The 144,179-nt window shown below is 39.2% G+C and overlaps 1 protein-coding gene across 1 annotated transcript; it reads right to left on the reverse strand.

The window, feature by feature from the left end:
• Positions 1 to 32,846: 32,846 nt before the first annotated feature.
• jcada (junctional cadherin 5 associated a) lies at positions 32,847 to 112,656 on the reverse strand. The gene is made up of 5 exons (XM_057824287.1): positions 112,452 to 112,656; positions 64,940 to 65,479; positions 54,663 to 55,568; positions 45,500 to 49,005; positions 32,847 to 43,041 (listed from the first exon to the last, which is right to left on the reverse strand). The coding sequence occupies exons 2-5, from the start codon at positions 65,314 to 65,316 to the stop codon at positions 43,007 to 43,009; spliced, it is 4,824 nt and encodes a 1,607-aa protein (XP_057680270.1). The 5' UTR covers positions 65,317 to 65,479; positions 112,452 to 112,656; the 3' UTR covers positions 32,847 to 43,006.
• Positions 112,657 to 144,179: the final 31,523 nt, after the last annotated feature.

A 144,179-nucleotide genomic window follows, 5' to 3' on the forward strand; every position in this document is an offset into this window, starting at 1 on the left:
CTATTAGGTGGTAGGGTATAACTTTTTCCTCAGTTAGAATATATATTTTTGTTGATATATTTGGTTTAATGAGTAAAACAATGTTAATTTGTGTTGTTTACCTGCAATTAAACAACTCTCTTTTCCAGAGATAAAGAAAAACAAGATCAGAAATTGATATGTGGACATTAGTCAATAAAGAACTGAATCTGAATCTGAACTGATTTTTTTTTTTTTGCCTCATTAGCTACTTTACAAACGACCAGGGCTATCAACAGACCCCCACCACATGTGTGTGGCTTGGTTGTTAAGCCTGCCCTCTGATATAGTGGAGCGTAGGTAGTTTTTTTCCTCCCATCACGTTTTCTCTCCTAGGCTCAACGCGAGCAGCATGTTTTGTCATACCGCAACTCAATAGGCTAAAAGCGGCCGGTGACAGACTCGAATCGGGCTTTGATCACAGTGATCGCGAATGTAAACGTTTAGTGTTAGCGGCTGTTGTTCACTTACCGACATCATCGTCCACAGCCAACTCTAGCCCTGATTTTCATTGAGTACATATATAATACACTACACCCTTATGGCACACAATAATTGAGATAACACAATAATTTTTGTCACTAGCTTTCTCAGGTGGGTTGCATTTAATGAAAAATCACTCAGAAAGAAGCTTTTTTCTTTAAAAAAGTCAGGCACAAAAATGCTTGACTGTTGTCAAGTCTGAAAGTGCCCCAGTAGGAAATTTTGGGGAAAAAAAGCTTCTTCTATAACATGTGAAAATGGTAAATTTGCTGTAATCTACTTAATTCAACATTTACTCTTTTTTTTTTTTTTTTTTTTTACCCTTGAGGCATTTTATGAGGATGCTATCTTTTTCCATTGATGGACAAGGTTGAATATGGAGCACGTGTTGTGAGTAGTGAAAAAATGAAATCCGATTTGCTGTCATGTATGTTAATCAAAGCCAGGTTGGCGAAAGGGGCTCCGACAATGGTTTCCCTTCTAAAGCTGTACTTGTTTAAGTTTATGTCAATCTAAAAACAAATACATTAGCAAGGAATAATGGACAAGCAGGCGTTTTTTTTTTTAATTTTTTTTTTTTACATGTCGTTTTCAGCTGCTGTGACGCACGGAATCTTTCGAATGACCCCGCCCCCCATATATCTACATACATACATACATACATATATTTTTCAAAATGTGTCTAGTCCTACAATTTTTATCCAATTCACATAAATCTACATTGACATTCAACTGGCACCCAAGTGAGTCGATGCCACTGACAGCGATGTACGTCCTTGTTAATGACAGCCATGTATGTCGATGCCATTGACAGCCATGTATGTTGATTTTATTTATGCCAATGTATTTGGATTCCATTGACAGCCATGTACGTCCATGCCACTGACACCAATGTACGTCCTTGCCATTGACGGCCATGAATGTCCATGCATTTGACAGCAACGTACCGTAATTTTCGCACTAAAAGGCGCATCTGACTAAAAGTCGCCACCCACAATATTTGGAACTAAAACGGCATTTGTTCATACATAAGATGCACTGGACTATAAGCCGCAGCTGTAACACCAAAAGATATTAACCGGTAACACTTTATTTGACAGGGGCATCATACGACTGTCATAAACACAAATTAACCACCACAAAGCCTTGAACCAATGGAGTGCAAAGCTTCATTGCTTCAAGAAGCTTCATTTGGCCATCACTGCTCACATAGGGGGGACAGTCAACCTCTGCTGCCACCTGCTGTCAACACTGTTGTTGTCGAACATGCCTCCTAGCGTGCATTGCAGCGCTACAGATGTAAATCAAAATTCATGTTCTGTGCTAAACATTTATTCAGTTACTGTTCCAGTTCTTTCATTAATTGCTAGTTATGGTATTTGGTGACACTTTATTTGACAGTGGCACCATAAGACTGTCATTAGACAATCATAAATATGACATGATACTGTTATGAGCATTTATGAATGCTTATAACAGATGTCATTTAGTGTTTTTACTATTATCTGACAAATTATCTCACTTTTGAATGGATGTAAAAGAGCCAAGCTTGACATAAATAGAGTTAGTGACATAATTTGCCGGATGGTACTTAATGACATCTGTCATAAACATTCATTGCCCATGATTGTGTCATGTCATAATGATGAATGATGTCTTATGACACCGCTGTCAAATAAAGTGTTACTTATTAACCCAAATAAATAAACAAATAAGCCGCACTGGAGTATAAGCCGCAGGATTCAGGATTCAAAATGAAGGAAAAAAGTAGCAGCTTATAGTCCGAAAATTACAGTATGTCGATTCTACTGATGCCAATGTATTTGGATTCCATTGACGCATATGTAAGTCGACGGCATTGACAGACACGTATGTCAAAATATCAACAGCAAATGACCTGATATCAACAGGAAGTGACCATGTCATGTCTCCAAATCAATACCAAGTGACCCTGAAATGTCCCCAAATCCTGAAGTGACCCCAAGGGTTTTACCTGCGAAAGCAAAGCGACCATCGCAATTTCTCCAGGAATTGCATTTTTTAGTTATACGAACAATTTTCAAACAGACTTTTGACATTATTAATAGTCATTGTTTATTTCTATTAATATTCAAATAAAAATTAAAAAAAAGCACAACACAACACTTGACTGCATGGCACACTGAAACTGTTACTTAATGTGGAGATATTTTTCTCACGTTTACTTTTTTCCCCACCTTGAAAATAAGGTAGAAACAAATACACAATTTTGAAGCTGAAATACCCCTAACAACTTCAGAGGTTCCGCTTTAGAACATTTAACTTTCATAGCAAAAATTGTACGGCCTTTTAAATCCTGGCGCCTCACAGCGAAACACTCACCTGGCGCATCAACCACTCTTAACCTCCATGAAAAAACCTATTGTGCAAACTTGACCTTGTAGGTTCTTAGTCCTATAATGACACTCAGTCTCTTTGTTGTGGGCCAAACCTGGCGGTGAGCGTAGCCACAACGATACTTTCTCGACTGCGGTCGAGAGACACACTTCGTATGGAATTTCCCTGCGAAGAGAGTAAGGGAACAGAGACAAGAGATCAAAAGGTCAGAGCACTCTGCAAACTCCTAAAGCAGCAATAGAGATGAAAGTTAGCCTAAATAATCCTGTAAAGTGCTCAGACGTAGCAGAAATTCCCCTGAGGGAGGTCTCGACAATGTGACCTCCGCCCCTCAACGCTTCTCCAGCCACTCCCATAGACACACAGACAATTCACTTCACATCCATTAGGCGAATTAGCAATTAAAGGACTAGTGAATGTAACCAACCGGTGTTCAGTGAAGATGATCGGGGTGAGTTTTCCACAGCCAAGAGGCTTTTTCTTGACATTTTAGTCAGGATAGCTTGTCAAGTTGTCACTAATTGACTGCTGAGTGACTAGTTCTGGCATGCTGTGTTTCATTTGCCCCCTTTTCCCAGCCCTTCCCTCTATGTGCCCTAGCTAGTCAACATAGATAAACACTCCCAGACGTATAAAGGGCCAACATAAGAGACTAATGGAGCTAAAAGCCCCAATGAAAAAGAACACCGAGCTAATAAATGTCGTGCTATAACGAGTCAAACAAACAAAGAGGCAAAGACAGTTTGGTTGTGTTTACTTACTTCAACTCAGTGACACGGGAAGCATGTCGCAATGAGGAATCCCTTTAAAACTTCTCATAAAGTCAGCCTAAAAGGTTCAATTTGAGGATGAGTACTTTGGTGCCATGACTGTTTTAGGATTAAAGTTAGAAGTCCTTGCAATCTTTAATTAAAATTCATGCAAAAAATACTGTATGTACGAGTGATGCACGATAAAACATTTTTCAACTAATACTGATAACCGATAATTTCCTCCCCCTTCCAGCGGATAACCGATAATGTCAAACAGATAATTTTATTAAAAGATATACAGTGTATTTAAAATTTTAAAGTATACTCAAGAACAAATGTTACTGTGCAAAAATATAATTTAGTGTTTTTTTTTCCACATCAAATGTGAACACGCAGTAACGTAATTTTCGGACTACATATAAGCCGCTACTTTTTTCCCTTATTTTGAAGCCTGTGGCTTACATTCCAGTGTGGCTTATTTGTTGATTTCTTTGGTTAATAGGTAACACTTTATTAGACAGAGGTGTCATAAAACTGCATAATACCGTCATAATTATGACATGACACTATCATGGGCATTAATGAACGCATATGACAGATGTCATTTAGTGTCATCCGGCAAATCCACTAACTCCATTTATGTGCAGCTCGGATCTTTTACATCCATTCAAAGGTGTGATTATTTGCCGGATGACACAAGATGATATTTGTCATAAGCATTTATTAATACTCATGGCAGTGTCATGTCATAAATATGATGGTATTTGACAGTCTTACGGCGCCACTGTCAAATAAAGTGTTACCAAATACCATTACTAGCTATAAATGAAACAACATGTATGTCGATTCTATTGATGCCAATGTACTTGCGCTCCATTAACGCATGTGTAAGTCGATACCATTGACGGCCATGGGCGACCAAATTTCCCATTCATTCCAATGGCATTTACATTGCATTGAAGCCAATTTAGACAGATGACATTGACGGCCATGAACTGTATGTCAATTCTATTTATGCCAACGTACTTGGATTCCATTGACGCTAATGTAAGGCGATGCCATCGACGGCCATGGACGTCCAGATTTCCCATTCATTTTCAATGACAAAAAAAAAAAACAATTCTCCAATACCAATTCTCTCCGAAAATGATGTGCCTGGTGCCAAATTAACTGGCAAAGATGTGGAAGAACATAAAAATGTTCAGTTAAAGAGATGGCTTTAGTGTCGAAGGCTGAAAAAGACGAAAAAAACGAGCCGACCTAAGCATAGCTTTAGCTTTTTTATCGACGCGACTGACAATGACTTTCTCCTGTTTCAACAAGCTATCCTTTACCATCAGCCCTGTCTTTCTTATATATCCTCTGGTTGTCCTATGTCTCTTACCGTTCTTGGGGTAATTTAGTTAGCTTTGTGTAGCGATCGCAAATGCTACTCAGTGACAGCCAACGAACACTTGTAATTTTTTCATTGATAACACATCTTAATCCTATAATTTATTTAGCCCTCCCCCCTTACTGAAGTTTTATATATATATATATATATATATATATATATATATATATATATATATATATATATCATATATATAACAGAAACAGTAACCGTGGCAGTCAGATACCATTGTACCGTAATTTCCTGAATATAACGCGCACTTTTTTCCCCCAAAATCAACTTGTAAACTCATGGTGCGCATTATAAACGGGTACATGGATGGAGACAGAAATATATATGTATTACATATATATATAAACCGATTTTTTTTCATTGACACGGCCACGTTGTGTTGAAGAAACGTATGCGGCGACCCGTTGCCGACCATTACGGTACGTGACGTCACCATTTTGTTTCGGTAATACTTCACACTAATCGGCCGAATGATTTCGTCTGTGTTAAATTCTGCTTTTTTCACTCTTCATAAAGCACAGAATTTAGTTTCTTGAACTCATTTGAGTCGACGTTTATTGCAGCTCCACAATTCGGAGGATAACAAATGTAAGGACACACACTTCCTGTGTCCGTCAACTATATCGGTCCCTCGGGAAACTCAAACCCAAATAACAATAGTTCAGTAGTTTTACCGTATCAATCCATGGAAGAAACATTTATTCATAATGAGGAAACGAGCAAGTTATACAGCAGCCTTTAAAAGAAAAGTCACATCCGTTTTGTTTTCTCCTAGATTCTGGTAAGTTTGAGAAGTTGTCAAATCATATTATTACCGTAAATATTGTCAGTTTACGGTAATGTTTTGAACTACCAATGTGCTATGCTTGTGCTGTGTTTCACCAGTCAGTAAAATGACATCTCTGTATCTGTACACGAGCTTTGTTTTCTTGTATTCTTCTATTTATTGGTGCTAAAATTAGGGTGCGCGTTATAAACGGGTACAGTAATTTCCCCCAAATTTTACAAGTAAATTTGGGGTGCGCATTATACACGGGTGCGCCTTATATTCGGGAAATTACGGTAATTCTTTTCAGGTCATTCATTGTCAGACAGCAGCAGTACGGCACAACGTTACGCTAAAAAAATAAGTTAAAAATATAAAAATGGCTTACCTCTTTGTCCTCTGAAAGACCATGCCAACCCAACATAATGTTTACTGCATATGAAACGTGAATGGATTCACCGAGCTGGTGTTAAAGTCCGCGCAAGTTGATTCGGTCTTCACATTTTTTCCTCCCGAGTTTTTGGTTTCCGGAAACGTATGAAGAAAACATCCTTCATGTGTCGTAATGTCTAGAGTCGTTTCTACAAGTTCCAAAAAAGCAATGCGTGATCGGCATGTTAGTTTTTGAAAGATTACCGGAGAAAAGTAGCACTAATTACGTTGGGTCTATGCGAGGGAGGGTCTATAATGTCCCACTTCGGCTTTACTTCCACTTTACGATGCGACGTCACGGTCTAAAAATAGCCTGCGTGCGGTACGCCGTTACCTGATATGACCAGGACACGCCCCTAAATGTGCCCAAATGACCTGATATGACCAGGATACTTCCCGTAGATGTCCCCAAATGACCTGATATGATAAATAATAAAATAGTTCCTGAAAAAAGGCTCAGTTCTCTCCAATCTCTCCAGTTTTCCGCGGTCAATTGGTGGCAAATAAAAACTGGGAGAGAGGTTAAAATCCCCCCTTTCTAGTCATGTTGTGGGCGGAGCTCTATATCAAATTCCTCATTTTTTACGGTGCTTTAAAGACGCCACGTGAATGAACAGGCTGGCGTGATCATAGAACGGCAAGCTTCTGTCTGATTGGTATAATGGAGTCATGTGATTATTTTTATGACGCGTCATTGGTGAAATTAGTAGGGCTACTTTTTACTTTTACCTTACTCCATTTTACAGCAGGCATCTGTACTTTTTACTCCACCACTTTTCAAATTGTTGCCTGTGTTACACGTTACTTTTATTTGTTTTCTTATTTTCTCAATGTGAATTGATAGTTACATATTCATGCCTCTGGAGCAATCGATAAGCCTCGTGCAACTATCCCGTAACTGAACACCAGAGGCAGCAACACGAGTACAAGCAAGATTAGGCAGGTGAACGAGATATTGACCAATAAAAACCACCGCACTCTTGTATAGTAGGTGGCGGGAGGCGCTTGATAGTTGCCTGTAATTCCCCATTAGGCTACGTTTTGGAGTTTTTGAGCTTGTTAATCTTCCGTTCAGTGCATTCAATTTTATTGCTTGTTTTTTCCATTCTGTATAGATTTAAATAAAACTGAGCAGTCAATGTATTCTCCGGTTGTCTCTTTAAATATTTACTCAGACCTCTGTATGTACATTATGTATGTATATATATTAAATTTTTCCATTGGGAGAAAATATTCCTTTACTGAAGTAATTTTTTCACCTGTTTCTGAACTTTTTACTTAAGTAAAAAAAAAAAAAAAGAGTACTTCATTCACCACTCGATTTTGGGTTTCAGAACTGTGGAGACATTTTGTATCTGGTAGTTGGAGCCTCGCTAGCACATCATAGGGTCTTTCCGTTCCCACAAAAATGGTACAAAAGCCAGGTCGGCCTTTGGCCCCAGCAGCACGTCTGTAGCCCAAACAACTCCGCTATGTTGCAGTCAGTGTGGTTCTAATTACAAGCTCAAAGGACGGTTCAAGTTTATGTGGATGGCTGGCTTAAGAGGTACAGAAACGGAGGGTTGGGGGTGAGGGGTGGGTGGCGGAGCGTTCTTGGATCACTGTCAAATCTGGGAGACCTGTCTATTTGATGTCTGCCAGGCAGGCCGGTTCTGTCACTCAGGTTGAGTTGGTTGTTCTTGAGAAGGGCTCAGCTTCAAAGACACTCCAAAAAAGAAAAGACCACCGTGGAGAAAAAGGAGAAGGGGGTGGGGGCAAAAGATGGCATCACAGGTGAGATTTGGATCAGTCCAAAAATGGAATTCTCCAAGGATGAATAATTCATTGACAGCATCTCTGGTGGTCTCAGATTCTTGAAACATCATGCAGACTCTGAGGATTTTAAAATCTGTAGTCATGTTAGCTACCAGCTCTATAAATGATTACAATTTTTTTTGTTATCAGTCTAAACTTTTTGCAGGCACTATCGTAGCCTTTGCTGTACTTGTCAAACAGAACAAACTTTTTTTTTTTTTTAATATACACATGACTTAATAAATCTATACAGATCAGAAACTTGGACCCAAGCTAAATAACAACAACAGTGTTTAGATGGGACATAAATTACTCAGCAGTGTCCTAAGTATTCATTGGTCAGGGGACATCGCGTGCAAGTAGATATGCATATTCAGATCATTAGCTAGTGTGTAAAATTAAAGACAAAATACTTTCTTTTCTCCTCATCTGGAAATCAGCTGGCACACTCCAATGAACACAAAGACATGTTCGTTTACCATTTGTGAAAGATTGGTAAGAATGTTTTGCCCTCTCCTTTGGAAGTTTTTGACAAAGTTATTGATAAGAAAATGTCAACCTGAATGCCTGGAATCACAACAATAATGATATGTTTCATTCAAACATGCAAACACATTACTGTACACTCACCGGTCACTTTATTAGGTACACCATGCTAGTAACGGGTTGGGACCCCCTTTTGCCTTCAGAACTGCCTCAATTCTTCGTGGCATAGATTCAACAAGGTGCTGGAAGCATTCCTCAGAGAGTTTGGTCTATATTGACATGATGGCATCACACAGTTGGTGCAGATTTGCCGGCTGCACATCCACGATGCGACTCTCCCATTCCACCACATCCCAAAGATGCTCTATTGAATTGCGATCTGGTGACTGTGGAGGCCATTTGAGTACAGTGAACTCATTGTCATGTTAAAGAAACCGGTCTGAGATGATTCCAGCTTTATGACATGGCGCATTATCCTGCTGAAAGTAGCCATCAGAAGTTGGGTACATTGTAGTCATAAAGGGATGGACATGGTCAGCAACAATACTCAGGTAGGCTGTGGCATTCCAACAATGCTCAATTGGTACCAAGGGGCCCATAGAGTGCCAAGAAAATATTCCCCACACGATTACACCACCTCCACCAGCCTGAACCGTTGATACAAGGCAGGATGGATCCATGCTCTCATGTTGTTGAAGCCAAATTCTGACCCTACCATCCGAATGTCGCAGCAGAAATCGAGACTCATCAGACCAGGCAACGTTTTTCCAATCTTCTATTGTCCAATTTCGATGAGCTTGTGCAAATTGCAGCCTCAGTTTTCTGTTCTTAGCTGAAAGGAGTTGCACCCGGCGTGGTCTTCTGCTGCTGTAGCCCATCTGCCTCAAAGTTTGACGTACTGTGTGTTCAGAGATGCTCTTCTGCTTACCTTGGTTGTAACGGGTGGTTATTTGAGTCACTGTTGCCATTCCATCAGCTCGAACCAGTCTGGCCATTCTCCTCTGACCTCTGTCATCAACAAGGCATTTTTGCCCACAGAACTGCCGCTCACTGGATATTTTTTCTTTTTCGGACCATTCTCTGTAAACCCTAGAGATGGTTGTGCGTGAAAATCCCAGTAGATCAGCAATTTCTGAAATACTCAGACCAGCCCTTCTGGCAACAACAACCATGCCACGTTCAAAGTCACTCAAATCACCTTTCTTCCCCATACTGATGCTCGGTTTGAACTGCAGGAGATTGTCTTAAACCATGTCTACATGCCTAAATGCACTGAGTTGCCGCCATGTGATTGGCTGATTAGAAATTAAGTGTTAACGAGCAGGTGCTTCGGCGGTGTCTCATGGGCCGGGTTGGCGTTGGGGGTGTTTGCGCGTTCTCCCTTATCCAGTCCCTGAAGGCCGGTTGATGGGGGCGCGGATGGCCCGGGGGACCAACCTGGATCCCGAGGGGATGACTGCAGCCCTTTGCTGGTCTGCGGGAGGAGGGATGGGCTGCGCTCGCTTTCAAACCCCCCCCCCCCCCCCCCCCCGCTGGGAAAGGGCCATGGCCCTGGGGCAGCACACGGCATCTCCACTTGTCTGCGGGACTATCTGATGGGATTTCCGCATGACTAGGAGCAGTTACACACACTTAAGTCGAAAACCTAACCCCTGTCAGGATTAGCGATGAGACAGCATAGAATAGGATGCCAATATACTCACACTCACAAAGGATTCAAACAAATACTGGGTTCTAGACCACATGGCTGATTTGTGTATACTCCACCCCTCCCAATCACTTATCTTTCAGACCCCCTCCTCTATTCTCTCTTTGGTCTTCAGGCCCCCCACACTGTGTCAACCAGAAATACAACTAGCATACGATAGCACTGACACATTCATAGTTAACTCATTCACTCCCAGCCATTTTCTCTGTTGCAACCCCCTTCGCTGTTGGCCGTTTTACTGGATTTTGACTGACTTTTCAAGGCCCACAGAAAATTCTGTTATATTGCTATGCAAACATGGAACCCACCAAAAGAAAAATTAGACTCTATTCTTTCAGCAGGAAAAAAATGTTAGTTCATATCTTTTTCAATTCTTTAGAAATCAGCATTAGCAAGTAGCTTTGTTTGAGCAATTTTCCAATTTCTGATGAAAAAACAGAGAAATTGAGCTTTTTGTAAACGCATACATTGCAAACATAACTTTGACTTTAACACAGCTATTTTTTGCTTTATTTACATCCCAAACATCTGAATAATGCTTTCCTTTTACAAAATAACATTAATAATGAGACAAATAGAGCTTTTAATAGCAAAGTAACAAATTATTTACACATAACTGAGAGATGACGCTGTTGTCGCTGTGACAGCTGGGGTAAACTTTTCCCTCATCGCTGCCTGTCTCATAAAGATGAATTTTTTTAGTCTTTCTTTAGTGATGACCACTGCCTCGTGGCAGAGTTTGCCTGGGGAAATTGTGTTCCTGGTTTGGAACTGGTTTGGCCGTGCGCGTGTCCGTGCAGGACACTGGAGGGTGTGGGGGACGCGAGCGGCCGAGCACGGCGGCGCGGGCTCTGCTCGGCGAGCAGCACGGACTCAACGGCATCGTCCGCTGCACTGGTGATCCCGGTCGTTATGCTCGGTCGTCCAACGCCTGGCATCCCAAGCATCCTCCCAGTTGTTCTACTCGGTCGTACGCCACCTGGCATCCTGGACGTCCATTCGGTCGTCTTCAGCCGGTGCCCCGGCCGTGCGGCCCGGCCGTTCGTTCCTTTGAATCAGGTTGGGGGGGTCGTACCAAATGCGCTACTGCCCTCCAGTGGCCAGTTTTATTGTTGTAAAATGAATTTCAGCATTGTGCTTTGGAACTAGGTTGAATCAGAACCTAGAAATGTCTCTTGTGAAAAAAAAAAAAACGTAAAAGACATATAAATACATCTTTGGGACACTGAAACAATTAAAAATAGAATGTATTTATACGTTTTTGGGAGCAAGTGAGTTAATGTAGGCGTTCAATGTATTTCTTGTTGTTGTTTGCGCTTCTTAGGTCTCTCTCTCCTTCTTTTCTTCTGTTCCCCCATAACCCCTTCCTGTTCACTGCTTTCTCCGAATTAACAAGGTATGTTGAACGATCACAATGGGAGTATGTCATACTCCCATGTGATACATTAAAACTGTTCAGACCAATCGGACACTCTGATATCCATTCTCCGTGTCAACAGGACAGGTTAAAAAAAGAACCGATGCTCACCCAAGTACGAACACGGAACAAGCACCGTTTCCAACTCCGTGAAAAGGGGCCTATTGACAAACATAATTGATAAGTAAAAGTCAGCTTTAAACTTGAATGCCTGAAATCACAACCCAACAGTTGTTTTTTCTTCCCAGCAGCCAACTCCTCGGCAAACCTACAGGCCTCTTTGACAACAAACCGCAAACAATGGACACTTTCTTCACATGAAAGGATGGCAGAGGATTTAAAAGATTTGGACCCGAGGGATGACAGTGCTGCTCGCAGCATGTGTCAGGTTTTGGGTGGGGTGGGAGTCAGGCACCTTTGAGGGATAGAGTAGAGGCCTGTGCAAACTGCACTTTGAACGTAGATTGAATTACACTGTACATGACTCCCAAATAGTTCAGAGGGGCTATTTATTTTGTGGATATATGAATGTCAGGTTTGTTTGGCGTTGATTGCGATTGCTTTGTAATGGCTCCTCCAACATACTTAAGTACAATTTCGTAATGATAAAAGTTGGCTGCTCTGCAATTATCCTCCCTGTTTAACCTAGGATGAACTTGTATGTGTGCATAGTTCAAACTTGTTCTGTTAAAAGCTTTTTTTCTAAAAGCTCAAGCATCTAGGGGTCAGCCTTAATAACCATGAGCAGACTTTTCCTGATGTGGAAAGAAGATAAAGCCTCACATGGCAAAAGGGAGGTCCGGGCCAACACAACACCAACATTATTGAACAGCTTTCTTGCTGCCCCTTCGCTAACAATGACGGTATTCATTTTTCCATGTGTTCAAGGCCATATTGGTCGCATACAGTATGAGTTGGACAACTGCTGTGAGACATTCCATGTAGACTGCACATTTTTCCACACGAGGCAAGGCGGTAAATCAAAAGCTGGGATTTATCAGGGAGATATGGACGCATTCCACAACGACTCTGTGTATGTTGTTTTAAAGTGCAGGCAGCGAGGGAGGCTGATGTTGGTGTATTAGCTTTGCGCTGATGATGCATATCGAGTATTATTTGAGTGACTCCTTAGATTAAGAGGGTGAAAAATGGGTTTGATCATATTAGAGTAGGGGGCTGTTCTAATTACATGAGAAATCTTGACTCAAACAAGCTGCCCTTTGTGTAGAAATGCAGCAGTTGTGGAAAATCGATCATTCCTCCAAAAGCGAGACATGATCTTGATGTGTTCGTGCACTTGCACAACCTCTTAATGAGATTTATTTCCCGATCCTTTCACATCAGGATTGTCAAAGATACTGCACAGGGCTGGCAGCGACCCGCTAGGTGGTCCAATCCAGAACGCGTTGTTTCAGTGTATCACAAAAGTGAATACACCCCTCGCATTTCTGCAGATAATTAAGTCTATCTTTTCATTGGAGAACACTAACAACATGAAACGTTGACACAATGAAAAGTAGTCTGTGTGCAGCTTATATAATAGAGTTAATTTATTTTCCCCTCAAAATATAGCCATTAATATCTAAACGTTTGGCAAGAAAAGTGAGTACACCCCTTAGAAACTACATCCCTAAGCGTCCGAATTGAGTACTGCTTGTCATTTTCTCTCCAAAATGTCATGTGACTCGTTACAGGAGTGCTGTCAGCATTGCTGCAGAGATTGAAGATTTGGGGGGGCCTGTTAGTGCTCAGATCATACGCCACGCTCTACATCAATTTGGTGTGCATGGCTGTCACCCCATGAGGAAGCCTCTTCTGAAGACGGTACACAAGAAAGCTCGCAAACAGTTTGCTGACGACACGTCAGCAAAGCACATGGATTACTGGAACCATGTCCTATTGTCTGATGAGACAGTTGGGCTTTGTTGTGTACCGTCTTCAGAAGGGGCTTCCTCCTATATTTTGCGTTATTTTGAGGGAAAAATAAATTAACTCTATCATATGAGCTTCACACAGACTACTTTTTATTGTGTAAAAGTGTCATTTTGTCAGTGTCGTCCCATAAAAAGATATACTTAATTATCTGCAGAAATGCAAGGGGTGTACTCACTTTTGTGATACACTGTATGCCTACCTTGTCGCTCATTCATACTGTACATATAGAATCACATGCTTTTATTTTGACATTCGCGCAGTAAAAACAGAAATTTGTGATTTGTGTGATCGAGTGCATGCACTTCTGCACTAAATTCAGTTTCGTGTCCGCAGTCACATTCGCCCGATCCCAGTCAAAACGCCCTGTCAATGGCAGCGGTTTCGGTGTAATTTGTACAAGTGAGCACTGAATTTTAAATATGTACGCCGTACGTTCAAAATCTGTATGTTTTTCGTGCATTACGTTTTTTTTTTCTCCGTTCGGATTTTGTCACCGTTTCCACGTTTCGGCAACGAGACAATGTGTGTTAGTACGTTGGTTGAATGACGTGAGAAAAGTTAGAGACACTGAGAGCAAAGTCATTGTTGTGACGCTTTAGCAAACGCGATGTAGGCTAGGTGGCTCCAATATTTCTTGACTGTAGCCGACAGCCGACAGTCTACACCTAGATATCACATGCTTATAGAACTTCATGCGAAATGACAGACGGCGGCGTTAATGAACAGCCGCCATTTTGAAGCAGGAGACTTCGCAGAAAGGCTTTGTTGTAGCGAACATTCTAAGCGAACTTAAGTAATGTTTTCATCTAAAATACTCCTAAAATCTTGACTTGAATCTATTTTTAAATGATGAAACAGTTTTAAAACTTTAACATGTCGAAAGAAGACAGAAGGGAACTAATGAAACAACGATAGCAATTTTAACAACTTTAACAATTGATTTACAACATTCAATGATTCCAAACAGCGCAAAGGTTACTATGTTTTTTTTTTTTTTTAATGAAAAAACAAAACAAAACATAAAAGGTAAGACCAGTTTCCTTGCTAAGTAACTAATTACTCTTACATTCAGGTAACAGAGTTACTTTTTGGGAGAAGTAATTTGTAACTGTAATTAATTACTTTTTGAAAGTAAGATAAACAAAGCTGGTCATAAAGATGAAGTCTGCAGAATGAAAAGTAACAAAAGCGGAGATTTTATTCTGCTAATTCGTTGCCGAACATAATTTGACTGCAACTATTGCTGATCACTTCTCAGAATTAGCAAAAGAAGTGTTCCCTGACTCAAAGATTGCATCGGTAAGTTAATTTTATCATTTGACCTTTTTAATTTATAATTGGACTCACTAACGAACTCCCTTCAAGTCAAACTGAATTGCGAGCTGAAGTGCCATGAAGTGCAGCCATCAAGACAAGATAGAAATTGCCAAAAGTGCTACATACAAATTATTACAAAAGTGACTGTTAAATTTTAGTAATCATGATGTAGCTGAAGATCTTGATTGTTCTTTGATTGCACCAGGTTATATGTTACAATATTACCAATAAATTCATATTATTTTAAAAATTGAGTTTTTTTTGTTTCACATTGCACGCTATATACAACGTTGTAAGAATAGTCACCAATTTTAAGGGCATATGTCACTATTTGTAGTGGAAATTTGTTTGGGTATGCAATTAACCCAAACAAATCAACAACTAAGCCGCACTGGACTATAAGCCGCAGGATTCAAAATAAAGGAGAAAAGTAACGGCTTATAGTGCGAAAATTGCGGTCATTAAAATCCGAGACGTTAAAAAAAAATACTGCAAATAAATAAAAAGAATACAAAAGTAACAAGTAGTTTAACTAATTACGCATGGGATTACGGTTTCTGAGGGTAATATGTGATGTACAATAAATGACTTTGACTACATAACCTCAACACTTAATATTTCCTGAAAACAGTCACATCCATCATTTGAGAACGTTTTAAGACATTCAGGTCCTCAAACAATAGCGTTAGAAAATGTGCCGTACCTCTTAAATGTAAGGAAAACAGAGATGGGGTTACCAAAAACTGTTTTGCTTGGACTCTGCTTTGTGGGTCTTTTTGTAACTTAAAATAATCCACATTAACTTTCTCTAAAACACCAGAGGAAGACCTGATACGGGAGTAATCCAACCAAAAATACACACAGCCCAATGGCCCGAGCCAGAAGAGTTCCTGTCTACCTTGTATTTAGTACTCCCCCCCATTCAAACTACTCATGCTCCTCACAAGGGGTTGCTTGACATATTCCTGTGAATGCCCAAGACACTTCCCTTTCTACATCCTCTGCCGCTCTTTCTCCCAACTTCCTTTTGGAGGAAAACAGGCAAGCCTTTAATAAAACATAGTCTCTTGTGTTACTCTGATTGACTGGAAAAACAAGTCAAAGGTTTCCATCTCTGACCACACACATTAAATCTTTTATTTTCCACAAGTTGTGGACTGCTTGGCTGATAGCTTACTGAGCACTATGAGAGATGTCATGAGTAGAAGGGGGGACTTGTGCACCATACAGTAAGCTGTCTTGGCATCGATGTCCATGATCTATTCAAAAGGCGTTTAAACAAAAACAAAGCTATTGGGATGCTGCAGTGAATGGCACGCACTGTGTGTAGAGATTAGGAAAACTAGGCTTTGCCTTTGTTCAATCAATCAATTTATAGATTCTACATCATGTTAACTGCACAAATATATGCTTCCCTTCTTTAGTTTTTTTTGTTTTGAGCAGATCACTTAGAAAACCTAAAACAGAGCACTGAAGCCAGATAGCATACCTAACGTACAGTCCTTAACTACAAAATGAATTGTTTCTACAACCCCGAGCAAAAAGTATGGACTCACCAGTCTCGGACGAGCACTCACTCAGACAGTTTATCATGTAGAACAAACTCAGATAAAACACTTGGAAAAATAATGAATAAGTTCAAAAGTGCAACTCTTCAGCATTCAGAAACACTAAAAGAAATGAATAAAAAACATTGTGGTGGTCAGTAAATGTTACTTTTATAGAGCAAGTGCAGGGAAATATACAGTATATGGAATCAACAGTCCAACCAGAACCCTCAGATCAGCTGACCACCTGCTTCTAGTAGTCCCAAGATCAAGGCTGAAGCTTAGGGGTGACCGTGCATTTGCGGTGATGGCGCCCAGGCTGTGGAACCAATTACCACTTACTATTAGACAGGCCCCCTCACTTACGGATTTTAAATCACGTCTTAAAACATTTTATTTTTCTTCAGCTTTTAATGTGCAATGACAGTTTATGACCTCGTCTTTTATTTATTTTATTTTATGTGTTTGTTTTATCTTTCAAAGTTGACTTATTTTGCTGTGTTTTGCTATGTAAAGCACTTTGGTCTCCTTGGCGGATTTTTAAATTTGCTATACAAATAAAGTTGATTGATTGATTGATTGATCAATCCATTCTGAGGAATATCAATGCAATCATGAGAACAAACAACAAAATAACAATCAGAACACATCTCTAGTATTTAGTAGCACCACCTCAGGCTTTTATGACAGCTTGCAGTCTCTGAGGCATGGACTTGATGAGTACTCTTCATCAATTTGGTGCCAACTCTCTTTGATTGCAGTCGCCAGATCATCCTTGCAGGTTGGAGCCTTGCTATGGACCATTTTTTTCAATTTCCACCACAGGTTTTCAATAGGGTTGAGAGCTGGGCTACTTGCAGGCCATGACATTGACTGGATGAGTCACAACACGGCTACTGTCCACCGTAGCCGACCCCAACAACAACATGAAAAAAGAAAATAAAACCTTCCCACCCCCCCACACTCTCCTCTCACTCTCGCGTCAGTCACGTTCAGGAACAGCATGCATAACACAACCGCCACATTAGAACACGATTTATTGCATTATTATTATTATTATTGTTCCAATTTGTATTTGTAATTTGCCAATTGTGATTGTTCTTGCAGTATTTATTTAGGATTTAGTGTGCCCTGTAAAAATTGCTGTAAATTTAGGGCCAATTTTGAACACTAAAATACCGTTTTTGAGTTCAACAGTTTATTACTGTAGTTAGCAATGCATTGTGGGTAATTAGCAATGCATTGTGGTTTACCAACATTAAAGCAACAAGACAAATGCTGAAAATGGTATGTTAATATTTCAATTACATGACACTACCGTATTTTTTGGAAACTGAGTTTCATTAATTCATTCATTTTTGACTGGAAAATTGGAGCGGGGTCAGAAATCTGACATCTTTTACATTGTGGCTATTTAGACTATATTTTTTGCCGATTTAAATTAAAATAACTAGACACCGCAAATAATTTGCCATCAAATCCTGGAGGACTTAAAGTGCATGTGACACAAAAAAGCATGTTTATTTCATAATACACGCTGTATTTTATGCTCCTGAATGATATGGGCTGCTTGGATGTGTGTGGAAGCGATCACTATATTTATTTAGTTTTTTTAATCCCGCGCCATGAAAATGAGTGACTTCCGGCTTCGGTCTTGCATTGAGGAGGAGGGCGCTGTGACGTGTACGGTAGAAGCCGTCCTCTTCACTATACAGCATACTGTTGTGTATGAGGACGAAGGATTCAACTGATTTTGCGGATTAATACGTTTATTTTTCGCATCACGCCAGCCAAACGGCTGCAGAAAAATCATTCTGTATGAGGGAGAGGCGTATGCGCCTTTTTGGAGTTTCAAAAGGTTCCCATTCACCGTGGATATTGGCCAAAACAAGCCCGACTACAGTGGGACCATTGGACTTACGAGGAAGTGAGTAAACATCTTGTTTAGTATTATGTCAAATATTAATACAGCTATTACAAAGTAAACACTACAAACTTTCTTTAAATAAAGGACTACTTATGTTTGATCATTGATAGGCATGTAAAAAGCTCTCCTCATGCACATTAGCACGTTAGCTGCACAACAACTGCAGCCACCCTCCTCCGGGGAACGAACTGTAAATTGCTCTCCGCCGGGCGGTTTGCCGATCCGCAAAGACTATCGACAACTCAGTCATCATGTCAAATAATCCAGGCAAGTTATGTGTGATTTTCCGCTTCGAAGACTTTGAAACATCACTCGGTTCGGGTTAGCATGTCGGCTAGCTGTCACGCCTTTTGGTTTGTTTACATTCTCCGAAGCCGGGGAAGGGAAATGACATACAGTATGTCCGATTTAGGTGTCATAAAATATCGTTCGGGAGGTGCGACAGTAAAGGTGAAGTCGACAGTTTTGACCATTATGGAGTAATTTTGCCATGTCGTCTTGAATAAATGCATTTTTATTATTTCATATTCCATTTAGCACAAGACTGTTATTTGTCATGACCAAAAGACAAGAATATCTTGTAAAAATATTGAAGTAAAGAGACAGAAACAATGACACTTTGCAGCTCTCTTCGTCGCGTTTTCCTCGTTCTGAATAATTCCCCCTCAATGGGCTGAATAGTAAAACCGATGAGCCCAGTCTACCGCTGACGTCATCCACCTGTTGGGGACGCTAAAGCCCTATAATGGTAGGCGTGGCTAATCAGCAGATTAAAAGACTAAATTCTCGTCATCTGCGCTTTGCTAAATTGTTGTATATAGTCGAATCGTCTCAAAATATGATTCTAATTCACATAATAATGCCATTTAAGACTTTTTTCCTCATGTCGTATGCTCTTTAATTACCCATAATTTGGATGTTGGAGACTCTTCAGAGGATGACTTTAGATGACATATGCTGCTCTTCAGTGCTTGTTCTTCAATTTATATTGGGATTTATGTGTACCAATTTATAAACGGTAAGTTAATTAAGTCTTACACATATTACCTAAAATATTTTATATTAAACTAAAGTTCAGTGGATTGCTGCATAGCGATATATAATATTGATGTTTAATCGTCTGGAGTGCCACTGGAGGGCAATTTTCTATTGTTTTGCAAAAGATGCTGCTGAGTGAATGTTTTGGGGAAATAAATAAAGGTGTTTGCCGGTGAGCGGTTAAAAAGGCAAAATCCAAGATCTCATATGTATCTAACAGTGGAGTTATAATATGATAAAAAGTATTTTAAATTTTTTTCTCTATTGATATTATTATTTATATTATAAATTTATTATGTTTATGTTTTGATTATGTTAGTAGTTTTAAATTTTGAAGTTACAAATGTTAGCTAAATGCATTGGCATTAGCTGTAGCGGATGATGTATGGGAGTTGAACCTCAGACTACAACACAATCACTTCAACACAAACACCAGACTGGATGTTTTGTTGGCCTATAGGCTATATTATTATATTATTTGACGTTGCCTCCATTCTATTCTACTCATATGTTATATGTTTCTTGTTGTATCCCCACTCTGATCTAAACTGGCCCTTCTCCACTGATTTCATTTAATTTCACTTGCTTCTTCATATTGAACAACCCATGCGAAGAATAGGGGTATTATGGACAATTATTTTTCGCGCATTGTTATGAATGTATTTAAAAATGAATGAATGTGGTTGGCTGTGGAAGGTTTTCTATTTTTATTTTTTTACAAACCTGCAGGTGTGGACGTAATTATTAATTCCTGACGTATTAGGGCAGGATCCTCTGTTTTAGAAAACCCTGCTAGGTATAGACATGGCCGCAGAAGCATAAATCGACCTTTAGCCTGGTGCCACTCCACCTATCAGGGAATTCATCTTTCAATCACTCCTAATTACCGCAACCTGCAACTTGTTACCAGCTGTGGCAAGTCCTCCCGAAGTCAGTATCAGTTCGTCACTGATTCAGCACACTCCTGCTCGTCGTTTGTCCTTGACCGATCACCACTTCTGACCCAGCCTGTCCTGCTTGACCTGACTATGCCAGAGTTCCAGCCCAATCAACTTGCTCAGACTGTCCTGCTTGACCCGACTACACCAGCTCTCCAGCCCGATCAAGCTCCTCAGCCTGTCCTGCTTGACCAGACTATGCCAGCTCTCCATTGAGCTCAACCTGTCCTGCTTGACCCGATTACGCTAGATCTCCTGCCTGCTCAGCCTGAGCAACACGACCCGACTGCACCATCTCTCTAGTTCCTGTGCGTTTTCACTGCTTGCCAACACGATGAAATAAAACTTGTTCTGTTTCGCACCTGACATCAGCATTTTTCCTGTACTAGAGGGAAATATATGCATTCATAGACTGTAAAGTAATTTTCGCAAATAATACCGTTAAAACACAGTATATCGTTAAAAACGCTGCATACTGCAGCTCCTCAGTTGCCTGCTCTTTACTGTGAATTCTAGTAATACAGGAATATACAGTTTTCCTGGATTGCAGACTACTACCGTTAAACATTTTTACATTTTCAAGGCTGTAAAATAAGAGTCTGGTAATGGCAATCCTGCTGACAGACTTTTACAGTATTTTCTAGAAATACAGGAATCAACAGCTTTGCTGGATTACGGACTATTACTGTGAAACATTTTTACATTACCAAGACTGTAAAATAACAGTATATACAGTTGTGGTCAAAAGTTTACATACACTTGTGAAGAACATAATGTCATGGCTCTCTTGAGTTTCCAGTTATTTCTACAACTCTGATTTTTCTCCGATAGAGTGATTGGAACAGATACTTCTTTGTCACAAAAAACATTCATGAAGTTTAGTTCTTTTATGACTTTATTATGGGTTAACAGAAAAAGTGATCAAATCTGCTGGGTCAAAAATATACATACATGGATCTGAAAAAGCGAATCATTGACTTGAACAAGTCAGGAAAGTCACTTGGAGCCATTTCAAAGCAGCTGCAGGTCCCAAGAGCAACAGTGCAAACAATTGTTTGTAAGTATAAAGTGCATAGCACTGTTTTGTCACTGCCATGATCAGGAAGAAAATGCAAGCTATCACCTGCTGCTGAGAGAAAATTGGTCAGGAGGGTGAAGATTCAACCGAGAATCACCAAAAAGCAGATCTGCCAAGAATTAGAAGCTGCTGGAACACAGGTGTCAGTGTCCACAGTCAAGCGTGTTTTGCATCTCCATGGACTGAGAGGCTGCCGTGCAAGAAGGAAGCCCTTGCTCCAAAAGCGGCACCTTAAGGCTCGACTGAAGTTTGCTGCTGATCACATGGACAAAGATTAGACCTTCTGGAGGAAAGTTCTGTGGTCAGACGAAACAAAAATCGAGCTGTTTGGCCACAATGCCCAGCAATATGTTTGGAGGAGAAAAGGTGAGGCCTTTAACCCCAAGTACACCATGCCTACGGTCAAGCACGGTGGTGGTAGTATTATGCTGTGGGGCTGTTTTGCTTCCAATGGAACTGGTGCTTTACAGAGAGTAAATGGGATAATGAAGAAGGAGGATTACCTTCAAATTCTTCAAGATAACCTAACGTCATCAGCCCGAAGATTGGGTCTTGGGCTTAGTTGGGTGTTCCAACAGGAAAATGACCCCAAACACATATCAAAAGTGGTAATGGAATGGCTAAATTAGGCTAGAATTAAGGTTTTTGAATGACCTTCCCAAAGTCCTGACTTAAACCCCATTGAGAACTTGTGGACAATGCTGAAGAAACAAGTCCATGTCAGAAAGCCATCAAATTTAACTGAACTGCACCAATTCTGTCAAGAGGAGTGGTCAAAGATTCAACCAGAAGCTTGCCAGAAGCTTGTGGACGGCTACCAAAAGCGCCTAATTGAAGTGAATATGGCCAAGGGACATGTTACCAAATATTAGCGCTGCTGTATGTATATTTTTGACCCAGCAGATTTGATCACTTTTTTCTGTTCACCCATAATAAAGTCATTAAAGAACCAAACTTCATGAATGTTTTTTGTGACAAACAAGTAAGTATCCGTTCCAATCACTCTATCAGGGAAAAATCAGAGTTGTAGAAATAACTGGAAACTCAAGAGAGCCATGACATTATGTTCTTCACAAGTGTATGTAAACTTTTGACCACAACTGTAAATGGCAACCCTGCTGCCAGCTGTTTACCGTTATTTTACACTGAAATGTTTTACATTGTGTAACTTGCTCTGTAATTTCTGAAGAAGAGAGAGAAGTGGCAGCGCGGAACGAAGTCTGCAGCGGCCCAATGCTCACTCATCGAACGGAATTTCGTTGCATCTGTTTTCATCTTGTGAGAGCAAGTGTCAATGACCAATAAATCTCTGAATCTGACATTCGTATGTAGAGGTACCGCTGTACAAGATAAATATACTGTATGTACCTTTAAATAGGAGTAAAACAGACTGAATGCCTGACTTCATCAGCTGTCTTTTTTTTTCTGAAAGAAATTGTTAGGACCATGTTTAGCAGTGCATAGCTGCCAGTTGTCTGCAAATACAGATGAAACAAGCAGTCCTGTGTGTCGTCGCATGTGAATGGACATCAATGCCTGCAAAGACCATGGAAAGAAGACTGTCTCCACTGTTAGAGCCCTGTGACCCTCCTCATACTTTAAATAAAAGGCAGGGGACAGGATTGTTAAGGGAGGTCATAACCCTTTCACAAAAGACACGAGGAGTGAATGTGGCAGTGTTGACTGAATGTGTGCTTTGAGGTGTCTATCTGGCGTCAGGTTGTATGTTGGAGGGTCAATGAGACGAAGGGGGATTGGCTCAGTTGCATTGACTGTAAAATAGAACTGGACACACTTTCTTTGGTGTCAGTTTTCAACTGCGACACGATAACCCTGCCTTCGCCCCTAGATGTAAAAAAAGTCCTTTTTTTCTGACCATGCAAGGAGTTAGTGTCAGCTAAACTCTGGTATTCGGCCCCTTGACTGCAAATTTATAAAGTCTTAATCAGATTATTTTTCTTAAATCCAGTCTAATAATTTTCACTGTCTTGAGTGTTAAAGACTAGTTAACAGATTCATGTGTCAGATTATTCTATTTACTTTGAGTAAATATTACAATTTGTTCTTATTAAGTCCATACATCTAAAAAATGTCATTTTTCATTTGAATGTTAATGTTTTGGATGATATCTATTTTTTTTTTTTTTTTCTTTTCTATTTTTTTAACCTGCCCTGCTCAGCTGTTTGACACGGAAAATGGAAGTCTAAGTGCCCGGGTAGTCTGAACAGTTTTAATGTTTCACATTGAGAGTCTGACATACTCCCTTTGTGATCAATCAACATACCTCATTTATTATGACAAAACAGCGAACAGGAATGGGTTATGGAGGAACAGAAGAAATGAAACACAACAGAAGAAACACAAACAACAACAACAAATACATTGAACGTCTAACTACACCAACTACTAATATGTTGGTGCTATCGTCAGCTAAATGTATTTCTGGTTGACACCATGTGGGGGCCTGTTGACCAGGGAAAGAGGGAGAAGAAGGTGGGGGAGTCTATAAGCTAAGTGATCGAAAGGGGTAGTGTGTACACAAATCATCTCTGTGATTTAGAACCCAGTAATCGTGTGAATCCCTAGTGAGTGTAACCCCGTTGGCGACCGACCCTAAGATGATATCTATTCTTGAAAAAACATTTATGATAAAAAAGCTTTGTTTTAACTATAATAATGTATTGCTTGAAATAAGTCTGCTAAACGTATTTTCAGCTACTGTAGCTATTTTTCCTATTTCATGAAATCTAAGTTAAATTTACTTGAAGCACTGGCAGTTAATTTCACTTATTTCTAGTATATTTACACTGAAAAAAAGGGAATCTAACTACCATATTTTCCGCGCTATAAGATAAACCTAAAAGCCTTAAATTTTCTCAAAAGCTCACAGTGCGCCCAATAATCCCCTGTGCATTATGTACGGATCAATTATGAGCCGCAACAGGTCTCACAGCATGGAGTGCAGCTCCATCTAATGGATGCATAACGTAACCCCAGCCTCTACTGAAACATCTGTTCTATGCGCCTTATTACACGGTGTGCCTTATATACAGTGGGGCAAATAAGTATTTAGTCAACCACTAATTGTGCAAGTTCTCCCACTTGAAAATTTTAGAGAGGCCTGTAATTATCAACATGGGTAAACCTCAACCACGAGAGACAGAATGTGGGAAAAAAATAGAAAATAAAAAAATAAAGAAAATCACATTGTTTGATTAAAATTTTAAAGTATTTATTTGCAAATCATGGAGGAAAATAAGTATTTGGTCAACACCAAAAGTTCATCTCAATACTTTGTTATGTACCCTTTGTTGGCAATAACGGAGGCCAAACGTTTTCTGTAACACTTCACAAGCTTTTCACACAGTGTTGCTGGTATTTTGGCCCATTGATCACTGCAGATCTCCTCTAGAGCAGTGATGTTTTGGGGCTGTTTCATCTGATTCATTTTGGTTTCATCTGACCTTAACACATTCTCCCAGTCCTCTTCTGGATCATCCAAATGCTCTCTAGCGAACTGCAGTTGGGCCTGGACGTGTACTTTCTTCATCGGGGGGCACGTCTGGCAGTGCAGGATTTGAGTCCCTGGCGGCGCATTGTGTTACTGATAGTAGCCTTTATTACTGTGGTCCGAGCTCTCTGTAGGTCATTCACTAGGTCCTCCTGTGTGGTTCTGGGATTTTTGCTCACCGTTCTTGTTATCATTTTGACGTCACGGGGTGAGATCTTGCATGGAGCCCCAGATCGAGGGAGATTATCAGTGGTCTTGTATGTCTTTCTCTAATAATTGCTCCCACAGTTGATTTCTTTACACCAAGCATTTTACCTATTGCAGATTCAGTCCTCCCAGTCTGGTGCAAGTCTACAATTTTGTCTCTGGTGGCCTTCGACAGCTCTTTGGTCTTGGCCATAGTGGAGTTTGGAGTGTGACTGACTTAGGTTGTGGACAGGTGTCTTTTATACCGATGATGAGTTAAAACAGGTGCCATTAATACAGGTAACGAGTGGAGCCTTGTTAGACCTCGTTAGAAGAAGTTAGACCTCTTTGACAGCCAGAAATTTTGCTTGTTTGTAGGTGACCAAATACTTATTTTCCACTCTAATTTGGAAATAAATTCTTTAAAACATTGTGATTTTCTGTTTTTTTTCCACATTCTGTCTCTTATGGTTGAGGTTTACCCATGTTGACAATTACAGGCCTCTCTAATCTTTTCAAGTAGTAGAACTTGCACAATTGGTGGTTGACTAAATACTTATTTGCCCCACTGTATGAAAAGAGTTTTTAAAATAGGCCATGCATTGAAGGTGCGCCTTGTAGTGCGGAAAATACAATAGTTTTAAGGAGGTGTGTTTTTGCAGTGTGGAGCCAGTGCTTTGTTAGTGGAAACAGAAAGAACCAGTGCCAATTTAGGCACAGCCTGGAAGTATCTAGCTGCTAGCGCTAGCTCAGTGGAAAAGGCACTGGCGGTTTTAGGGGCTAATTCACCGTCAACGTCAGGGTCGGTAGCATCCAAATGGTCTTTGTTCCTTTCATCCTGAAAATTTCAGGGAATGCTACAGTATACTGTATTTTAACAGCTGACACATTTTCAGCCATTGTTGAGAACGTCCTCAAACCTCAGTAGGTAGCATTGATCTGTAGCAGTGTGTTGTTGTTTATATTTCAACTGCTAAAGCAACATCAGTCCTAAAGTTAACCTAATCTGTCGCTAATGGTAAACAGCCTGTCACACTAATGGCCACGAGGAGAAAAATGAGGACCTCATGGCGATGCCTCAAGTAACTAACACCACTCACTGAACGCCCACCATCCCTCCTTACCGCTGAGCATCTAAAAACCAATAACCCTCATGCAAAATGCTTCCTGTTTGTCCTCTGTCTGGGGAAGGAAGGAGCTTCAAGGAGCTTCCTGTCTTTGCTCAACTCTTTGGGAGGTGGCTATGAATAAAGTGTGAGGCGCCTAATTTAAAACACCCCCCACTCTATCTGTCTGTCTCCACAGAGGGGGAGCCAGCAGAGGCCTGACACCGAAGGAGGCCAGACACTGTGCACGAGATAAGGCAGGCAACAGGAAGGAGACAACCCAGAAGTCTACACTCCATGACACGACAGAGCCACCATTCATTTTTTCAGGAAGTATGAAAGAAAAACAAGATCAACAATATCAGATGCTGCATAGGAAATGGGAAGACAGGGGAAGATAGAAAAAGTTAACTTAATTAAAAACATTAGTCTCATGGAGCCTTAGGATAGCCTCAGGATGTTTTTAAAGAGAACAAAGTTACAAAACGGATTTGGAATATCTTATTTTTAAAAGACCAACATGGATCATTCCAAAGCCTTTTTCTCCCAGATAAACAATTACATATTATAATGAGTCTTTGTTACATCAAAATTGCACCCTATAAAAAAGAGTGGGCACTAACAGAGGGGATATTTTGTGCTAAAGTTAGCCCTCAGCCTACAGTGTATCGCAAAAGAGAGTACATCCCTCACATTTTTGCAGATATTTAAGTATATCTTTTCATGGGACAACACTGACAGAATGACACTTTGACACAATGAAAAGTAGTCTGTGTGCAGCTTATATAATAGAGTTAATAGAGTTAACAGGGTCATTGTCATGCTGGAACACTGCCCTGCGACCCAGTTTCTGGCGGGAGGGGATCATGCTCTGCTGCAGTATTTCACAGTACATGTTGGAATTCATGTTTCCCTCAGTGGAATGTAACTCTCCAACACCTGCAGTACTCATGCAGCCCCATGACATTTCCACCACCATGCATGACTGTAGGTATGACACACTTATCTTTGTACTCCGCACCTGGTCGCCACCACACATGCTTGAGACCATCGGAACCAAACAAATTAATCTTCGTCTTATCACACCATAGGACAGGGTTCCAGTAATCCATGTGCTTTGTTGACATGTCTTCAGCAAACTGTTTGCGAGCTTTCTTGTGTACCATCTTCAGAAGAGGCTTCCTCCTGGGGTGACAGCCATGCATATCAATTTGATGTAGAGTGCGGCGTATGGTTTGAGCACTAAGACTGACCCCCCACCTCTTCAATCTCTTCAGCAATGCTGACAGCACTCCTGCGGCGATCTTTCAAAGAAAGCATTTGGATGTAATGCTCAGCACGTGCGCTCAGCTTCTTTGGACGACCAACCCGAGGCCTGTTCTGAGGGGACCCTGCTCTTTTAAAACGCTGGATGATCTTAGCCACTGTGCTGCAGCTCAGTTTCAGAGTGTTGGCAATCTTCTTGTAGCCTTGGCCATCTTCATGTAGCGCAACAATACCTCTTTTAAGATCCTCAGAGAGTTCTTTGCCATGTGGTGCCATGTTGAAACTTTCAGTGACCAGTATGAGAGAGTGTGAGAGCTGCACTACAAATTTGAACACACCTGCTCCCTATGCACATCTGGACCTAGGAACACTAACGAGTCACATGATATTTTGGACGGAAAATGACAAGCAGTACTCAATTTGGACATTTAGGGAGGTCGTTTCTAAGGGGTGTACTCACTTTTGTTGCCAGGGGTTTAGATGTTAATGGCTATATTTTGAGTTATTTTGGGGGGAAAAAAACTCTATTATATAAGCTGCACACAGACTACTTTTAATTGTGTTAAAGTGTCATTTTGTCAGGGTTGTCCCATGAAAAGATATACTTAAATATCTGCAGAAATGCGAGGGGTGTACTCACTTTTGTGATACACTGTAGCTTTGCTAGCACAATAGCTGATGAACATGATACATGATAAAGATAAAAGTGATTTAAGCATTTGCTGACCAATATCAATTCTGCCTACCCTCTCCAAGGTTCTGGAAAGAGTAGTCTACAACAAACTCACTAACTTTCTAGACGAGCTAAACATCATTGTCCCATCACAGTACAGATTCAGAAGGGAAACTATTACTATATGACTTGACTTCACGGATAAAATCTATGATGCAATTGACAAAGGTGACAACAGAGCTGGCATTTTTGGGACTTGTACAAAGCATTTGACACCATCAAGACTGATATTCTAATTAATAAACTGCAGCATTATGGGATTGGAGACTTAGCGCTAGACTGGTTGTGTAGCTATTTGTCTGGAAGGCATCAGTATGTCATCATTAGTAGTTGTGTGTCATCATACAAACTCATCCAACCCAATAATCGATTAATACAGTGATGTGAAAAAATTAGGACACCCGATGGAAGCCTGTGTGTTTTCTAACATATTTGGTCATTGATATTTAATATAAATTTTAACAATCTTGAGAGATTCAAATAATAGTATTAACAATTAAAACTGGAAAAAAGATTTTTTTTTTTTTTTTTATAACTTTCTGTAAAATTCAATCCCACTTAAAATGGCTAAAATCCCACACAGGGGTATCACATCAGGTGCACATGATTAGAACATCATTACCCAGAGGTTTGCTTAATTTAAACCTCACATTTAGTTTGGTGTGCCCCTGACTGTTGAAGTGAGAGAAGACATCATGGTGAGATCAAAGGAGCTGTCTGAGGCCTTCAGAAAGAAGATTGTAGATGCTTATGAGTCTGGTAAGGGATTTCAAAAGATCTCAAAAGAATATAAAATCAGCCAATCCACTGTCCGGAAAATAGTCTACAAGTGGAGGACATTAAAAAAAAAAAAAAACTACCAACATGCCCAGATCTGGATGTCAAAGCAAGTTCACCCCGAGAGCAGACACAAAGACGCTAAAAGAAGTCTTCAAAAACCCTAAAATGTCATCACGGGACCTACAGCAGGCTCTTGGTACTGTTGATGTGAAAGTGCATCCCTCTAATATCAGAAAGAGACTTCACAAGTTTAACCTTCATGGGAGGTGTGCAAGGAGGAAACCTTTGCTCTCCAAGAAGAACATGAAGGCCAGAATGAAGTTTGCCGGAGTGAATGTAGACAAAGACCAGGACTTCTGGAGTAATGTTCTTGATGAATCTAAAATTGAATTATTTGGACACTAGAACAGAGGATATGTTTGGCGTAAGCCCAATACAGCATTCCAGGAAAAGAACCTCATACCAACTGTGAAGCATGGAGGTGGAAGTGTCAGGGTTTGGGGATGCTTTGCTGCAGCAGGACCTGGCCAGCTCACCATCATAGAATCCACCATAAATTCTATCGTGTATTAGAGGGTGCTTGAGGAGCATGTGAGATCCTGTGAAAAAATTTAACCTGAAGCGAAACACGAACCTGCGACATGACAATGACCCAAAACATACCAGTAAATCCATCAAGGACTGGCTGAAAAGGAAGAAATGCAGAGTCCTGGAATGGCCAAGTCAAAGTCCAGATCTTAATCCCATTGAGATGCTGTGGGGTGAATTGAAACAAGCTTTACATGCAAGAAACCTCTCAAACATCTAACAGCTGAAAGTATTCTGCATTGAGAAGTGGGGCAAACTTTCTTCAGACTGATGTTGTCTAAGACTGGTAGATGGCTACAAAAAGTGTCCCACTGAAGTTATTTCAGCAAAGGGGTAACACTAGCTAATAAGTGGTAGGGTTTCCTAACCTTTTAGGTCAAAACACTACCGCTTTTGTCCACTGGCGTCGCTAAAATTTACCAAAACTGAAAAGTTACCTGGTGTAGCTTCAAATGCCAATACAAATAAAATGTCTGAGTGTTTGTTCAAACTATGCAAAATTACACTTTCATTTAAAAATTAATTAAAATACCTCAGCTTCGCCTCAAACGGTATCAAAAAATATATAAATGAGGATCTAAGTATAACAAGAGAACAATTGGCTAACTTGCAAAGAAAAAGTCAGCTAGCTTAAATGCTATAAAATGCTAACTTTTTTTTTTACAATGCTCTTAACAAATTGTGAAACACATATTCCCACAAAACCACAGCTAAATATACCCAAGAACTAAATTACGAATGCATACAAATAGCATGAGCTCAAACAAAAACTTATGCTGGTCTTAATAGAGAGCAGCTGTCTTCATTTTCATATTCACTGTTGCCACTAGAGGGCAGTGCACCCACCCAAACCAATGCCACTAAATGCAAACACTGTCAAAACAAACCATTACAAAGCCACTCTAATTAAACAAATCCGCGAAGCAGCAAAATTTGAATCGAAGCTTTTTACTAATCGAATTACTCGAGTTAATCGATGAACCATTGCAGCACTAATTAACACACTTTTTGACTGTTTTGAGTTAAAAATCTATTTTTGATGGTCCCCTCATGTACAAGCAAAAAACTAATGCTTGTTTCTTCAGGGAGCCAACTGATCACACAAGATGAACAAACCTATATGGGCACCACCTTGGCCTAAACACTTGTTGTTGTCAACACACACATAAATCACTTGCTCCTCCTCATCACAACACAGAAGCCAAGAACAATAGTGAGTAAACATGCGCGACAGTGGAAGAAGGATCTGTTTGCTCAGGCCTGTCCTCTCCCACACGAATTCCAAACAAGCTTTTGTGTCTAATAAAGGTGAGCGCAAACGGTGGCGGCAGTACAGCTAACGTCAGCACTAAGCAAACACGCCGGACAGGCAAAAACAATGATTAGCATAACAGACATGCAAATGCAAACAGTCACTAGAGACAATCTAGAAGAGTCAAGTCAGTTTTACGATTATATCTATGTTTTTTTCTGGTTTCAAAGGAACACAAAAGTATATTAGGTATATACTTGTAGAATACTATCATATATCTGAATAATATTTTTCTAAGATGTGTTTCGAATGGTTAGCAAATGTGATTATCATTCTTGGATTCATGTTTTTAAGCATAATGTTTCCTATTCAAGATTTAAATCAACAATATTTACAAAAGAAAGGATAATATGAGAATGAAAGAAGCTGGTTTGTGTTACCCCACTGGCACAGCCAGACTTCAGCTCTGATACAAAATCATGCTCGGTTGGTTGCCTTATAGGAGTAATGGTTTGTGTGGCCCTCACGCAGGGAACACAGGATGGCAGGCGGGTGGATAGAGAGAAGAGGTGCGGATGGGAGCAGGAGGGCTATATTTTCAGCAGCGGGGTTACCTTCAACACAACGTGGGCTCAATATGTTTCTGGTCCCCGTGTCATGTGAACAGACTGTGTGACAAGATAGAATAGGCACCACATTGTTGTGAGGTCAAGGGTCAGTGTAGGTCTAAGGTAGACTGATATAAGTCCAATATCTTTTGTTCTGAAATCCGAGTTTTAAGGGCTGGCTGTTCACATTTTTTAAGCAAGTGTCAAAATCAGAATTGAGCCTGTTCAGACTGGGCCATTTTATTGACCCATCTGATGGGTTGCTGTAGCAACCAAGGCGTCATCCAGTGCATGTAGTGTTTGGCATCATAAAATTGCAACAGTGACTACAAAAATGCAACGTGCAAGGAAGTATCTACAAAGTAAGTAACCAACGTTACTATACAATTATACAGTGGTACCTCGACATATGAATTTAATCAAGGTTTATGCAGGTCTCAGCAAGCCAAATTTAAGACTTTTTAAGACCATAACAAACACAATTCAAGACACATTTCACATCAGTACTGGAAAAAAAGTACAAAAGACAAGACAAAAATTGGAATACTTGCAAAGAATATGAATTTATTTCTCTTTACTTCTCAAATTTCTCTGACGTGAATTAAGACTTGTAAACTCTACAGCCAATGGCCGTTGACAACTTGCCCATGGATGCAAGTACTGTAATTCGGTTCTGTTTAAAGTTTTCTCCGTTGCTAAGCTAACTAAGCGGTCAACACACAACTGCACACAACTATTTTTTAACGACAGTTTGGGTATGTGACGTGTTTCGGGGATTTTTTGTTCATTAATCCTTGATAATAATTCTAAAACTGATAATAATGACTATTTTTTAGTTATTCTGAGGAAACAATACATTTATACTGCTATATAAGCTGTACACTAACTACTTTTATTTGTGTAGGAGTCCTATCTTCATTGTTGTCCCATGAAAAGATGAATACCTGCAGAATTGTAAGTGGTGTACTAACGTTTACAGTGAGAAAAATAAGTATTTGAACACCCTGCGATTTTGCAAGTTCTCCCACTTAGAAATAATGGGCGGGTTTGAAATTTTTATGGTAGGTGCTTGTCCACTGTGAGAGACAATCTAATTCAATTCAATTTTATTTGTATAGCCCTAAATCACCACAAGGTTGTCTCAAAGGGCTTTGCAGAGGCAATATGATACACAATCAGAAACAGCAAATGAAGCAACAAAGATGAATAAATAAAGTTCAAGTCCTGGGCATCCCCCATCCTGAGACCCTCCATGTCGGCAAGGAAAAACTCCAAAAACTCCAGAGTCTTTGGGAGAAAATGAGAAACCTTGGGGAGTACCACAGTCAGGAGGGATCCACTCCCAGGTTGGATAGACAGGAAGCCTGCTAATGGGAATTAGCAGGCGAATATGCAGTGGAGTAAAGGAACAAGAAGCGGTCCATCTAGCCAGATGAGACGGGGGTAGCAACGAGGACGTCCATCCAGCCAGGGGTCCGGACAGTCAGCAGGCTGCAGCTGAAAAATAGCCCCTCCCCAGAGGGGATGGTGGAAAGGGGACACCGGGTGACTAGTGATGAAGAGACTAGACAACTAGATATTAACATTGGAAAATAGAAATAAAGTAAGACAAGTGGTAGGTAGAGTGAGAAAAAGGAGATAGAACTCAGTGGCTGTACTTCCCCCAGCATTATAGCTTCTAGTGCAGCTTAGACTAAACTGTGAGTCTACTCCGACATCAACTAGCCTGACCATAAGCTTTGTCGAATAGGAACGTTTTTAATCTAATCTTAAATGTGCAGACTGTCTCGGCTTCTTTAATATTAGCTGGAAGCTGATTCCATAAAACAGGAGCTTGGTGGCTAAAGGCTCTAGCTCCGACAGTACTTTTAGAAACCCTGGGAACTACCAGTAGACCTGCATTCTGAGAGCGGAGTGTTCTGTTGGGGCGGTATGGAACCAGAGCATCGATGATATAAGATGGCCCCAACTCATTAATGGTCTCAAATGTAAGAAGGAGGATTTTAAATTTAATTCTAAACTCGACTGGAAGCCAGTGAAGGGCCTGGAGCACAGGGGTGATGTGCTCTCCTCTATTGGTGCCTGTTAAGTCTTGCTGCTGCGTTTTGGACTAGCTGAAGACCTTTTAGAGAACTTTTAGGACAAGCTGCAAGTAGGGAGTTACAGTAATCCAATCTCGATGTAACGAACGTGTGAATTAATTTTTCTGCATTGCTTTTAGATGAAATATTTCTAATTTTGGCTATGTTGCGCAGGTGAAAGAAGGCCGTTCTGCCTAACGGCTAAAAGGAAAAAAATAAATTAATAACAATTAATTAAAACAATTTATTCGTATTATACTGCTGCAAAAAAACATTTGAACACCTGTCTATTATTTTCCACACTGTATATATATTCTTCAAAAACGTGTTGTTAATCTCATACATGTAGGCACAATTTAATAGCATTTCAACACAATTTCGCTTATGCTTCCGGTTCAAAACTTTGTTACTTTACACATGCACGACTCAAATTAGTTGCCTGCGTAAAAACTGCGCATGCGCGTTTGACTGGTGCATGTACTGTGCCATTCACATCCTATCGATATTCACATAGGGTTGCACCATGCATTTCGACTGGCCCTCTTGGAGTTTTCTGTCGCGAAGAATGACGTCACGGACAATCAATTCCCATGATTGTTGTCCATATCCGTTGTCGGATATGAAACTACCTCCCGTATGTGGTTTCAGTCCGTCTTGCAAAAATCTGATTTTGTGACTATGCCATTTTTTTCAATCTGGATGGGCTAAAGAGCCATCTTGTTTCAATATGTAATGCATCTCAAAGGTTATTTAAAACATATAATAAACTACAGCAATGTAATATACAAAACCATTTTAACTCATTTGCTCCCAAAAACATATAAATACGTTCTATTTTTAATTGTTTCAGTGTCTCAAAGATGTATTTATTCGTCTTTTTTATTTTTTTTCATAAGAGACATCTCTGGGTTCTGATTAAACTGAGCTCCAAAGCACAAAGCTGAAAATCCATTTCAAAGCAATAAAACTGGACACTGGAGGGCAGTAGCGCATTTGGTAAGACCCGCAACCCGATTCAACGGCAATGAACGGCCGGGCCACACGGCCGGGGAACCGGCGGAAGGATGCCTGGTAGCGGACGACTGAGCAGAACAACCGAGAGGACGCCGGGAATGTTAGGTGCTGGACGACCGAGCAGAACAACCTGGACCACCAGGGCAGCGGACGAGTTGTTGAGTCCGTGCTGCACGCCTAGCAGACCCCGCAGAGACTAAAAAAAAATCCATCTTTATGAGACAGGCGGCGATGAGTGAAAAAGTTAACCGGGCTATCGTGGTGACAACAGCGTCATCTCTCAGTTAGTTATGTGTAAATAAATTGTTACTTTGCGATCAAAAGCTCTATTTGTCTTGTTGTTTATGTTATTTTGTAAAAGGAAAACATTATTCAGATGTTTGGGATGTAACTAAAGCAAAAAATAGCTCCGTTAAAGTCAAAGTTATGTTTGAAATGTATGCTTTCACAAAAAGCTCAATTTCTCAGTTTTTTTCATCAGAAATTGAAAAATTGCTCTAATTAAGCAATTTTCTAATGCTGATTTCTAAAGAATGGAAAAAGATATGAACTTACTTTTTTTCCTGCTAAAAGAAGAGAGTCTAATCTTTCTTTTGGTGGGTTCCTATAGCAATAGAACAGAATTTTCTGTGGGCCTTGCAAAATCAGTCAAAATCCAGTAAAACGGCCGGGAGCGAAGAGCCTTGCTCCGGTGAAAATGACTGGGAGTGAATGAGTTAAGATTTGGGAGAGTACGCATAGTCTTGCGAGGTTTTGGAGATTTTATGTTACCCAGATTTTTTAACAGCCGCCTCTCCAAAAACTTGTCGGCAAATATCCCGCAAGCATAAAGAGTTCTTCTCCAGTCGTGAAAGGTTTCTTAGCTTTAGCAATATGGTTCGCCATGAGGTATAATGCTCTCAGTGCATTCGCTTTGTTGCCTCGTTTGCTGGCTTTTAGCCACATATTATGCAGGATGGATTTGGTTGTAGGTTCCTCTTCTGGCTCAGCAGGTGGCCTTTTCCCCATAGAAATGCTGTCCAAAGACATCGCTGCCCGCAGCACAGAGTCAAAAGCAGCTAAAGTTACTGTTTACATTGACTGGCGCTGGAATGCTATAGGTGTGCAAACACCCTATTAATTGCGACTAACCACTAGAAGGCCACCTATGCAAATCTCTACTCAGATTAGTCTATAGAGTAGACAGGGATATTGATGTGTCAAGAGCCACAGGCCAGATTGCGGTCGTTAATAAATTATTTATTACCCTGCAGCCCGGTGGTTGGGGAGCACTGATTTAGACAATCACTTCAAGCATTGTGAAAATATCCCAAAAAAATAAGCTGTATAAAAACATGGTCTGGTCACACTGTAATGACAGTTATTGACAATGTGTGTTGCTGTTTTTGTACAATTACCGTATTGGCCCGAATATAAGACAGTGTTTTTTGCATTGAAATAACACTGAAAAAGAGGGGGTCGTCTTATATTTGCGGTCTAGACATTATACCCATTCACGATGCTAGATGGCGCCAGATATCCTTGAAGCGATGTTCTGTCATGACAGATCTCAGCTACTCTTTTTAGTTTAACCAGTTTGCATTATTTTATTGCAATGTTTTTCCTTATTCAGATTTGTTTCAAGACTACAGATACAGTGAGACGTCACTTTGATGGTTAATGCAGTAATTGCAATTTTGTTGTTTTATCACAATAGATTGGTTTATTTACATTTCAAAAACCAGAAGCCATTCATTTACGAATGTGATTGCACTTTATTTTACATATTTAAATGTTCAGATATTAAGATCAAGACTACAGTTACAGTTAGACTTCACTTTGATGGTTAATGCAGTTATTGCAATTTTGTTGTTTTATCACAATGGATTGGTTTAATTACATTTCAAAAACCAGAAGCCATTCATTTACAAATGTGAATGCATTTTATTTTACATATTTAAATGTTCAGATATTAAGATTTGAATGAGGCAAAATAACATGCTTTTTGTCTCAAATATATTGTTATAACCATTTGTTTTGGATGTACTGTAATTATTTTCTGTATAAAAATTAATTTGGTGTTCAAAAAGTCTTTTTTCAAACTTGAGTCTTGAAAAAGAGGGGGTCGTCTTATAATCAGGGCCGTCTTATATCCGGGCCAATACGGCTAGTGTATATAATGAAAATTATTATAAATGAGCCAACTAAGAATTTGTTTGGTCTAGTTGGTTGTCTACTGGTTTAGTTGTTTTTGTTTGCTTTCTTGTTATTTTTTTGTTTTGTTTTGTTTTCTGTCTCTCTATGTTGACTTAAAGTCAAAGGACTGGAGTATCCCACAAAATAAGAATGCTGGACGATGAATTTAGGGGTGGGATTTATTTATTTTTTCTTATTCCTACTGCCTTTCCAGTGAAAATAATTCTTCTGAACTATACTGTATTTTTGTTTCATTTGTGCATGCTCGACACAAAAAGAGCTTCATTAATATGGATGGGTTAAAAATTAGATTTTGACTGCCAGTCTGAACAAGGTTGAAATGCTCATGTCTATCAAATGAAAGGATGGTTGTTAAAAATAATAATAATAATAATAATAAAAACACAAAAGCTACATCAAAAGAATATTATTGGCATATTATTTGACAGACACTAACATTGTTGTGAATCCTGATCAGTTATAATGAATGAACCAATGCAGACTTCACCGATAACACTATAAAAGGTGATTCATCTTATCAAGCACAAGGGGGCGCTAAATATCCACATTAATACACTAAAATGTGCAGCGACTTGTCTAGAACGATTTAATAGCTCGATCATAATAATTTAAAATTAGTCTTAATAATTGTAATTTTAGCAAAAACCATACTAAATTGATTAAACAAAATACTGCCATGTATCACAAATAGAGCTCATTCTCCTTGCAATAAATGTAAAACACAAATGACATTCAAACGGGTTGAGTAAAATGAAACAAATACAAGCATCTGAAAATATTGATTTTGACGCTTACTTATACTAAATGTAGTATTGAGTAATAGATAATAATATACAATGACATAGAAGGGATTCCGGATTTCAGTAAGGTTCTCTCGAAGTACTGTAGCACCATCTGCTGGATGATCATGTCAACTCAGCAAATTGCTCTGTCTTATAGTAGTGTCGTCTTAATGCATGTGCTGATTGGTTTACATCCACTCTGGAGAAACACACGTTTTTGTTTTTTCATGCAAATACTTTTATTTATGAATAGTCTGTAATACTGTACAACAGCACACACTTGTCTCTATTTATGATCATTCTAAATGATCTATATCAATGTAGACAAACATTGTGCCTTTTATAATTAGTTCCCTTTTCACAATCTAAAAATACCATATTCTGCTTTAAATATGTAGAATACCTTCTGAAAATAAAATATGCATTATTGGAAATATAACAGTTGTTTATTCGATATACTACCATAGTACCAAATGAAAGAACAGTATATGCAAATACACTTCTCTGTGACTTGTTACGCATTTCATGCACACACACTCACACGCACAAAAAAAAAAAAAAAAAAAAACTAAAGATGCCGCACATTAAAAAAAAAAAGAAGTTATACATATATTGTCTGTATGAAAATATAAAATATCAAAGCAAGATGTGCACCAGTCATTCTATATGTTACAAATAACTTGCAGTACAAAAGACTAACGAGAATGAACTGGAATTAGGACAGATACTGAGCCAAAAACAGAATAAAGAAAAATCATGGATTTACCCCAGTCAACACCACTTTCCAAACCAGACCAAAAACATCTTAGGACAAAATTAATTTCCCTGGCAAAAGCACAAAAAACAAACAAGGTGGCATAGGCCAAACATAAAATGTAGAAGTAGTAAGTTTGGATTTTGGTTTTAAACCTAGTAAATGTTAATGTCAAATGCATAGCATAAAGTTTGGTTTGGTATATTCCCAAATTTAAGGTATTGCTATCTCAAAAGATTAAAACCTGTTAAATACGTAGTAATCATTAAACGGTTGAACATGTTTACAATGTTCTGTACATCACGTTCAAAAACATACAAAGGAGTATTATGGTGAAACACACAAAAAAAAAGACAATGAAAAGTAAAGAGAATTTGAAAACGAAAAAAAGTGGCTATTTTAAATTTACTGTAATGTTAAAATTACTATTCCTTCTTGAAACATTTGCTCCTAATTTTGGAATAATCATTCAAAACACTGTGTATTGTAAATTTAAAAATGACAGGTAGTCCCCAGATTACGACGTACCCAAGTTAATGTGATTTCGACTTTACTACGCCGGAATCTTGTCCGCCATTTTGTCTCCAGTCGTTTTTTTTTTTTTTTTTTTTTTTTTTTGAATAATGTTTACTTTTAATTTGTGATGGATGCTTTTATTTTGGCGCAGGTAGTACTTCCACATGCTTGTAAGAGCGCATGTACACAAGAAGAATATATTCGCGCACACAAAGAAGAGTGCAGACACACACACACCAGGAAGAGCCCATTTGCTCCCACAAAGAAGTCACACAACAGAGTGAGAGAAAGAGAGGGGAAAGATTACAGCTGCAAGCCTGTGCACACATTTGTTGTTGTGAAGCATCCTTAGAAGCAACACTTGTATGTAACACCTTTGTGCGTTTTCAGTAGCTTATCGCACAAATGCTATTTTTAGACCACAAGGCTGCGTGATGTCACCTTTGTAAAGCGGAAGGGGGTCAACATAGGAGTGCATTCGCATACAACCAATGCTAGTAGTGTTTGTTTTCTGCAGGCAATCTTTCAAAAAAGAACATGCAGATATAACACTGCTGCTATGGAACTTGTAGAAACGATTCTAGACATTACGACCATCACTCCGCTTCATTTATTCGCAGTTGGTCACACCTAGCGATCTAACGCCGGATTTAGGCTGAAAAAGTACGAAAGCTGTACTGCATACAAAAAGGATTGTCTCAGGAGTGATTTGTTCGAGGATTCAAGGTAATTATAATATTTTTTGTACCATGCATGCATTTGGAAACGTGAAAAAAAACAATGGTAGATATTAGGCGCCACAGCATTTGCATTATACTTCGAATATTTACATAAAATAAATGCTACATGCACGTATTTCTTTTGTTTGTTTGTTTGTTTTAACTAGAGCTGTCCCGACTCGTCGACATAGTCGACGTCATCGATGACGTAAATCAGTCAACGAGCTCAACATCCCGTCGACGGTTAATGAAGGGTTAAAAAAATATATGCGTGGAAAGTTCAGAATGTCGGATGCTCTGTATGCAAGCAGGGAAAGCGGCACAAAGCCAAAAAAGCGCACCAGAGTGTCCAAAACATTGGCTTATTTCAAAGAAACAAAGGAGGGTACACTCTTGTGTCCTGTCTCTTCAATGCCAAGCTTGGCTGCACGTCGGCCGTGAATAAACACCTCAATCGCCGTCACCCAGTTTGTAATTTTTTTTTTGTTTTTTTCATTTTTTGTACACCAGAGGGTGCTGTCGCCTTACTAAATAATGATGTTTCATTGATGATGGGCCTGTAAGTGCTATTAGTATTGTTCTTAATGCTAATTGAAAGGTTTATTTCATGTTACGGTTTATTTTATGGTATAGAAAATTACAGTGGGGGGAACACGTATTTGATACACTGCCAATGGGTTTTCCCATTGGCAGTGTATCAAATACGTGTTCTCCCCACTGTATATAAGGTTAAAAGGTCATAAATATATACAGTATATACAGTGATTGCACTCAAGGGAAAGATTGTCAATGATAAGGTAATAATTTAAGGTAAAGGCAATTCATATAGGCAATTCATTGATATATAAATAAGGTTTCAAAGGAAAAAGTTTTTGTTAATTTTTAATTGTGTTGTTTTATTTGTGTGCACCGTAGCTCTTACAGTGTGTTTACATCAAGGATGGAAAAAAAGTTGTAAACCATCAGTTTAAGAGACCATTTTTCCAATCGGGATGCTACACTATTTAATTCTATCAGCATTTGAACTCATTGTTTTTTTTTTATTTTTATTTACGTGTTTATTTTTACTTTAATAAATAATTTAAGTGTTCCAATATGTTTTTTTGTGAATTAATAAGCGTCAGCAAAAATGTCATTGCTAAATTAGTTTAAAAAAAAAACATAATAATAAAAATAATTATTAGATTAGTCGACTAATCGTAAAAATAGTCGGCTGACTAATCGGGAGAAAATTAGTCGTTTGGGACAGCCCTAGTTTTAACCAAGAATTGAGACTTTTTTGTGTCCATATCTATAAAGAATTCAGGGATTTTAGCATTTATTCACAAGAATATTCAACAGAAAAAGCTCTTTGTTTACATTTGGCAGTCACTTATTTCCTTACTGACTAACCTCATAGTTTGCAATATTTACGTAAAATAAATGCTACCTGCATGGTGTTTTTGCTTTTAACCAAGAATCACGACTGTTTTACCTCCATATCTATAAAGAATTCAGGGATTTAAGCTTTTATTCACAAGAATTTTCAACGGAAAAAGCTCTTTGTTTACATTTGACGGCCACTAATTTCCTGACTGACTAGCCTCATAATTCGCAATATTTACGTAAAATAAATGCTACCTGCATGATTTTTTTTTTTTGCTTTTAACCAAGAATCGAGACTTTTTCACGTCCATATCTATAAAGAATTCAGGGGTTTAAGCATTTATTCACAAGAATTTTCAATGGAAAAAGCTCTTTGTCTGTGTTTCCACTCGGTCAGTTTTGACAGAGATAGGCCCCCTATGAATCGGCCCCGCGCCCCGTCAGTACATAATAAAGTCTAGTTTTGTGATCCCCGTCGACCTGTTGTCACGGTCCCTTTTTCATTATCCCACTTTTTCACTTTTTTTTTTTTGTTTGTATTTATTAAATGTTTTGATTGCCTCCTTTGTTGTCTGCTTAGGGGTCAAATCTTGCTTTCCGCATTCGAGGACCATAACAACGTGGAAATTCGGGTTCTCTCTCCCACGTAGGAACGGAACTCGTTCATAACCTGGGGACTACCTGTAGATGTTTTTGGATGGTTATTTTGAAATTTCGTTGGTATTTCGGGGTATTTCAAGGGTAAATTCCCAATTTACACGGAAAATCGTTACGTCGCCAGTTTAGGAAGGGCCCTCGTTCGTAACCCGGGGACTACCTGTACTGTTATTGCCAACAATTTATCTATGGTAACTGATCATGTTTGATGTTTTACACACAAGTTAACCAAGAGAAACAGTGTGGACAAGGCACACCTTTCATTCAACATAGCTACATGATATTTATAATCCCCAGCATAAAAGCACTTTTCACACATCTAGCCTACCACCGGCAGTTAAATATAGACCTCTGTTACTGCCCAAAAATACATATATATTTTTAATGAGGTTTTTTTTCCAGTACTAGTTGACAAAGTAGACACTTCCGATATACAGTTTGTGGCATTTGCTAATGTGGAAAGTGAAGTGAAATGTTGCACAAATCGCACTCCAAATGAAATATTAATTTATTTGAAGAGATTACTGGTTGTCATGTTAACGAGTTCCAATAATCTCTTACGATTGCAAAATCACACACGTGCCAAAACGTAAAGCTTTAAGGTTTAAATTTAAATGGGATCTCCTCCTTAAAATGGAGACATACAACTTCAAATACAACCTGAAAGACTGTTGATCCCCCAAAAACAACAACAACAAAAATACAGTAATTATATTGCTTTTGAGTGAAGCTTTTCAAAGACCACAGTGTTTCTCATTGCAACCCAGACACTCTGAGTACATTCGCTATCATACAGGTATAAGAATAAAGAACATAGGGTTCCATTATTAGTGTATCACTCAAATACCACATAAAAAAAAAATCTATGATTTTCTGAACATATATAAGAAAATATACATTTCTTAAATTGATTTTTATCATCTGGATAAAATTTTATACTTCTTTCTATATTTACATTTGGTGAAGGTTAATACTGATTGTAATGCAATACTGTTGCCTTTGTTTTAAATGAACTTGTTACATTTCTTTTGTTTTGAAGAGCAGAAGCACTTTTACATTCAGAATTCAACACCAAGCCAAAAGGCTGAGCGAAGAAGGAAATAATGACATGCACCGCAAGGAAAGCAAAAACAATACTATTTCAAAGAAAGGCAATTTACTTGGTGTAGCAAAGAAATCTTTGACGGGAACAGACTGAAAAGGCTTGGAGAAGTGTCCCTCCATCCTTCTACTGTATGTATATTCTCAACCACTTGTCCTCAGAGGGGCAGTGAATGAGAAAAAAATTGGCATCACCGTTTTATTTAGCTGTAAAAATGTTTCCGCAGCACCAGAAAAGTCAGATTTGTGAAGGGTGATATGTAACAATACTGGAAGTTTCACAGCCGGATAATCGAATAATCGTGAAAATGATGGGGGTCTGAGGGGGAATATTTGATGAAAGATTTCCACAGTGGTAAAAGCAGACCTACAAGTTACACCCGCTCCACTCGACTTGGGTCGTAGGAGTCTGATGAGAAAAGAAAAGAAGATGGTTACTTTAAATTGTCATATATATTGCAGTATACCATATTTTTCAGACTATAAACCGCAGGGTTTTTTTTGTTTTTTTTTTAATTTGGCCAGGGGTGTGACTTATACTCTGGAGCAATTTTTGTGTAAAATTATTAACATATTATTCTATAGTTTCACATGTTATTTTCACACTAAACCGCATAGGGCCCTCAAGGCCTGTGTTTCAACATTGGCGGTAACTTATAAAAACAACTGAGAAGGGCTGAACAATATAGCTTATTCAGCCTGTAGTTCTCTATTGTATTTTTATTTTAAATTGCCTTTCAAGATAACATTTCTATTCTTATTGTTGGATTTTATCAAATAAAATAAGAAATATATTCCGGTGCGACTTATGCATGTTTTTCCTCTTTTTTGCACATTTTTCGGCTGGTGCGACTTATACTAAAGTGCGACTCATAGTTTGAAAAATATGGCATTGTATTTGTCAAAAACTTCAGTGTTCATTCTTTTTTCAATTGCACAGATAATAAATTTTCTACATAGGAATACAGTGGTACCTCTACTTAAGACATTAACTGGTTCTGGAAGTGGTCTCGTAACCCGAAAATTTCGTAAATACAGACATTTTACATGTAAATGTCTTAATCTCGTTCAAGCACTACTGACACGCCACATTAAATTTATAATTGGGATATAAAACAACAGCCAAACACATTAGAACCATTCCGTTTACCTAACCAGCAATTAATACCTGCATTGAAGTAGATATTTGAACAAAATGGAAAAAAAAATATATATATATTTTATCTTTCGAGGGAGGCAATTTTATCTCTCACGAAATCGATGGTGCCTGTCGCCTATCTCAATCTTGGGGAGACAAAAACGCGAGGACCCTTATGCTAATTTGGCTCAGATGTAATAGCAACAATAACACTGTCGCGTCTATGCAAGTCATCATACTGCAACATCCAAATTGAAACGTCCTCAACAATAGGCCAGTAGGAGAGCAGAATCCCATTTCGGAGGAATGATGGGAAATATTATGATCAATAGGGCAGCAGGATCTTATGGTGCAACATTTAAAAACAGAAAGCAAGAAGTACATACATATCTTTTACAGAATTGTATGGTATTTTTGCCTCTCATAGCCTAAAATTTCTTTCTTAACAAGCGGCAATATTTTCCCCTTTAAACATGTCGTAACCTGAAATAACGTTTGTAGTAGAGATGTACCGTTACCGATACGAGTATTGGCAGTGGGGGCTGATCCGGCCCGAAATGGTGGTAACAAAGAGGGCGTCGATACCATTTACCAGTCCAGTATTCTCACACTTGAGCGCAGCCTTTTTTTTCTCCTGACGCTCACTACACTCTCTGTCTTAACCAATGCCGGGGCAGCTTTTTTATATGTAGGTAAAACAAACTACGAGAGGAAAATGTCGACGGTCTGGACATATTTCATCTTATAATCTCCGTCGACTACGATAACTGCATGCAAGATTTGCGGCCTGAAATTTTCGAGAATTGGAGTTAAATTGACCAGTTTCAATATTTCGAACCTGATAAAGCATTTGAAGACGAAATGTGAATGAACGGAAAGAGTTTAAGGCTACAACAGCAGCAACTGCTACCAAGAAAAAGGTCAGCTCACTTTTTCTACTTTACTTGTATTGTCTTTTACTGAAAGAAATGTCGCAGTAATTTGAGACCTGTTTCAAAAGTAGAGTTGCCACCTTTCAGAAATAGAAATAAGGGATGCCCCCCTCGCGCCCAAAGCCATACAGGCAACAAAAAAAAAGGGACATCCCCAAAACCCTTAAAATGCGTAGAAATGTATTTATTCATATATACACCGTATTGGTTCAATACGGAACACAACTTTTAATTCCCAATTTGTAACGATTCCTTATTTCAAAAGACTGGTGGCAAGTCTATTCGAAAGTGCTGTAGAAGTAAGCAAAGTAAGCTAAGCTAAGTGGCTAAGTATGTGTTGCCGCTGGTGCACAGAGAGGGAGGCTAATGGAGAGACAGGATCCTGAGGTCAATTATTATTACTTATAATTTCGTGAAAGTTGTACTGTTTGGCCTTTAAGAGCCAAAACTCAGGGTTAAAAAAAAGTTTATTCATTATTCATTAATTGTATATTTACTTTCTTACTGTTGGGCTATATACATGTTTTAATTTCACGAATTTAGCTCTACTTTGGCCTTTGAGAGCCAAAGGTTTATTTAACTATTGTCACCCCTACCAGGTATGCAATAAAAAGTATATATAAACATTTCAAACAAAGTGGTATCAGTATCGGCCGATACTGCACAGCCAGGTATCGGTAACAGGGCTAAAAAATGGTATCGATGCAACACTTGTTTGTTGAGACGTTTGTAAGTAAAGGTACCACTGTATCAGGGTCATACTGGGACCAATAAAAAAACAGTACTCTTAAACTCACCTGTGACATTTAGTATCTCCTCATCCTCCATATTTGAGGAAGAAAAGGTCCCAGGGCTGAAGCTGAGTGGTAAGGTTATTTCTCTTTTGGGAACACTTCGAGGTTTAGGAAGCAGCGGAGGTTTCTGCAGCTTCGTGCGAAGCTTTGCTTTAGGCAACTTGCCTACTTTAACGTCATTTGTCATTTCACTTCTGCTAACTTCTGCTGTGTCATGTTTGTCTGTGTTGTCTATAACGTTAAGCTCCAGTTTTCCTTCTGGCTCCTCTGTCTTTACGTCAACATCTTCTGTTTCTCTTTCTTTTATTGCTTTTAGTGCAAAATCAACAGTCTGTTCTACCTCCCTGGATTTTCCATCTTTGCATATATGTTCATTGTCTTCACCTGCTCGACAATTCTCTTTGAGTTCTGTTACCTCGTCCTGCGTTTCACATGCGTTTTCATGCTCAACAGGAGAATCCACATCCTCCTCTTTGTTCCTTCCATTCAGTTCATTCTCACATTTTTCATCCTTTTGTTTCTCCTCAAACTCTACCTTTGGCTTTTCTTTGAAAAAGTATTCCTGTCTACTTCCGTCTCTTTCTTCAGAATTAGAGCCTCGATTGGAATCAGATCCTTTCAGGCTGAGGCGCCTGATTCGAGAAACCGAGTCCAGTTCTTTGAATCGGGCTATTCTGTCTGTGGTTGACCTGCCAAAAGATGTTACAGATACGGAAGCAGAAGAATTTAGCTTATCTTGCACGGCTTCAATGAATTTATTTGAAGGTTGTGATGTGGTGCCTTTCTTTTCTCCTTTACTTGGTTGAAGCATCTCATCAGGGGTCATTGGTTGGGATACGGGAAGATTACATGGTGGGCATTTAGGCAAGACCAGCATCATTGCTGATTGATTGACAGTATCATTCTTGTGATCAACATCCATGTAGTTGTTGCTGTGCCTTTGACTGCAATTTTCATCAACATCGTCCCCTGATTTTGACACCTTGACCGTTTCCATCTCTGTTTCTGGCAAAATCAGGGATTCCTCTTTGACTTGCTTGGCCTCCTCAAACGCATTCTGATTTTCCTCACTTACAATACCTGTTTTTTCCCCTACAGGGGAGTCCGTGCTATTTTCTGACACTCCTAAAGTCTCCATTGGAACAGGTATACCTAAAATTCTGGCAGCTCTCTCCTCGATTGACTCGTTTTCAGGTATTCCCTTTGCACATTTAACTTCGTAAAGACTAGACAGGTCCTCCGCAGGTAATGCATTCACTTTCTCTTGACTCAGCAAAGTCTCAAGGTGCATGTCTGCTATCGTTGTCCCGTTTGTGTTGTGTTTTAAAGTCTCAGAGTCCCAGTATCTGTCGTTACCATCATCATTGAACACAAAGGAAACCTCCTTAATCAGATGGATGCCGGATGGGGAACTTTTACTCTTGGGCAATTTACAATTTTTGTTCCTGGTTTTATTCATGCTCAAATTCATCTCACTCTTGCTTTGTGGTATTTTGGCTAACTGAGCCTTTGCCTCAGTGTACACTTTATGTTGATGCTCGAGCTCAGAACTGCCCTCTGGAATGTCACCATTTTTTACATGCACTTTGTCACTCTCACTTGGAAAATGCACCGGCAGGGCCATGTGATCAAGTTGGGACGAGTGCTCTGTTGTGTCACCGTGACCACTAGGATTCTCTGTGTAAACCGTTAGTCCGACATCTCTTAGCAATGACTCCTGAGGGACAGGAATATCCTGCCTATAAAGCCGGTTTGAATTACTGTTTTTGGGTAGTGAGGACACAGCTTGTCTCACGCCTGTGCGATGGATCACACCTACTTTATCTGTCAATGCTATGTTGGTCTGTGGTTTGGAGAAAGCCTGTTGTGTGTCCATGGATTCCAAATCATTGGCAGAGGGAAACGATTTTGACCTTATTTTGATCACAGGTCGAAGACTCATAGCTTCTCTGCCTGATTCAAGGCCAGTTGTGAAACGGGTTTCTGATTTATAGTGGCTGTTTCTTTTATTCATACCATCTAAATCATCAACTGAGCGACCGACATGACGCCTCTTGCTGATTGTGTCTTCCATCTCTTTATTGATGGTCTCCAGCTCACCAATAGCATCAAATGGTCGTCGGTTGACTGGCTTCAAGAGAAACTGACCAAAGGCCACTTGTTCGGCGCACTCTTGAGGACTGGAGTTGCTCCTTTTTGGAGAGGATGAGTTTGTGTCTCCTGAATTGTGTTGTTTGGTAGGGGAGGATAGGTGTTGCACAGAAGGTTGCGATGATTGCTGTGGTGGGCTGTTGCTAAGTCGGGAGAAGGCGCTGTTGCTGGAGGGATTGAGGTTTTTCTGGCCAGCCATGGGATAGCCGTAAGAGGAACCGTTATCTGTTCCTACACCACTATCAGTTGTTGTGTCTGAGGCGGAGTGGACGGGCTCTTGTCCTCCAGGTGGGCTTTGGGGTTCTGGACTTTTTGTCACTGTCAAGGGTGAGCCAGTCTGGGTTTCCTGGTTCCGGTATTGATTTCCAGGCCAAGACCCGGAATAACACATCTGCTTTTCCTCGTTGGCTTGAAGTGCCCAAGCATCGATGATCTCCTTTCTTAAAGGAGCCCTCTTGTAATTCCTCAGCGAGGAAGTGCTGGTGGTATGAAAATGTGAATAGTGGACTCTGATGGGCATCTCATTCACCGACTTGCTTCGCAAGGTATGGGTTTCTTTTAGGCCTACAGCGAAGGTTTCTGTATTGGTCACAGTCAGACTTCGTGCTGTGTCATTGTTGTTTTGATCTGCTGATAAATCTTTGTTAAGGTTAGTTGGTGTGTGAAGGGGGACAGACACAAGGCAGAAGATGGTCTCACTCACTCTTCTCTTTGAATTTCTGTTACTGTCCATCCCTGATTCTGGGACAATTTTTTTCACTTGCGTGATGGTTTCTGCAAAGACCTGATCTAAACTGGACCCCTGGCGAGACGCTGCCCTTCTTACTGGGGCCTGAAAGGCTGAAGACGGGGATGGAGGAGGACGTTGGTTTTTGGAATACGTATTGCAATTTTGGTCAGTTGCTGAGAAGTTATCGACAGTCGCTTTGTGCAAATTGCTGTGCCACCTTTTATTGTCATTGTCAAAGTCACATGAAGATGTCTGATTATCATCACTAGCCAGTTTGGCAGCGATAAAAGGCCCCGCTGATGGGGGCGAAAAGGCACTGTTGCCGGATGCTGGTTCCGACACGGTGGTGCTGGGTAGCTCGTTGCGGATGTGACGTATTTTGTCAGCGTCTGTGAGGGAATTGCCACCGAGAGCTGAGGAAATGTGCCGTATGCGGGGATCGTCAAAGGAGATATACTGGACCCCTCCACCTGGATGCCCTTGTGAAGTACACACAGGATGGAGGTGCTTCTGGCCTGCAATGCACTTCTCTCTTGACGACTCAGACCAAGGACCTGCTGGATGTCGAGTAATCCAATGTGATCCATCAGGAGCCACGTGAATCTGCTGGTACATATCACCTCTGTACCTAAAAGCATAACAACACAGTTGGTGTTTACAACATTGTGTAGCAATGCTATTAGGAAAACATTCAAAAATGATCAACTACTAGAATATGCTATTATTATTTTGACGGTTAATCTCATATTTATGGCAGTGAATATACAGTATTCAGGACTGAACACATAATCTATTTACTGTCTGTGAACCTGGTATGTGATCTACAGTATGTATTAGATATCTTTAGGAATATGTAGCTGTATCATTCAGTGAATCCTGCCTCTGTCTGCCACACCTGTATCCGTCATATCTGTGTGTGTTTTCCCAGTTTTCTTTTTTTCGTTTCTGATTGAGCTGGATGGGCGGGGCCATGCAACACATCTGTGGCACATTAGGATCGCTCGATATTTAAGGACGCCTGTCACCATCTGTGGGTGTCAGACGATTGCTTGCTTAACACACTGTGCGTCATCGGTTGTATTCCTGTTGTGAGCGCTTTGATTTTGTGCTAGTATTTTCGTTGGACGTTGCTAATATATGTTTTTGCCTTTTCTGGCCATCGTTGCCTTCCCCTTGGTTCTCTCGGCGGCTCGGTTCGTGCTTCTTTTGTTTGTATTTTTCTCGCGTGTTCTGCCGTGCTCCTTTAGTTGTTTTTTGTTTGTAATTTATTGTACAACAACTTTTCTTGTCTGTGTTGGGATGCATATTTAACGACTTGCCTAAATGTTTACGAAAATAATTTACAATTATTCTGAATAATGTACAGTATTTTCATCGCTCACATCACCATAGGTCCACCTAAAGTAGGGCATTTAGACAGCAGTTTTATGAAAACATTTGGGCACCCCTGATGGTTTACATTAATTTCATTTATTCATTATAGCGTGTTTAGGATCAGAAACCTAATTTTAATATATCAAAAAACTGATAAACAGTGATATTGCAGAAATGAAACTAAGTTGATCAGACTAACGGAAGATGTGTAGTATGCATTAGGGATGTCCTGATGCGATCACGTGATCGGAATTCATTTTTCAGAGGATCGGAATCGGGTGAAAATGATCGGGTTTTAAATAAAAAAAATATATACAGTATTTGTTGTCATGCTTGTACAGCGTCACAGCCTCTCGCCCTAGCCACTGCTAAGCAGTGCAGCCAAACTGGCGTTAAATTTACACAAGTGGGCTGTAGCAACTCATTGTGTAAGTGAGAGGCCGTTCTCAGCAGCGAGGGTGGATTTGAGTGGACTCACTCAATAAAGCAATTAACAAAGACAAGCATTTTACTACGTTATTCTTGTTTAGAAATGCAGGTAGTCCCCAGGTTATGACGTACACGACTTACGTGATTTCGACTTTACGACACCAAGTCTCGTCCGCAATTTGGTCTCCAGTCGTTTTTTTGTTTTTTAATAATGTTGAATTTTGTTTTGTGATTGTTTTTGATGATGTGATGCATGATAATCATTTGTGTGGATTGTTATTGCTGTATCCACAGATAGTTATAAACACAATTTGAATTGCTGTTATTGAAGATGAAACTAATCTAATTTTTTATATTAGTTTCATTCTGCAAGTGTTAATGTCATGAGCAGCTGAATAAAGTCAGCAAACCACACGAAGGTCTGACTTCGTCATTTTGGAGCTCAGCTTGATCTCTAGCTAGGACCTAGCTCCAATATCTTGGCGAGGACAGTACAATCACATATCATACATGTTTTTGAATAGTTATTTTGAGATTTAGGGGGTGTTTTGGGGTACTTAAAGGGTTCATTCCGACTTATGGGGAAATTCGGGTTAAGTCGCCAGCGTAGGGAACGGAATTCATTCCTAACCCGGGGACTACCTGTGATTCACGTTATGAAGGCGACATGGTGGGACAGTAAAAGATTCTCAAAATAAGGTGACTCGGGCTCGGGGGCAAAAATATGCAATCGGGACATCCCTAGTATGCATCAAAAGAAATTTACACAAGTGCAAACATTTGGGAACCCTTTGAATTTTTCTTAGCACAGGTTAATTGAAAACTGGCATGTGAACTTATCAATCCTTAAATCTCCTAAGACCACCAAAATGCTAAAACTGCTTTTGGCACAGTTATAAATACTGTAAAACACGCTATAAAACACAACAGGTTTCACACACACACAGTGGTTAGTACGTTCTGAGATTAAGGGTTCAATACTGGGCTCGGGATTTCCTGTGTGGAGTTTGCATGTTCTCCCCGTAACTGTGTGGGTTTTCTCCGGGTACTCCAGTTTCCCCCCCCCACATCCCAAAAACATGCACGGTGGGCTGATCAAATCAATCACACTAAATTGTCCCTAGGTATGACTGTTTGCGCGAATGGTTGTCTCCTTGTGCCCTGTGATTGGCTGGCTACCGATTCAGGGTGTACCCCGCATACTGTCCATAGTTAGCTGTAATTGGCTCCAGCGCCCCCGTAACCCTCATGAGGATAAGCGGCTCAGAAAATGAATGAATACATGAAAGGTTTCACACAGGCATTAGGCTACTGCATTACACTAGAACAAGGCATAAATAAGAAAATGATTTCCATTCAAAATTGTATTTTTTTCACTGATTTACAAAATTCCATATAAAACTCCATCTAATTGTTATTTTCCCTAATTTCTTCAAATATAAAAGCAAAATCTCAATTTTAACTATTCAGGAACATAGGATGTAGCCTACTTAAAAATTGAAGATACTATAAATATTGACTTTTTTTAAATAATAAAGATATAAAGAACATACATTAACAAAAAATAAGTACAAATGACTTACATTATGCACAGTGGAATGGAATATATGTTGAAGACAAAGCAAACAATGACTTTTTCTTAATTATAAGGAAACAAGTAGTATGTAGCCTTACATAAATTAACAAAAATAAGTCCAAAGTGCAAATTAACACGGACGATATTCTGAATCACTCAAATATAACCAAATGAAATAAAATAAACCTTATCAACTCTTCCCTTTCTCTTAAAAATTTAATCAATTTTCCATTGCATTGCCCCTTAAATAGCACACAGCATGAATGCTATTTTTAGACCGAGACGTCGCCATCATAACGCGGAAGTGGGACATTTTCGACCCATAAAAACCTTGTTATTTCTGCTAATTTTTTCCGGTAATCTTTCAAAAAAGAACATGCCGATCAAGCACTGCTGATATGGAATTCGTAGAAATGGCTTTAGACATTACTACATATGAAGGATGTGTTCTTCATACGTTTCGTGAACCAAAAACTCGGAGGAAAACGTGAAGAATGGATCAACTTGCGTGGACGTCCAAAAGTTTAACCAGTTTAACACTAGCAAGGTGTAGCCACTCACATTTAATATGCAGTAACATTTTGTTGGGGGGCATGGTCCTTCAGAAGACTAAGAGGTAAGCCATTTTGATATTTTTTACTTATTTTTTAGCGTGGCGTTTTGCCGTGCTGCTTCTGTCTGACAATGAGTGACCTGAAAAAATTAAAATGGCCTCTGACTGTACCTGTTACCTTTTCTGTTGTAAAAAAAAAACTTTATTTACTTTATTAATGAAAAAATTAAAAGTTTTCGTTGGCTGTCACCGAGTAGCATTTGCGATCACTACACAAAAATAGCAATGTAAATTGTCCCCAAGAAAGGTCAGAGACGTAAGACAACCAGAGGATATAATATATAAGAAAGACAGGGCATATGGTGGTAATGGATAGATTGTTGAAACAGAAGAATGTCATTGTCAGCTAAGCTAAGGCCTTTTTCAGCCCTCGTGACGCAAGCCATCTCTTTAGCTGAACATTTGTATGTTCTTCCACATCTTTACCAGTGAATTTGGCACCAGCCACATAGTTTTCAGAGAGAATTGGTAAGTTTAGTTCAGTAAACAACTCGGTTCGTACACTATTTCCATTCATTTACTATTGGGGACAAACGGGAGGTTGAACCGCCTAGCCACAATTGCTAACGTCAAGAATATAAATGAGCAAAAGTGACATGTTGCTTGCGGTACGCCATTCAACAAGCTTTTTTTCTGCCCTCTATTTGTTGTTCGAAAAAAATGTGCATTAGAACCAATCAAAGCTAACTATCCATGCTGATCACATGTCAGTATGTCATCCAATTGAACTACAGCAGAGTCCAGTTTTTTTTTCAGCCTGCATGCTCCCTGCATGTGCAGGGTGACGTGACTCACACACAGAGAGAGACGCTGGGAAGAACTACGTAGAATAAATAAATGAATAATAAATATCGGTGGAAACGGATGACACTACACAAGCTCTTTATTAGGCTTGTTTTTCACACTTATGTAAATCTGACATTGGTAGATTGTTTTTATTGGAGATGCGTGTGTGGCAACGTGGCAGTTTTTTTTAATTATTTTTTTTTTAAACATGGGGTTTTTACAGATGCTGTCATATTTTCGGGATCAAAGCATCATATGCCGGAACGGCGTTCCGCCTTCGAGTTTCATGCCGGACAGGTGTTCCGGCCCACTTTCACCCCTGATTACAGCAGACATTAAGGTGCCAGATCAGCCAGAATAAGTCACGGAACACTGTGTGCCAAAACCAAGAAGTCCTGGATCCTGTTCCAGCAGAATCAGGCACAAATTACTGTAATTTTCGGACTATATGGCGCACCTGACTATAAGCTGCACGCCACAAATTTGACACAGAAACAGCATTTGTCCATATATAAGCCGCACTGGACTATACGCCGCACCTACCAAATTTGACAAGAAAACTATTTGTTCATGTATAAGCCACACTGGACGATAGGCTACAGGGATAATCACACCTAAAGACTACTGTTGTCATGATACTATAATATTTTCAACTTGTTATCTTTACTCCAAAAAAAAAAAAGTACACGATACATTTTTTTTAAAATATGTCTTTTAGGAACTCTTTCAGTGCCATTAGACGATGATAGATTTCCAGTCTTGCAGTTCATGAAAAATAAAAACTCTTTTAAAAAGAGTTTATGACAAGTATTTAAACTGGGAGGGTGGCAGCAAATGAATGTTCATTCGCATGCAACCCTCCCCCTTCAAATGGATTGGACATCAAGCGCAGTCAACGGCAGCCAATGAGTTAAAAAGAAAATGCAAAAATATCCTCCATTATTATAAAGAGTCGTGCAGAATCAAATTCATCCCATGACAACAAAATTTTCTTAACCTGTGGTAGCCCAAAAACCAATAGATAACTGAGTAATCAAATGTCGTATCCCAATAGAACATTTCGGTATCAATAGGATTCAATACTTTTACCAACCTTACGAAAGACATACACCTTAAAGGCCTGCAAAATCCACATACAAGGCGCACAAGACTATAAGCCACAGGGTTGAAAGCGGAGGGAAAAAGTAGCGGCTTATAGTCCGAAAATTACAGTAACTGACCTAAGGGGAATGAGATTGAGCCACAAATCTCCACTCAAAAAACATCAGACGTGGAAGGGTAAGAAAGGGTAAAATATGCCTAATGAGATTAAAACAAAGGTTTGCAAACATACTTTTTTGCAAGATTCTCACACGTTGAAAACTCAATTTCAGGCTACTATTCCTGCACACCAAAAGCTAATGTATATTATTCAGTATTCACATAATCGTTTAGAACACTAGCATGTAGCTCTACCATTACACTGCATTTCTTTTGATAATGTACCCATACAAATAGAACACATTACCTGTAATCAACTGCAATCTCACCATATCCCCGGCGCCCTCCTATAATCACAGGGGATCGTTTGTATGATGGGGGTGGGATGTAGCCTGGAGGGCCAGAATCCTGTGCAAAATAGTCAATTGGAGCATCACCTGTTCGTATGATGGGAAGAGGAGTCCTGTCCCTGGAATGGGAAATAACCGACTCTCTCCCAGACAATACTTCACAGCTTCCCCTAATCTGCTGGTGCATTTCATAGGAGGGAGGTCTGGGGGGCCGAGTGAAGCGGGGCTTTGGCGTTAATGATAATTGGTTGGCACTTGCTGGCCTCCCATTCTCCGGCCAGCGGGGTGCTCTGTAAAAGTCGTGGTGAGACAGTGGGTGGCCGTTAACCCTTCTGTACAAGTCCTGACCACATGAGGCCGTGTCCACATACTGCAGGCTCTCAGGTCGCAGCATCCTGGGCATGGACTGGGATTTGGCTTTGGTCCTGGGGTGGACTACCATTCCCTCTGGTGTCCTGGCGTGCAGCCGCTGCTGTTCCTGTGCCCAACGTTCACCATCACTCTGCGACATCTGGCGACTAAAACTGACAGCTGGATGCCACTCATTTGTCCCCAGGCTCTGGCACTTCCTCTCAGTGGCCATCTTCCACTGTTTGAGCGCTGCCTCCCTTTCTTTAGCACGGGCCTGTACCTGAGCTGCCCAGCGTTGCCGCTCCTGGGCTACTCTCTGACGCTCCTCTGAGGGCAACTCTTGACCTCTTGCTTGTTGAGGTCCCTCTGGTCTGATATATTCCCCATGTCCACCTGCATGGCACTCTCTTTGGTCAGCATAGTCCAGCAGAACAGTAAAATCCTGGCCTCTCCTCCTCCAAAAGGATACATCCTTGGACTGGATCTGTTGACCTCTGCTGGCATCACAGAACCTAATAGGAAACATCACATCAGAGGAATCATAGAGTGAAACCTCATATATTTAAATGTGTATTTTAAAATAAAATAAGGCGAAGGATGAGGTGGTTGTGAACAATTTAGCATTTTTAAAGCAATAAAAGTAGTATTGTTGCACTGCTCAGGAAAACATTGATACTACAGAACAAATTGGGATAAAACTTCCACTAGATGGAGACAGAGGACCATGAGAAAAGTCATTTTTGATGTCGTGCCATATACACAAAATGATAACTATACCCTTAATTAGGACATTAGGCTTTCCTTCATAACAGATTAACTATTTCAACGCTTCACTAAAACAATAATACTGATTGCTGCTGTTACATCCGTGAGAGAATGTTTCACGGCTGACAGAAGGAGCAGTAATATCGTCGTGCAGCCTGATTTGATCTGTTTTCAAAAATGACTGGCTGATCAACACCATAAACAAGACACATGGACACGTGCACAACTCCCAAGGCTAAGGTCATCGACCATCCTTGACATTTCAATCTATGATCATAACTGGTCAGAGATGTTTGCGGTGGGAAATCCATGCCAATCTTCTAAATAAGTGATTATGTGAGTTGTAGCCATTTGTCAAATTGTCGGTAATAAAAGACAGAAGACGGCCCCCGTTCATTATCTAAAGTGAAGCTACTAGGCAAAACCTCCATGAAGTTGGCCCCTCATCAAACGCTAATTTTCAAAATGATGTCAATCGTTTGTGCTACATTTGTGCTGTAAAAGTTTGGTTTGTGCTGCTACCGTTTTTGAGATATTGAGACATTAACTTTGAGTGATGACATAATGCAGTCCCCGATTTATTGCAAAATGGACCTGAAATGGTGCCATTCATTTAAGCTACGTTTGTGCTCATTTATGCTGTTAAAATTTTCGTTTGTGTTGCTATCTCGTTTTATAGATATTCAGATATTAATTTCAAGTCATGACGTCAATCGCAGCCCCTCAGTTGCGGTTGATGGATTGTACAGACTTTTTTTTTTTTTTTTTTCAAACCTGTCCTGTTCAGCTGTTTGACATGGAGAATGGAAATCTGAGTGTCTGGATGGTCTGAATAGTTATAATGTTTCACAGAGGAATACAGTGATACCTCAGCTCACGAACGCTTAAGCTCACGAACTTTTCGCCTCAAGAACATTAAATTCGCGAGCATATAGTCACTGCTGACGAACTAGTTTTCGGCGGACGAACCAAACCACGGGGTCGAACAGCACCACGGTGGCGGCCACGAGAAGCTGATGCACGCTCACGGCGTCCCAGTTCGTCCCCTCCCTTTCGTTGAGTGCGGACGTGGTTTGTGTTTGATAGACATTTTGGACCATATTGAGTGTACTTTTGCTATTATGGGACCGAAAAAGAGTTACCTACAGTCCTTGTGGAAAGTGACTCGTGTTACCAATTCGTCCTCGACTGGTAATTGGCGGTGCTTTCAGCTTCCCACCGTCGTGAGAAGTGGACCGGCGAGTCACGTTGGCTCGTTGTCGTCGGTTGTCTTCGGTTCGCCCGATTTCCTCTCCAGAAAGGTGGCGGCGTGCATACAAACACCCAGAGCCGTCGGATGGCTTTTTGTGGGCACTTTTATTAACAACTAAAAGCATGTGGGGGGCACAGCAGTGGAGTCTACGCTAACTGCGCACTTTGCCGGTAACACTCTCCTTCCAAACAGTAACTCCCTCCCTCCCTCCTCCTCCCACTCCATTCCATCAAGCCATCAACTACCATCACAAAGGTAAATAAAACGACTTTATTATACAGTACAGTTTATTTCTTCAATTATAATACAATAGCACATTTATTATACATAAAATAAGGTATATTTTTGTGTAGTTTTAAGGCTTATTTAGTAGAAAATTATGTTTTATGGGGACCTGGGAACGGATTATTCTCATTTTAATGGTTTCTTATGGGAAATAAATGTTCGGAAGACAAACTTTTCGCCTCACACACACTTTCTGGGAACCAATTATGTTCGTGAGCTGAGGTATCACTGTATGACATACTCCCATTGTGGTCATTCAACATACCTCGTTTATTAAGACAAAGCAGCGAACAGGAAGGGGTGATGGGGGAACAGAAGAAAAGAAGGAGAGAGACAGAAGAAACACAAACAACAAGAAATACATTGAACCATAACTATGCGTATGTTGACAACATGTGGGGGGCCTGATAACCAGGGAAAGAGAGGGGGGGTCTAGAAGAAAAGTGATTGGGAGGGGTGGAGTGTACACAAATCAGCCCTGTAATCTAGAACCCAGAAATCGTTTGTTGGCAACCTACTCTACGCCGCCCCATTACCAGTCCTCCGAATGAGTATGTAGGTGCCAGGGTGAACTGATTTGTGTACACTCTACCCCTTTCAATCACTTAGCTTATAGTCTTATAGACACCCCCACCCCCATTCTCCTCTTTCACTGGCCAATAGGCCCCCACATGGTGTAAACCGGAAATACATCTCGCTGACGATAGCACCAGCATATTAGTAACTAGTTTAGATGTTCAATGTATATCTAGTTGTTGTTTGTGTATGTGTTTCTTTTCCTTCTTCTCTTGTATTTCTTTTCTTCTGTCCCCCCATAATCCCTTCCTGTTCGCTGCTTTGTCATAATAAAAAGGTATTTTGAATGATCACAATGGGAGTATGTCAGACTCTCAATGTGAAACATTAAAACTGTTCAGAATCTGGGCACTTAGACTTCCATTCTCTGTGTCAAACAGCTGAACAGGACAGGTTTAAAAAAAAAAAAAAAAAAAAAAAAAAAAAAAGAAATACATTGAACCATAACTATGCGTATGTTGACAACATGTGGGGGGCCTGATAACCAGGGAAAGAGAGGGGGGGTCTAGAAGAAAAGTGATTGGGAGGGGTGGAGTGTACACAAATCAGCCCTGTAATCTAGAACCCAGAAATCGTTTGTTGGCAACCTACTCTACGCCGCCCCATTACCAGTCCTCCGAATGAGTATGTAGGTGCCAGGGTGATAGATACGTACAGACTCTCTCAATAAGATGGGTGTCCCAACAACTAGTGCAAACATAGCACAAACGAAGTGCACCCCTTCGGGTCCATTTTGCAGTAAATGGAAGTCACGTTATCACTCAATTAATATCTCAAGCCTCTCATTTTACTACAAAATGGACCAAAAGGGGTGCCATTTGTTTGTTCGACGTTTGCGCAAGTTGTTGGGACACCCCTTTGTCATTGAGAAGGTTGGTAACCTGGTACGCTCCATCAGCCGCGGGAGTTAGACACGGAAAAGCTGCAAAATTAATACAGTGGTACCTCGACATACGATCGTTTCGACACATGATGTTTTTGACATCGGACGTAAAAAAGTGAGGCTTACCATTAAAATGAAGATGGAAATGATTGAAAAATATGAGTATGGTGTGTTCGTCCGTGAACTGGCTTGACGATACCGCAGTAGAATGTCTACGATCTCAATGGTTCTCCTCCGACCTCCGTTCGCTAGTCTTTCTTTATAAGTTAAGGTGAAAATTATTATTATTGTAACATCGCCAAAGAAATCACCAGCTTCGTCAGATTTTTTTTCATTTATTTCATACCTTGTTCAACACAACATGCCTACTGTCCACCGCAGTTGAGGTCATCGACAGAACGTGAACAGTGAAAGTAAAAAATCCTTAAAAAAGTAAAAAAAAGTCTGCCACGCGGTTCATTCAGGTACACTACGCAAAACACATCCGCCTAATTAGAACCCGATTCGTTACATTACTACAGGAATTATTATTATTATTACAGTTATTATATTATTATTTCGATTTTTATTCATAATTGATTTGTTTTGCTCTCGGTAATTGCTATTTGCAATAGTACCAGCAGTATTTATTAAGGATTTAGTGTAGGTTTTTGGGCTGTGGAACAAATTAATGGAATTATATTGTATTCTTATGGGAATATCCGACCATTTCAATTTACAAACAAGGTCCTACAACGAATTAACTTCATATGTAGAGGTACCACTGTATCTCAATATCTTTAAAATAGAGATAGACCGATTAGCGGCTGTCGGCTGGGCCGATATTTGGAAATTTTACAAAAGTCGGTATTGGCGTTTGATTTATTCCGACCGACCGATATGAAAAAATGGGTTATTTCAACTCAGATGCAGCTGCGCCTCTCTCTCCTGCCTGCTGTCTTCTACACTAGTATTCACCCCGTCCTCTTATTGGTTAAATAGTAATGGTAAATGGAGTTACACTCATACTGTGCCTCAGGCACTTCTGGAGCTATTATTTTCTATTTGCATAATTAAATAAACAAGCTTTAGGCATTTCAATGAAGTTCGGTGTTTGCATTATTCCTTTTTGTTACGCCAATTTTTACACTTTTACTGCATATGAATTTTGACTCCAAAAAACGGTTATCAGCCCATCTAACTGCTAATAATCGGTAACGGTATCAGTCCTGAAAAACTCGGTCGATTTCTATACTGTAAAACGATAGCAGCACAAACAAAAATTTTTTTACAGCACAAAGGAGCACAAACGTAGCATTAACGAATGGCAACATTTCTAATCCATTTTGCAATAAACGGAGGGCTGCGATACATTATCACTCAAAATTAATACAGTGGTACCTCTACATACGGAGTTAATTAGTTCCAGGACCTTGTTTGTAAGTCGAACGGTCATATGTCGAGCAGGATTTTCCCATATGAATACATTATAATTCCATTAATTCGTTCCACAGCCCAATAATCTACACCAAATCCTTAATAAATACTGCTGGTACTATTACAAATGGCAATTACACATAACAAAACAAATAAATTATGAATAAAAATCGTAATAATAATGAAGTAATGTAACGAATCAGTTTCTAAATTGGAGGATGTGTTTTGCATGCTGTACTTGAAGGCACCGCTTGGCTGACGTGACAAGGAGATGGGTGCGGTAGAGATTTTACTTTCTTTCAATGTTTTGTTATTGGCGTCAACTGAGGCAGACAGTAGACGTGTTGTGTTGCACAAGTTCTGAAATAAATAGTAAAAAACCTGACAAAGCTGGCGATTTCTTTAGTGATGTTACCACAATAATAATTGTCACCTTCACTTATAAAGACTGGCGAATGGAGGTCGGGGGAGAACCGTCGAGATCGTACACATTCAACGGCCATATTGTTGAGGCAGTTCAGCGCGCTCATATTTTTCTATCACTTACATCTTCATTTCAATGGTAAGCATCACCTTTTTCATTTTTTCACCACCTTCCACTAAAAACAAAGAAACTACAGCGCTGTCATAAATCGTCATAATTCAAGCATATCGTCGGATGTAGAAAGAAAAGGCGAGTAAAATTTTACATCCGATATTGAAAAGCTCATGTGTCAAGGCGAGTGTATGTCGAGGTACCTCTGTATCTCAACGTTACCACAACATTAGCACTACCAACGAAAGTTTTTACAGCACAAAAATGAGCATAACATTAATTTTCTATAAATTTGTGTCTGATGGGGTACCAACTTTACAGAGGTCTAGGAAAAAGTGAATCCACCAGAAGAAAAAAAAAAAAAAAGACTAAAATTGCATTCCATACATAGGCACAATACTCTTCAAAGTATGTGGATTCATTCTCTCACATAAAAAAAACAAAAACAAACAACCTGCCAAAGTATGTCAGTTAATTCTCTCAATTAAGAAATATAAACAAAAAATTAAAATGGCCAAAAGGTGTGATTATTGTACTGACTTGTGTCTATGTCAGTACTTCTCAAACAGTGGGGCGGTCCCCCCCAAGGGGGCACAGAGTGATGCTGGGGGTGGCGCATGTGACCTGGGGGAACATACTTTTTTGCTGAACTAGAATAAAGTGTAATTGCACATCTGCTGAGTGGGTGGCAGTGGCACTCTCATTTTCAGCATGTGCGCAGTATTTTTGAACCAAACAAGAGCACACAGCAAAGAGCACTGGAGATATGAAAAGCTTAGAGAAAGAAATATGAAATATGCGTATGAAGCATTTGGCTTATGACTTTTAGTACAGTGGGAGACAAGAAAAGACCAGTCTGTTTACTTTGTCTAAAAATGTTCGCAATAGGAATTGTTTTTTTTTTCAGCGAAAAGGTGCCAAATATTGCCAACAATCGTCCCGCTTTGTCAGTGTTACATCAGCAAACCAGCGAGCACTGTCAGCATCACATAAGGTGGCATACCAAGTTGCTCAATGCAAAATAACTCAACACCACAGCAGAGGGGCTGATACTGCCTGCAGGAAAAATAAAAACTGTCTCTCTGTCCAATGGCATACCAAGTTGCTCAATGCAAAATAACCCAGCACCACAGCAAAGGGGCTGATACTGCCTGCAGGAAAAATAAAAACTGTCTCTCTGTCCAATGACACTGTTGTTTTTGTTCGATTAATTTTTGTTTTTTCAGTCTAATGGTTTGGCAAATTGTCCTCTTGAATCAATTTGACTATGATTATTTTTTTATATATATATTTTTTCAGTATCAAACGGTCAAAAATGTATTTTTACAGCATGGATGTGTTCTTTTTTTTCCATCTTTAATATTAAAAAGGACACAATGTTATCCAGAGGGTGGCAGAGAGTTGGGGGGCGCGGAAGGTTAACGTCTTCCTATGGGGGAGCGTAAGAAAAAATAATTGAGAAGCACTGTCTATGTACAGTGGTATGAAAAAGTATCTGAACCTTTTGGAATTTCTCACATTTCTGAATGAAATCACCATCAAATGTGATCTGATCTTTGTCAAAAGAAATCACCATCAAATGTGATCTGATCTTTGTCAAAATCACACAGATGTAAAAACTGCTTTAACTAAACCCACCGAAACATTTATAGGTTTTTAGCATGCAAACAATGACACAAGGAGGAAAAAAAACAAGTGAACCCTTTGCCTAAGGAGACATAAAATAGCAATCGAAACCAATTTTTACCAAACAATTTAAGTCAGATGTGTGCCCAATCACTGATTAGTGGTTTAGAGCTGCCCTGCCCACTATAAAACACACACCTGGTAAGAATTGTCTTGATAAGAAGCATTGTCTGATGTGCATGATGGCTCAGTCAAAAGGGCTGTCTGAAGACATGTGATCAAGTATTGTTGATTTGTATAAAGCTGGGAAAGGATATATAACCATCTCTAAAAATCTGGATGTTCATCAATTGACAGTCAGAGAAGTTGTCTAAAAATGGAGAGAGTTTGGCACTGTTGCTTCTCTCCCAAGGAGTGGCCGTCCACCAAAAATGACGCAAAGAGTTCAGCGCAAAATACTCAGAGGGGTAAAAAACCCTAGTGTGTCTGCTACAGACTTACAGAAATCACGGGCACAGTCCAATATCTCTGTGCACACACCAACAATATATAAAACTATGGCCAAGAATGGTGTTCACATGGGAGGACTCCACGGAGGAAGCCACTGCTGTCTAAAAAAAACATTACTGCTCGTTTATTGTTCGCAAAAAGACACTTGGACACGCCACAGAAGTTTTGGCAAAATATTTTGTGGACTGATGAAACCAAAGTTGAATTGTTTGGGAGTAACACACAACGTCATGTGTGGAGGAAAAATTGAATTGCTCACCAACATCAAGACCTCATCTCCACCGTGAAACATGGTGGAGGGAGCATCATGATTTGGGGGTGTATTGCTACCTCAGAGCCTGGACAACTTGCAATCATTAATGGAAGAATAAATTCAAAAGTTTATTAGGATGTTTTGCAGAAAAACAGTTGAAGATAAAAAGAGGATGGATGCTGCAACAAGACCATGATCCAAAACACAATAGTAAATCAACTTCAGAATGGTTACTGACTGAACTACAGCAGACAAGATTAGTCCTTATCGATGTGCCAGACTGATCTTGTCCCAAGCGTCCGGTTGAAGTTATTGTCACCAAAGGGGGGGGGGGTGTCACAAAATATTAAATGTGAAGGTTCACTTACCTTTCCCCCCCCCCTTTTGTTATTGTTTGCATACTATCCTCATTAAAATATGAAAACCTACAAATGTTTGGGTGGTTTTAGTTAAAGCAGACACTGTTTTTCATCTGTGTGATTTTGACAAAGATCAGATCACATTTGATGGTGATTTTCTGAAGAAATGCGAGAAATTCCAAAAGGTTCAGATACTTTTTCATACCACTGTATGATCCTTTGAGTTTCATAATAGGAAATATGTTTTCTCCACTAGAGGGCACTTATGCTTTTTGGACGAATAATGCTTAATTTCTGTAGATTTTTTTTTTTTTTTTTTTTGCTGGAATTCAATTTTTTTCCCCCCTTTGGCTTCATGTGGTTGTGTAATATGTTATAGTACAGTATAATAATCAAGACATAATCAACAATTCTTACCAGGTGTGTGTTTTATAGTGGCACCTGACTTAAATTGCTTGTTAAAAATTGGTTTCAATTGCTCCTCTCCTTAGGAAGAGGGTTCACTTACTCATTTTCCCCCTTCTGTCATTGCTTGCATACTATCCTCATTAAAATATGGAAACCTATAAATGTTTGGGTGGTTTTAGTCAAAGCAGAGAGTTTTTTCATCTGTGTGATTTTGACAATGATCAGATCACATTTGATGGTGATTTTATGCAGAAATGGGAGAAATTCCGAAAGGTTCCGATACTTTTTCATACCAATGTATGATATGAAAAAATTGTGAACCAAATAGGCAAATGAAACGGCCCTTTTAAAAAAAATTATGACCAAGCATGATCTGTAGACCTATCATACAATCTAACAGTGCCTACCCATGAGGGCTTCAATTGCATAACACCAGACAAAGCTAAATATAGCCCATCCTCCATATACATTATTTATTAAACCCTATATACATTCTGTTTTATTGATGTGCGAGTAGGCTATAATTAAGTATAAATCTGGCGTTTTGGTGAAAAACCGTTGGCCATATATGGAGGGCTGAGTAAAGATGACATCTGTGTGTGTAACACTTGGCATGCTTAAATGGGGCATGGAGGCTTGTCCCTGAGCTGTTTTGATTATGACTTTAAGGTCCAATGTGGCCTATTAGGATTCCAGCGCACATTGTCATAACCACTATTGCGTTGTGAAAAGTAGAAAATAAAATGGTGGAAAGATGCAAGAGGAATGCAAATAGAAGGGGAGATGCTGTTTGTGACAGATGGTACAATAAATGGGATGCAAATTTCAAGGACAAAAAAATATTGATTCACTATTTAATGTTAGACAATGTCAGCTATTTCGTCAAAGCACCAGCGCAAAGAATATAATTTCATTATTCAATAAATAGTCCACAATGATAATTAGGACACTAGGTGGTATGATGATTGGTCAGCAAATTACAGTATTGATGTCACAACACATAATTTAATCTTACCCGCTGTCTGAGGTCAATGACTCTCCGAAGGAAGGAGTTTCAATTTGACTCTGGATTTCCCCCTCCTGCCTGGATTGGCTCCTGTTGCTGGGTTCAACGTTGTTATTGAGACAGCTAGTTCCAGTCACGTACACCTGGGGGTGCCTGCTTCCACATTTATTTCCGTATGCTGCTCTCGACCCTCGTTCGTACCCGTTCAGTGTTCTGCTGTTTGGCCTGCTCCCCAAACTCTCATGGTGTTTGCTGTAAGATGGAGGTGAAGAGGAAGACGCCGGCCGGGATGTCGATGCAGGAGTTGGGGTCGGGGTTGCCGAGGCGGTGGTATGCTTGGGTAGCTTGTATCCATGAGAAATGAGGAGATCCTCCACGCTGTACATGTTCGCATTTGTTTATGCTGGTGTGTTTCCTCTTTTCCCCCCTCTCTATGTTTTTCACTTTTTTGGGGGAGAGAGAAAGGTAGGTCGTTTGTCAAGGCGTCTTTGCTTCTTCCCTATGTGCAGCGGCAGGATAACCGGCACAGCTGTACAGCCAAGGCCATCACTGGGTAGAGAAAAGGGAGAGATCCTGTATCAGTTAACTGGACAAGAGAAAGAAAGCTCTTACAAGTTACACAGATCATGTAAAATTGCATCAGAGCAGGATACAGGAGTGAAAAAAACACAGTAAAGTGGGATGTTGCCACAACAGTGGCCTTTGACACAGAAACCAATCAGATAATGTGTGTTGACGTCAGAGCCAGCGTCTCATGCACAACATTTGTCAGACAACAGCAATTGCTCATAAAAATAACATGGCAGGATAAGTGATAAAGGTACTACCGTATTTTCCGCACTATAAGGCGCATCTGCGTATCTAGCGCACTTTTAATGAACGGCCTATTTCAAAACTTTTCATATATAGGGCGCACTGCTATACAGTATAAGGTGCATGGTAGTAGTAGCAGTAGTAGTCAAGAGCGGACTGGCATACGGGGATACCGGGGATTTCCCAGTGGGGCCATGGTCAAATTAATAGACCCTAAAATTATCGCACCCACATAATCCAAGCATTATGGTAAATGCAGAGAGTGGCAAGGCAGTTGACTTACGAGTGCTCGCGTTGTTCCCAACTCTTAAAAAAACTCTCAACACTCTAAAATATACAAGGCCACCATTGTCATCATTTAAAAAATTATATAAAGAAGTTGCCTAATTTTAGAACCGCTCCATTCACTTGTGCGTTACATGCACTGTCATGTTCAGTGTTGTCACAGATTACTTGAAAAACTTATTTAATTACTGATTACGCCTCAAAAAATTAACTAGTTACATTACTGATTACTTTATTATCAAAGTAACTATATTACTTTAAAAGTAATTTATGGTTACTTTTTACGAATTTTTCTGCTTTGCTGCCTCAACACCTACTGTAAAAAAATCCGTTAAAATGCTGTCTATAAAAGTTGTAAAACAATAAAAAATAAAACTAGAAAAACAAAAAGAAATGAACAGGAATCCTTCATAGTATTTCATAGTCCAAAATATTTTTTCCAACAGAACATGTGACTAGATCTTTACAGACTTTTCTTGAATTTGCTTAGCCAAAACTACGCCTGAGCAGGCAAAATAGAAATTTTGAATTTCTTTAAACCTAAGCCTCTCAACAACAACTGAGCTTGAACCGAGGATTGAACACAAACAGTGTCAAGATGTATTTGGCGGAAAACACAAGACTGAAAAAGCAGTTTCTGCTCTTGCGCTCCTCTTTAAAAGAAACTGCTGTATTTTAAGCCAAAACAACTGTTGTGTTTGATCGAACAATATGTCTATTTTCTGCCATAGCAGAATCATAGCGCATTAAGCCTCCAAACTTTTTTTAATTTGCCCGTTTTACCCTGAAAACCCCCATTTACAGACAACCGCTTTTGTTTCAACCCAGCCATAAAACGAAGGTAATTAATTATATTGATTATTCAAAATATCATTTTTAGCTTAGAATCATTAATTTATATCTAATATTTCATTTTAAAAAAAACAACTTTAAAAAATTATTCACTCGCGTGTTTTAAACTTTCATTTTAACAATGAAAAAAATGGTGTCTGTAAAAATGTAATGGATATCTACCTCATAACTATTGCTTAATTGTATTTTTTTTTTTTGTTACTGTCGCATTTTCTCCAATGTGTTGGATGATAAATAATCGATCCAAACAAAGAAAAATTGCAAAAAAAACATTTAAAAGGGTAAATATATGAAAAAGAAAATCTCCACCGCTCCTTGATGTCTGCGATTTCTGCATCGCGAGCCTTGTTATATTACCGTGTTTCACCAATAAAATCCCCAAAAAATACAACTGTGGCTATTCACAGCTGTGTCTTGACACTCATACATGCTACATGGAGTTTTTGGATCGAAACAAGGTAAGTAAGCAATAATATCTCGTTAAAGTCATGGCGTCTGTAATTCTGCTCTCGTGTGCTCTGACCTCCAGATAGGGTTTTGCTGTTTCCTTTTTTTTAAAATGCCCTCCAGTTCGAAATGTTTCTTCCCCCAGAAAATTGAGATTTTAAGCTTTCCAATGATGTATCACACATGCATATTGGACAACTTTGAAATTTGGACAAATTGGGGGTCTCAGAGCGGAACTTCAAGAATGATGGTCCCAACCTCATTGAAAAGGCAACAAATTCCACTTATTAACCCTGATAAGGCATACTTGTGAAGTGAAAACCTTTTCAGGTCTCTGCATCTTGAAGCTCATTGAGAGAGTGCCAAAAGAGTGCAAAAAAGTGCAAAAGGTGGATACTTTGAAGAAAGTAGAAAATAAAGTACATCATAAAACCTGTTTTCAGTTATTTCACTTCATTTCAAGTACATAATTCCATATGTTCATTCATAGTTTAGAAATCTTTAGTGAGAATTTATAATGTAAATACTGGACTGTCTCAGGAAATTAGAATACACAATATTCTAATTTCCTGAGACAGTCCTGTATATATACACAGGACTGTCTCAAAAAGTAGTAGTGAAAATGCACAAATGATGAGACAAACTTTTGACTTTTGTTTCAGGGTAAACAACATATTTTTGTCATCTTTACTGGACAGAAATGTGAAGTAATGGCTGTATTTCCAGTGAGCAAATGCAGCCGTTTGTGGTATCTCTCCTGCCTCTTTCATTGTTCGCGTCCTGACGAGGTAGCTAGGCTTTGTAGTTATGGCCGCACTCTCTCAGCACTCACACGGCATGGTAATACATGTGACCCTTTTTTTTTTGTCTTCCGCTGAAAAAACGTGACATATGATGTCACTCCCAAACTCAAGAGCAACATTTTCTATTCAAAATGCTCTTCGCACATGACAACAGTCTTCTTCATCCTACATACATTATGAGGCAATCTCAAAATAGTGACTCACAGACACTAAGGAAACTAAATTTAATCAGATTACTGGTTTGGAAAAATATACGCGTTAGATTGCTCGTTACTGAAAGAAAGTAATCTGATTACAGTCATGTGTTAGTGACAACATTGGTAACGTCAATACAATATTATGCGAATCCCCTGAGCAACTTGTCGTTTTAGTAGATGGTAGGTTACAGTTCTCATTTTTGTGGCACTGTAAATCGACAAATCTGAAGTACAGGCTAAGGTTGGTAAATATTAGCAGTGGACCTCTCTGACTACTCCCATACTCAAAATGATGCATTTTTACTATACCTATATTCAGAAAAATGAAAAGTCCTACATGTATGCTTTGATCAGGTAACAGTTCTCATTTTTACGGTACTGTAAATTCACAATTCTGAATAGGTTCTGGACAAGGATGGTGAATACTAGAGGTGGACCTCTCTGACTACTCTGAGACTCAGAACTATGCATTTTTACTGAACAAATTTATAGCAAATTTGAATTAAAAGTCCTACGTGTGTACTTTGATCTGGTTACAGGTCACAGTTCTCATTTTTGTGGTACTTTAAATCCACAATTTTCAATAAGTTTTGGCTAAGATTGATGAATATTAGTAGTGGACCTTTCTGACTATCCACATTCTCAAAACTATACATTTTCCCTGAATTAAAATGTAGAAAATTTTGAATTAGAAGTCATGCATGCATACTTTGATCAGGTTACACTAGTCATTTTTGTGCAACTGCAAATCCACAATTCTGAATAAGTTCTGGCCAAAGTTAGTGAATATTAGTAGTGGACCTCTCTGTGTTGCTGGCTGGATGGCTTTCAACACCATCCATGATGTGGGCCGGTCTTTCAAAGTTTGATTCAAAGCTTTTTTCTAATCGAATTACTCCAGTTAATCGATTAATCATTCCAGTACTACTGCTTACTATTAGTCTTTCTCTCCCTTCTCTTATCCATCTTACATCAGCATCAAAACTGTCAGAACGCTACTTAAGGAAGATTCATTCAAATGGCCACCATTGTCACCAAACTGCAGGATGGTAAATGTCATGGATGAAACTAGTGCTTCAGTACTTCACAACTACAAATGATGAATCGTATTCCTTTCTGCTCACATCCTTTTTTTCACTCTCGGGATCTCTTTTGCATCTCAAAAGTATTTCCTTCATCTGAAAGGATAAGCAGCATATTTTAAAACTAAAAGCTGGAATTCCCAATGAAATTACAAGCAAGTTCCGAGAAACGCAGTCACCAAGCTGAAATGTGCAAGAAAGAAATTAACTTAGGACTGTAATGCTGGTTGCAACTTCACAGCAATCCCAAGATAACATGCAAATATGTGAGGAGCATATTCTACTTGCCAACCCACTCTGTTTTTCCAGGAGACTATTGCATTTCACTGCCCTCTCCAGGCATTTGCGCTTTCATTTCTTTGGGAGGGTGCCACTTGTTTATACAGTATGTATTCATTTTTGGTCATTTTCAACTACAATTTTCGCTCCCAAAAAATGATTTTTGTTCTTTTTTTTTTTCTTTTGACCAAAAGATTTTTTTCCTAATAAAGTTCACTTTATAATTCTCTGTATCGAGTTCTACCTGCTACAAAGGATGCTGCTGCTACCACCATGCTTGAATATACTGTATGTTGGTATGGTGTTCCTTATGGAGGACTAGAAGCGCAAAAAAAATAATAAAAATAAATAAATAAAAAACACAATCAAATAAATTATTAAATGTGTCATTAAAATGCTTCTATTTCAATATTTATTTATTTCAATCTTTCAACATTTATTTGTTTCAAAAATTATGTATTTAGTTCAATTTATGCTTATTTATTTCAATTTTTATTTTTTTCACTTTTCATTTATTTATTTCAGTTGATATTTATTTCAATCTATATTTTATATGAATATAAGTTTTTTTTACTTTTTATTTATTTCAACTTTTATTGAATTATTTCAACATGTATATATTTATTTCAATTTTTATTTATTTATTTCATTATTTATTTATTTATCTCAACTCAAAGTTTGATGAGCCAAATGAAAGATAAAATTATTTCATGCGACAGGGGGAACAAGAGTGCAAGAATGAAATAAATAAAAAGTGAAATAAATAAATGTTGAAATTTATGAAGGTTAAACCATATAACCTCAATTTTCGTGTGATGGAGTGCGTGCACTACTGCACTTGGCTCTCTTTCGTGTGGCAGTTACATTTCTTCATTCACCCCCTCTCAGTCAAAATGGATTGGGCGTCTGGTTCATAAATACAATCCAAATCCAATTTCTAACCACACTCTCTTGTATGACAATTTACAGTTTGAATGGAAGTTTGTGTTGAAAGGAGACTCTAAACTGGCATATAAATGGGTTTATATTTAAGGTTTCTTTATAAAATAAAATGAGACAACTTTATTATCAAACAATAACTCAAGTGCTAATATGCTTCTCCAAAACACAATACAAAAAGACATTTAAGACACTGATTAGCATAATCGCTAACTATCTTACAGCCCCGTGTTAAGTAGTAACATCTCATTAACAAAGAATACAAACAATAAAATTGGCTGTATTTACTCACATCTGACTGAGGCACACTGGATCTAACAACACAAAAGACAATCTTACTCTCGACACTTCGTAATATTATTGATTCAGCAACCCAACCTAAGTGTAGCAGTGAACTCTTTCTCTCTTGCTCTAATCACTGGCGTGTGCACAGCCTCACATTACACACAAACAAGGACTCAAACTGGACTGTTCGAAGCTGCCAGCAAAAATCGATTACCAAATTTGTTGGCAACTAATTTATTAATCAATTTTAATTGTTTTAATTGATTAGTTGTAGCAGCCTTACTTAAGTAATGTGTTTGTGACAAAAATGCATTTTGATATGATGCCCTGAAAAACAAATATCATACTGTACATCGTACCAGTGATGTACCAAAATATTGATTATTAAATGCATTGAGATTTGAAACATGACGATTCAATTACAATTCATAAACTTTAGAATACGATGGCTTTACCTATAACTTTATTACAACCGCTAGTAGCAGAACGAAATTCAAGACACGTCTGCCGCCCAGACACCTTTAATGGACGCACGCACAACGATGGCTGCAGCTGAAGATACTGAGCGAGAGATTCACTCCTTTTTTAAAGACTTGAAAATAAATTTGTGTATGAGACGGGCAGGGACCCGGCTGTCACACTTTGGGTCCTCTTTTGTGCGCAAGTTATTTTTTAGAGCGAGAGGGGAAGAGAGATAGTTAGTTGCGCCTTGTCTTTCAGTTGTCCAACAGTAGGTTCAAGCCGTGTTAATTGGAAAAAAGTCCCTAGTGTTTTGCTACGTCCCGTGTCCGTCTATCAGAGGTGAGTTTGGCGGTCGCACTTTGGGTCCTCTTTTGTGCGCAAGTTATTTTTTAGTGCAAAAGGGGAAGAGAGATAGTTCGTTGCGCCTTGTCTTTCAGTTGTCCAACAGTAGGTTCAAGCCGTGTTAATTGGAAAAAAAGTCCCTAGTGTTTTGCTACATCCCGTGTCCGTCTATCAGAGGTGAGTTCACAAACCCTCTTGTGCTGTTTAGCTTTTATTGTTGTTGTTTTTGAGATGCTATTAGTTAGCGCCGAGCGCTATGCTAATTAGCAACTTCGCTAACATGTATTTCCATGTCAATTTGTGCATTGTTTGGTGGTGTACAAAAGTTACTCCAGGTGCAGAACGTGTACAACCAGGATTAAGTACAGCGGTAACACTACAAACATGTGAAAGAGTACAGAAATCTGTGAAAACAAAGTACAATGGTTAAAAAGAAGTCTTATTCTTAAAGACACTTTGTTTGTTTCCAGAAAATATGGAATTCACTCCACCAGTGTAAATTGTATTGTATTGTTGAGAGAAATAAGTACTGCCTATGAAACAGTTGATGTTTTTTTACCTTCTTGTGAAAAAGAGCTTCTCAAGGTCAGCTGTGTGTTGAATAGGCATGTTGAGAAATAAGTACTGCCTTTAAACTTTATTAATCAGTAATGTATGATGCATCGATAATCGTGATCATCATCAACACCACGATCATCGTTCAATAATTGAATCGTAGCACCCTGAATTGTAATTGAATCGAATCAAGGGGTGCCAAAGATGGCACACTCTAACAGTATATCATACAATACAGTCAGTTTATATATAAAATGACCAGCAATATTCATGCAAAGATCATTTAAATAGGACAGAAAAATATGTATATAAATTAACTAACAGTTTACTTGAATGATACTTGTGGGAACAAAGATGACAATGCTAATGACCAGACATTTGGGTCTGTAATAAAATAACTTTTACACACACAAAATGCACTTGTAATTGATTTCCATAATGTCTGACTATGAAAGATGTAACTGAAAATTCGGCGCCGAAAACTATGTGTCAAAAACAGCTAAATAAAATTAAATTTTATTATGTATTATTCATGTTTCCAATATTCTGTTTATGGTTTCGGCCAAGAATTTTGCTTTCGGTACATCCCTACTGACAGTATATGACTGTCAAAATCGGATGAAGAGTCCAACTGAGGTTACATCTGCTAATGATGTAATGTACTTGATGAAGTCATACTTCCTCGTCAACAGGACAGATGCTCCAGCCCATTGACTCGGTACTCTCCAGTGAAGCAGACTGCCAACAATGTGGCTTTTCTATAATAAGAAATTGAATTCAGGCACAGCAGCAAGAGACTCGTTGTGAGAATCAAATGTTGTTCAGGCACCTTAAAAGCCAATCGCACTTTGATCGTTCGGATGGCAGAGCCAAATCAGTCGTTTTCAGCTTGACTAACAGACGGATGACACAGCCTGGCCAAAATGTAATTCATCTATAAAAGCTTCACATTTGTTTTCCATCTTAACATTTGTTTTGCCACAAATCTCCTCCCATGGAAAAAAACACATTTACAAGGAAAGAGCCTTGACTCAGGGGGCAGCATCACTCCCCTCACTGTATGTTCTTGTTCCTTCTTGGCTACCTGAACCTTAGCAGAGCCTATGAGGTTATTAACAGGATCCGAAACCGTGAAATGCCGCTCTTTATATGTATGACTCCTTAATAAGATTATCTTTTTCATTTAAAACCTTAAACCTGTTAGCTTTGGCGGCTTGACTCTTGGCTCTTACCCAGTTAATACTTTAGTTAAGTTTCACTCCTTCTATTGGCGTAATCTCCTCAAGGAGAGTCGAGCTGAAAGTTTGCTTGATATTCATTAGTGAACAATGTCAAGACAATGACAAAAATGATTTCATCCGGCTTATTTGTTTGGCTCAACCTTATTTGTATTTGACGATCATGATTCACAGAGGACTATAAAATAAAATTCCGTCCAACAAATTATCAAAAAGTACTGAAGCTATGACTGTTTTTATATCTGCATGTTTCCGCAGTATAAGGCGCACCTAAAAGCCTTCCATTTTCTCAAAAGCCGATAATGCGCCTCATAATCGAATGTGCCTTATATATGAATCTAGGGCAGCAGCTATCGATTATTTAGGTAACCGATTAATCAAATTACGAACAGTGAATGTGTTGCAGAATAGGTATTATGATATGTATAACAAACAAATGTTTATGCTTGCAATAAAATTTATTTTGGTTTGCTAAGATTACACTTTCAAAAGAGCATTACCGTAAATTTTGGACTATAAAATGCTACTTTTTTCCCCTCATTTTGAATCCTGCGGCTTACAGTCTAGTGCCGCTTTTTTGTTGATTTCTTTGGGTTAATAGGCAAAACTTTATTTAGCAGCAACATCTTAAGAGCTGTCAACACTGTTGCCTCAAAATGTTGACACAAAATGACATCTGTCATAAGCATTCATTAATGCTCATGGCAGTGTCAAGTCATAATTATGATGGTGTCATGACAGTTTTATGGCCTCACTGTCAAATAGAGCGTGATCAAATACATAATTAGTAACTAAAGAAAAGATCACAGAACATGAATTTTGATTGTTATTTACATCTGTAGCGCTACAATGCATGCTAGGAGGCATGTTGGACGACAACAGTGTTGACAGCAGGTGGCAGCAAAAGTTGACTGTCTTCCCCAAGGGAGCATTGATGGCCAAATGAAGCTTGTTGAAGCAATGAAGCTTTGCAGTCAATCGGGTCAAGGCTTCATGGTGGTTCATTTAGTCTTATGACAGTCTTATGATGCCGCTGTCGAATAAAGTGTTATCGGTTCATATCTTAGGTGTAAATATCCCATAATACAGTGAGGACAGCTGCAGCTTATAACCCAGTGTGGCTTATCTATGAATAAATGCCTTCATCGTATCAAATTTAGTGGGCGGTCAGGTGCGCTTTATAGTGTGAAAATTACGGTAAATGCCAATACAAAATAAAATTCCTGAGTGTTTCTTCAAACAAATCAGAATTGCACTTTCATGTCACAAAAGCAATAAATGTATTTAAAAATGAAATACCTGAGCTAGGCTTCAAACGATATAGAAAAAAATAAAATAAATGAGGAGCTAAGCACAATAAAAGAACAACTAGCTAACAACTGGCTAACTTGCTTAGCAAAAGTCCGCTCACTTAAATGCTATAAAAGGCTACCTTTTTTTTAAGCCATGCTCTTAAGTCATTCGAACACACATTCCCATAAAAAAACTGCTAAATATTCTTCTAAATTAAAGAACGAATGCATAAACAAACATTAGCTCAAACAAAAAACACCTTATGTTGGTCTTAACAGGGAGCAGCTGGATTCAGCCATGTAGACGTGTTATGGCATATTCACTGGTGACACTAGAGGGCAGTGTATCCACCCAAATCAACAAAACTAAATTAAACCATTACAACGTCACTCTAATTAAACAAATCCCTGAAGCACCACAGTTTGATTTGAAGCTTTTTTCCAAGCAAATTACTTGATTTAAGTGATTAATCGTTGCAGCACTATATGGATCAATATTGGTTAATAGTGACATGACATTCCCTTTAGCATAGCTCCATCTAGTGGATGCACAATGCTACTACAATGACAACAACAGTGTGACCCAAAAACAAGTTTTTAACAGTCTAATGAAACCTATAAAATAAATGGAAGAAAATATTTATTTCACAGTAATTGGAACTTTAAAACATGCCATTTAGGAAATAATTATGGAATTTTCACTTAAAAAGTATGCCCTTTAAATGGTGTCCTCATGCATTCTTGAAATCTGCTGTTGACCACTGAAAAAAAAATTTGGGGGTGCGTATTGGCAGACATGAGCAAGTGGCAGCACTACGCGACCATGAGCAAGTAAACAATGTGCCATTTTAGTAACCATGGTGAAATCAGAATGAAATTTACGGTATTCAGCTCAGATTAGCAATCAATGAAGAATCTCAACAGCAGATTTCAAGAATGCATTCGTACAGGATGTCGTCATTTAAAAAATGTCGTATTTAAAAAGTGACAATTCCAACATGGTTTCTTTATTGGCATGTTTGAAAGAGCATACGACAGGAGAAAAAACATCTTAAATAGCATTTTTATGTGAATTAGAATCATATTTTGAGACGATTCGACTATATACAACAATTTAGCAAATTGCAGATGACGAGAAATTAGTCTTTTAATCTGCCGGTTAGCCACGCCTACCATTATAGGGCTCTAGTGTCCTCAACAGGTGGATGACGTCAGCGGGAGAATGGGCTCATCGGTTTTACTATTCAGCCCATTGAGGGGGAATTATTCAGAACGAGGAAAACGCGACAAAGAGAGCCGCAAAATGTCATTGTTTCAGTCTCTCTACTCCAATATTTTTACAGGATATTCTTTTTATCCAAGTATTTTTACCCAATAGCTAAATAAATGGCTTGAGAAGGACCAGTCAGCCCGTCGAGGGGGAATTATTCACAACGAGGAAAACGTGACGAAGAGAGCTGCAAAATGTCATTGTTTCAGTCTCTCTACTCCAATATTTTTACAGGATATTCTTTTTATCCAAGTATTTTACCCCAATTGCTAATAAATGGCATGGTCATGACAAATAACAGTCTTGTGCTAAAAGGAATATGAAATAATAAAAATGCACTTATTCAGGAGGACATGGCAAAATTACTCCATAATGGTCAAAACTGTCGACTTCACCTTTACTGTCGCACCTCCCGAACGATATTTTATGACACCTAAATCGGGCTTATGTCATTTCCCTTCCCTGGCTTCGGAGAATGTAAACAAACCGAGAGGCGTGACAGCTAGCCGACATGCTAACCCGAACCGAGTGATGTTTCAAAGTCTTCGAAGCGGAAAATCACACATAACTAGCCTGGAACATTTGAAATGACGACTGGGTTGTCGATTGTCTTCGCCGATCAGCAAGCCGCCCGGCGGAGAGAAAATACAGCGTGTATTATGAAATAAACATGCTTTTTCGTGTCACAGGCACTTTAAGGTTTCAATCAGTGTTGTTTTCGTCAACGATGACGATAACGAAAATATTCGTCAACGAAAAATTAATGTGTAGTTAGAATCCATTTAGCAGTGTCACTCATGTGACGTGCTGCCCCCACACACCCAACCCCACCCCACACACACATGTTATGCCATGTTGCTTTAGCCTTTAAAGGTCTGTTTTGAGTGATCATCACACATTAAACTAACTTGTCGCGTTAGCAAAGCGTTCGCACTAGCATAGTATTCGCGTTAGCATTAGCATTTAGCGCGGTGACTCAGTGTCTTCTTAAACTCTTGGAAAACATTTTACATACAGTTCGTGGCGTCCAGGTGAGGTTAATTAATTGCAAATAATGTGCTGTTTTCCTGATGAGTGTGTATTATCATCATGAAAATGTTGATGTCCTTGTAGACTCTACAGTTATGCATAACTGTCTGTCATGTTCAGTCGAAATTGTTGGAAACCTTTTACTTATTTATTTATTCATGGACTAAAAGTTTTGAAGTGTATAGACAAAACATTTTGAGAATTGTCGACTAAAACCAGATGAAATTGTCTGAGTTTTCGTTGACTAAAACTAGACGAAGACGAACACATTTTAAAATAGATCAATATTGGCATGGCATGATATTTACTTTAGCGCAGCTTCATCTAGTGGATACATAACGCAACCCCAACCCCTACTACTACTGTGCCTTATAATGCGGTGCGGTGTTGTTTTTGGCATCTTTAATTTTCGTCTTAGTCTTTTGGACGATAATACTTATTAGTCTTGGTTATATTTTAGTTGTTTTTGGCCCTTTTAATTTTCATTTTAGCCTTTGAGTCTTTTTGACCACAATACTTTTAGTCATTTCAAAATGTGTTTGTCTCTGTCTAGTTTTAGTCTACTTTTACTCAAACTGTTTTCGTCTGTAAAATTGAAAAGTTTCAGTCCAAAAATAGATAAATAAATAAATAAAGGTTTCCAACAATTTCAAATGAATATTGACAGACAAGCAAATATTTTAGCGTCTACAAGAACAACGCCAGCTTGGTGATAATACACACAGAAGGAAAACAGCACATTATTTTCAATTAATTATGCCCACCTGGACGCCACGAAATGTATGTAACAAAACGTCCAAGAGTTTAAGGACGCTTTCCGTTAGCATTAGCCCAATGCTAAGGCAAATGTGAATGCTATGCTAATGCTACGAATTACAATTAGTGTGTGACGATCCCTCAGCACAGATCTTTCAAGGCTAAAGCAACATTGAATATTCTCGCTTGCCAAGATAAGAAAACAAATCTTACTGTGTGTGTTTCAAAACAAGCAAGCCTGCAGAGGGCTCTGGCGAGTTCTGGGGCACAGCACGTCACATAACATGAGTGATACAACCAGACACTACTATGATGCAGGCTAACAACACATAAAAATGTTACACATTGTGAACATGTAACTTAAATGTCACATTTTAATCTCGTCAGACGAAAATTGGCATTCGTCTCGTTTTGTGTTAGTCTACGAAGACACGTTCTTAGGCGTTATCATCTAGACGAAACACACACACTGATGTGGTGTGCCCTTTATATAAAGACAGTTTTAAAATAAGCCCTTCATTGAAGGTGCGTCTTATACTCTGATGTGCCTTAGAGTACGGAAAATACGGTAATTAACAAAATGTTTCTGAGCCACCTCAACATTTAGTTCAATGTAGCAGTTGCTCAAACTGTATCCTTAATTGAAAATGTTGAAGCAATAGTTATCCTTTAATAATAAATGACCTACATGGTTAAGATGGTTGTTCAAAGACCCTTAATATGCAAATCACTAATTTCTTACAACTATGATACCAGAGAAAATAATGTTTAAACACAGACAACGACAGGGCTGACATTTTGGGACGAATCTGACGTCAAATACCCCAAACTCTTTTGTGCCTCATGTAATTTGCGAACAGTGAGCCACGATGTCAGAACGCCTCCACAAATAACAGAAGAAAAATGGAAGATTATTTCTGCTAGGATGCACTTGATATAAAATATATATATATATATATTACAATAATAAAGACTGAAAGGATATCAAGAGCAGAGTATGTAAATACGCTAATTAGAAGCGTGTCAACCTCCATTTACGGCTGTTTATGAGAGTTGGGCTATTGCTTGAGGTTGTAAATACACTGAGACTGGGACTTTTACCAGAAATATGAATGCGCTGAACAGATTCATAAAACTTAAGGCTGTGCTATGAATATTCTAAATTTGCTCGTGATTAGACACAGGTCTTTTAAATCCTGTATCTAGTATCATAAAAGCGGAATTTATGAAACTCAGAAATCAGTGATTGGTATCAGTGATAAATTAAATCAAATTTAGGTCAAGGGCTAAGCTCATTAATTTCATAATATAGCCCAATTTACCTTGTGATAAAATATCATTTGCGTATAAACCTTTGTTAAGTGAACATCCATATGATATTTGATCCAATTTAATCCTTAATCTGAGGCAATTGCTCTCAGTGACACCAGCAAATGAGGATTATCTCCATCATCAGTTAAAGTGAGGATTTCCTCCTGTACAATGATCTGCCTTCATACAGTCCCCGCCCTTACTTCTCCTTTCCCATGACAAGCTGCATTTAAATACTGCTAATGCTGTTACGCAATGGAATTACTCATTTTATATCAAGTAAAACCTTGGATTGAAGGAATGCTGTGCAACAATGGCAGGCGTTCATCCCCCACTACACAAAAACATTGTGTTCCGTGACAATACCCTCTTGTGTGGAAAAAGGATGGCATTGTGGTTGCTAGAATATGAAAAGTGGAGGGAGAAAAGTGAGGATCTGCTGTATTTTTTTTATTGAAGGCACTCTCTCAGAAACAGGGAAATTAATGAAATAGCTGATATGGATAACATACACTGCTAAGCGAGCTAAAAATAAACAGAACCACATGAGGGCTGGCATTTCCCCACAGACGACCCTCGCACCGCCCCCATGTGTTCTCTTCTCATCAGTCACTTCATTTCCACTCGCTACACAGTCAAAGACACAATGTATATGCTTTTGAGGTCACATGCGCTCAAATCCAGGACAGGTTTGGCGGATTAAAAACCAATTACAAACATTTTGGCTGTGAATGAAGGTGCACGCATGGCTGGCTGCAGGAGCATGACGGCTTGCAGGTTGACAGTTTGGTGTCAACTCCTTACTGTATTCGTGGCCAAACTAAGATGAGGGAGAGCACGGATGACACACAATACTAGATGGAATGTGGTGAAATTGTTCACGTCAGCGGCTCAACCGTCTGATATAAATAGGTTACGCAAAGTGGTTAGTACGTTGTTATGATTGTTTACAAACACATAAAAAACTGTGTGCGATGTGGTCAAAACAAATTTAATAAGAGTGATTAATGTTGCCCTGAAGGAGACACAGATGTTAATAAATGGAAGCAATAAACCGGACAGAAAGTAGGAACCATCAAAAGACGCCCAATGCACTGAACTAGAGCTGAAACGATTACGCATATAACTCGAGTTTAAAAACTGATCAAGGAATTTTATACGCCTCGAGGAATCGTTTAATTTTGCCAGCTCTAAGCATCACGTTTTGCCCGGACTACTTTTAATAAGGCGCGATGCGCTGAAATACCTGAAGAAAATTATATTTATATATTTGATTTCAACCATGCCTGGCTATAGAGATAACAATGAAGAAGCTGACGAAAGCGAAGAAAAATGCACCAAGGAAAGGCAGAAAATGTCAAAGGTGTGGGAGCATTTTAAGCTGGAGACCAAGGCAAACACTGTTTCATGTATTCACTGTGTAGACTATATGCTTCTGCATTGTGGTGATGGCGTAGCGACAATGTACACCCTACGGTGTTAATGAGCATTCGATAGTTCTGTGGCAAGGGAATGCGTTGTTGTGTAATTTACCGGCAAGCCATTAGAGGGGTGTGGCATTGTGTTTGTACAGTTTTGGGGGACTCTTGTTGACTTCCTCTAGTTTTCTTCCGGTTACACAACAATGCCAACAGAGATGGAACACTTGAATGTGGATCTTAAGCTCATCAACATTGAACCACAAATGTTGATCATACAAATGTTGAGGCACAGGCAACGCAGAGGACGGTTGCAGAGGTGGTCTGTCCGACTGTTGATGCCGCACAGAGACTGTCAGTCACATTACGAATTCTAGCATCGGGTGGAAGCCAGCAAGCTGCGTTGTCCAGCGTTTTGTCTGATTTTTTTGCCGTGTCCTACAACCAGCCAGTGGAAAGCCATAGCGGACTTCTGGCGGCTATGGGACTTTCCAAACTACGTTGGAACTTGGAAACCTTAATGGTAAACACATTAACATAAAAGCACTGAGTCACTCTGAATCAGTGATGATGTATCAAGTGTGTAAACTGTTGTTGAAAATTAAACATCAAAACAACCCTTTTGACACCAAATCTGTGCTTTATTCTTCATATACACCACTTCGTGTGGCAATTCGGTTCCGAACACACACATCTCGTCTCTGAGGTTCTTCCATATTTGAATGCATTCGCTGACTTCCAGCCCCGTATTTTCAACAATCTCCTTTCACAAATTGCTTGCCATTTGGCAATCTTTATAATGGCTTGACGAAACATTGTACAGGTGGTTATACTTGCAGACTTCTTCGGTGATCAGGTGTAGCTCATAAATGTTTGTAAATGTCGGCGATTTCGCGCAGAACCAGAAACAACAGTCTGAGCAGACCAGTTAGTCCATTTGCGTTATGTCACCACGCTTTGACGTCACGCGCAGTCAGGATTATGTGGATGTGTACGTCAGGCTACGGCGCAGGGTTGTAAAATTGGGTCTGCTTTGACAGCGTAGGTCTGCCGCAGAAGCATAAATCAGCTTTAAGACAGTGCTTGCATAACACTACAACCTACAGTACTTGTGGCCTTGCCGACACTTCCGCACCCCCTTCTGGACTCTGCAACCGATGACTGCCCCCGAAACCCAGGCCGAGCGCCACCGTGGGACCTGCTCGCCTAGCGCCTGCTCCACTAAAGACACCGCGGAGGAGCGATATTCGGGACAAAGTAAAATTCAGTTAACGTAGCACTATTAAATAATTAACGTTACTGTACCTTACTAATGTAACGTTAGACCTGTGCAGTGCTATGTTTCTTTTAATTATGACTACTGCCGATGCGTGCCTAACGTGTCTTTTATATAGGCTTTATTTAAATTGTAAAAACAGCTCAGTAGTGTGATGGGGGTGTAAAATAAAAACATGCCGTAATTTTCGTACTGTCACGCGCACCTGACTATAAGCCGCCACCACCAAATTTGTCACGAAAATGGCATTTGTTCATAGATAAGCCCCACTGGACTATAAGCCTCAGCTGTCCTCACTGTTTTATGGGATATTTAAATCAAAAGATATCAACCGGTAATGCTTCATTTGACAGCGGAATCATAAGACTGTCATAAGACCAAATGAACCACCATGAAGCTTTGAAGCATTTGGCTGCAAAGCTTCATTGGTTCAATAAGCTTCATTTGGCCATCACTGTTCTCTTGGGGGAGACAGTAAACCGCTGCTACCATCTGCTGTCAACACTGTGGTCGGCCAACATGCCTCCTGGCATGCATTGCAGTTATAACAGATGTATATAACAAATCAAGATTCATGTTCTGTGCTAATTATTTCATCAGTAACTCTTCTAGTTGTTTTATTAATTGCTAGTTATGGAATTTGCTAACACTTTATTTGACAGCGACGACCATTATAATTATGACTTGACACTGCCATGAGCATTGATGAATGATTATGACAGATGTCATTTTGTGTCATCCGGCAAATTATCTCCCTTTTGAATGAATGTAAAAGATCTGAGCTGGACATGAACGGAGTTAGTGACATCATGACAATTATTCATTAATGCCCATGACAGTGTCATGTCATAATTATGACGGTCTTATGACACTGCTGTCAAATAAAGTCTTACCTAGTAACCCAAATAAATCAACAATTAGGCTGCACTGGACTATAAGCCACATGATTCAAAATGAGGGAAAAAAGTAGCGGCTTATAGTCCAAAAATTATAGTAATTAGGGGTACACGATATCTATTTTTTTAAATCAATATTGATAACTTCCTGATCCTCAAGGCCGATACCGATACGATAACCGATAATATATATATAATTTTTAAATGTTTTTGAACACATGGAGATCAAAAATACTAGTGGTGAATTCAGCATAGATTTGCCTTCAACCTAACCATTTTTCATGATGACATGAACATTATTGTAATGAACAAAACAAAGGCAACAACAGTTTTGACTTCAAATAAAGTGCCCATATTTATTTTTTCAAAAAAATATCATTTGAGCCAATCACAATCAATCAGTCAGTGTCATTGAAGATGTGTTATCCTGAACAATGAGCACTGAACTAAAACAATCATACGCCCACCAGGTATTGTGCTTTGTATGCAGATAAAACATTTGGTGCAACAAGAGAGGAGACTGTTGTGGTCTTGGTCCATGAAACAACTTTCTTAACCTGGCAATTATAAGACAGCAAGCCTATCAATAACCAACAGGCCTCTCAATAACTTGTGAACATAACACTGTAAAATGCAAACATTTGCTAATTGGCATTGCAATGTTCATCACTCAATGATGGAAAAATCGGCCTCTAGGACAGTAACAAAACTTTGCATACTGGCAAAACAGGAGGAGAAATAAACGCACACATCCCAATCCACCGACACCATGCCAGAAATATATACTATCAGGCCTATTAATAATGTTATCGGATTTATTGGGATGACGTTATAATTCCTGTTATCGGACCGATAATTATTGTGCACCTGTAAACATAATAAAGCTAACTGTCAATTTTAGCTCGATAGTCATTGATGGATAAAACACCAACTGCACTGGTGCCTAATGTTTTCCAGTACAACAGGTATCGTACATTTATTTTGAACACTGCAAAAACTCAAAATCCTACCAGGACTTACAATTTAGACTGAAACTTAAAACTTAAGGAGAACTTTAAAATAGCTTGTGGAAATGGAAATTCAATTGAAATACGTGGGAAAAACACCTAACTTTTAAGTGATGTGTGTTATCAAGCATAATGGCATTTTTAGGTAAGAAATACGAATTTCTTTTAATAAAAGAAAGCAGGGAATTTGTTGTTTTATATTTCTAGTCACGTCTAAGCTGCACATGTTGGCTGTTTTCAACCATGTACATCTAAAATAAAGTCATTGATTGTCTAAAATGGTTCAATATTAGGTGAAATGTCTTGTTTTCTCATGTATATTTATAATAGCTCTTTACCTTAAACAAATCTTTTATTTGATTAATCGATGAAATTGTCAGTAGAAATCTCGTTAACAAAAATATTCGATTGCTGCAGCCCTACACTGAATGAAAAAGACAATCACCTTGTTAACTAATAATATTTCGCAAGCGCCACACCTCTCTACAATGTTCCCACTCTCCTTGGATCTTAAAAGAGAATCCAAAGATGGGTGTGTTTTTGGCTGTTCTGCATCTGTTTGGACTGTGCACACACAGACCCTTCAAGGGAACGACAGCCCATAACATTCAGCAAACAGCAAAGATCTGCAGATTATTTATCTATGTGACAACACCGTGTTCATTGAAGGGCCTTTCTCTTCCTGAGGAAGTGCACTGCTGTGGGGATAACGGTGCACCGACTGCGTCCCAAATGCTTCCAATCAGTCGCTCCGCAGGATTCTAAAACATGTCAGAGGCATGTTTTTGACAGAGGCCTGGTGAATAAACAACCAAGCAAACTTCAAGCCTAATTATACAAATGCAGACCTCCACTTCAGGTGCACACTAATTCAGCAACTTTAAGTGTCTAGCATCTACTAGCTTCCCAGCATACACAAATTGGTCAGGAATAAAGAGTCAACAATTTTACCTGTTATTGTATTGGAACATGCTTTTTTCGATAGATATCCAGTAAAAATTCCACAAAATACGGTCAAAATTAAATGATTACTCATAGGCATGCAATAATCACAAAGTACTGTATGCGAATATGCTTGTGTGAGTGGCGTAGATCTGGCAATTACGTAAATCTCCTTGGGCAATTAGTATGCTCAGAAACGACCTTCTCTTTCGCAGGACCTAACAGGTTTGCAATGTTTCCTCAATTTTCTTTACCCACAGTGAAAAAAAATACAATCAAATCAAACTGCGCCACAACCAACATCACTGAAAAGTGTTAACAGGAAGCTTTTGTGGGCAGACGAGGGCGTAAACAACAGAAACCCCCGCTATCCATTGGGGATAGGGGCCGAGCCAAGTAATTGACAACTCCCCAAAAGAGTTTTTAATTGCCACTAATAATAATAATGGCCTTGTTTCTAATAACTCACGATATAAGAATTGCGGTACAAGGCTCATGAGAACGATGATGTCACGATTAGGCATGTGCCGATTACCCAGTTCAAGGTATACCGTGGTATGAAAACATCAAGGTTTCAAAACCGCAAAAATTTTCCACCATAACGTCCCTAAGGTATTAGCGATTTTTCTATGTCCCAAAAATCCATGGAGAAATCCCTCGCTTGCAGCTATAAGGCTCAACCCTCACCCACCGGTTGTTGCTCTATGTCAGTGAGTCAACTGTGCTACACGATGGCTGGAGGAGGTGAAACTCCAGAACTTTTTCCCGCTATATAAGAAAACAAAATCGCTTGTTTGGGAATCCTTCGGCTCCAGAAAAGTTACACACTTTTGCATTTATACAACATTAAAGGTTAGTAAACATTGTCATGAACGTTTCCCACCAGCTAAGAGTTAACTCCAGCATGTTTAGTGTGTCTACAAGTGGTAAAATGTGTTTTTTGTTCTCTGGCAACTGTGTTGAGAAAGAGTGTGTGTATAATGTAAACATGAAACACGAGTTATACACACATGGCTTTTCATGGAAAATAATTATATTAATTTTGTTCTGATGGTAATAACGTGGATGTGGGTTTAGGCTCGCCTAATGGACTGCATTTATTTTAATTTTATTTAGAATATATATTTTCTTATTTTAACTTAACATTATACTCTTGTTCCAATTTGATCATGTTTAAAAAAAAAATCCTGTTCAATGGAAAAACCTTTTTTTTTTAAAAATCCAGATATCTCAAAGTAACATATTTTAGAGCTATAATTGCAATACCGTTAAACCATGATATTTTGGCTTAAGGTTATGATACCGTCAGAATATAATACCGGCACATGCCTACTCACGATATCGCGATACAATACATACACGAGTTAGGAAATCAGTAAGATTTAAGGTATTTTCCGTTTTTTTTTTTTTTTTTTTTTCATATTTTGGCCAGGGTGCGACTTATACTCTGGAGCGACTTCTGTGTGTTTTTATAAACACATTATTCCCTGTATACTGGACTGTCTCAGAAAATTAGAATACACAATATTCTAATTTTTTGAGACAGTCCTGTGTATATATACAGGACTGTCTCAGGAAATTAGAATACACAATATTCTAATTTCCTGACTGTCTCAGGATGCTTTCATGATGACATTTGATATTATTTTCACACTACCGTAAACCTTCCACAAGAGGGCGCTCTAGGCCTGTGTTGATAACTTCAGCATTGCCGGTAACTTTTAAAAACAAGAAGAAGGGCTTAACAAAAATGGCACCGAAAAGGAAATCCTACTCTGCAGAATACATGCTACAAGTAATAAAGTATGCCGCCCAAAACGGCAATAGAGTTGCAGAAAGTTTGGAGTTAATGAGAAACTAAGTGATTGGCGAAAAACAGAGAAAACTCTGACTCTGCTTTAAGGCAGTCTTGCGTAAACTGTGAGGCAGTGGATGATGGATGGAGAGCACAGCTACACGGCAACCGGGAGAATGTCCCGCGCAACTTTCCTGGAAGTCATTGAATTGATCCACAAAGCATGGGCTTTGGTGACAACAGAAACCATTCTGTCCGGATTCAGAAAGTCTGGAATTGTAGTTGGAACTGCAACTGACGATGAGTCTGACGTAAGCGATGTGGAAGAGGAAGTGCTGCATCGTCTACCTCCGGAGTTAGCGGAGTTGATGAAAAGTGACACTGAGGATGAAGGTTTCATTGGATTTTAGCTATTTAGGTATTTTGAGTTACACGGATGGTTTTGATAAAGTTGTTAGCATGTTATTTCTGCTATAGTTAAACTCTAATTTGTTATTTTAACATACCAGGCATGTTCTCAGTTGTGTCATGTAACATAAGCAATACCGTTATGCCTGTTGTTGCCTCTATTCTATTTTTATTTGAAATTGTTTACTGGTGCACGATAATTATTGGTCCGATAATAGGAATTATGACGTAATCCCGATAAATCCAATAACATTTATAATAGGACCGATAATATGTTCTGTTGTGGCTTTACAGTTTACACAGTAGTATGGGAAATCAGTTGACCATTTGCGGGGCATTGCTCCCACCTGCAGGTCAGAATAATTCACTGCATCTATTTTTGTTACAGTAGTTTGGTTCAATCACTTACACATTGCGGTGTCTAGCGGTAGCATTGACAGTCGTGAATGCTTTCTGTTACGTTTCCGCCTCGGAAATATATGTAAGTATTTTATGTTTACCATAACATATGGATGTGCAATATATGTTCACTTCTGTGGTGAAGGGTCATATGTACAGAACTTTATAAGTTGTGTTATAGAAGCCAGTCAATGCTTTAGTAGGTCAAGCTAGTGTGCTATGCTATACATATAATAGTTGTGTATCTAAGTGTATTGTGCAGTTTGTTGTATATTGAATATTGAATATGTGTATTTTTCTGTTGTACTTTCACAATATTTAGACGAGTGTCTTCCCATAAAAGCATGAAAAGACCAAGCCTTGTGGTTTATGGAAGTGCATTCATTCTTAGCTGGCTGTCGGGCAGTGCCGAGGTGAAACGCTCTGTTTTGTTCATGTCATTATGAAAATTCTGGTGTGATCAAAGGCAAATCAATGTTGAATCCACCACTATTTTTTTTTTTTTTTTAAAACCTCCAGGTGTTCAAAAACTCATTTGAAAAATTATATATTTATTATCTGTTATCGATACCGGTATTGGCTTTGAGGAGCAGGAAGTTATCGGTATCGGTTTCAAAAAATGGATATCGTGCACCCCTAAAATTGTTTGTCATTTTCATTTCAAGTAACATGTCTATTCTTGGTGTTGGAGCAATAATATAAAAACAAAATGTGACTTATACTCCAGTGCGACTTATTTATGTTTTTAATCTCCTTTATAATGTATTTTATGGCTGGTTCGACTCCGAAGCGACTTATAGTCCAGAAAATATGGTAAAACAAAAACAAACAAAAAAACACTAATAAACTGCAACGTAAGCTATTTTAGTCCTTCTGCTGTAAATTGGAATGACTTTACCACTGGTAGATGTCCAATTCATTTGAAGTGGAAGAGTGGCAGCGAAGTTAATTCATTGCCTTCAAAAGGATTGGACATCTTTGGCCATCAGTGGCAGCCAATGCCAGGCAATAGGTTAATTTTGGGGCATTTCACATCATTTCCTGTTGACTTTCAGTCACTTCCTTTTACCTTTCGGGGCATTTACAGGTTACTTCCTATTGATTTGGGGGTATTTACAGGTCATTTCCTGTTGATTTTGAGTTACTTGAGGAAGGAAAAGGATGTCCTCAAATGAATAGTAGGTGACTCAAAATAAAAAAGACGTACTGGTAACCAGTAAATGCCCTAAAATAGCCCACAAAAGACTGGCTGTGAATGCTCTGGTTTCAGTGCCAGTGAGCTAACATTGACAGGATTCTAAGGGAAGATTTTGGTAGCAACCTTGTGGTCCTTTTTTTTTAAACAGTGACACCTTTTTAAAACAATATATTGATTCTTGGTGGAAGCATATCGATAACCTTTTGGGCTACAAAGTAACGTGATAAATCACCTTTTCGATATACTGGTATTGTCACACCCCTAATATGCGGTTTAAAAAAACACTTTTTCACATAAACATAAGATCTTAAATGGTTTATATGTATTACTTGTACACATTTGATATGAATTACTACTTTTCTTTTCGTTTATACAGGGGCTTTAGCACTATCTTGTCTAAGGGAAAAAGCACAAATTTATGCAAGGAGATTAGTATTGTTTTTCAAGAGCTGAGGATTGGTTCCACAGACAAAAGTGTGAATAAAGGAGTCGATGAATAGCAAACCAAAAATTAAGTGAGGGTCCAATGTGATTAAAATAATATGCTATATCTTTAATAATCATCTGGAAACCCATCAGACCACAGCACACCAGCCTAGCACAAATTCAAGGGGATGTTTTCCTGGGAAATTATAGTCTTTTAAACGGTGAAAAGGCCGGCTGCATTTAGAGCTATCCTGAAAGACGGTCAAAAGCAGTCAGTTGATTTGTCGTCAAATATTTTAAATACCCGTAATTTCTTCCAACTTTTTTTCAGAATCTTGCCTGAATTTTATGCTGAGTGTGCCACTTGTGTACAGATAATCATCCCAGAAATGCAAGTCTAATCTATATTAAAGGGTCTGCTGAACTGAGTTATACCACTTGGTGGAAACCTAATGTAGCTTTAGTCTTCCTATGCTTAATGTATCCTTGCTTTTTGTCTAGGGTCTACTTTTGCAAAATTCCAAAAAGTTCATTAGTAAGAGTGTAATGGTATTTGTATTCGTCCTGTACTGTCATGTGACAGGCATCTCGGTTTGGTGCCTGCAGTCTGACGGCGAATAGGTTCATGTAAAAAAAGAAGGGAAAAAAATCTTTGTTGGAAGTAGTTCTCCTTTACTCCAGGGGGCAGTAAAGGTAATGTGCCTAAACCAACAAAAAGAAGCCAAACCAAAAGAGATGAAGAAGAAGTTATCATTGATCACTACTAAGAAAGTTACGGCGAATGTACAGAGTAGGATCGCCATCAATGGCAAGAAATTAGTTAATTAAAGTTAAACAATTTTTAGGTAGTGAACCAAGTGCCCCCAGTGCTACATTGGGAAATAATGGCCGCTTACAGTCGGTAACAATCATTCAAATAGTGAAAAATCGTGACGCGTCGTTATCGTGATATAAAATATTGCATTTTTTTTAATTTATATTGCCCAGCATTAATCCCAACTTGCACCTTTTGAAAATTTCAGCTTCCCAAATGTAACAAAACAATCGGTCACTTTTTGGTCTCTGATTCCTGATAGTCACGCATATACTCCGAAAGCCAAGTCTACGACGGCCGAGAAGTATCAGGCGATTTGCCAATTCCAAACATTTTTTAAAAGAAAAAACACGACCGCCGAGAGCTGCAACGCGAACGCAAAATGCTCACAACGGAATTCGACTTAGAATGGAAGCAGACTCCCACCGGGTGATACCACTTTGCGACTATCACTGCTTTTTGGAAGTAGTTCTAACGTTAGCTGCTAACGTTACAATGCAGTAGAGATCGTTGTGTGACGTTCGCCGTTAGCTAGTCATACGTATGTGTGTAAGGCTTACAAAGCAAGTATGAAATTGGCTGCTAAAGTTGTGGGATGGAATTGTGTGGTGATACACACGTTTAGCAGTCTAGATTGTTATATCATCTTAGCTACTAACTGTATTATTTTTTAAACCAGAATAACATAGGAAAATACTTGTCTTTATTAAATGCTTCATTGAGTCAGTCCACTGAAATCAGCTCACGCTGCTCACTTACACACACACAATGAATTGCCAATCACACTACCGCATGTGTTTAAACAAGCACGACGATGCGGCACCTTTCCAGTATAGCTCTCCCAGGCTTCTCTGGCAACATCAAAGCCTTAACAGCTGTCACTCAATGTTAACTTTAACAAGCAATCTCCAGCGCACTGCGACCAAGAAAAGCAGCAGGACGGAGAGTGATCGGATCGGGATGTCTCTAGTTTGTTGGCTTCTGGCAGGCGCTGCTATGGCGCAAGGCATGTGCCGGTATGAGATCCTGACGGTATGTTAACCTTAAGCCAAAATATCATGGTATTGGGATGACAGCTCTAAAATGTGTTATTCTAAATAAAATGAAAATAAATGCAGTCCTTTAGCCACTCACAGCCACATCTCAACATTATTACCATCAGAACAAAAATAATTGAACTATTTTTCATAAAAAGCACGTGTGTATGACTTTATAATGCTTACATTATACACACACTGTCTCAACACAGACAGTTGACAGAGAGGAAAAAAACACGTTTTTCCACCACTAAACACACTGGCGTTAACTCTCGTAACTGGTGGGAAATGTACATGAAAGTTTTTACTAACCTTTAATTTTGTATGAATGCGAAATCATATTGGAGGTATTGCCTCCTCGGCAGCCACCCTCCGCAAACATATTTTACATGTCGGTTGGGCCTCCTCCTCCACAAAGCCGCGGCCTTCTGTAACTTTTCTGTAGCCGAAGTATTCCCATACCAGTGATTTTGTTTTCATCAATGGGGGAAAAAAGTTCAGGAGTTTCACCTCCTCCAGCCATCATGTAGCACAGCTGACTCACTGACACTGAGCAACAACCGGTGGGGGAGGGTTGAGCCTTGCAGCTGCAAGCGGGGGAGTTCTCCCTACATTTTTGGGACATAAAAAATAATAAATACCGTAGAGACGGTATGACGGAAAGTTTTCGCAGTTTTGAAACAGTGACGTTTACATACCACGGTATACGCTGAAACCAGTAATCGGCACATGTCTACTTGGAGAAGCACATTAGAGGTATCTAAAGTATCGGCACTCATAAAAAAGTATCGATACTCTGATCGTGACATAATGACGGTTGATATTTTTTTCCCAGCTCTATAATTCAACATTGAAAATCTTATTTTTATTAAAAAAAAAAAAAAAAAAAAAAAAAGGTTGCCAGCTGGCGAGTGCTACCTGACTTTAACTGTTATCTCAGTCGATCCCTACAAAAAAGGGCGTGTGTTCTATTTTTGTACATAAACTGTGAATTAAAGACTGAGGAACAGTTTCTTTGCTAAAGCCATCTTCACCCTGAACAGCCATATGTAACACCACATCACCCAATATTCATTTACATGCAATATACTATGTGCAGTACTTACTAAGTGCAATATTCAATGCCTCACTGTCAACTTCTGCAACTTAACTTCTATTCACACATATTCAATGTGCAATACTTATTTACGTGCAATATTAATCTGCAAGATTCAATGTCTTCACTGTCAACTGCTGCTACTTCAATTATTTGCACTGTCTGAACATAGAACTACCTCATACGTATTTTATACTAATTAGATGTTATACTTTTATTCTTGCACGAAACTTTCGAGATTTTTACTTGTGCAATATTCAATGCCTTCACTGTCAACTGCTGCTACTTCACTTCGATTATTTGCACTAACTGAACATAAGACTACCTCATACATATTTTATATTTATTTAGATTTTATACTTTATTCTTGCAAGCCACTTTCGAGATTTTTTTAACTTGTCCTGCACTGTAAAGGGAGATGCTCCACAATTTTATTGTAGAACCGTATAATGACAATAAAGAGCTATTCTATTCTATTCTATTCTATTCTATTCTATTCTATTCTATTCTATTCTATTCTATTCAAGAATGTTAGAACAATAAAAACACAAATTAACAAGTTTCATGTTTTCTTCTATTTTTCTTGCGCTCTTTATTTTCCATTTTACTGAACCATAACCCCTGTACAGAAGTACGTACCGAACAGTCATTCATTAGATGGTCAGATTTTTTTTTCCACCCTATGGAACTGTTCAGTTCAGTTCATTTTATTCGCACATCAAAAAACTACATGATAGGACACTCCAAAGAAGCTATTAACAGTACATGATAGGACACTCCAAAGAAGCTATTCAAAGCTTTTAGCAGGAGCCATGTTGGACAACACACACACACATCCGGACACCCCCCCACACACACAATTAACTGTGAAAATTTTCAAAATTCTGGTTACATTGGATTTGATATGAGACACCAGTAATGTTATTCAAAGAATCAGCATATTATATATACATTGCTAGGAGATGAGTTTTGATTTTTTTTCTTAAAGATGGACATGGAGTGTGAAATTTTTATTTCAGATTGATTAAAAGAAAAGCACACCAGTCGCAGGGCATATTTTCTTCCAGTTTTGAGTTTGAATCCATTCAGAAAAAAACAAGGTTACGTGTTGTTAAGCATTTAGTTTGGACTTATATAAGGTAGTTTGAATATTTGACTCTCAACTACTAAAAGAACAACAAAGTTTGTCACTACATTGCAACCCAATGTGCTTTCCCTTGCATGTTGGCCATCCCTGCATTGTGCATTGTAAGTAAATTAGCTCATGTAGAAAGGTTGGCCGAAAGACATAAGCTTTAATTATTTTGTTAATCATGTCCCATGGCAAAATTTCCTTGCCCTAGCTCATGCGTGGGCTGCTATAATATTCCCCCTTGTTGTTTCAGTTCAGTTTCAGTCGGACACTGCTGGCAGGAAAATTAAAGGTAGTAGTCTAGTTTATTATTTTAATTTCACCAATACATCACAGGGTACAACATTATGCTCTAGTCCTGATTCGTTTTCTTATTGGCACAGCCAAATAACTGTCCTCCAAACTTATTGCCTCGCTAACAGCCGAATGCAAAGCTGTGCAACAACTTTTAACATATCAATGAACTAATTTTCCATTGCTGACCTCATCAGCCATTGGGCGGCATGAGATTTTCAGCTGAATGCACTCACATGTAAAGGGATATACAGGGATGAGCATTTGTACTGTGGCCAGCATTTTAAAATGAGAGAGAGGAAGGGAAAGATAAAGGCAAGGTCATTAGGCACGCTAATCCACGGACACGCTGTTCTTCAACACAGTAGGCTTCACCTGCACTTAGCTATTCCCAATCCATGCCGTGTCCTAATTAGTGTCTGTCAAGGTCCGGGGCTTGCTGGAGATGACAGTGGCATGGTTTAGCAGCCAGAAGCAGGCTGATCAAAGGGTTAGCATGCTATGGCCTTTTGCTAATCAGAAGTGGACGCTGCATGGCTCCTGCCCGGTATTATAAAAGGGTTAGGTAAGGTGAACAACAAATAATCTTGATTCTCGTTTGATTAGATTTGATGCAAAATGACAGTGCAGTGAAACCTTAAAGGTCAAACACAGTCAACTCCAGACCGCTTTTTGACTGATTTCTTCAATGTTTTAAGCCATCATAGATTATTTACTGCCTGTTTGTGACAATACAGTAATCCACAGTGTGATCCTTGCCTCGAATGTTTGGCCAAGGCTTACTGTATATATTGTTTTAATGTGTTTTGTGCTTGAAAGAGAACACACACAAAATATAATAATAATAACAGAAAAATAAAATCCTTTCTTGGAGACTTCAAGTATCAGGCCAATTATAACAGACTTCCACTTCATTTGGAAAAGCAAGGAGAACCAAAGGGCACCTTCTTCTTTCTGTTAATTTGCACATGAAACATCTTGGCAGCTTGTAACGTGTTTATAACAAACTGTATTGGCATTTTTAAGTGAAAGAGGCAAAAAAACATATTACTGAGGTACAAAAAATACATTGATCTCTTCCATAATTTGGGGGAAGTCAGCATCTGCCAAAGAGCTATGTTTCATTATTCCAGTGTTTTTCGACCACTGTGCCACAACACAACAAACATACAACAAATCATCAATTTTCACCTAATTCATTTAAAAATGTTTTCAAAAAGGAAGCGATGGGTGTCTGTGCTGTACATTGCTCAGCAATCATGTAATACTCTTCCATATCAGTAGATGGCAACAGGTAGCTAACGACTGTATTTTTCGGACTATAAGTCATAGATTTTTTTCATAGTTTGGCTGGGGGTGCGACTTATACTCAGGAGTGACTTATGTGTGAATTTATTAACACATTATCATATCATTTCACAAGTTATGTTGGTGTTTTGGAGTGACACTGATCATTTGGTAAACTTGTTTGCATGTACTTTATGCTATAGTTATCTGAATAACTGTTAATAGCTATGTTACGTTAACATACTGGCCACGTTCGCATTTCATTGTTCATGCATCATATAACATTATCATACTGTCCACTTATTCAGCATGTTGTTCGCTATTGTATTTTTATTTTAAATTCCCTTTCAAGATGACATATCTATTCTATTTGTTGGATTTTATCAAGTAAATATGCCCCAAAAATGTGACTTATACTCCAGTGCAACTTATATGTTTTCTTTTTCCACTTCATTGCGCAGTTTTGGGCTGGTGCGACTTATACTCACGTGTGACTTATGGTCCGGAAAATACGGTACTTTTTCTTTCGATGTGTCAGATGGAGGTGACATTGGCTAGCCGTTGGCGAAACTACAACAGTCACAACCAGAGGTGGGTAGTAACGCATTTACTCCGTTACATTTACTAGAGTAACTTTTTGTACTTCTGAGCGTAGTTTTACAAAGCCATGCCTTTTACTTTTATTTGAGTAGATGAGATGAAATAATACTCTTAGGCTACGTCTACATTAGGGCGAATAATGGCCTTAAACGTGCAATTAGTTGGACTGTACGGCATGTCGGCTACACTACTATGCCTATTATCCGGATTAGTTGTTACACAGATAATGTAGGCGGGGAACATTACTCGCCGCCAAATATGAACTGCTGTCTCCGTACAACAATCGGATACAAAGGAAGTGACAATATGTAGTCGCCATTTTTAGTGTAGCATGACGGCATCGTAAACAATGGAGGCAGATGATCACGACGCGACATTCCCGCTCCTCTTTTCCACACATTTTTCTTGAACCTTCAAACTGTCGCAATAATATGCTTCAATTCAGTGCCCCTTTGTGGTCCACCCATTGCAGATGACGCGGAGATGAGCGTTTTTTACAGAGCTCGTCCCGCGCTGTCCGATCAGCAAGCTGTGGGGATTGCCCCTCCCAACTCAATGCCGACTGAACATGAGTATATAAAAATGCGTAGAGTAAAATAAAACGAGTTTTTTTCATGACATTTCTGCCTGTCAAAACTGTCGCCACTTCCTGAATCGCCAGTGTTATGCAAAAGCACTCCTGGTTACGGCTTCCAGGAATTATACGCAGCGCCACACCATATGTTTCTATTTGTTATTTTCCAAGTGGTGGGATCGATTGTAACATCCCACGTAACCATGTCAGGCTTTTGTTGTTTTCTAATGATTTATTGAAATAAATCTTTACAAACAACTCGGCGACTGCTCGTAAAAGCCAAGCATGCTCTCCCTTCACTCTCGCTCCCGCGTGATGCGTTCACCAAAAAAAAGAACAGTGATCAGAAAACGGATTTCTAGAAGGTCTAGTAATTACAAAACTTCACGCCGGCGAGTAATGAGTTTCCAGTTCAGAGCATCGCGCAGGTGATGACGTAACATATGAGGCAGCTCCTTTCAACGCATGCGAAGTTTGCGCAAATGCAGCACCTTGCAGAAGCGGGGGGCGGGTGGGGCTTGAACGCACCTGAAATGTATGTACGGACAGGTTTAAAAATAGTCGGCAGAAATACCCTTGATCTGTCCCAGTGTAGACATAGCCTTAGTCACCTACTTTGGGCTACACTAATCATTAAATTTTTCTTCTTTTCCTTTTGCCAGAGATGCCAACAGTGGCTCTACCAGTTTTACCAATGAGATGTCACAACAATAACTAAAATGAGGACTCCATTCTACCAATCAGGCTGAAGCTTGCCGTTCTATGACCACGCCCGCCTGTTTGATCACGTCGCGTCTTTAAAGCGCCTTAAAAGGCCTTAGAACACTGCCGTCAACATGACTCATAAGCGCGGCTTTTAACCCCAGTTTTTATTTGGCACCGATTGACCACGCAAAAACAAAGATATACCCTAACCCTTTTAGTTTCATAATAGGAAATGTTTTCTCCACTAAAATGCACTCATGCTCTTTGGATGAATGATGCTTCATTTTTTTTCTCTCGCCGGAATTCAATGATAGTTTTTTTGGGGGGGGCTTAATTTGGTTATATAATAGGTTATAGTACAGTAACATAATAACAATTTATATGTATATATATATATATATATATATATATATATATATATATATATATATATATATATATACACATACATATATATATATATATATATACACACATACATATATATATATATATACACATACATATATATATATACACATACATATATATATAGATTACTCAAGTAAAAGTAAAAACGTATTTGGTGAAAAGAATACTCAAGACATGAGTTACATTGTGAGTAACTGCTTACAATGTTTGATTTTTTATTTTATTTTTTTAAACAATGGTATTTCTTTCTCAGCACAAACTTATCTATATAAATTGTTATTATGTTACTGTACTATATATATTTTTTTTTAGTAACGCTGCTCTTACTTGAATAAAGTCATTGGCTACTCTACCCACCTGTGGTGGAAACAATTGAAAGATTTTCTAAAGGGAAAGATGAACTGAACACTGGACAAATTTCTGACCGAGAGGAATGGCCTTGTAGGAGTGGCTGTCTAAAGAATGCAATGCAAATACTGTATTCTTGCAAAAAGTCTCTGATATTACGCAGTGTAGAGAAAGCTATTTTTGATTGGGATTTACCATAGAAGAAAACGAAATAAAGAAAAACTGGACATAGCGGGATTAACTTTCACTGGGCATGCAACGATACCTACTCCAGTACAACAGGCCGAGGTGTCGCGCTGAGTCAGTAAAAATATGATTATATAATGCAGTTTTCTTTGTGTTTTTTTCCTGTTCAATACACAACTGTATATTATTAATGTAGTCTGCATATGGTGGTAGGCATTGGGATTTTTTCAATGAAAAATGTGTGACTTGGTTCAGAAAAGGTTGAAACATCTGGGGTGAATATAATATACTAGAAATATAGTGTTTAAGTGTTAAAATATCTCTAGTGTTTAAGTGTTAAAATATCTCTGCCAGCCGCTTGGCCGGTTGTCTGGAGGGACCAGGAAAAAAAATTTCTACTTGCACCCCAACACACAACGGATGATTGTCTTGATGGGCCTGCGAAAATGTGGAATGGCCTGTGAATAACTGTCTACAAGCACTCCCACCATTGGATGGTCCACTCGGAGGGGTCCATCCTAGCCCTGTTCATATTTGTCCCGCCACTGAACACACTAATTTAGTCAACTAGCCAGCAATGTAGAAAGAAAACATGGTCCATAAGCCGTGTACCGTGCAGAGCATACCGAACAAAACTCTAAAATCTAAGTAGTGCGCCCCATTTTATGATTAATAAACAATCAAGCAAATTCTCGACAAATGCACTGAAATGTCAAATCGATGATTATGTCCATTCCTTCTGGCTACACTACCATTTCCTCGTGATATAGCGGTACAATCCTCCACCCTGCTCTTGTCCCCCGCTGGCTTTCCTCTTTAAGCATTCATTCATTATACCAACGCTACATTACATTTATTTCTATTGTGCAAATTACTGTTATCATTAATAACAGGCCAGAGGAGGGATCACATTAGTTAGACATGAACTCACTTCTGCCAGTGAATGTCAGAGAGGCATGTGGACTTTTTTTTTCTTAACCCTAAAATAGTTCTCACTTTTTATTTTTACCTGATTTGACTTCTTAACCGTTTAATCACTGATTGTTCTGTTGAGCTGTGCCTTATAATTCCGGGACAGGCCATTCATTTAAGTGCCCATGTGTGATCGTGCATATTCAAGTATTCATAATTTGCAAGGTCAATGTCATCATTAAGGAAGAAGGAGAGGTGTACCAAGCTTGAGTATGCATGATATCACCAAAACGGACATCAAGTGACAAGTGAGCTAAAAGGACAGCATGTGAATACTGTCTGCCTTAAGGTCCATTTTGATTTTGTATTTACTCTATAAGTAATTATTGCCAAAAGTTTACCATTGCACAATGTCAGACAATCTGTCATTACTTAGATGTTGGAATTGACTACTTGTTCATATTTTATGTTGAAAAAAAAGAGCAATAAATTATATTTTTAGACAGTAATATTTTCTCTTGTGTATATTTTAAAATTTTACGTAAATATTTTAATATAATAATTATCGACTTGACATTATCGGTTATCGGTTGGAATGAGGAAGAAATTATCGGTTATCGGTATCGGTTGAAAAATGTATTATCGTGCATCACTAGATATAACTTCAATATTTTACTATACAAGTAATATACAAAAAACACAAGCTGTTTTCACCATTCTATTGAGCATTTAATTGACTTTATTACTAGTAGACTTCCAAATCATCAGCACTGGGAGGGAGGATGACTGAAATCTCCCCCACTTCAGACAGATTGGACGTCTACGGGAATCAATGGCCAGTGTTGTAATCAGATTACTTTCTTTCAGTAACGAGCAATCTCATTCATTCATTTTTCCAAACCAAAAACCTGATTAGTTTCCTTAGTGCCTGTGAGCTACTATTATGTGATTGCCTCATTATGTATGTAGAATGAAGAATACTGTCGTCATGTACGAAGAGCATTTCAAATAGAAATGTTGCTCTTGAGTTTGGGAGTGACAACACATGTCATGTTTTCTAATCGGAGGACCAAAAAAAACAGCCCATGTGCAGTGCTTCATTTGTAAATCATAAGGTGCCGGAACGCAAAGTACATATGACAGCGCAGGGAAGACGAGACGGGCACAAGTCCTGAATCATACGCAGAAAATGGTGCTGAAAAAAACATGCAAATGCCCACTTGCCAAGCTCTGGGACTTAAAAACCTAAGTTTAAGATAATATCCATGGTACAAATGTTACGACAACAATTTACAATTATTTAGGCTATACTCTGCACAGCACGGGCAATTGCCCACATAACCACAGGTGGGACTTACAGTACAGTCTAACTTGTAAAATATAAAAAACAAAAATAAAAAAAAATAAAAATCTCAGATTACAATAAATAACACAAACCCATTCTTTTACGAGTTTCATCCGCCCCGTCTTCTGTGGTCCCAAATTTCCCACCACGTTACAAATTGTGCAGCCCAAACCCGAATTTTCCATAAGGGTACTGCCCTGTTGGTGGTCTACCTGCCTGACTGCTGGCGTTGTAGCTGGCCCCCACTCCAGGTGGCGCTGAACCTGACCAGCTGCTGCCACGGTAGCAGCCTCCTGCCCCGGCTTGGCTGGCTGTCCGTGAACCTGGCTAGCTGCTGCGGCGCTAGCCTCCAGCTGCACCCGGTCCCGCCCGTTAGCATGATCGCTGCAGCTGCCCTCATTGCCGTTTGTTGCTTTTCTGACTCGTTTTGAACCATCTTCCTTCTTTTTAAAAAAAAAAAATAGTAAATGTAACTGTCTTTTTGGCATGTTAAAATACCGTTTGATCCTGGCTGCTTATGCCCCCAATTTCCAAAGTTTATTTATTTATTTATTTATTTATTTATTTATTTATTTATTTATTTTTATGTCACGGGTTACGGGACTTGTTGGTCCAGCTTTTCAGTGCATCAACAAATCTCTGACTCTTTCAAATGAAGTTAAATTTTTATAAACAACATGCAATTCTTGGAATTTGTTCTGTAAATTAATTTATGCATATTATTATTTTATTTTATATTTTAATGTCCGTAACTATGTACGGTGCCTTTAAGAGATGCTTGGACTGGAGAGCTGTGAGGTAGCAGGAAGCAAGGGGGAGACGGGTGAGAAGCAATAGTTTCCAGTCGAATGTGGCAGCATTCCGCTGTTATTTTGTTTATTGTTTTCTTATTGTTACCAAAATAAAGTGGAGTTCTTACATTACATTTTTAATAAACGTTTTTATATTATTATTCTATACACGAGAGGTGCCGGATCTGCCCAAATAAGTCCTGAAACACAGGGAGGCCAAAATCAAGAGGTGCCGGATCTTCCCCTGGTCACGTGTATTACCATGCTGTGTGAGCGCTGTCTGCAGCGGCCAACACAACACAGCCTAGCTACCTCATCAGGACGCGAACAGTGAAATGCAGGAAAGATACCACAAATGGCTGCACTTGCTTACTGGAAAAACAGCAATTACTTCTCATTTTTGTCCATTAAAGATGACAAAAATATTTTTTCAAACTTTACGCTGGCTCAAAAGACTGTCGACCGCTAAAATCTTCACGTCCAATTGAATTCAAGGAACCACTTGGAATTACAGCACAATAGAACTCGAACCACAGCTCCAGGTAAAGATAGCACTTTTACAGTTCGTAACCAGCCTTTACGTACATTTTATAGTTACAGTTTGTCACCATGGGCGGAGTTTGACTTTTGTGGGAGGAGGCGCAAAACATGCTGATGAACACACCTCATCATTAGTGCGTTTTGTACATATACAGACACCTGAAAATGTTTTCATTTCACAAATATGCCTTATCAGGGTTAATAAGTTGAATTTGTTGCCTTTTCAATGGGGTTGGGACCATCGTTTGTATTGCGTTAAATGAGGTGTGTATAAACTTTTGGCCTGTATTGTGTATATACACTGTAATGCATCTTGACACTATTCGTGTTCAATCCTCGGTTCAAGCTCAATTGTTGAAGCTATTGAAAGCTTTGGTTTGAAAAAATATAAATATCCGTCTTGCCTCCTCAGCTGTAGTTTTGGCCAAGCAAAGCAAAGGTCTCTCAGGTGCAAGTCACACGATCTGTTTGAAAAATAATTTGGACCCATTATGAAATACTTTGAAGGATTCTTGTTCATTTCGTTCACTTTTGTTGTTTGTTTTATTGCTTTGCAACTTTTATAGACAACATTTTTACGGCTAGCTATTTACTTTAAATGGGAAGTTCAGAATTTTGACATTAGGTTTAATCTTCGAGTCAGCGGGGGTTTAATTAGTGGTTGGAGTTGTTTTGAACTGATAGATGATAGAATATGATAAAAAAATATGCGCGCGGTGTGTGTTAGTGAACTGGCTTGACAATAAGGCCGGAATATGTCTATGATCTCGACAGCATCCAAGTTGTCGCGCTATTTCAGAGGAGATGGAACGCCTTTTGCTGATCTGGATTAAGGATAAAGAGACCTCCATTTGCTGTCTCCTCCGACCTCCGTTTGCCAGTCTCATAAGTTAAGGTTGTAGCGCGGAGCAAGGAGGGGAGAAGACATGTGCCGATTACCGGTTTCAAGGTACAATATACTTCAAGGTTTCACAACCGCAAAAAAATTCCATCATACCGTCACTAAGGTATTAGCTATTTTTAATGTCCCAAAAACGCATGGAGAAATCCCTCGCTAGCAGCTGTAGGGATCAACCCTCCTCCACCGGTTGTTGCTCAGTGTCAGTAGCTATGCTACACGATGGCTGGAGGAGGTGAAACCCCTGAAACTTTTTCCCACATCGAAGAAAATGAAATTGCTGGTATGGGAATACAGTGGTACCTCTACATACGAAGTTAATTTGTTCCAGGAACTTCTTTGTAAGTCGAAACTGTCATACATCGAGCAGGATTTTACCATAACGATACATTATAATTCCATTAATTCGTTCCACAGCTCAAAAACTTACACTAAATTCTTCAAATACTGCTGGTACGATTACAAATGGCAATCACACATAGCAAAACAAATTAATGATGAATAAAAGTTGGAATAATAATATAATAATACTAATAATACCTGTTATAATGTAACGAATCAGGTTATAATGTGGCGGACGTTTTTTGCTGTACCTGAACGCATCGCACCGCGTGGCTGACGTGACAGAAAGAGGGAGCGGTGCGGTTGAGAGTTTACTTTCACTTTTAATGTTTAGTTGAGAACACCATCATCTGCGGCGGACAGTAGGCGTTTAGTGTTGGACAAGTTCGGAAATAAATAATAAAAAGATCACAAAGCTGCTGATTTCTTTAGCGATGTTACCACAAAAATAAATGTCACCTTAACTTATAAAGACTGGCAAACGGTGGTCGGAGGAGGACTGTGGAGATCGTACACATTCTATGGCTGTATTGTTGAGCCAAATCACGGACGCGCACCCCACGCGCATATTTTCTATCATTTGCATCTTCATTTCAATGGCAATGGTTTTCCTTGTTTCACCACCTGTACCAACCTTTTTGAAACCTGTGTTGATTTCTCTCACAAGAAAACCGCCGTGCATCTGCGGTGCTGTCATGTTGTCGTATTTCGAGCACGCGTCTGATGTAGAAAACAATGGTGAGTCAAATTTTACGTCGGGTGTCGACAAGGTCGTGTGTCGAAGCGATCGTAAGTCGAGGTACCACTGTACTTGGGCTACAGAAAAGTTACAGACGGCCAAGGCTTAGAGGAGGAACATGTTTGTGGAGGGTGGCTGCTGAGGAGGCAATACCTCCAATATGAGTTCCTTTTCATACAAATTTAAAGATTAGTAAACACTGTCATGAATGTTTTCCACCAGCTACGAGCGTTAACTCCAGCGTGTTTAGTGTGTCTAGCGGTGGTAAAACCTGTTTTTTTTCTCTCTGGCAACTGTCTGTGGTAATAATGTTGAGCTGTGGCTGTGGGTTTAGGTTCACCTAAAAGACTGCATTTATTTTAATTTTATTTCAAATGTTTTGTTATTTTTTGAATGTATTTAAACTTAACATTAGACTAATGTTCCAATTTGCTAATATGTTTTGAAAAATAAAAATCCAGTTCAATGGATTTTTTTTCCCCCAGATATCTCAAAATAACACATTTTAGAGCTGTAATTGCAATACCGTGATACCGTGAAACCGTGATATTTTGGCTTAAGGTTATCATACCGTCATAATATCAAACCGGCACATGCCTAGACGGGAGTCTGAGGCGGTGTGTCAAAATATGCAGCCAAATTGTGATGCTTTATTGACATTCCAGCAGCAACGTTACACACAAGTCAACCAGCATGAATACAGGTAAAAACTAACAACCTTCAGTCTTTTTCTTTACCAGAATCGTTCCCACCGGAGCATCATAACAGTAACTACAGTTCCACAGTTGAATTATGTAACTACTGTACCAGTACAAGGTGACAATAAAAACAATATTTTATTATAGATTTATGATTATTATTGTTCTGATTTGATTTGTATTTATAATGTATTTGTTTTGCGATGTGTAATTAGGGCCCGAGCACTAAGCGTGCGAAGGCCCTATTGTTTTGCAAAGGATTTTTTTTTTTTTTTTTTTTTTTTAATTATTATTATTTTTTTTTTCCAGGGCAAATGAAAACGGCCAATTTGGAGGCCTGAACATGCACGAAAAGTCACCAAAATTTGCACATCCGTGCGGAAAATTGTAAATTTCGATAATTTTGCAACGATGCAAAAAGATGTAACAAAATGGCTCAGTGGCGCCCCCTTGAAATTTTAAAATTGGCCTATAACATTAGGGTCTGTCAGCGTAGAGCAATGAAATTTGGGGAGTCTATAGACCCTACCCACGTGACGTCACAGCTCCGCTCTCCTGAATGGTACCGCCCACTTGTCCGTCAAAACATAGTGTTAACCTGTTACGGCTACGTACATTTCTCCTATTTACGGCGTGTTTTTCTGCTCCTTAACATTAATAATCAAAATGGTGAAGGCGTGTGTGGCTGTTGGTTGCACTAACAGAGAAGATGGAAGGAGAGACTTGAAGTTTTACCGTATTCCGAGGGATCCAAAGAGGAGAGCGAAATGGACGGCTGCAATTCGACGTGAAAACTGGGCACCAAAAAATCACCACAGACTATGTAGTAGTCATTTTATATCCGGTAAGATGCATTTAAAACGAGTTTCAGGGAAAAATGCGTGCAGCAAATACCTGATAAGACAAAAGTTGGGTAAAAACCGGTGATGCGAGAGACTCCTGTTGGTAACTCCGGTTGGGAGCGAGAGTGCATGCTGTTGGGATTCGGGAACTCCGGTTTTATTTGAAAGATTTCCAAGGTAAGCATATTGCATTTTCAAACGTTTTCCCAATATGATTATGTAGATTGTTAGCATCCAGAGCTGTCGTGTGCTTTACATATAGTACAGGCCAAAGAGCACACATTGTGTAATCCAGGTCTTGTACATTGTAACGCGTGGTAGCTAGGATAAGTGTATAAAAGTACTAGAAAGGGGAGAAGCTTCCACTTATGCACATTTATTCACAAAAAAAAATATTTCCACCTTCACCACTCTTCACTCGGGAGCTCAGCAGTACGCAACACGCATTCCCTGACGAACTCCAACATTGTTGTAAGGTCCACGTCAGAGTCACTGTCGTCACGGTAACGTGCCATAGTGCTTTAATTATTTTGTATGATTTGGGGAAAACTCCGATGAAGAATAGTCAACAAAAAAGATAGCAATACTAATCCAAATCCGCGTTTTTTACTCACTCGAAGATCCAGGAATTAGACCGATCCCATGGCAATATCGCAGCCGCGATTAGGCCGTGGATTCCACAAAATAGACTGATCCGAAAAGCCGCTGTGGGACCGACGAATAAAAATAAATGGACAGATCCAAAACCATTATTGCAGACACGATGGGACCCTTACTGAGGATCCAGGAAAAATGTTCGGGCGCCAGTTGTAACGCAGGGTGGGTAGGATACATGCATACAGGGACCAAAAAGGGGGAGAAGCTTCCACTTATGCACATTTATTCACTAAAAATAATAATTCCACCTTGACCACTCACTTCACTCCCCTTTTTTCCAGTTGACTGGAAATTGCATCCAAAAGCAGCACATCGTGGCATTTTACTTCGCGAGTTTAGGCAGCAATAAGCAATTGTTGAACACGCTACACATTCGGAAAGATACCAATTACGTCATCACTGCGAGCCCGCAAACCATGGCGCCAACTAACGGTCAAAATATGGACTAAATATTATAAAATATTGCCATTGATTTAACATTTTATGTGTTTCTAACAACACATTTTAGTACAAGAGAACAATTGTGGTTTATTAGAGCCTACATGTATTTAAATCAGAGGATCATTTTAAAAACGGATTTGTTGATAGCTTAAATGGTGTCACGTCACGGTTTGAGTGAGAGTTTGTTTTCTACTTGTATTACTCAAATTATACGACCTTAAGGGTGTTCACGTTTTTGAGATTCCTCTGCAAGTTACTTCAACAATCTAACACAGCACTGCACTAGGAGCTTGGCGCATAAATTTAAATGTGAACCAGATAACAGGTGGGATGAAAGGATTCTCACACACTCATGAGGCACGGCTGTGGAAAGCTGCGATGTAAACAAGTGAAAACAAATAGTGATGGTTATATCACCAGAGCTTGATTGCCACATTGGAATAAATTGACGCAAAGGAAGATGAGAGCAGACAGATGGGCCAAACATATGGCCGGCATCCAATCAGAATACAACAATATACACACCAAACGTTTCACATTTCATGCCACAGCTCTCTTTTATCACTCTCAAGAGACACACTGGCAGATGTCAGTCGCTCTCACATGTTTCTGCTTGGCTACATCCATGAGCCTCGTCCTGCCTGCCTGCGTCACCTCCACTCTGACATCACATGTGACATCAGACAGGAGCTCCGAGGGGATCCCTGTAGCTAGGCAAACATCCGATGACTTTCAAAAAGGCTACCGTTTCAGCCAACCAATGGCAAGACTAATAATCTTTGTGCATTTGGCCCTGAAATAATGCTTATGATGGACAATGTGAATGAGGGGGAAAAAACAGAATAGTCTGCCAGATCATGCCCAATGAACCAAGAAGAAGTAATAATCTGAAAGAAGTGGAAGCTCAGGGGTATCACACTGCCTTTAAAAAAAAAAAAAAAAAAACGCAGGAAGTACACACACCCCATACTTATCGCTTGGGTTTGGCCCACTCATAAAAGTTTGACTCATTTTGGAGTTGAGAAGGGCCCCTCAAAATACGCTGAGCAAACCTTTCCTCCACTGCTGGAAGGAATTAATGAGCTGCTTCCTTCTTAATACCCCCCTCATCCCCCACCCCTGAAATTCACCATACCCCACCCCCTGAGGACTTCCAGCAGGGCCTTCACACGCCAGCCCAATATCAGGGATGTGTGAAAGACCAACACGTATGCCTACAGAACCGTATTCAGGATTTCTTTCTCCCTTTTAGCTAATCTTGGAGAACGGTTGCTGACATTTACTAACTAGCTTTTAATACGCACTCACTGAGCTATGAAAGGTCAAAAACCATCAGACATTGCTGTGAGGCAAAACCATAAATACTAGATAAACAACACTACTGAAAATAAAAAATTAAGACCTGAGGCCACAGATGACCAGCCCGAGAGAGACACATTATTATATTTGCATTGATGTAACTGAACTACACTTTACATACTGTATAGAGCTAATCTGTACACAGACATGCACTAAAATTAATCATCATCTAAATGTCCCATGTACAGTACATGTACTTACACTATTCTAAAAAGTTTTAAAAGTTAAAACCATGTAACGCATGCAAACATATGCTGTAGATATGTACGACAAAAGAGCAAGGTGCAGGTCAACAACACCAACACAAATTACTATGAAATGAAATCACAATTAAATCCTATTCTAATTTAAAAATTGGTCTGAGAATGGCCTCGCTGTGTACAGTGGTATGAAAAAGTATCTGAACCTTTTGGAATTTCTCACATTTCTGCATCAATTCACCATCAAATCTGATCTTTGTCAAAATCACACAGATGAAAAAAACTGTTTTAACTAAAACCACCCAAACATATATAGGGTTTCATATATAAATGAGGATACTAGTAGGGGTGTGACAAAATATCGAAATGGTGACATATACTTTGTATCCCCAAAGGTTATCGATATTCTCCTGCCAAGAATCGAGAAATCCTTTTAAAAAGGTGTCAATGTTTTAAAAAAAAAAAAAAAAAAAAAAAAGGAACCAAAAAGTTGCTACCAAGTTCTTCCACCATAATATTATCTCATTTAACTCTAAGGCTGCCATTGATGGTGCTCGACGCCCAATCTATTTAGACTGGGAACGTTCGCTCATTCCAAACCAGAGCATTCGCAGTCATTCTGTCTGATTTTCGGGGCATTTACAGGTCACTTGTTGTTCATTTACAGGTCATTTCCTGTTGAGTTTGAGTCACTGCCTATTCATCTGGGTGATTCCCAGGTCACTTCCTGTTCTGTATTTCAAAATAAACAGGAAGTGACCCTTAAAATACCCCCAAATCAACAGGAAATAACTGAAAATCAACAGGTAAATGACCTTAAATGGCGCAAAATTACCTCATTGCTTGGCATTGACTGCTACTGACAGCCATAGAAGTTTATTCCGTTTGAAGTGGGAGGGATGTTCATTCGCTGCCACCCTCCCAGTTCAAATGGATTGGACGTCTACGAGTGATAAACTCATTCCAATTCAGAGCAGAAGCTTGATTTTCTGTTTATTAGTGTTTTGTAGAATAACCTAGAATGATTTCCTGACCAATGTATCGATAATCGTTGTATTGCCAAATCGTCAGATCATTATCGTGAGCTTTGTATCGCAAATCGTATCATATCGTGAGGTACCAACAGATTCCCACTCCTAGAGGATAGTATGCAAACAATGACAGAACATTAGTTAATTCGCTGCCACCCACCCATTTCAAACGGATTGGACGTCTGTGGTGGTCAATGGCAGCAAATGAGTGAATTTTGAGGCATTTCAAGTAATTTGTTGTTGATTTTCAGTCACTTCCTATTGTTTTGGGGCAATTTTGCGTCACTTCCTGTTGATTTGGGGATATTGATGGGCCACTTCTAAGAGGTCGACCGATATATCGGGGCAATATATGGACTTTTTTCCAACATTGGCCATCAGCCAATTACCCCCCACCCCACCCCCCAAAAAAAGGATTTTGATCTGGCATCTGTGTAGGCAACTATGGCCACCGCTGACTGACGGTAGGACCCCGGAAAGACCCTGCAGCAGCTTGAAGGCAGGCTGCTATAGGAAGCTTGAGGCGTGCCTGTTTTGTAAATATTGAGATTTAAGATATTTTTAACCTTGTATTAGGGGATATGCAATGTTGCTTTAGTCTTTTAAGGTGTTTACTGAGTGAGCCTTACAACTCTAAATGTAACTGGTAGCATTAGCATAGCATTCACGTTAGCATTAGCTTTAGCATGGCGAGCATCCTTTAAACTCTCACTGTCACTTGTTTACATCTCGTCTACTCTAGTGCAATACTTCTCAAATATTTGGCCGCAGAGCCGCAGAGGGCGGCACATGTGACTTCGGGGAGCATACTTTTTTTGCCAGACTAGAATAAAGTGTAATTGCTCATCCACTCAGTGGGTGGCAGTGGCGCTCTCATTTTCAGAGTGTGTGCAGTATTTTTGAACAAAACAAGACCACACAGCAAAGAGCAATTGAGATATGAAGAGCTAAGACGAGGAAATATGACTAAGTGTATGTAATGTTTGTCTTTTGGCTTTGACTTTTAATACAGTGGGAGATGAGGAAAGACCAGTCTGTTTACGGTGTCTAAAAATGTTTGCAGCAGACAGCAGGAAGCAAAATAAATTAAGGCTTCACTTAAGAAAATTAAACCCCAATCACACTGATGAACAGCTTGATTTTTTTTTTCAGCAAAAACATGCCCAATATTGCAAACAATCATCCTGCTTTGTCAGTGATACATCAGTAAACTAGCAAGCACTGTTAGCATCTTATAAAATGGCATACCATGTTGCTCGATGCAAAAAAAAAAAAAAAAAACACCATAGCAAAGGAGATGACACTGCCTGCAGAAAAAATAAAAACTGTCCCTCTGTCCAATGACACTGTCATTTTTGTTCTCTTTTTTTTTCCTTTTGTTCCAGTCAAATTGTTTGGCATATTATCCTTACAGTATTAGGGAATGTTGCTCATCAATTTGAATTAATTATTATTTAATTATTATATTAAATTTTATTTTTCAGTATCAAATTGTCAAAAAATGTACCTTGAGTGTGTTTTTACAGTTTGGATGTGACTTTTTTAATTGAGGCTAATTGATGCGCTTTAAGTCTTTTCTGTTACCAACAAAACAATGTTAATAAAGTTATACATTATTGTAAGTAGGCATGTGTCGATAACCGGTTTTAAGTTATACTGTGGTACGAAAACGTAACGGTTTCAAACCCGCAAAAATTTTCCGTCATACCGTCCCTAAGTTATAAGCTATTAATAATGTACCACATATGCAGGGAGAAATCCCTCGCTTGTAGCTGCATGACTCTGTTGCTCAGTGTCAGTGAGTCAGCTGTGCTACACGATGGCTGCAAGGGGTGAAACTCATGTACTTTTTCCCGTCATCAAAGAAAACGAAATTGCTGGTATGGGAATACTTTGGCTAAAGAAAAGTTACAGACGGCTTAGAGGAGGAGGGCTAACCGACATGTAAAACATGTGATTGCCAAGGAGGCAATACCTCCAATATGATTTCGCAATTATATGAAATTAAAGGTGAGTAAAGACTATCATGGACGTTTCCCACCAGCTACGAGACTTAACTCCAGCGTGTTTAGTGTGTCTAGCAGTGGTAAAACGTGTTTTTCTCCCTGGTAACTGTATGTGTTGAGAAAGAGAGTGTGCGTATAATGTAAACAAGATATGAGTCATACCCGTGCTTTTTATGGAAAATAATTCAATTATTTTGTTCTGATCATCATGATGTTAAGCTGTGGCTGAGCGGCACAGTGGCTGAGTGGTTAGCACGTCCGCCTCGCAGATCTGAGATCAAGGGTTCAATCCTGGGCTTTGGCCTTCCTGTGTGGAGTTTGCATGTTCTCCCCATGCATGTGTGGGTTTTCTCAGGAAACTCCAGTTTCCTCCCAAAAACACGCATTGTAGGCTGATTGAACACTCTAAATTGTCCGTAGGTATGAATGTGTGCGTGAATGGTTGAATGTCTCCTTGTGCCCTGCAATTGGCTGGCAACCAGTTCAGGGTGTACACTGCATTACCCATAGTTACCTGGGATAGGCTCCAGCACCTCCGTGACCCTTGTGAGGAAAAGCAGCTTGGAAAATGAATGATTTACACTTATTTTCCAATTTGCTAGTATGTTTTGAACAAAAAATCCTGTTCAATGGAAAAAAGTTATTTATTTATTTGTTTGTTTGTTTATTTATTTTAACCCAGATATCTCAAAGTACCACATTTTGGAGCTCTAATTGCAATAACGTGATACCGTCCTATTTTGGCTTAAGGTTATCATACCCTCAGAATCTCATACAGGCAAATGCCTAATTGTAAGTTGATCTATAATACCGCTTTTATTCATATTAAAAATTGCACAATGTTTTGCAGAGGTGGACTTATAATGATAATAATTTTATAGACAAACGATACTATTTATGGTGGCGGCAGAGAGCTGGGGGCGCGAAACATCTACGTCTTCCTTTGGCTTAGCAAAATAATTGAGAAGCACTGGTCCAGTGTAACATTTTGGGATCGCAACTTGTTGGTTCCTTTTTATGTAAACAGTGACACCTTTTTAAAAAAACATATTGATTCTTGGCAGGAGTGTATGAATAACCTTTTGGGATACAAAGTATCATGATATATCACAATTTCAATATTTTGTCACACCCCTAGTACTGACCCTACTTTTCTATTATTACCCCTAATCTCGATCAGGGGAGAGGGAAGGTCATCAATGCCAACATGCTTGCAGGTGAGACACAGTGACAAAACATGGAAGCATCAAAGCAATCATTTGTCATCAGCCAAGCTCCATTTAATGCATTTGGCGCTCCTGGAAAAGAATGAGAGCAGCACATGCACGAATCCGTGTGTTATGAAGGTTGTCATGTTATAAAATTGACTGACGGGCGACTATAAGGTTGTTATTACACTCCCCCAATAGGAACGCGCGCGCACTCCAGACTTCTTAATGTTCGGATAATTTGACTTTCATTGCTGTCTTTTTAAATTCATTTAAGCGTGTGTGTTCTTAGTCGGCATGCAGGTGACCAAAATACAGGTGACGAATCAGTTTATTTTTTTCATTATAATTATTATTAATATTTTGTTCATGCAGCAGAGCCACTGTGGATTAAATATCACTTGAGCAAGTCAACAACTTCCACAGGTTTATAAGAAATTTCTCTTTGGGGATGCTCTTCATTAGTAAGGCTGAAATCGGAATAATGTCGGGCATTCTTCCGTTAAATACCTTCAGTCGCTTGGTTGTTTATAACACGAGAGCGCTAGGACAGTAGAAATTGCGTAATTTGAATTGAGTTTGGCCTCTTCTCCACGGAACAGAACACCAAGATGGGCTAACGTTAGCCTGGCTAGCTCCATCAGCAATCTTTAACCTTCAGCTGATCGGAAAAGAGCGCGTCTCCTTCAAAAATACCACACGCCTCCCGTCACTCTTCAAGTTACAAATGCAAAGAATAGGTCATGCTCGTCCACATTCGCTACGTAATGTCGAGTCTGAAAAGTGACAACAAAACTGAACCGAATGCACCCGTACCCCTTCGACGGTACGAGATGCAGACGGAGCCGGGCAGGAGAGCGTGGAGGCGGCTGGATTGAAGTTGAAGGGACCGCTGGAATTGTTGACTGGCGCGCGGATGCGACTCAGCCTCCGGTGGCACCTCTCTCGCTTTCTCAAATGTTTACACGCACTAAACAACAACCACATGATGCAACGAAATGGAAGGTACTTTTTTTTTTTATTTACCTGAGGAGCGTGTCGTCGCGTTGGCTCCTTGGTGCCAAGCTCTCATCCCTGCCGCTGCTCCGGACGGAATGAGCGAGCTCGGATGTGCGAAGGGAACAGCCCCCTCACGACGTGCGGAGCACAGCACCGAGGGAGCATCCCGCCTCCGCTCCAGTGGGCAGGCAGCTGGATGCAATGTTAATGTCAATGACTGTACACTCAGCGTTTCACCTCATCTGTCTATGCTGCAAATGCTTATGTTTAACCTTTCTTCACAATTTCCAACTGTTTAAAATCGATTCAAAGCGCATCTGGGAGATCTTAGGAGACCAGCAGCGGTTAATGAATAATTAACCTCCACACATCCTTGACCATGAAACTACTGTAGCCAATCATAAGGTACAGCTGCATGCAAACTGGATCAAAATACAGCCTTTAATAAGATTGATCAAATGGTGGGCTGTATTCCGTAACTAGGTCTTCAGTAGGGATTTTCACTTCTTATTTCAGCCAGTTTAGAAACACATCATTAAAGTGAAGCCCCACCCAATTGCTGATTTATGGAGGAACTTCCCACCCGGATAGCAGACCAACATTGAATAAACGTTGATTTTTCTATCAAAATCATCAGGATGGTTGACATCGAGATTTTCAACGTCATGTGACAACGTTGTTTTATGGTATGTCAGGCAATGATTGGGTTAACATTGTTTTATAGTTGATGAACTAATGTTGAAAAATAGTTTATTTATGATTGACCAGGTATTGATCTGGACAGATAACAGACCGACGTTGAAAAGATGTTGGATCAACATTCCGCGATCGATCTTATATTGTTGAATCAACGCCACTTTTGCACCCTCATTTAATGTTGTTTCAACGTTGAAATCCTTAAAAAACCTAAACGTCATTTCGATTACTAATAATATTGGAACAACGCTGAATCAATGTTATGCTTTCGACCAAAATGCCCGCCCATCCATAATTCAATGACTTTTCAATCATATTTCCCGGTCAATCATAAATCAACTATGTGCCAACATTAGTTCATCAACTATAAAACAATGTTAACCCAACCATCGCCTAACATACCATAGAACAATGTTGTTTCGACGTCACTTGACGTAAAAAATTTTGATGTCAACCATACTGATGATTTTGATGGAAAAACGTTTATTTAATGTCTGCCATCTGGGTAGAGCGCAAATATTCACTGAAAACCTCACCGATTCACTGTGCACGTGCCGAAACAAAAGCTGAAGGCAAAAAAAAAATAATCATCATCATCATAATTAATTAAAATTACCGTAATTTTCGGACTATAAAGCGTTATTTTTTTCCCCTCATTTGTAATCCTGCGGTTTATAGTCCACTGCGGCTTATTTGTTTATTTATTTGGGTTAAAAGGCAACACTTTATTTGACAGCAGCGTCATAACTCTGCCATAAGACCGTAATGATTATGACAATATCATGGGCATAAATGAATGCTTGTAACAGATTTCATTAAGTGTCATCTCATTAACTCCATTTACTCTATATCCACCTCAGCTCTTTTACATCCATTTAAAAGTGAGATAATTTGCCGGATGACATAAAATTACATCTGTCACAAGCATTCATTAATGCTCATAGCAGTGTCATGTCATAACTATGACGATCTTATGACAGTCTTATGGCACTACTGTCAAATAAAGTGTTACCAAATACCATAACTAGCAATTAATGAAACAACTAGAACAGTACCTGAAGAAAAAAATAGCACAGAACATGAATTTTGATTGTTATTTACATCTGTAGCGCTGCAATGCATGCTAGGAGGCCTATTGGACGACAACAGTGTTGACAGCGGGTGGGAGCAGAGGTTGACTGCCCCCCCCTAAGGGAGCAGTGATGGAAAAATGAAGCTTCTTGATGCAATAAAGCTTGGCAGCAATTGGTTCAAAGCTCCATGGTGGTTCATTTGGTCTTATGACAGTCTTATAATGCCGCTGTGAAATAAAGTGTTACCGGTTAATATTTTTTGGTGGAAATATTCCATAATACAGTGAGGACAGCTGCGGTTTATGGTGCGGTCCAGCTTCTCTTTAAACAAATGCCGTTTCCGTGTCAAATTTGGTGGGTGGCGGCTCATAGTCAGGTGTGCCTTATAGTCCGAAAATTACGTCAAACTAAAATTTAGTGCCAAAAATAGAGACACGATAATAACATTTCTAAAAGCTGACGATACAGTGATCCGTCACTTATCGCTGTTAACGGGGACCAGAACCGACTAAAGTGAAAAACTGCAAAATAGTGTCCTCCCCTTCCATTTTTAATATAAATATGAATATGTGTATATTTACTATCAGTACCTGTATATAAAACCCTATGAACGCATATGTTATCATTAGAACATTACAGAATAGTTTGAAATATGTAAAATATAAATAATGTATTTAATATACATAAAATGAATAAATAATGTAAATAATACTCTACTGTACTACGCACTGTACATTCATTCTCTCTCTCTTATATGACGAGTGTGTGTAAGTGTACGTACATACATAGATGTAAATAAAGTGTACATAAATGTTTTTAGAACTCTTTTATTCTCATAAGAATATACTTATTTGAAAATCTGTTCTGTTCAGCTTTTTGAAAAAGAGAATGAGAATCTGAGTGTCCTGTTAGTCAGAACAGTTTTAGTGTATCACATGGGAGTATGATGTACTCCCATTGTGATGATTATTCATTGTATTTCATTTATTAGGAGAAAGAAGCGAGCAAGAACGGCTTATGGGCGGGACGGAAAGGAAAATAGAAAAGGAGAGAGAGAAAGAAGAGAAGAACGCAACAAAAACAAGAAACACATTCATAGCCTACACTAACTATGAATATAGTAGTGCTATCATTTGGCAATTGTATTTCCAGTTGACACCATGTGGGGGGCCTGATGACTGAGGAAAAAAAGGAGGGGGGAGAGTCAGAAGGAGAAGTGATTCAATGGGGTGGAGCGTACACAAATCAACAATGTGTGCTGTAGAACCCAGTATTATGTGAATCACTTGTAAGTGTGGATATGTTGACATCCTATTCTATGCTGCCTGATCGCTAATCCTGGTATCGATGTTTTTTCTTACTTGATTGTGTCTAATTGCACCCAGTCATCTGTGAATCCCCTCAGACGTGTGATAGTCCTGCAGACAAGTCGAAATGCTGGGCGGGGGGGCCGCCCTAGGGCCGCGGCCGCCCGCTCAGCCAATCAGAGGGGGGTGAGCCAGCGCAGCCCGTCCCTCTACCGGCAACTCCTGGATCCAGTGTGGTTCCCCGTACCATCCGCGCCCCCGTTACGGGGACGCGCCACCGCCCGCCCCCTTCACCGCCCGCCGACCAGGCCCACAAGCCACCGCTGCAATCCCCAAACCGACACAGCACACCGCAGGACTCTTACGGCCCACTAGACCCGGGACAAGACAAGGTCCCCGTCCGTAGAGGGCAACAACCCGCCGCCCACCTGCACCTGGCCAGCAACCCGCCTTGGAGTCCAAGGAGGATCCCAGGGCAGAAAAGACAGGGGAAGGTAGAAGCAGCCTCCGTGGGGCGGTGTAGGGCCGGAGCCCCAATCCCCGCTCGCAAATGGCAGCCAGGCGAAGAGGAGGCCACGCCCCAGGAGCCACGCCATATAGAAAAGTGTGGGACCCACCTACCGCTCTATTACTGTGGCTGCCAGGTCCCCGACTGGCACACAACAAGATACTTAAAACAAGAATAAAAAATCCATGAGTCACTGAGAGTGCGAAAGTTGAGCCGCACAGGGATCACTGTTTGTTGACGTTTCATTTATTTCAGTCGATTTAAATTCCATTGTGCTTAACAAATCAATATATCTATCCGGATCGATTGATCGTTACGCCCTGAGTATACAACAGTAAATGTAAATACCAGCCAAAAAAAAGCATAATTGGGCTTATGTCGAATTTTTTATGTGGCTCTTGTAATGGATCACATGAGAATGCAATAGTGTACCCATCATTGTGGTAGCTGAGTGTATGTCTGCATGCAATATGTATTACATAACAGAATTAATCAACTGTGACATCTTTTAAGAATTCACAAGTTCCTCTCCCAGACTCTTTCTGCTGTTTACATATTGTTGCTGTGGCCGTGTCCTTGTCAGTATGATTTATTCCACGTAAAAAATCAATTCAGCGTTTTGTGTTATTTTCTTTTTTTTTTTATCAGATAACAATGTGCACATCATAATTTCTTTAATTGGCATGGAGTCCTTTCTCGGATTTCACAAGGTACTCCATCTTCCTCCCACATGCCAAATAACATGTATGTTAGCTCAATTGAGGACTGAAGACTCTCATAGTTGAGTTGTTTGTCTATATGTGCCTGTGATCATTGAGTGAACATTTTTGTAACTCGTCTCTCACCCAAAGTCAGGTAAACCAGTATTGTTTTCGTCAACGATTACTATAACGAAATAATTAGTTGACGAAAAGTTTTTTTTTTCATGACAATGACGAGAGGATTACGAGCTAAAAACGTGTTTTGGGGGGCTAAAACATAACGAGACAAATGCCAGATGTCGTCTGACGATACGGGAACGAGACAAAAATGCACCACAGTTTCCGTCACATGTTTACAACATTTTTATGTGTGGTTAGCCTGCATCGTAGCGGTGTCTGTTTGTATCACTCATTGTTATAATAAACTAATACAGTACTTATGTATCGTATGTTCAAAGTATATAATCATCTTGTGTCTTATCTTTCCATTCCAACAATAATTTACAGAAAAGTATGGCATACTTTATAGATGGTTTGAATTGCGATTAATTAATTTTAAAGCTGTAATTAACTCAATTAAAAATTTTAATCGTTTGACAGCCCTAATATACACACAGACATCTGAGTGAATATTCAAAGAAAGAACCTTTAAATTGACTGCTCTGTAAACAGAAGCATAACAAGCTCAAAAACTCAAAAACTTAGCTTAATGGCAGATTGCAAGCAACGGTGCATACTGCCACCTACTTTACAAGGGTATGGTGGTTTATATTGGTCAATATCTTGTTCACCTACCTGGTTTGTACTCGAAAACAAAAGGAACGTGTAACGCAGGCGACAATTTGAGAAGTAGTCGAGTAAAAAGTACAAATACCTGCTGTAAAATGAAGTGAAGTAAAAAGTACCTCTTCATATTTGTACTCAAGTAAAATACATATCCACAAATATACGCTTAAGTACAGTAACAAAGTACTTTTACTTTGTTACATTCCACCACTGCTAAAAAATGACAAAGACAAATAAGTATTATCGTCCAAAACACTTAGACTGAGACGAAAATTAAACTGGCTGCCAAAAACAACACTGCCAGAGAACCTAATGAACATAAGCAAAATTGAAAATGAATAGATGAATGTATTACATAATACAGTAATCTGCAGTAATTTTATCAATGCATTGTTCTGGTATGCATTGAAGACCGGTCAAACCCCTCCTTTACATTTCTGGCTCTGTGCTTTCAAAGCTGACACTAGTACTCCCTATCCAGCACTTAAAAAGACCAAGACCCTACACCTCCATAATATTGACACAGATGTTACATATAAGTGCACTCCCTTGAAAGTAAAGGAAGCTGCTAGGCGCTGTCAGCTCTGTCCTGTGAGTTAGAAATTATTTCAGTATATTCCCCTTTGAAATCAATCTGTGCTGTAAAATGTCATGTCCAGTTTGTGAGTATGTTACATGAATCAAGTCTGGATTATCTACATGATGATTATCTTATGTTTACAGAAAGTTTAGCCATATTGTTGACAAGCATACCATGTGTCTCATGATATATGAGTCCGTAAAGTTTCAGAATCTGGTAGGTGTATGCAGAACAAAGTATTTACTTAGCGCATGATAAGATAATGAGCAAATTGGGGAAAGAAAGCGAACAAATGATGCTCTGTCAGGAACATTGTAACTTTGTTTTACAGTACTTGGCGGTAGTCTTAACAGCACCTGCGCAGTGTCACAGAAGGTCACTAGTTCATCTTTCTTATGCTCGCTGTTTGAACTGCATTGTTATTGCTGTAAACTTGGACATGTCTGCTTTCCTAGGGTCAAGCATTAGCAACTCAAAGCAGTGCAATGTGGTGTAGAGACAGTGAGGTCATCACTCCACTTGCCAAATGTGGTTTTGGGGTTCAACATTTCTTAGCTTGCCAAGCAGCCTGCCCAGTGCGGGCCACCGCATTTGAACAATGCATCTCATACTTCCTTTAATCTGCATCTGTTTGGAAAGGTGTCAATTCCAATTAAAGCGCAAAACATGGTTTTCATCAAGTGCATCCTAGCAGGAATAATCTTGTTTATTAATTTAAAAACAAAACAGAATTTTATCATTAAATTGTTTTTTGTTGCTGTAGTTTAGTTAGTTTATTGTGGCGTGTCTGTTCCCAGTCTGCTGCTGTGCTCCCAATTGTGTAGTGTATAGTCAGTTCATACATGGATTTTATTCCAAAAAATGCTCCAACACCCCCTCTAAACTCCACCCCTGGTCTTGCCTTTCAGAAAAACACTCAAATTCCCATGCCCAATGGGACATATAAACATTCCTATTTTTTTTAATTGTTTCAAGTTTCAACAAAGTACTGCTCTGTAAAAATGATAGCCGAGGATAGTTATGATTCTTTTTGGCTCACAAATTTCATCACATTCATTTGGGTTGTACGTTATAAATCGTCCTGACATATGGTAGGCTACAAAATTTTGATGTTCCAAAAAGCACACATCTTAAGAATGTGTCGTCATGAGGCACAAGAAAGTATGCGTAGTCACTGCCATACCTTTTTTTCATTTGATTTTTCTGAATTTATGTTCTAGTCCTGTTATACACATACAAATTTTCACTGTATTTATGATATAATTTTATTAATACTGAATTTATGTTCTAGTCCTGTTATATACATACATATTTTTACTGTAATTATATTATAATTTTATGAATGCACGTGGTCCCCGGGTTACGACAGACCCGGCCTACGTGATTTCGAATTTACGATACCTTTTAATGTTGACTTTCGTTTAGTGACGCATGCTTTTATTTTTGGGCAGGAAGCATAGAGCAGGTTATACTTCTGTACGCGAGAGCATTTACACACCTGCCCACCCCAAACATGGCAGTGACGGCACACACACACACATGACACACAGACACACAGGTGACAGCCTACGCGCACATTTGTTGCTTGTGAAGCATCCAGAGACAACGGCTGTATATATTTGTACTGTTTAGTGTGCGTTTTTAATTGTGGTCGAATACTTGGGGCGAGTTTAGGTGATTGTTTTTGATAATGTGCGGATGCTGATACATGCTAATCGTTTGTTATTGCTGCATCATCAGCTACTTGTAAACACAAATTTGAATTACTGTTACTGAAAATGAGACAGATTTATTTTCATGTTATTCTAGTTTGTTAGTGTTGATGTCATGAGTAGCTGAATAGTCAGCAAACCACACAGATGTCTGACATCATTTTTGGAGCTTAGCTCACTGTCAAGCTAGGACCTAGCTCAAACGTCTTGACGAGGACAGTCCAATGACGTATAATATCTATAATTTTTGGATAGTTTTTTTTTTGTTTTGTTTTGGGGTTTTTTGTTTAAATAGCGGGTGTTTTGAGTTATTTAAGGGGTTAATTCCAATTTACGCGGAAATCCGGGTTACATCCCCAGCGCAGGAATGGAACTCGTTCGTAAACCGGGGACTACCTGTAATAATTAAGGCTGCAACAACTACTCGATTAAATCGATTATTAAATTAGTTGCCAACTAATTTGATAATCGACTTTTGCTGGCAGCTATGAGCAGCCCCATTTGGGTCCTTGCTTGTGTTTTGTGCCAGTGATTAAAGCAAGAGAGAGAGGGAGAATTCACCACTGCTGCTGCTGTTGAGTTGCTGAGTCAATAATATTATGAAGTGTCGAGAGTTAGATTGCCTTTTGTGTTGTTAGATCCAGTGGGCCTCAGTCAGAGGTGAGTAAATGAAGTGAATTGTATTGTTTGTATTCTTTATTGATGATATGCTACTATTTAGCACAGAGCGCTAAGCTAGTTAGCCATTAAGCTAATGAGTGTCTTAAGTGCCATTTGTATTGTGTTTTGGAGAAGCATAACAGCACTTGAGATATTGTTAGATGGGGCTTTGCCTTGCAAAAGCCCAGCTAGTAAAATCCCGCAACTTTATTCTTCTTTTTAACTTTTATACTCTTATTCTTCGTGTTTTATCGGCGCGCCGCACAGCCTAAATCCTTTGACCGTTCGCACCGCTCGAATATCGAAATGACCGGAATTTTCGGGCGACGCAGGGAATTTTTCGAATCACCCCCCAAAATTTTTCGTTCGCCCATAAATGCGGGGTTTAAAGCAAAAAAAGTTTCAAAATGTATCTAGTCCTACAATTTTTGACCAAATCACTTGTACATCGAAAATTCCAGAGGTATAAAATTTGTATACAAAATTTGCCAAAAAAGTACGTTTCCCCCAAAATTCACCCAAAAATTCATTCATTTGTAATGGGCTGCCATTGACATCCATGTACGTCTAAATTTGTCATTTATTTTCAACTGCAGGAAAACACATGTTCTTGTTATTTTTTACCATTTACCATGACAGCCCATTGACATTCAACTGGCACCCAAGTAAGTTGATGCCATTGACACCCATGCACGTCCATGCCATTGACCGCCATGTAGGTCCACATTTTCCATTCATTTTCAATGGCAGAAAAACCTCTGTGGTTGTGATTTATCACTCAAAACTTACCATTACAGCCCATTGGCATTCAACTGGCACCCAAGTAAGTCAATGCCATTGACAGCCATGCAACAGTACGTGTCCCCGAAATGTCCCAAAGTCGACAGGAAGTAACCTGATATCAACAAGGCATGTCCCTAAAATGTCTCCAAATCGACAGGAAGTGACCTGATATCAACAGGGCGTGTCCCAGAAATGTCCCCAAATCAACAGCAAGTGACTTGATATCAAAAGGACATGTCTCCGAAACGTCCCCAAATAGACAGGAAGTGACCTGATAGATCTGTATCTACCACAGCAAAGCCCCATAGTAGTTTCTCCAAAAATTGCCATTTCTAATTAGATAGTAAAGTGTCACATTTCTTTATATAAAGAAACCACACACTTAAACCCATTCATATAACAGCTTAGAGTCTACTTTCAACACAAACGCAAACTGTACATTGTCATACAAGAGGGTGTGCTTTGAAATTGGATTTGGATTGTATTTATGAACAACCAAAACAACCAACATTTTCCGTTCGCCGGAAATTCGTTTAGAAAAAAAAAAATCTGTCAACATATATCTATGTATGTGTAACTAATACATATTTTACTGAATTCCTTGTAAAGTCATCCTATAAAACCACTATCCATCTTGGTTGGTAAACAAAAACCAACTACTTTATAGTACACATTTGGATTGTTTCAAATCCTATTTAAATATAATATTTCATGTTCTTTCCAGGTTAAAAAAGGAATGGTGTAATTGCTTTAAATAGATCATCAAGTCATGGCTTTAGGAATGCAGTAATTGCGCCAATCTCTATGTATCAAGTGCAGCCTCCTTATAAGTTCAGACTGCTTATTAAGCTTGGCGTGGGTCAGGGGTTCTGAAACCACTTCCATCTTTTCTGCAAAGAAAAAGAATAAACTTCCTTCATTCCGGCTTGCTTTTTTAGCTAAGTACTTTTTCATAGAGAAAGAATGTGCTAATTTTGGCTGCCCTATAATAATCACACATCTGTGGGCTGTATAAGCCAAAAGTGTCCACTTCCCATCAGACTCCATATGAAAACCTATCATTAGAATTATTTTAGGAGTATCAAGTGGTCACTGCATCCTCTATCTATTCTTAAAGAACCACAGCAGTTGCCCATAACCCAAACAATTGCAACAGAGAGTGACGTATACACAGAAGTGGTTCTAGCTGTCACCACCATTACCACCTCAGTTAAAATGACTGTATCAGCATTTGGAACCTGTGGTACAATTTTGTTTTGTTAGCAAGAACATGTATTCTTTGGTGCACGTCTTTAACATTATGAGTCAGATCTCTGGAAAATAAACATTCACACAGGCAGTTACTTTTTCAAAATACTATGAGAAGAAGTGAGGACACAACATTAAGCCAACATTGGTTATCTTATCCACTCAGATTCTTCCTGTGGAAAGCTTTTGGGTTTATTTAAGCTGTGATCCCGCAGCAACTGCACGAACCATGAAAGAAAATGTGAGAAAACAGGTCTATTCAAGGCAATAACGGATATGTGCTTTCCCATGAAGCACCTTCTCAAATGTGATCTTTAAAGGCTGTTGCTGGTGAAAAATTGCTACGATCAAACCAGTTTGATGTCAACAAAGCAAATCCTTGAACAGCTGGGTTTGACGTAGCAAAGTGCCTACCCTAACTCGGCACAGATGTGGGAAGGTCTAGATGGTCGGAGGTTTAAGCCACCCTGGTAGCACACCACCCATAGGCATCTGCTCAGGAGATCAGAGGATTTTTTGTATTTTTGTTCTGCCAAGTACTATGGTTATTGTTGTAAGGTAAGAGATCTGTGGGGAAGAGGGCAAAGAGGCCAGGTTCAACACATGAGATGCATGTAAAGCCCCTTCACCTTTGAACCGATGGTGTGAACAGCTGCCTGATGTTGACGCTGAGATTCACTTTGATCCACTTATAACTGGATTCTAGACAATAGCTCACATTGTGTAGCCGCATTGCTTTTGGGAAATTACACCTCCTTTTTGATACAATCTACCTGTTTCAAATAAATATTCTCCCACCAGGGTGGAATTATAGTTGCCCCGAGCCACAAGGCAAACAAGTGAGCCAGGAGCCCGTGTGAATCCATCGTGTTCCTCAACTGCGTTGACAATAAAAACAGCTTCCGTTAAGCTGTTATGTCAGCAAAGAAATGTAAAATGGACATAGTGTATTTAAACAAAGAGAGAAATTTCCTTGTCAGATAGCAAGGGCGTTGGTTTGGTTTCAACATTGGTAGGGACGATATTACAGCATAACCTGCATGTACACTTTTTGCTATGCACGGGATATTAATAAGACCAAACAGATTATTGAACGGGGGCCAGGGCTACATTTCTCATGGATATGAACTAGGCCTGCACGATGTATCGTTTTAACATTGACATCGCAATAGTCCCATCGCACGATTTTTTTTTGTTTGTTTTTAGTGGAAATTTTTGGTTTTCTTCATAAAAGCAGCAATTGTGCAGAGACATGGCTTCCTGGATCCCTTTTATACACACCAATCTTCATCATTCACAGATAAACCCCCTTAGCCTGGATTAAACGGTATTATATGAATACTAGGTATGTACTGATCGCATATTTTTCCTCCGAGTCCAAGTCACCTCGTTTTGAGAATCTGCCGATATCGAGTCTCAACCTGATACCGAAAAAAATAGTTGTTTTTGGTTTAACGCTCACGCTGCCGAGAACAGCCTCTCACTTACGCAATGAATGAGTTGCCACGACACACTTCAGACTGTGTACCAATCTTAATGATGATTAAAATTTTTGTGCCTTTGATCGTAGAGCTAACGAGGCATCTGTGGCTACAAACCTGTCAATCAGTAGAGCTGGCGTTTGGTACTTTAACGCCACCTCCACTGGTGACCAACAAAACCATTTTTTTTTTTGTCGTCGCACTGCTTTTCAGGATCGATTGTGAGAGGGTGTATGATCATGAAGCAGAGAAACATTTTTTTTTTATTAATTAAAAACCCCAAAAATGGCGCGATCGGCCAATTTCTCATCATGTGATCGGATTGGTACATCTCAAATGAATACGATGTGGTCATAGTGACTCAACCAAAGTCTTCCCAAACATAGCTATTCAGTCTAGCTTAAAATTCTTCTATTTTTAATTTCGCAATATATCGCATTCCCCTAAAAAATCGCAATGTCAGTTTTTTCCAGTATCGTTCAGCCCTAATATGAACCTAATTAATTGATAGGCCAAACGATCAATGCAAAATTAATCTGTATTGACTTCTAATAACTGTTATGTGTATTGGTTCAGGGTACATCTTTCAATTCAAGCCTTTGTTTTCCAAAGCCACTTTTGAATAAATAAGTAATGCAGTAATGCAAAAAACAAACATTTGTCGTAAGAACACTCAACATTGTCTGTATAAATATAGAAATATAACTGAAAAAACGTCTTAGGGATTAACAAAAATAAATAAAAATGGCAGCTAAACTCAACAAAAAAATGAAAACTTTCTACCTCAACTTGGATTGATGTATGATTATCTGAATAAATGTCTAAATTGGCTGAAAATAAACATTTTTTTAAATAAATATTGTAGACGATAAATAAATATATTTTAAATAAATGCAAGTCATCAGCCAACCCAACATGCATTTGAGGGGAAAAATGGACCGGCACATTCAGCAAGTGAAAAGGGGGAAATGTATGTCTGAACATAAATCTGAAAATAATTCACTTAATATTTCACAAATTCACATATTTTAATTTTATCCTAACTTATGCAGGTCAGCCTTTCAGTAGTCAAATTTGTGGTGTGTTCCCCACCTCCACAACACTGATGTCTTTTTACGTTACTTACAGTAGTTGCTGCGCTGCTGCTGGCCGAAAAAAAGTTCTAATATCCCTCCTCTTCGAAGGGAGCCGAGGAGATGGCATATTGTCAACATGATGTATCTGTCATCAGCCAATCAAACGTGCATTTGAGGAAGAAAAATAATGGTTTGGCACATTGAGCAAGTGAAAAGAGTTAAATGTAAGTTTAAACATAATGAAAATCCTTTTATTAGTAATGGTAGGGCCAATTCTGTCCTTACAACATATGGGAAGACAATTTAGATTACCTATACAGCTGAAGTCATTATTTAATGTAAAAATGGTTCCTTAAAAGTTGGTGGGGACAATTTGAGCATCCTGAAAAGTTGCTAGTGTTATGTCCCTAACGTCTCTATACAAACCTAAGCCCTTACCGGACAGCTACTGTAGCTGTTGCCAACACAGACAACGCAGGACAACTGAACACCTCGGGTTGTTTAAATTTAAAGAATTTTTTTTCAAAACCCCGAAAATCTTAATGCACAGATGAACACTTCAGACAGCTACAACTTTTTTTCTGGCATTGTGGTGGCACATTTATAGAGGAAATCAGGTATCTAAACTAGAATACTATAAATCAAGAAGGACAACAATACACAGTAGCTGTTTGAGCATTTATTTGGTATTCATCTTAATGCCAAAAGAAAGATTTATGTACAGGTAGTCCCCGGGTTATGACGTAACCGACTTGAGTTCGACTTTACGATGTCGGAGTCTTGTCCGCCATTTTGCTCCAATTGTTTGTTGTGTTTGTTTTTTTATTTTATTTTTTTTTTTATAATAATGTTGACTTTTGTTTTGTGACGCATGCTTTTATTTGGGCGTAGGAAACGTAGAGCAGGTACTACTAATGGCATGTGAGTAAGGGCGCATTTTACATAGGAAGAAGAACGTGTTTGCGCAGACGAAGAAGAGCGCACGCGTGTGGTCAAATACTTTGAGTGAGTTTGAGTGATTGTTTTTGATGATGTGCGTACGCTAACTGATACATGCTAATAGTTTGTGACGATTGTTATTGCTGTATCAGCAGCTAGTTATGAACGCAAATTTGAATTGCTGTTATTGAAGATGAAACTGATTTAAAAATTTGTGATTATGCAAGTGTTGATGTCGTGAGCAGCTGAATAAAGTCGGCAACCCGCACAGACGTCCGATATCGTCATTTCGTAGCTTAGGTCGCTAACTGGGACTTAGCTCCAACATCTTGGTGAGGATAGTACAATGAGGTAAAATACATTTTTGGGGAAAGTTATTTGGTAGGTGTTTAGGAGTACTTAAAGGGTTAATTCTGATTTACGCGGAAATTGCCAGCTTAATGTTACCCGTACAGCCACTTTACTATTAGACAGCTGTTACTTTTGTGAAGTGATACTGTTAAAAAAAAAAAAAAAAAAAAATTTAAAATACAGGTTAGCTGCACCATCATCAATAACGGCATTAAACAGTATTTATTTTTATATAAGAGGTATAAAGGCTACCCAGAAGCTGTCTAAATTGAATGACGCTCAGGAAAAGAGCGACTCCAGTGTGCTGAGGAAGCACTTTGAATCCCTACAACCCTTCTTGTTTTATTGCTTGTGTCAGTGAATCTTGGATATTTAGCAGAGGGCTGCAAAAGAGTGAGCCATCTGGCTGTGGAACCCATCAGCTTCCCCTCGTTGCTTTCCCAAGATTCCATTATTCGTGTTAAAAGGCACTTGTTTAAAGAAAATTACCATAATTGAAAAGAGCAGGACCAATGTCAAGATATTTCAAATTAATTTTAACGCGTAAATGAAATGATTCACACTTCATTGTGTTTTGTTGGCTTGAAATTTAAATAAAGTATTGTATACAAACACACATTTAAATAAAGTATTGTATACACACACACATAAATAATGGTACCTTTACTTATGAACGTCTCTTCAAACACAATTCTCAGGTTACGACTCAACAGGAAAATATTGCCTGTTGTGACGAGAGAAATTTCAGGATTCGTGAGGCAAAATTACATTACAGTGCTGTTTTTAAATGTCGCGGAATAAGATCCTGGTCATAATGACGGTGTTGTTGTTGACGTCTTTGCCAAAAGAGCACATCTTCACGTTTTTGTGTCACGAAGCTTGATAGGCGATTGGCACCATCTTAAAAGAGAAGGAATGTAAGCTATTCATTCATCTTCAGAGCAGCTATCTTTATGAAGGTCGCGGGGGTGATGGAGCACATCCTAGCTAACAACCGCCAGGAGAAAGGGGTAAAATATTTTATCTTTCTATTTTCTTTTGCATTATTTTCCATTCCACAAACTTCATTATAGGTATTAACGGTTAGGTTAGGTTAGGTTAGGTTAGGTTAGGTTAGGTTAGGTTAGGTTAGGTTAGGTTAGGTTAGGTTAGGTTAGGTTAGGTTAGGTTAGGTTAGGTTAGGTTAGGTTAGGTTAGGTTAGGTTAGGTTAGGTTGTTGTTTTTTTTGGTAATAACACCACCTGACACCTTTCTTGATACCTGGTCACGTTGAATAAGGCACTATTGGAACGGAAAAGTTAACTGTTGACAGAGGAGGCATTAACATGGCACAAAAATGAATTAGCCATTTTTTTCTTTACAAAAACCTTTAGAAGATTTTTAAAATTTCAATTCAAGGTCGAAAATGAAGATGATTGTCCTTTGTTGTCTTCAAATCGTTAGGACATGCTTGCATTGTAGCCATATTATTGTTTGTTGTTGCTGTTGAGCTGCCGACGTGTAGAGCGCTGTTGGAGATTCGTGTGCAATTTTATTTTAGTGTTGTAAAAAGGGGGCGTTAAACAGAGGCTCATTGGCCGTTTTAGTTTTCGAATGTGTTTGTGTGTTATTGTGCCGTCTAGCTGCGGATATTTGCATCATAACACATGGGCACTTTTATTTCCAATGAAAAACCTCCAACACACTGTAGTTGTTGTCAGTTATCATGAGCAGGTACGTATGTCATGATCTTTATGCCAGGACTTCCTTGAAAAAGATGTTTTTCAATTCATTGAATTACAGTGGTATGAAAAAGTATCTGAACCTTTTGGAATTTCTCACATTTCTGCATAAAATCACCATCAAATGTTATTTGATCTCTGTCAAAATCACATGGATGTAAAAACAGTGTTGCTCTAACTAAAACCACCCAAACATTTATAGGTCTTCATTTTTAATGAACATAGTATGCAAACAATGACAAAAGGGGGAAAATAAGTAAGTGAACCATCACATTTAATATTTTGTGGCCCCCCTTTGGCAACAATAACTTAAACCGGACGCTTCCTGTAGCTGCAGATCAGTCTGGCACATCAATCAGGACTAATCTTGGCCCATTCTTCTCTACAAAACTGCTGTAGCTCGGTCCGATTCCTGGGATGTCTGACATGAATCACTGTCTTTAGGTCATGCCACGGTATCTCAATGGGGTTCAAGTTTTGGACTTTGACTTTGCCACTCCAGAATGTGTATTTTGTTTTTCTGTAACCATTCTGAAGTCTATTTACTTCTGTGTTTTGGATCATTGTCTTGTTACAGCATCCATCCTCTGTGTAGCATCAATTGTCTGATAGACGGCCTCAGGTTTTCCTGCAAAACATCCTGATAAACTTCTTCCATTAACGATTGCAAGCTGTCCAGGCCCTTAGGTAGCAAAACAGCCCCAAATCATGATGCCCCCTCCACCATGCTTCACGGTGGAGATCAGGTGTTGATGTTGGTGAGCTGTTCCATTTTTCCTCCACACATAACATTGTGTGTTACTCCCAAACAATTCAACTTTGCTTTCGTCAGTCCACAAAATATTTTGCCAAAACTTCTGTGGAGTGACCAAGTGCCTTTTTGCGAACCTTAAACGAGCAAATTTTAAAAAATTTTTTTAATGACAGCAGTGGCTTCCTCCATGGAGTCCTCCCAGAACACCATTCTCGGCCATAGTTTCCATATAGTTGATGTGTGCACAGAGATATTGGACTGTGCCAGGGATTTCTGTAAGTCTTTAGCAGATACTGTAGGGTTGTTGTTTTTTTTTTTACCTCTCTGAGTATTCTGCGCTGAACTCTTGGCTTCATCTTTGGTGGATGGCCACTCCTTGGGAGAGAAGCAACAGTGCCAAACTCTCTCCATTTGTAGACAACTTCTCTGACTGTCAATTGATGAACATCCAGACTTTTAGAGATGGCTTTCCCAGCTTTATAAAAATCAACAATCCTTGATCGCAGGTCTTCAGACAGCTCTTTTGACTGAGCCATGATACACATCAGGCAATGCGTGTCATTAAGACAATTCTTACCTGGTGTGTGTTTTATGGTGGGCAGGGCAGCTTTACCACTCATCAGTGATTGGGGACACACCTGCCTTAAATTGTTTGGTAAAAATTGGTTTCAAATGCTCTTTAAGTCTTCTTCAGCAGAGGGTTCACTTACTTATTTTTTCCCCTTCTGTCATTGTTTGCATACTATCCTCATTAAAATATGAAAACCTATAAATGTTTGGGTGGTTTTCGTTAAAGCAGACACTGTTTTTACATCTGTGCGATTTTGACAAAGATTAGATCACATTTGATGGTGAGTTTATGCAGAAATATGAGAAATTCCAAAAGGTTCAAATGCCTTTTCATACCAATGTAATTCAATGAAATGAAACATATCTTTTTCAAGGAAGTACTGGCATAAAGATTATGACATACCTGCTCTTGATAACTGAAGGTAAGGCATCCCTATTAGCGTGGCATTCAGAACGCACTGCTATTTCAGAAAATAGCATAGTCTATGTTTAATTACTGTTTGTTTGCTCCAAGGAACAACATGATACAGTGCATCATTGTTTCAACCTCTGATCCTCCAAGACTTTCAAGTGAAACTGGTGATGCACACCCTGTCACAAGAAACGCTGGATGCAAAAGTATGCCTTCTTTTATCTGAGTAAGATGTGGCCATGAGTGAAATATTCTCTCTGTTTGGCATATGAGTCAAACACATCAGTGCTTTCATGCAGACACTGCTTCTAATTTGAATTGTCCACGTCTGGGCTGCTCAGGCCAGCCATGACGTGACGAAGGCTTTGTGACCGATGGCTCTCATCTTTCGTGCGTTATGAAAAGGAAATGTCAGGAGGTTAATAGCAAGGTCGAGATTCATTTCCTAGGAAGTTTCTGCAACCGAACCGGGGAATCAGACTGCTCAGAGTGGTCGTCCTTTGAAACATTATGTCTGTCTAGTATTTGGACGATAGATCTCCTCTGACAATGTACCTCCTTATGAGTCTTTTTTAAATGTGCGCCAGATGACGCTGAGTGAATCATTTGGTGGGTACGTGTGCGTCTGATGCCATCTCAGTGTCAAATTTGTGCTCCTCCTTGCCACTCCAAGTATCACTGGCCTGTGATATGGCAAAACATACAATTCAAGTTACACACAAAACACACATGCACACATTTGGCTCAAACAATATAGTCTGTCCCAGATTTCTCATGGGACCGGAGTGGAGTGTAGCAGACAGCCACAGTGAAGCATGTGGAGGGAAGGAGGATGGAAGCACGCCAGAGGGAAAAAAACAGGCTTTTTTCCCCTCGCATAGACAGCCCACTATTTGCAATGTGCAAGAAGTTTATACATTTGCAGTGATATGCAATTACACCCCTGCTAACCTAATTAACCGTATGACAGTGAAGGAAAAGTGCTTTTTTTTTAGCTTCAAGTGGTAAATGCCATCCTGCAGTGAGGGGTGAGTAAGTCATCAGGCACTTTTTCTCTTTGAAAAATGGTTGCCTATTTCTAAATCACAAATTCTGCAAATCTTGCTTTAAGTCTCTGAATAAAGTCTTACAGATAGATGGATTTTTGCTAACTATAGTAGGTTATTTTCAATACTAGAAAATGCAATTTTTGCAGAAATTGCAATGGTAGCTCTGCTTTTGCAGATAAACCACTTAGGGTCACGTCCTGCTGATCCAGGTCACTTCCTGTTGATTTGGGGGCATTTCAGGGTCACTTCTTGTTGATATCAGGTTATTTCGCATTGATATTTTGACTTATATGGCAGTCAATGGCATCAACATACATATGTGTCAATGGAATCAAAGTACATTGGCCTCAATAGAATCAACATACATGGGAGGAGGGATGGGCTGCGCTGCCCCAACCCCCCCCCGGGTCCGCCCTCCCTCCCCGGACCTGGCCCTGTGTCGGCGCCCGTGTGGCGTCTCCGCTCGTTTGCGTGGCTGCTGCATGCCCGGCGGGGCTCGCGTGCGGCTGGATGTTGTTGGGCGCGCTCGGGCGGGGGGTCCCGGTGCCGGGATTGGCGATGGGGTGGTGTAGGGTCGGTAGCCAACAGGCTTACACTCACAAGGGATTCACACGATTACTGGGTTCTAGATCACAGAGATGATTTGTGTACACTCCTTTCTATCACTTAGCTTATAGACTCCCCCACCTTATTCCCCCTCTTTCCCTGGTCAACAGGCCCCCCACATGGTGTCAACCGGAAATACATTTAGCTGACGATAGCACCAACATATTGGTAGTTAGTGTAGTTAGGCGTTCAATGTATTTCTTGTTGTTGTTTGTATTTCTTCTCTTTCTTCTCTTGTGTATCTTTTCTTTTGTTCCCCTATAACCCCTTCCTGTTCGGGACTATGTCAGACTCTCAATGTGAAACATTAAAACTGTTCAGACTATCCGGGCACTTAGACTTGCATTCTCCGTGTCAAACAGCTGAACAGGACAGGTTAAAAAAAAAAAAAAAGAATAGACATACATGGCTTTCAATGGCATTGACGCACGTGGCCGTATTTTGCAAAGATGTACACTACGTATGGGATTGTACATCATGAAAAGTCCCATATGATACACTACGGTTCAAAAGGGTCAAGGCGACCACAAAATTTTGACCCATAGTGTACATGGCCGTCAATGGCATTGGCTTTCAACAGACTTGCAGGGGCACGGGGACAAGAGACCATTATAGCCCGCCCCCTTGTCACAACAACATACACAGTACTTTTAACGCTTTGCAAGCAATGACAGTGTAAATTTACAAATTATTTAATTTGAGATGGACAGTTAAATTTAACAGACCGTAATATGATGTGACACAATATAAACAAACAATTTCCATCCATTGTCCCATTTAGGCTACAATACAATACAAGTGAGAGTGCTATGCCTGCCTGCTAAGTAACAAAACAGGATAACCAATAATCCTGTGCCTGCCCCCTCCACATCCCTGGGGTTATCAAGCTCTCAAAGAGTGATGCGCCTAGATTTTTTGATGGCAAAGTCGTTTATAACATCAGTGAAATCCAGTTTTTGAGCAAGCTCACGCTAGGTTGTTAAGCCTGCCCTGCCAATGGTGGAGGTAGTTTAATATTATTTTCATTTTGCTGAAGGCTTGCTCTCCTCCAGCTACAGTCACTGGCAAGACAAGAAAATGCGTAGCATGTTACACATTTTCTTGTCTGCTCAGCCTAACATACCTGCTCCCCACAGACTAACATACTGTATATCCCTGATCTCCCATCACCTACTCTCTCCTTGGCTCAACGCGAGCAGCATGTCTTGTCATACCGCAGCTTAGTAGGCTACAAGCGGCCGGTGACGGACTCAAATCGGGCTTAGGGCACGGTGATCGCAAATGTAAATGTTCAGTGTTAGCGGTTGTTGTTCTTAGCGACATCACTTGTACTTAGCGACATCACTGTCCACAGCCAACTTTAGCCCTAATTCTCTGGCTTCTTGTACCCCTTTTAAAAAGTCATCATTTTTTCTCATTCAACTCTATGATCTCCATCTCTTTTTTGTTTTTTCTTCTTTTTTTGTGCGCACCCGATTAATGACGACTCGCCATGTTTAGCGTTTATAGCAATGACAGATTTTAATTTCCCGCTTCAGGGCACGTACATAGTGTAGCCTTGAGTGCGCCAGTGCAGGGTCAAACCATTCTCTGCTAAGACAGAAGGAGTGGGGTTGTGCAAAAAAAGGAAAAATATATATTTTTGAAATATTTAATATGTTAAAGCTTTTAAGTATATATGGAGTAAAACATAATATTTAATCAGACAATGATTTGGATAAAAAAATAAATATATGAATGTAAAGTCAAATAAATTGTCATTTAGGGGCCCCTATGGACAAGAGGCCCGGGACAACATACCCGGTTGCCCCCCCTGTCCACGGGCTCGGCTGTCAATGGCATCAACTTACTTGGGCGGCAGTTGAATGTCAATGGGCTGTAATGGTAAATTTTTAGTCAAAAATCACAACAACCCATGTTTGTCTGCCATTGAAAATGGGGAAATTTTTGCCATTAGAAACCAATGAGAAATTTTTGGCGAATTTTGGGGGAACCGTTGGTTTTTGGCAAAATGGGTATACAATGTTTATGCCCCTTACCTTCCTGTAATTTTTGATTCATGTGAATTGGATAAAAATTGTAGGACTAGATACATTTTGGAAAAAAAAAAAAAAAAAGTTTTTTCAAAAACCATCCTGTCCTTGTCATCCCGACCTCTAGCATCAATTTTGAAATGCAACCCAGAAGACCAGAATGACCAGAATGAAATGACCATGTGATTTCTTCTTTAACATATTTAACCCTACTCCTCTCAACTCTAAACTAACCCTCCTGTTTCAATGAGACATTTTTGGGCCTTTTTATGCAAAATCAAATGCTAAACAATTAATACAAAAGGAAAACAATGTCTTTTACCGTTCATTCTTTTTCTATGCATTTTGTCATTTGGCACCCCCAGTTTTGCCTAAAATATAGTGTAGCAGAGGACTCTTTTCCCCCGTCATCAATATTTTTTTTTCTAATTACTAAATTCTTGCTAAGTTGTTCTCACCCTCTATAACTGTATCCACAATTTACCAAGTTAGGGCTTTCTACAGATAAAACATTGATGCTGAGCAGCTTTGGAGTACATTTGCGGTCCCGATAGAGTTGAATAAAGCTCCCATGCTGGGCCCGGCACCAGAGTAGAAATCAGTGCAGGGCGACTTCATAAATGTTTGACAATATTAGTTTTCTGTCACCAACTAAAGTTCTCTAATCCATCTATTGTACCAAAATCATCCAAAAGAGTTCATACTTGTATATAGTGCTCTCACACTAATATTCCCTCTTGCCGCTTTAGGTTCATTAATCCCGTTTTACAACTGCTGTTGCTGTTTTACAACTTTCTCTTCCACAACGTGAATGTAGTGGGAATGTTTTTGGGTTTAAAAATCTAGTGGGCATCGATCGTAATGATAGTCTGTTTAGTTCGCTTATGTTATCCCCCCCAAGGTGTCTTACAACCATCCAGTTTTGCCCATGCTGGCCAGAAGCGAGGTTGCTTTGGCCGCTGGTAAAATAGAGTATTTATTTACCTATTTAACCTTTATACATAAATGGATAAGGCGATCGAGAACAGGTACTCGTTAAAAATGCTGACCTGGCTGCAGAGCTGAAGAGACAGGTGATCTGAAGCCTAACCCACCCTTGATCTGCTGCTCGACTAATCAAGGATGAGCAATACAGAATAGTGTAAAATAAAATAATAGTAATAATAATTATAAAGAAAGAAAATCATCATTTAGTTATTGACTAGGGCTGCAGCTATCGATTATTTTAGCAGTCGATTAATCCATCAACTAGTTAGTTCGAGTAAACCAGTAATCTGATTAAGAACATTTAATGCGTTGCAGAATCAATTTTAGGAGAAACAGGCTTGCTAAGATTGCACTTTCAAAAAATTCCTGAGTTTTTCTTCAAACTATGCAGAATTGCACTTTCATGTAAAAAATAAATTTAAATACCTGAGCTTAGCCTCAAACGGTATTACAAATATATAAATAAATAAGGATCTAAGTACAACAAAAGAATTGGCTAACTTGCATAGCGAAAGTCCGCTAGCTCAAATGCTATAAAATGCTTTTTTTTTTTTTTTTTTTTTAACAATTCTCTAAACAAATCGTTCAAACACATATTCCCCCTCAAAACAGCTAGAAACACCAATAAACCAAATTACCAATCCATAAAAAACATTAGCTCAAACAAAAACTCACCTTATGTTGGTCTTAACAGGGAAAAGCTGGATTCATCCATGTTCAATGAGTTAGGTCATATTCACTGTTGCCAATAGAGGGGAGTTTTTCCACCCAAATTAATAAGAGTAAATGCAAACACTTTCAAAACAAATCATTACAATGCCACTCTAATTAAACGAATACTTGAAGCAGAAAATTTTGATTTGAAGCTACTCAAGTTAATCAATTATTCGATGCAGCACTAATTGAAACCCTGGATCAATTTTGAGTTCTTTATCTTAAATCTAAAATGTCAAGAATCAAGGTATAATTAAATCAATATACCTACCAGTGCTGCTTTTGGCAGCCTTTTTAATTTTCGTCTTAGTCTTTTGGGCGATAATACGTCATATTTTAGTCATCTCAAAATTTGTTTGTCTTCGTCTGACAAAAACTCAAGACTATTTTCGTCTAGTTTTAGTCAACATTGACTGAAAATGTTTTTGTCTGTAAAAAAAAATAAAAATTAAAATAAAATAAAATAAAAAAAAGAGAGAGACTCCAAAACGAATGAACATTGACAGATGAGCACGTATTTTAGCATCTACAAGGACAACAGCAACATGGTGATAATACACACTCAGCAGGAAAACGGTACATTATTTTTAATCAATTATACCCACCTGCACCCCAAGAACTGTATGAAAAGTAAAAGGTAAAAAAGTTGTCTGAGATTTTAGCCTAATGCTAACCCAAACACTATGCTAACGCTATCGGTAACATTTAGTGTGTGATGATCACTCAGCACAGACATTTTGAAGGTTAAAGCAACATTGTATATTCCTTGTATTGTATAGTATTGTATTTTCGCCCATCACTCTTGGATTGTTAAAAAGTTCCAGTTTTTTTCGGGTCACCCTGCATATTCTACTTGGCACCACATTACTTTTCACAATGAATGATGATCGTCAAACATATCCTCTTGGTCAGGGTTGCCCAAGTCCGGTCCTCGAGAACAGGGGCTTAGGTTTGGTCGCAACATTGGTAGGGACGATATAACAGCATAACCTGCATGTTCACTTTTTGCTGGGGACGGGACACTGAAAAGACCAAACAGATTATTGAGCAGGGGTCCGGGCTACATTTCTCACGTAGATGAACCCAATTAATTGATAGGCTAAATGATCAATGGAAAATAAATCTGTATTGACTTATACTAACTTTCATGTGTATTGGTTTAGGTGATACAACGTTCGATTCAAACCTTTGTTTTCAAAAACTACTAAAAACTACTAAAACATTTTGAAGTGCAAGTCCCTTTATTTAAAAAAAAAAAAAAAAAAAAAAAACTGAGTGCTATAAGGGAAAAAATTAAGAGATATCCAAGGACCGATCTACATCTGAGGCAAACTAGACTTGAAACAAAGTACCCACATTAAATTCTGATGTGTGATTTCATTTCATAGATTTTATTTTTCATGTCAGTTCATGTTCATGTCAGTGTCCCCCTAAAGTGAAACCATTCTTGGATTGCTCCCTGTTTTTTTTAACAAAGGGACTTGCACTCTGAAGCCAACCCGTTGCATTACCGTAATGCACATAATGCAAATAATGATCCAAATAACAGATGGCTAGTAGCGTGACTTCATTCTTCCTGGTGGAGGCTGGCCTGCCAGTCGTTCCGCAGGTTAGCAAATTCACACAGTTTAATCTTATGCTATCTCTTGATGCAGGATGGACTTTCAGTTGCAAAATTAGTGGTGTTTCCCCCACTTACACAACGTTGACGTCTTTTTACATTACTTACTTACTCCTGCTGGCTGAAAAAAAACTAACTTCTAATATCCCTCCTCTTCGGAGGAGGGGGCATGTTGTCAACATGAATCTGCCGGGGCTGTATGTCTCCGTGTGGTTGTGGTGGTGGTGGGGGGGAATTAAATCATTAGCCAATTATACGTGCAGTTGAGGGGAAAAAATGGACCGGCACATTCACTAAATGAAAACGGATATATGTAAGTCTGAACATAATAAAAATAATTCACTAAATAATGGTAGGGTCTTTTCTATCCTTACAACGTATGGGAAGACAATCTACTTTTATTATATAACTAATCTAATTATATTAAATAGAAAATAAGTATTTGAACACCTTGCTATTTTGCTAGCTCTCCCACTTAGAAATCATGGAGGAGTCTGACATTTTCAGTGTATGTGTATGTCCTCTGTGACAGAGACAATTTAAGAAGAAGAATCCAGAAATCACAATGCATGATTTTTTAACATTTTATTTGTGTGATCCAGATGCAAGTAAGTATTTGAACACCTGTCTATCAGCTAGAATTCTGACCCTGAAAGACCTGTTAATCCGTCTATCTAAGATTCATCTTACCTTTTAACTAAGAATCAAGACTGTTTTACGTCCATATTTAGAAAGAATTCAGGGATTTAAACATTTATTCACAAGAATTTCAACATAAAATGTCTTTGGTGTGGGAAGGCTGCGCTACAGTGACTTAATGGAGCAGCACATTTGTCATATTTGTGTAAAATAAATGCTAAATGCCCGTTTGTTTGTTTTTTTGCTTTTAACCAAGAATCGAGATTGTTTTACGTCCAAATCTATAAAGAACTCAGGGATTTAAGCATTTATTCACAATAATTTCAACGTAAAAAGCTCTTTGTTGTGGTAAGGTGGCGCCAAAGTGACTTAAGGAGGAGCAGTACATTCGACATATTTACGTAAAATAAATGCTAAATGTCCGTTTTTTTGCTTTTAACCAAGAATCGAGACTGTTTTACGTCCATATCCAAGAATTCAGGGATTGAAGGATTTATTCACAAGAATTTTCGATGTAAAAAGCTCTTTGTCTGTGTTTCCACTCGGTCAGCTTTGACGAAGATAGGCCCCCTATTAATCTGCCCCGCACCCCGTGTCCCGTCAATACCATTATGAAGTCTATGACTGTATATCTGAAGGGGCTAAATAATCAGGATCATTATTGGGCTCCTACAGAGCTTTCTGATGAGCTGATCATTTGATTTAGGTGTTAATGGAGGGAGACATGGAAAACAAGCTAGATAGGGACTCTAGAGGACCGGACTTGGGCACCCCTGCTCTTTGTCATAACATTTCATTAAAATCTACTGTGTAGGTTCCACACTTTCATGCTAACAATAACAACAACCACCAATACCTCTCACCTTCATGCCTTTGTGTTTTGCAGAAGCAAAGCATGTTTTCCAGTCTGAAATACATACTTTCCCTCTAAATTTAGTTGAGGTTTCGTGTGGGTTGAATTGTGTCCAAGAGACTTTGGCTTAAGAGGATGACGCAAACAGCGCTGCCCTGTACCAGGCATGTTTTTTCGCCAATCACCCCCGAGTTTAACCTCCTCCCACTGCATAACAAGATGATGATGTGCTGGGACTCTGACATGGAATGAGATAACACACATCTGGAGCCATGGACAGGAAAGCTCTATCCAAAAACGTTCTCCAAACTTATTGGTCCTAGGGAAAGCAGAGATGTGGTTATGTTAAAAAAACACAACAAGAACACGCGTTTGTAAGAAAACCACAGGATTGCAGAATGGTCTATAAAGTCAAAATTGAAGAGGAATTCCATAAGAACTGAGGGTTTACTGAAGTGAAACCTGCAAGCGTTTCGTGTCAGTTGCTTTCTACAGATGGCACATATGCAAAAGTAATGAATTATTCTGCCAGGCAAGCTATAGAGCTGAAATCACTTACACACGTCAGCATGCACACACACAAGTGTAATGGCATCCATCACACGTCAACAGTGCGATGTGCTCATTGGAAGCCAACAGGCATGAGAGACGGATGATGCACGCGCATGTACACACGCACGCATTAATGTATCAGAAGGTTCTATTGATTCCATTCCTTCTCTCAGCATGCTATTAACACTGCAAATTTATCATGGCTTAACCAGATTATTTTTCTTGAATCTAGTCAAATAATTTTCTCCATCTTCTTTTAAGTGTTAAAGACTAGTTAACAGATTAATGTGTCAGATTATTACACTTAGTTTAAGTAAATATTACAATTTAGTTCTTAATAATCCCATACATGTAAAAGTTGGTAATTTTTCACTTAAACCAAGAAAAATTTGCTTTCAAATAATACAGTGGTACAAATAAGTATTTTGTCAACCACTAATTGTGCAAGTTCTCCCACTTGAAAATATTAGAGAGGCCTGTAATTGTCAACATGGGTAAACTTCAACCATGAGAGACAGAAGGGGGGGGGGGGGGGGACAGAAAATCACATTGTTTGATTTTTAAAGAATTTAATTGCAAATCACAGTGGAAAATAAGTATTTGGTCAATACCAAAAGTTCATCTTAATACTTTTGTTATGTACCCTTTGTTGGCAATAAGGGAGGCCAAATGTTTTCTGTAGCTCTTCACAAGCTTTTCAAACACTGTTGCTAATGTTTTGGCCCATTCCTCCATGCAGATCTCCTATAGAGCAAGTGATGTTTTGGGGCTGTCGTTGGGCAACACGGACTTTCAACTCCCTCCACAGATTTTCTGTGGGGTTGGCATCTGGAGACTGGCCAGCCCACTCCAGGACCTTGGAATGCTTCTTACGAAGCCACTCCTTTGTTGTCCTGGCTGTGTGTTTGGGATCATTGTCATGCTGAAAGACCCAGCCACGTCTCATCTTTAATGCCCTTGCTGATGGAAGGAGATTTTCACTCAAAATCTCGATACGTGGCCCCATTCATTCTTTCCTTTACATAGATTAGTTGTCCTGGTCCCTTTGCAGAAAAACAGCCCCAAAGCATGATGTTTCCACCCCCATGCTTCACAGTGGGTATGGTGTTCTTCGGATGCAATTCAGTATTTTTTCTCCTCCAAACACATTCTCCCAGTCCTCTTCTGCATCATCCAAATGCACTCTAGCGAACCGCAGACGGGCCTGGGCGTGTACTGGTTTCAGCAGGGGGACACGTCTGGCAGTGCAGGATTTGAGTCCCTGGCGGCGCATTGTGTTACTGATAGTAGCCTTTGTTGCTGTGGTCCCAGCTCACTGTAGGTCATTACCTAGGTCCCCCCGTGTGGGTCTGGGATTTTTGCTCCCTATTCTTGTTATCATTTTGACGCCACAGGGTGAGATCTTGCATGGAGCCCCAGATCGAGGGAGATTATCAGTGGTCTTGTATGTCTTCCATTTTCTAATAATTGCTCCCACAGTTGATTTCTTTACACCAAGCGTTTTACCTATTGCAGATTCAGTCTTCCTAGCCTGGTGTAGGTCTACAATTTTGTCTCTGGTGTCCTTCGACAGCTGTTTGGAGTTTGGAGTGTGACTGACTGAGGTTATGGACAGGTGTATTTTATTCTATTCTGAGTTAAAACAGGTGCCATTAATACAGGTAACAAATGGAGAAGTTGAAGAAGTTAGACCTCTTTGACAGCCAGAAATCTTGCTTGTATGTAGGTGACCAAATACTTATTTTCCACTCTAATTTGGAAATAAATTATTTAAAAATCAAATAATGTGATTTTCAGTTTTTTCCCCCCCACATTCTGTCTCTCATGGTTGAGGTTTACCCAAGTTGACAATTACAGGTCTCTCTAATCTTTTCAAATAGGAGAACTTGCACAATTGGTGGTTGACTAAATACTTATTTGCCCCACTGTATTTTAAACAATATCTATTCTCGAATCAAGAACCTTTCTGACAGTCTTTTTTAAGATTAAATATGAAAATTTATTGCTTAAAATAAAATTTTCAGCAAGCTATTTTTCTTATTTCAAGAAATCTGAGTAACATTTTTTTGAAGCACTGGCAGATAATTTCACTTATTTCTGTTAGCTTTACACTGAAAACAAGGGAATTTAACTCGTTTGAACTCGTTGTTTGCAATAAGGCACTTGAACACTCGACAGAAGTTGTGGCAAAATGTGTGGAGGAAAAACGGAACAGCTCACCAACATCAACACCTCATCCCCACCGTGAAACTTGGTGTTGGGAGCATCATGATTTGGGGCTGTTTTTGCTGCCTCAGGGCCTGGAAAACTTCATTAATGGAAGAATGAATTCAAAGTTTATCAGGATGTTTTGCAGGAAAACCTGAGGCTGTCTGACAGACAGTTGAAGCTAAAAAGAAGATGGATGCTGCAGCAAGACAATGATCCAAAACACAGAAGTAAATCAACTTCGGAATTGTTTCTGAAGAACAAAACACACGTTCTGGAGTGGTCAAGTAAAGTCCAGACTTGAACTCCATTGAGATACTGTGGCATGACCTAAAGACAGCGATTCTGAAAGACATCCCAGGAATTGGACTGAACTACAGCAGTTTTATAGAGAAGAATGTGCCAAGATTAGTCCTGATCGATGTGCCTGACTGATATGTAGCTACAGAAAGCGTCTGGTTGAAGTTATTGCTGCCAAAGGGAGGCCACAAAATCTTAGATGTGATGGTGAACTTATATTTCCCCCTTCTGTCATTATTGGTATACTATCCTCATTAAAATATGAAAACCTATAAATGTTTGGGTGCCTTAAGGAGAAACTGTTTTTTCATCTGTTTGATTTTGACAAAGATCACATAACATTTGATGGTGATTTAATGCAGAAATTCCATAAGGTTCAGGTTCTTTTTCATACCACTGTAACTTGAGTAACGCTTGTATAGTAACCACAGGGCCGTTATAGAATGAGAAAATGTATTGCCCTGCGTTAGAAGTTACAGCAAAAAGTAGTTTTGCTCTGTAACGTAACGAACGTGAGGGCGTTAATTCCAACACTGAGTGCCATTTTACCATTCCTACTGTATGCCACACTGTACCATACACACTCATCAGGTTAAGAACACAGAGTAAGGAACAAGACGGAAATCACATTTGTTACTTTATTTTAATGGATTTTATCTGTGGGGCATAAGCATGAGCCAACGGCAGGAAAAGCTCCTGATAAGGTTACATAATGCTTGCTGCACTTTCAAAAAGTGCCGTACCTGTGTGTCCAGCTGCGAGCGGTATCGCTCTGACATCCTTGGCACGCCACAATGCTGAAGTCTGCAAGAAACTCAGCCAAAATAGAAGAGCGTTAAATAGTACAAGAAATTGACTGGAAGAGAGACACGTGGAGGTGAAGCATAAACTGTGAGTGAGGGGAAGTGTGGTGGTCCTATATCAAAACAAAACCACCCAGGTTTTTTCAAGCTCAATTGAATGTTCAATCATTTTGGGCGACAGAAATATGACACTGTTATTTTTTGCCAGGCTCTTGTGCATTTAAGAGGGAAAGGGCAGAAATTGAGCAAAGAAGACTATCGGTCGTGTTGTTCTTTAGCATGTCGAGCCCGAGTGGGGTCAAACCTCTCTATTTCGCAATGGTGGAGGTGTGCGGTGGCTCAAGGATGAAGTTAAAGGTTCAGTCGACAACTCCCAAGGGCCGCGACTGCCTCATTATTTCTGCTTCCTCACTGCATTCCGCGGGCCACCGCTCGAGAGGGAGTCATCTGTGTCCGATTCATAATTCATGCATCTGGCTGACTGCTCCTCGCTGGCACATGTAAACAGCGTGACAAGCCCAGCAGGTAGTTCTAGGTCTAAATTTGTCTGCTCCATTGTACAGAAAACCCTATCCGATTATGTCTGCTTCCAACCCCTAGCAAAAAGTATGGAAACACCAGTCTCGGACGAGCACTCACTCAAACATTTTATCATGTAGAACAAACTCAGATAAAAAGCTTGAAAAATTAATGAATTAGCTCAAAAGTGCCACTCTTTAGCATTAAGAAACACTAAAAGAAATGAATAAAAAACATCGTGGTGGTCAGTAAATGTTACATTTGTAGTGCAAGTGGACTTGATGAGTATTCTTCTTCAATTTGGTGCCAACTCTCTTTGATTGCAGTTGCCAGATCATCCTTGCAAGTCGGAGCCTTGCTGTGGACCATTTTTTCCAATTTCCACCGTAGGTTATCAATAGGGTTGAGATCTGGGCTTTGCAGATTTGCAGGCCATGACATTGATTGGTCCTTCCCCAAGGAATGCTTTAACAGTTTAAGCTTTGTGGCATGATGCATTGTCATCTTGGAAAATGACAAACATATTTTCAATTGAAGGCATAAGGAAGCTGTCTAAAATTTCAATGTAAACATTTATCGAAGATTCAACCACAGCCATCTCCCCAGTGCCTTTGCCTGACATGCAGCCCCATATCATCAAGGACTGAAGGAATGTTGATGTTTTCTCCAGGCAGTCATCATTGTAAATCTAACTGGAACAGCATTGTACCTTTTCCAATGCAGATTATAGACTCGTGACACCTTGTCCAATGCATATTCTTGACTCTTGACAAGGTGATGATGGTGGAACTTTTGTTTGGTGCTGTTCCAGTGAGATTTACAAAGTCATCTTTGTAAATCTCACTGGAACAGCATTTTACATTGTCCAGTGCATATTCTTGACTCTTGACACCTTGTCCAATGCATATTCTTGACTCTTGACAAGGTCATGATGGTATAACTTTTGTTTGGTGCTGTTACAGTGAGATTTACAAATATGACTGCCTGAAGAAATCATCAAAATTCCCTCATTCCTTGATGGTATGGGGCTGCATGTCAGGCAAAGGCACTGGGGAGATGGCTGTGGTTAAATCTTCAATAAATGCACAAGTTTACATTGAAATTTTAGACAGCTTTCTTATCCCTTGAATTGAAAATAAGTTTGTCATTTTCCAAGATGACAATGTATCATGCCACAGAGCTAAAACTGTTAAAGCATTCCTTGGAGAACGACTCATCCAGTCAATATCATGACATGCAAACAGCCCAGATCTCAATTCTATTGAAAACCTGTGGTGGAAATTGAAAAAAAAAAAGGTCCACAGAAGGCTCCGACCTGCAAGGATGATCAGGCAACTGCAATCAGAGAGAGTTGCCACCAAATTGATGAAGAATACTCATCAAGTCCATGCCTCAGCGACTGGAAGCTGTCATAAAAGCCAGAGGTGGTGCTACTAAATACTAGAGATGTGTTTTGATTGTTATTTCTTTGTTTGTTTCTCATGATTCCATATTTTTTTCCTCAGAATGGAGT

Source organism: Corythoichthys intestinalis, chromosome 20 (genome assembly GCF_030265065.1).
Source record: "Corythoichthys intestinalis isolate RoL2023-P3 chromosome 20, ASM3026506v1, whole genome shotgun sequence".
Lineage (NCBI taxonomy): Eukaryota > Metazoa > Chordata > Actinopteri > Syngnathiformes > Syngnathidae > Corythoichthys > Corythoichthys intestinalis.

Excerpts from the sequence above, each read along its gene's own strand:
- jcada (XM_057824287.1), bottom strand. The coding sequence starts at position 65,316 with ATGTACAGCGTGGAGGATCTCCTCATTTCTCATGGATACAAGCTACCC. Across the intron at positions 55,569-64,939 it reads TCATTGACCTCAGACAGCGG|GTTCTGTGATGCCAGCAGAG; the intron begins GTAAGATTAAAT and ends GTTTCCTATTAG. Across the intron at positions 49,006-54,662 it reads GAGATTGCAGTTGATTACAG|GTACAGAGGTGATATGTACC; the intron begins GTAATGTGTTCT and ends TTATGCTTTTAG.